Source organism: Aquila chrysaetos, chromosome 1, assembly GCF_900496995.4.
Source record: "Aquila chrysaetos chrysaetos chromosome 1, bAquChr1.4, whole genome shotgun sequence".
NCBI classification, from domain to species: Eukaryota; Metazoa; Chordata; class Aves; order Accipitriformes; family Accipitridae; genus Aquila; species Aquila chrysaetos.
In genome coordinates this window covers 84218271-84355459 of record NC_044004.1, presented here as the reverse complement: position 1 = coordinate 84355459, position 137189 = coordinate 84218271, and the positions used below count along the sequence as shown (strand labels likewise).

The following is a 137189-nucleotide window of genomic DNA, read 5'->3' as shown; positions in this document are numbered from 1 at the left end:
TGCTTTATTCCCTGCAGACATAGACCTGATGTTTGTGCAATGACAATGAGTAATTGGGCTTCACATAAAAACTTCATGAAATTACTCCAAACATGTGACGCTGGCATTCAAAAGCAAGTACTTCACATTACTTCTCTTTAGCTTCCACTTCGTGACCATAACTGTGTTGCATATTTATTTGGGAATCTGTAGTGTTGCAGAAAGGGAAAAAGCCTAGAGACCTGATCGCCTACTGTCACAGCAATGGTCATGAACGACTTCATGGTCTTGAGATGAGAAACTGGTCTGCAATGCCATCTGAACCTCCTTGGAGGAGCTGCAAACTATCGGCAAGCCCTACCCGATAAGATTAGTCTCTTATTCTACATGAACTGCCAAATTCTGGCTATTCTACCCACATTCAAAGGTGTCTCACTTCAGCTGGTCTGCCCATGCAGTGGTCACAGCTAGTCTAGGCAGGCGTGGACCTCACTAAAGGCATGGTTACATGCAGTCTCCTCAGTGGGGAAGGCAGATTGCAGATGTCACCATCCCGTAACTCAACTGCTCTGTGCCCTCTTTCTCAGCCATGACAGCCATTTCAGGAAACAGGTTTGCAGCATGCCTTTGTGAATACCTGCACCTTCCAAACTGAAAAAGAGGAATATCTGACTTAATCTTGAGGGACGGGGCCTATACAAGTTCTGTCTAACTACTAACAGCACTTAGGATCAGCAGTTTCTAAACTCAAAATTGTGTTTATGTATGGCTGCACCATTCTAAAGAACAGACTAGTAGTTCTTCCTGATCTCCCCCCTCTAATCCCTCTGAGCATAACACTTGTATGAAAGTGCCTCCTCTGTGAATCAGCTCAGGAATTTTGATCTGATTTGGCTTTTCAAAACTTAACAAACACGTAAGTGAAAACCTGTTTTGGAAGGTAAATGCAAATGTCCCTGTCCAGCAAGCTGAAATAGAATGATTCCCACGATTTAAGTAAAACATTATCACAATCACCATGTAATTGCAGGAAGGTTTGGGCCCACTGAAAAAGCATTTCCTGAGGTTAATTCCAAACAAGCTGTTCTGTGAGCAGTGGAATTAATGAGTCCTAGTTCACCGGGTACCTCTGTCCTTTGTCCCTTCATCTGCCCATCACAAAAACCTCTACCCCTGTGTCAAATGTAGATGAAATTAGTCAATGCCTTCAAAAGTTATTAAGAGGAGACTGACAAATGATGAGACAGATGATATACTCGTGCAGGCTTACCTCCTCCAGAATCCAAGCTGAAAAGGACCCATACAGCTTCTGCCCAGCCCAGCAATTATCATCGCTCACAGTAAATAGCAACACAATATAAACAACGTAAATTAATTTGTATGCAAATATCACATCGGTGTTCCACGCATAAGTATAATTCATGTTGTTGGGGCTATAATAATTCCATGGTTGATTTTAATAACTATTCCTCTTAGTGATACAGGATCTGTGAATACCTGCATTGTTAAGCCCAATAAAGGAGATTACAGACAAAGGGGAAACAGTGACACAAGTTTTAGAATTAAACAACAGAAGAGTTCCTGTGTCTGGCCATCTGTAAAGAACACAATGAAACTCTTGTCACAAGCAGCAGGTGGGTCTTCCCTTGTCTCATACCCAGGCATTGTATGAACAGCTAAGCGAGAAGGAGTCCCATGGCAGTCTCACCCAGAAATTGTTCCCTCAGTGAAACTCCTACTAGAAAATGAGATTTTTCCTGAAGAATTTGCCCAACTCCTGTGCAGGAAACATCTAGATCATAAGCACTGCAATACAAGTATGTTGGTAGGGAGCAAATGTAACTATCTGGATTGGCAGACCCACAAAAGACTGAATATATCTGAAAAAGTTTGCTTCTATGTTAAGATTCCACCTCCTGAATGGGAAACCACCCTTTTGCATTTCTTTCCTACTGGTGGTTGCTCAGAGGGCTTGTTTCACAGGATTTGTTTTTAAAAAACCTGTGTGTTCATACTCTTCCCTTTTAACGTGAATCTATTAACTCTCATTTATGCATTGCTATGCTATGGAAATGGTTGTCACAACCAGAGAATCGTGACTACAAGAAGGCAATATGTATGAGCAGATGGCCACCAGGCTGTCCTTTCCTGTAATCATTACACCAGCACATTTCTACGATTTTTGCCATAGTTTCAGAGTTCTGGACCAAGTTTCTACAGCTGAAGTTGCTGAATGCTCCATTTATCAAGAGGTTGATTTAAAAGCACTTTCCTAGCTCCAGGCTCCTGAGCTAAGGAAAATGTCCCCTTCTGCATATATTCCATATGAAGACCCTGGGTTTTTGTTCTACTCGACTCTAGCCGCAAAGGCTGGTATCGCTAATCACCTCCCTGCTGCTCACCTTAGCAGAAACTTCTGCCCAAGTACAAGCACAGGCAAATCTTGGGGCTGTGCACAGTGCAGCTGTCCTTGTCCCCTCCTGCTCTAAGCCCCTGCCACATGCTGCAATCAGGCCTAAGACAAAGCCCTTCAATTAAAATAGGGCTTCCTGAGGCTTGCCTTAGGTGTGTGTGTCCTCCACCTGCCAAAGAGAAGGCAAAGGAAATTCGATTCCCGGTACCAAGTAATACTGCCCTAACACAGACCAGCCTGTGCGCATTCAGAATTGAAACAAGTCAGGCCATTTGTCCTCCTCCAACCCTCTTTTGTTGGCTTAGGTGTTGTATTTCCCTTTCCATGTCACCCATACAAGTTTTTAGTCTGATGGCTTAAGTAAAGGCATGCCAGAATAAAGGAACTGTTTACATGAACAGCTCACAGTGCCCAGATGGGAAGAGCCCCGAGTGCTTGAGAGGATGAAGGTAAAGAAATATTAAGGTTTATCAAAAGAAAGAGCACAAAGTGAGGAATGCTGATGTGGACCATTTTCGCCTGTGCAAGCACTCACCTATGTTTACAGAGGGGGACACAGTCTTTCCAGTGCAGGTGAGCAAAAAGGGCAGCTCTAAGGGTAAGAAATTCAGCTACGGATCAGAAACTAACATTTGGAAGCACAGGTAATCTGCTCCTATTTCTCAGTACAGCCTCTGTGAGTAACAGCCTCCTCGGCATACAGGCATCAGGAACACAGGTGTGTTCCTCTAGCACCTACGCCTCTCTCCACTCTCATCCTTTTCCTCTTCCAGGAAAGAGCTTACAGAAAAAAGATTATTAACCTTTTTTTACAGACGGGGAAACTGAGGCAGCAGAAAAGGAAGCTGAAAGGAAACCTGCAGCCCTGAGTAGCAATCCCTATGCCAGCCGCTGGGCCTGGCAGTCTCATTTCCTCTCCTCCAGAAGGGTTCTGTGCACGGAAAATCACGAGCACGAACAAGAAGCACTCCTCGCAAGTCCCAGGAGAGAGGATGCTTGCATTTTTCACTCCCAGATGATGGTGCAGCCTGAAGACACACAGCCAGAGAGACCCAGCAGTCTTTGGAAGAAGCCTAACGAAGTTAATGAAGCCAGCTACATCTGTGATCCTTATCTGAGTCCCTCTGATCTCCCCACACAGCTGCAGGGCCAAGACAGCCCTGTCTGCGGGGATGCTGTGTGCCTCCACCATGTCCTGTGGGGCGAGCCCCCGCCTGCCCACCAGCGGAGGGCAAGGAGCAGGAAAGCGGGCAGGTGTGTATCACGCCCTGCCACGGCGGCCTCGGCACAGCTGGCCTCGCTTCTGAACAAAGGGAGAGAGCCCAAATCAAACACCAAACAACGCTGGACTTGCAGTCATTACAAACGGAAACATTAGCGTCACTAGGTCAGACTACACGCTGACACCAAGGCAAGAGGTCTGTAAACTTCGGCTTCTCTCCGTTTCCCTTCTTACCCTTTGTTCAAAAATTCTTAGTGGTTATACATCTAAAATCCTAAATTTCTTGCAGTTGCTATTGTAAATGCAGTTTCTGCGGATTCACAAGTTTCCACTTTTCCAAGCAAAACACGAGCCAATTTGTTCAGGACAGCAAAGAGATTTTTTTCCCTTCTGATCTTTTAACCAACAGAGCAAAATACGCCACTGGATTTCCCTGCTGGACTTTGGTTTAATTGAATAACAGATCAGGTCCTCATTCCCCTATTTGAACTCCATCAGCCGTAATACACCCTTGAGGACAACATCCCCCACTGTGCACTGCCGACTCTCTCTGCGAGGTATAGCACGGGAACACATGATTTTGAGCACCTTATGACTGATGTGGTCAGGTGGCTTGGTGCAGAGAGGATAATAAGGAGGCATGCAGTGCTCATAAAGCAATGTACTGCTGTGGGAAAATCCAGCTTAATGTTGATTTGACATGCACTGTAGTATTTCAGGTTGGTGTAAGCGAGACGGAGAAGTCTGAGTCGCATTCCCGCATCCTCCTCATGCTATGGTTTGTGGGAAATTCATGTTAAATAAATAAAGAGCAGCTCTTAGACTTGATTTGGGACAAGAAAAATGCAATTATTTTTTGAGGGAGAAAGACTTGCTTAACAAAGAGTCCTCCCCATTTCACACCTCCACAGGCCCAAGCGGTCCAGGACAGCCCCATCGGTTTGCTTCAGCTCAGGATGGGGTGTTAAGGCTCTGGAAGCCTGAACAGGGCTGGACCGAGACAGGTGTTGACAAAAATTGCTGCGCTTTTTTTTTCCCTCAAGGGGCCGGACACCCATGTTTACCCTGACCTCCTATGTTAAGGTAGCTGGCCTGCAGAGTCCTTTGAGGGCACAGCTGCAGATCACATCTTGCTAGCATCATTTTGATTGTCTCTGATTTCTGAGTCTCCAGTTCACATTACACCCCAGGTACGATACTTGACTTGATCCTACAATAAATTCCCCGCAGACAGACCCTCTGAGCTTTTGCAGTATCACACACTAAGTTTACAGGGCTCCAATTTGCCAGAGAACCCAGAGCAGGACTGTGAATACATGCTAGAGAGGCCATGCAGCTGAGAGAGAATAACTTGCCTCCAAAAGGTGCATCTGTAGGAAACAAGTGGGTTCGTACAACAGGCGCCCCTGATCCCAAATGGGGCTTCAAGAGATGATCATAATAAAAAGGTGAGATAGCACCTAACAGCTAGAAATAGAAACACACACGCAAGCTCTTATGTAGGGACGCAAGAGCCGATGGAAAAAATCAAAATGGAAAAATGCGGTTTCTTCAGGCTGAAGTGAGAGAGAAGCAGCTCTCGTCTTTCCTGTGCTAACAGTGCTGAGTTGTGCCTTACAGCATGTCCCAGCTGAGGATCCACGGAGCAGCTCAGCCAGCATGCTTAACCAGATTTTCCACCACACCTTTGGGCTGCAGCACACTGTCATTATATCATGCATGCCTGAAATATCTCAGTAAAGCCGGGATAAAGGAACCAAGGGACCTGCTTCTGACTTTGCTGGCTCAAGCTAGCAACAGCTCTGCGTGGTTTCTGGGGCGGCTGTTCTAGAGGGGTGAGGCCAGCCAGTCCCAAGCACGCAGGAAGACTGGCATCCTAGGGGGGGTAGCATCTCCCTGCTGTCTCTCTCTGTCAGCAAGCCCAAGCATCTCTGAAGAAGAACTGAACCATTACAGGGCAAGAAAGTGTCCAGGTCATTATGGTGCGCACAGGGCCTTTCCTTAACTGGGTTCAGCCTGCGACACAGACGAGTCGTGTTGGCATACATGTGTGGGGGAATGCACGCAAGCATACCGAGATACACATGTACTACTGCTTAATTCCCTTGCAGACAGATTTCAGATTCAGAAGGAGAAAAAAAAAACAAAACCCGGATAAATGGAGAGTCCTTGGCCAGTGCAAAATCCCCAGGGCTCGGGGAAGTAAAAACACAACAAAAAACGTACGGTGACTTGTGTGCAACTTGAGAGTTAGCGTTCAGAAGAGATGGGTACTCTGCATGCCTTGGGTAAGTTCCAGTGAGGCAAAGCCCACCTCCTGTACACGTGCCTGCATTAAAACAAGAACACATGGCCTGCCCGCTCCGTCACCCACACTCTGAACGGTCCCTCACTTCACAACACTTCTCAATCATTTCTGAAAAATTTCGGGTTCTTCCCATTCATGAAGAAAGGGGCTGGGGATTTCAGAGCTCATTCTTTGCCCAGTCCAAGGCACGATTATTAACTTGTCTCATTCTCCCAAGACCCACACAACCACCTTGATGGGAGCGCATGAGTCTTTCTACAGGATAGGCCCTGTCACTTATATCAGAAGATAATGTCTTGCACCTTCCTCATTCCTTTCTCCTGAGTAATACCTTCTCCTGTAAATAGACAAGGGAAGGAGGGAAAAAAGGAAGCCAAGCAATTCCTTCACTGCCTCACAAAATGTTAATATTCCCAGAACATTTGGGGGGGGGTCTAGTTTGAGACATATCGAATGGTTTCGCTTGACGAGGACCAAAACCTTATTCAGCCTGCAGCTGGGCTGTCACAGTGCCTTTTGGTCTCCTTTTTGCAGGACATTCACACCTCTTGCAGCTGTCTGGCTGCAGCACCGTAACAAGCACTGGCTGGCTGCATAGCTCGCCCCTTAGAGCAGAGGAATGTCAGGCAGCACCACAGCAACAGTGCTACATCCAGATTAGTCCAGCATAAACCAAATGCTTTAGCATCTCCAAGTGGAACTTGCTGGTGTACAAAGCACCGTTCTCCTCTCGTTTCTCCAAGTTTAAGGCAGCACAAAAGCACAACTTATGGGACCGAAATCATCTGCCCTCAGCACTAGAGCAGCCTTGTGCTGATGTGCAGAAGTATCATTCTTGACTCTGCCCATCTTTTTGGTCTCCACCTCTCCACTATCATATTCCTTTTCTGTGGGCTGGCCTTACAGTGCTTGTTATTGCTCCACCTCCATGTACTTGTCAGGTGGCTTCACCAAGACCCTACCAACTCTATTCCTGCTTTCCCTGCTTTTCAGTGCCATCCCGCCCTGGCTCAGAGTCTTGACATATTTCCTCCACACCCAGACTCAAGGCAGTTCCTCACTGTCTCCTACTGAAACTCAGAGCCCATTTGTATTCTGCTTCTGTCCTCCCAGCAGGGCTTGCTCCTCTCGCTCGCTTCATTCCTGGAGTACACCTTAAGAAAACCCCAGGGATTCGCACACAGACACAGTCACAGGGGAAACAAAGAACAAAGGAACATCAGGACTCAGTACACTGCAAACTGCCCGAGTAAACCCAAACTGCTCCAACATGAGCACCGTTATCTACCTGTACTTTCCTGCCTCCCCAACAGAGAAAAAGAACTGCGTAAAACTTTGACAATACTTGCTATTAAGAGCTCTGGCCTCTTCAGCAATTATGCTGTGTATTTAGTTACTAACCGGTATCTGTTAAGCACTTACGCTGGAGACGAGTAGAGCTGCCAGACCTTGCTGTGTCTTACAGCGGTGAAACATTACTGAGTTCGCAAGAGGCGACGACACCAAATCCGCAATTGTAGAGCAGCATTTTCAAAAGTCTTCAGCATGGGCCCAACTCTGCCCCGTTGAGGTCAATGGGAAAACACCACAGTTAGCGACTTCAGGGTGTGCTCCAGGCTTTTGAAAATTAACCGTAGATTTCACTAGGACTTCTTCTGTCATCCGAGAAACTTGGACCAAACGATGTGGTTACACTGCACCTGTATTTGGTCTTAAAGGATCCCAAACTATTTATAGTCACTTGCTTTTTACTTCTAGGTGTGTTTGGGTGGATGAGCAGCAAGGACAAAGCCATACACCTAGGTCACCCTCCTGTAAACAAAGGTATTTTCAAATCATGTGCAGTACCAAGTGAATGAGTGGGTAGGTAACTGCGCATACCTATTTTGTGTTCTGTCCCCGTTGGGCAGCCCAGAGAACTCTCACCTCACAGTGAATATTCCCCTGCATTCTCATCCAAATGAAAACACACCCAAAGACAAAAGTCCAGGTGAACAGAATGTCGTCTTCTACTCAGAACAAAGCACTCTGTTTCTTTGAGTGATTTCTTCATTTTAGAAGAAATGAAAAAAAAAAATTTTTGATAAAAACTGAATGATCATTTTTAGAATAAAGAAAAAATCTTTGGATTGAAAAGGGTGAAATTAGACCTTTCTGCATCATTTCTTTCTTCCTGAACTAATTTCACGGACCCACTAGACAGGCATTCTGATGAGAAGAAAGAAAAGCAGTACGCTCCCTGGAATAACTCCCACCTGTGATCGTGGCCAGAGATCAGCAGCTAGGCACTTTACCAATAACCCTGTTTGCTGATCCTAGGGCAGAATTTCCCCTGCAGAGTGTCCCCATGTGAGATTATATGCTAATCAAAGGAGGAGCACTTGAAGTATTAAACTGTGTGTCTTTACCTCTAAAACAAACACACAAGCCTTCAGATCACACCCATTGTTTCGCATACCTGAACCTTCTCACGTGAACTTTAGTATCTCCTGCAGCTGCACGTGTTAACAGCAGGGAGGTCATTCAGGGTCCTCGCTCCTAACCCGTGCGCTGCACATCACATTGGCTGTACTCAGTACAGGCCTCAGGGCAGGCAGGTAAGGAAGACCAACAAAGACCAAAGCAAAGCATCCCTTTGTTGACAGGGATGGTTGCCATTTTGCAAACTCTTAAGGAGAGCCCTCACTCTGGGAAGTTCCCCCCGTCTAAAGGCAGAGGTCAATGAAAAAGGAACGGCAATAACCACATACAGTTTATGCATTCAAGAACAAGTTCCTGATCGCACGGTCTCAGTCAGGCTACGGTTCCTCACTGCCCAGCCAGAAGCTGGTAAGTGCCACATAAGACTAAAATTCCTAGTTATGCTCCATGTCCCACCAATTAGAAAAGGAGAGAAATCCAAAACAGTACCTCTAACATTGTACAGCAAAGGAAAAACCAAACAAGAAGCCCCCAAGCCATACCCTCTCCACCACAGGCTTTCTGGAGTCATTCTCAGCCACTTCTTGGATACCTCTACCTTCAACATCCAAACAGCTGCTCTTAAAGCAATATCCATTCCGAAAGGTGCCCTGAATCTCAGACATACTGCAATATGATAGTGGAGAGAGAGTTTTTGTTTTGCTATTTACACTAAAAGACTACGAAAAACCAGAAGGGCAAAGTCACTTCTATGCCTGTTAACTTAGGCAAAGTGACAGCCAGAGCAGCAGGCAGGTCAGATCTGTGTGCAGGACACAGTAGGTCCCACATATTACCAGGGTTTCCCTAGTTTGTTCCTCCTTTTCTGCTGGGAAATAGCGTCCAGGTGGAATGTGCGGCCTCTGGATATTTGCCCAGGATTTCTAGATGTCCTACAGATGAGTCAGGGCATTAGATCTCCAGAAATCACAGCCACGTCTGCAACGCATGTACAAACCACCAGCCAGACTATCCATTTCTGAGTCACGGTGAGAGACAGTATCTGTTTTATTTATTTGGCTCTCATTTGGGTGCTACGCTCTTTGAAAAAGGCAGACTGCTCAGAGGACTGGCTAGTTTTTGCCAAAATAGGTTTTGCTTTTCCTGTGGGGCAGAAGGGATTGTGCAGTTTACTGCAATCCAGAGCCACTGAGTTGGCAGAAAGCAAGCCCCTGCAAGGACAGAAGGTGTCTGTGCATAGAGAGGAGGTGTTATTGCCAATAACAGCTCTTACTTTCAACCTGCCCTTTGTACTTTTGGTTCTACTCAAGAAGTTAATTATTCTAGTTTATGTTCTAATATAACCAGCTTTGGACTTTTAAAGCCTTGTTGGTCTTCTTTGGAGAGCTGGTGATACAGAGAAGGCCTAGGCAGAGCCACCTCAAAGCTCCGGTTAACTTGGGATCCTGCCACAGTTGCAGAAAGTCTATGTACGCCTACACAGAACATTTGGAGATGTCTCGCTTTTGCTGCTCTGGGCATCCCAGAGGTACACGCTGAGGCCATCACTTCCCATGCCTGTACAGTATGCTATAAACACGGGAGTTGGTGTCAAACCAGCAGCGACTTCGAGTGTTTTGAAATCTCTGTTCCTCCTCTGAAGATGTACTTCAGGCAAATATGGGCTCCCAGGCTTTGGACCATCTGCTCCAGCGCTGGGCAGGTGATGGAGGGAGCAGGAAGAAAGGCTCTGGAGTGCAAGGCACAGAGGGGCAGCAGGGGGAAGTGGAGCTTGCCAGAGTTGGCTTTTAACAGCTGTGTTGAGAAGGGCTTGGGATGAGAATGGCTGTTTGACCCAACTACCTCCAGCACCACCCTGACTAATGGCATTGCACTTCAGCAACGCATGCGGTGGCATTCCTTTCCACACAGACAGTATTTGCATAGTAATAACAATTTAACAGCCTCAGCTGTGACTGTTGCTGGATCAATACAGGTAGCTGACCCCTTCCAGCCATCACCCACAGGAAACAGGATATGTCACTGCCTTTCCAAGGCAAACCTCTTCTCCCAGAGAAAGAAAGAAACTTTTGCAGCACTCTTCTCAGACTCTTTCCTGCCTTGAGTAAGGTGGGCCTTAGAAAGACTGCAGCTGTTATAACACAACACGTGTTGGCAAATGTCCTGTTGCCCCCGCCAGAATTAGCCAACCTGTGAAATGTACTTGACACCCAAAGGACAATAATTTGCTTACAATGATCTGAGTATTGCAAATCATTTGATAGCAGCGCTGGCCACTGTTCCTGCATGATTTAATTTTCTAAGGAGCTTGGGATGCAAAAGGAGTTAGGCACTATCTTCCCTTCAGCGCCAGCAACTCAGCAGGTATCAGGTGACTGAACCCTTCACAGAAGAAAAGCCCAGGATCCTGCCTCTAACTGTGCCTGCAAGGAAGGGGAGTGGGACAGCGCAGGTACAGAGCACTGGGCCAAAGAGCCTACACCGTTCGGTTTCTGCCATCGTTTGGTTTCTGCCATTGTGTGTCTCAGGGTCAGCCTCAGAGGGAGGCTCTAATTCTATCTTTGCAGTCAGCACCTTTCACTGGCTCTTTGATTTTAAAGCCATTTATATTCCAAGCCAATCCGTACTAAAAATAGGATTCCTTACTAAGAATGGCACTGGCATTACTCACTTTCTGCTACGTTCTCATCTCATGCTACGTTGCCACACCTCCGGCTGGAGGAGTGTGCTGCAGTAATCATCCACAGCTATATGCTTCTGTGAGCAGGTTTTGAACCTTTGCCATCCTTTGGAAGCTCCCACTGTTTTTTCTTTCATGTGCTAATACAGTTCAGTGGCTTATCTCCTTTCGCATCCTTGGGGCACACCTCTTCGAAGACTGTATACTGACAACCCAACCAAGTGGGAAAAACACACAGGAGAAACAGCCATCCCCCTTCCACCCCCTTGCAATTCACGCCAATCTGCAGTTCTCAGCTGAAAGGGATGCTGTTCTTACTTGCATTCAGGAAGAAACAATTTGCTCTCCCTGGAAGCTACTGCATCCCCTGGCTTTGACTGCCAGCTGCTCCACTCAAACGGCTCATCAATTACTAGCAAGGCGGCTTTCGGGCTTTCCTAGTGGGAGGTACACTTTTCCAGCTCAGTTTTGCCAGACCCTAAGCATTTCTGCAGGGTATCGCTCCTCCTCAAAGTGCCTGGAAACCAAAGAATGTGGGAGGTGGGACATACGTCTGGCCAGGTCTAGCTGCACAGTTAAGTGAATCCTATATGGGCTTTTTTTTTCTTTTTCAGCCTTCTTTCGAGTTTGGCACACCACTTTCAAGCACAGGAACGTGTTTCCTCCTGCCGTCCATGTCAGAGGTGCAGCCAGTGCCAGAGCTGACTGTCATTTATTTGCTCTGATAAGGGGTTAAATATGCACCGGTAAACCTGGGCGTATGTTCATAATGCAGGTGGCAGTGATACTTTAAAGGAGGCACTTTTCTTTGTTCCCTTAATGATTCATTCATTGGGAGTGTGGGAATTAACCTATATAAATTTTTGCTACTAAGTAGATACACCTAGATCCTGAAATAGTGGATGGGTGAGAACCAGTTATAGAGACTCTACACATTGTCCTGGTGTACACAGAAAGAAAGAAACCCACAACGGTAGGCTGGGAATAAATGACTGCATGGCATTTCTCACGGCAAATTCTCTTTACCTCCTGTTTTCCGGTGACTCACCAAAAGTCCTACAGGGCTGCAGCAGACGTGGCTGAGAAAGGCCTGACTTGACTGAGGCCTTCAACCGGGCCCTCTCTTCTGGGGGCTAAACTCTTGACAGCTGGAACTGTGCATGGGTGTAACTGGTATGGCTTAGACTCAGCAGTGAGCACAGGGAGCCACACTTTGGTTGCACCAGCACTGGGAGGCAGGTGTGAGATTGCATCAGGAAGCCAATATAAAAAGGGAGGCTGGCTTTCCAAGCCTGGCTCAGTGCCCCCTTTGTAATCTGTAGCTTACACCTCATCAGCTTGGAGGTGGAGAAGAAACAGACTTGTATTTAGGGCACCTCACTAACGGAGAACTTGTCTCCCTCCCACCTAGCTAGAGGAGGAAAGAAAGCTTTCTGGGAGGCTGCGCAGAGTGGGCTGGAACTCCAAACTAACTCTTGTGTTCCTAGTATTTTCTGATTTTGTTGGAAGAACCTTTAAGGCTCACTGAACAAGACTCGATCAGTCTAAGATTCTTTACAGAGGACAGATCAATCCTGGTTAATCCACTGGAAGTTATAAATTACGTTAGCATCTGACGAGCTGTGTGGGCTGACAGAAGCATGAGGCAACGGTCAATGCCCTGTTGCTGGTTTCCTACAGCTTTGAAAGGAGGTCACATAGCGCTATTGTTGCCAGCGCGATGAGGTCCCGGTTGCTTAATCTCTTCAAGGTAGGCTGCATAGGGTGAGGTAACACCCCGGACACTGCAAAACCTGCCTGCACCTTGCCAGCACCGCCAGCCAACCTTCCCCTCGCAGCAACAGCCGAGAGCACACCGCTTTGGACAAAATACGGGAAAGAGCTTAGAGAGCGCAAGCCTGAAGGAGATAGCAAAGAGGTCCAGGAGAGGCATCACCATCATACTGCAGTTGGGCCAGAACATCAGAGCGGTGCTATTACACTAACGGGACCCTTAATGGTCACAAGTGAATCACAAAAGTTAGAAATGCACACAGAGACCTGAGTCCTACAGGAGATCCTGCAACTGTCAGGTCTTTGTCCAGGCCAGGGATGAATTCCCCACTTAGCTGTGCTGATTCTCTAAGAAGGCATAGTACATTTCACAGATCTGACAAAGGATGGTGAGAAAAGGATGCTTAAAGGTGTGAAGCACCACCAATCTCAGCTTCTTAAGGAAGGGAAAGCAGAGGGTTGGGGTTCTTGGGGAAACACACTGCAACTCACAGCTCAGAAGGGCACATGTATCGGGTGAACAGCTATTCACACGCACAGTGGTACCACACTCCCTACAGGACAGAGACTACAGCAAGGAGGAACAAGAGGTACCAGGAAGCTACACTCCAGGGAGGATGAACCCTTCCTGGCAGAACAGTGCAGAGAAAAAAAACCACCTCCAGTGGCTCTCTCCTGCCTGGTGCCTTGTCATTGTGGCCCCAATCCCATCCGCCAGGCCTCCGAGCTGCAATTAGTCACGTGAGCCACAGCAGTATCTGTGGCCTGTGAGTGAGTGTCCTCTGGGAGGCCAGGCAGACACGCCACACCAGGTCACGGCAGAAGGCGTGTGGGCACAGCAACCCAATGCAAAGCACTGTCTTGTATGGCATATCCTGTTTCTCCCCAAGACATGTACAAGGTCGCCGGCTTAGCCACACTCGTGGGTGATACCGTCTGTTTAATCAATGTTCTCTGTGCTACGAAATCATCCCAGATGCTTTGCATTGGAGAGAGCTTTTCCAATAGTCATTAGCAAGGTAGGGGGGTGAAGAAGCAATTGTCAGGCTATTTTTTTTGCATAGGTCATAGCATTAGTAGCAAACTGCCTCCCCCCAACCCCTGCTTCCTCCTCCCCTGGTAACCGTGAGGCTCCCTACACTTCACTTTGGGAACTACTGCATAGGAATATTTCATAAACAGGCCTGAGGGTTTGTCTGCTGCCTGTCCTACTTCCTTCAGAGCACCTGATATCAGCTGGGCTGGAATGTCTGCCCATACCACGCTCCCGTGCTGCGTGGATGGGAGATTGAAACTTACCTACTGAGGTCGAAGATGGTTTCTCACTCGTGGTCTCGGGCTCCCAGCTTAAGCCATGTCACAGTTGGCAGGTGGGCCTCCCAAGTCATGACGCTGACTCTAAAAATCAGGAGAGGAAGTAAAGTAAGTCTTGGTATTTTCAGAAGTCTTTAGGGTAACATTTAGGTCATACACTGAACTTTATCCTTTCTGGTCCTAGGGGCCATAAATGTCCTTGCTCAAAATAGGTATGTGAAACTTTAGGTTCTCAGGCCATGCCACCATGCCAGGAGCCAGTCCTTTGTGCAACACACCATTAAGCATCTCCAGGGACTGCGCCCCTGAAGGGACTGTCTCGTCTAGTCCTCCACAGTACCAGGCAATTGTAGATGCTTAGATTTGATGTGCATGCGTACAAATACAAGTACAAAATACTTTAAGTTCCTCCAAAGCTTCATACTGAAACACTGTTAATATAAAAGACCAAAAACTACAACCATTTCCTCCTTGAAGCACCACTGCTGATGGAAAGGTTCACAGTGAAGTCACAAGCATTGATAACCCTGCACAAAGCAGTCAGTCTGAGACATCCTTTCTGAAAGGCTAGAGTGCTCTCCATAAAGTTATCTGTATCATCAGCTGTTAATCAGCACAGACCAATTGATTTTATCTTCCACTAAACAAGGGCCTGGCTCATCCTTGTTTTGGTAGATGTTCATCTGTGATAGCTCTGTAGCCGTGACGGTGAAAGGCAGTACGGCTTGGTAGCATTTTGGGGGCTGTTTCACTTATCATTTCACCCTGTCACCGGGCTTGGAGTCCAGGGAAGGGTTAATCCCTTCCCTGCTTTTGCCAGGTAACAGCTGTTCTACTTTCAGGATCCCTGGATCACCCAGGTTTTGGTGAGGTAAGTGGATGTCCTTGCAGGAGCTCCCTCTGGGAGGAGCTTTGGGAAAACCAGTCAGGACTGGTCCCGCCAGCCCTGGGAGCATTCCTGCTCCCATGCTGATGCAACTGGATCCAATCTCCTGGCAGACCAGCTGGCTGTTTTCCAAAGAGCTCCCTCCAGACTGGCTCACACGCTGAGCCCAGACCGGGGATGGCTGTGACGAAATTTGAGCAAGGGGACGAAAGGCTTTCGGCCTTCATTAAAGTTGGGAACATTTGATGAAGATAATGCTTGTTATTAATTTGCTCCTCCCAAGAAAACACGAGCTGCCTTGTTTTGTTGCAAGTTTACCATTCTGTGGAGCATCTCCCCAGCACCAGCGAGACCGTGGATGTTGAATCATAGTGTTGAACTGTAGCCCAATCACTTGGGATGTATGAGTGGGATTCATTTAGAGACTGTTGTGCAACATCAGTGTGAGACAGTAAAGCACAGAGTTATTTCAGTGGCAACACTCATCCTACTCCCACTCAGGATTCAGTGTGTAACAGCTTTGCGTGACACGCTCTGTAGCAGAGTGTGGACTTAAATGCATCCTGGAGATGAAATAGCTGAACGGTGAACACGGCTTAAGCACACTCCTGAACCAGGTAAAACGAGAAACAGGGTTGTAACAGAGAGAAAGATGCAAATTCAAACCACGTGTTTAAACTATACTCCAGATGCACCAGGAAGGCCTCAGTTACCCATGTATGTCTTCTGAACCAAAGCAGCTATTAGCACAAGCCAAGATAATCTTGACAAACAGAATTATGAAATGCTTTAATCATGTCTTAAAGCAGAATTTTTCAGACCCCAGCAAAAGGACAGGATCTTCTGAACTACTGTTTTTCTTGAGCTCCCACTAAATCAATGACAAAACTCACGCTGATGCTACTGGGACCAAGACTAGACAGCGCTGATAGCTAACAAGCTCCCCACCGCCACCGTTCACCACCCCTTCCCAACTTTTCTTGCGATATTTTTGCTAACAGACACGCGTTGTTGAGTCTTGCACTGCTTGCTCATTAGCATTGCAGTAAGTGATTTCTTATGTAAATCGTGCTAGCCCACAGAAAAACCAGTTCAATTCCAGTCTGCACTGCTGAGATGGACACAGAACAGAGAAGTGCTAACAACCTTTTTTCTTCTCTTTTTTTTTAAATAGAAAAACAAGGACCAGGCATAAAAGTAGTCATCGCATATCTTCCACTGCAAGCAGAATTACCATCACATCTGCAGAGAGACTACTCCAAATACAAAATTCCCCTGGCTACCTATTTGCAAGTGCCATCACCAAGCTTGTATGTACAACAGCAGTTTCTGTGCCCCTAATTAGAGGCTTGAAACTGATGAGCATTTCTGTCTGTGGACCTCATGTCTTCTTTCAAATCTTAACTTTATCTTTTAAAGGCATGGCTATGTAACTAATGGCAACATATCTTTTCTCTGCGGTGTCTCATCAACTTAAAGACCATAAACGTGACCGAGAAAAGTAAGCGTGCAGCCACGCTAAGGGCATCCTTTTCTTCGTACTGCTGCTGCTAATACAAGCTTCTCAAAGGCCTGGAAATGGTTTCTGTTTTTATCCACGTCACAGAATGCATCACTGCGTCAGTATTCCGTCAAGCCTCTCCCCCACTGCAGACAGGTAAGAAGTGCTTACTGCTGAGCCTACAAAAGGCACTGAAATACTGGTACTACGGTTGCACTTACATAGCGCAGGGACCAATCCTTAATGTGCCTTACTATGCCTTAATATTCCTTGCTATGCCTTTTCTTAATATTTGTAGTGGTATGAGAGAGGTATTGGTCGAATTCAGCACTTTAAGAGCTCCTTCACAGGTGATAACCGGGCTCTTGGGAATTATCCTAGGTAAGTCTTTAAAACTGAAAGGGAAGTTACGATTTTTCCATGGCAGGGGTATTTGTTGGGGAGTCATAATGCAAAATCCTGTACTGACCCTGGCCCATTTTGCTCTGCTCTGCTACTCTATCCTTCCACTTCATTCCCCCTTCCAGCTGAAATCCAACTGCTGCTGTCTTTTTCAGGCAATACACTAGCGCTTGCATAGAACATCTCAACAGGATTGAGACACATAGCTACTGTTCATGTTCTTGAAAAGCTTTCATCATAAATGAGAGGAACTAAGACCTGACAGGACATTTGTTGCCCTAAGCCCTGGTTTGGTTTTGCTCTGTTCTGCTCCACCCAAGAGGTGTCTGCCTTTCATCCCTGACAGTAATCATCTCCAGGCATAAGTCAGGAAAGTGCCTTTTAAATGGAAGGAGCCAGACCCACAAGAGGCAGATATGGTATGAAAGCAATGCAGACAGATATCAACAGGAGCCACACTAACTGTGCCCATGGAAATTACATTTGAAAGTTTCATTTGCAACTCTTTCTACCTGCATTTTCTGTGTGCACCTTTAATCATTTCTGAACATAAATCACGCTGCTTAGAAACGTCAGGGCAAAGGATTTAAGTCTTGTGGCTAAAACTTGGGACAGCTAACAGGTTCGGCTCTTGTTTGAATGCCAACAATTCACCTTACCATCCCAGCACTGAAATAAGGAGTGGAATGCAGGTCTGACAGCACATCATACGATCTGGATTGTTTTGAGGTGCTCAGACCCTACGCTGACAGGAGCTGTGGATGCTCTAATAGAGACATTTTAAAATATATTCATTGCTTTAGACACCTAACAGTCATTTCTGTCTCCACTGTTTTTTAACTAGTTACCTGCAGTGCTGAAGAGATTTCCTTTCCTAAGCAAAAAGAACGTAACTGATGCTAAAACACGTACTTCCTTATTTTCTGGAAAACTAGCAGGTTTCAAGCACCACCCACAAACTAATTCAGTCTGTAAGTGACTGCTGTCTGATACCCAAATACAAATTCACTGCCAGCTGTGTAAGGAAAACCACTCAAAGGAGGAAGCTGTTTTCCAATGTCTGGACAAAGGCGTCAATAGGCAAGAATCCAAAGGCAGTTAGAAGTAACGATGGTGTTATCTGACTTAGCTTGCATGGCGTTGGAATGAGGGTATGATATCTAGGTTAAGACATATTGGAAATGCTGGATTAGATCAGACTCTCACACTATTTAGCTTTGCTTTTTGTCCCAACAATGCAAAGGGAATAGGCTGCATTATTTCAGTCAAAAAAATGTTGAGCTGAAAAGCAGCTTTTTTCTGAATTATATGCAAAAAGGTATGTCTTTCTCACACAAAAAGTGTATGAATGAAAATTTGGTTTTTCCTCAAGAAAAACTGCTACTCTCCTTATTAGGAAAATGCATTTTGAAAGCATTTCTTTACCTTGGATTCAAGATGTCTCACCTCACAGGTCGCCTTTGGTTGAAAAAGGCACAAATCCTGCTTCCTTGGCTTTGGGCCTAGATCCACAGCAAGCAAACAATAGCTGTTTCCCTCTAACATTCACAGGCGTAGCTGTCTCAACCGAGCAAACTCACAAGTCATAGGCAAAGCCAGACCTGCAGTAAACAAGGATTACTCGCTCAAGGAAGGTGTAACCAGCAGAGGAACGATAGGTATGTACAGCTTTGTTCACAAAATGAGAAGGAATCAAGGTTTGCTTATTAAAGGCTGTCTGACCCTTCTGTCCACTGATGTATCTCATGAGAACAGACTCCAATGCTGACACCAACAACTGGCCCTTGCTCCTTGAGCACGCTCACTCACTGCATTCAGCTGTCACCAAGAACACGAAGCCATCACTTCCTATGAAAGATAACGCCTCAAGAGCCAAGTGATTGCAGGATTGTTCACTGAAGCAAGACATACCGTTACCGCATCAAGAAAAGCTCTTCAAAAAGAGGCAAGCATTTGTCCCAGTTAACAACCTTGCTTTCAGATCTGTTTGCTCAGGTAGTTTACTGAAGTATTTGTAGCGCTAACAGGCTAGGTAAGTATATTGATATAAAAAACGCCCAAGGCTATTTTAAGAACTCGAAACTTTATACCAGTTACTGGAAACGGCATCAAACAACTCAAAGGTGGATTTCGGCAAACCACTGCACAACATCTACTCGTGGCACCTGCCAGTACAAACAACCTCAGAGATGTCTGCGTATACCTGGATTTACCGAGGAAAAGAAAACATCTTAAACTCATACCTTTTCATTGCCACACAGAACTGGCATTCCTGTAATATCCAGCAGGCCAAGATTTAAAGGAACATCTGCTACTGCTCTGAGGGAAAAGGGGCATACCGGGAGGAGGGCAGGAGGAGGGAAGCAAAGTCCAGAAGTAGACAGGAAGCTACTCTGGTCATAGACAACTCAAAACACTCAAAAGCTTCATAGATACACAACAGAGAAAAACACTGTGCCGAGCTATCGCTTTTTTCTACAAAATGCAATAATCATGAAGAACAAAACACTGGGGAAAGAAGGAAGAATTGTGCAAGCAGACATGACCCTCACATTACCAGAATTCCTGGATACCGATCTGGCTATCGAAAATACCTTGCAAAATCAGCCACGTGCGTAGAAAACTGTGCAAAAACATCAGGCTACTCTTCCGGGTCTCAGCAGAGGCAACTACAAGTGACCAAGGACACAGAAGCTCTCCTGTCAAAGTAACACTACCACTGGAAGGTCAAGAAAAATCTGGAGGCATAACTTACTGCTAAGATGTGGGACCAGAAACCCAGGCACACTTAGTGGAACTAAGGTAACTCTATGGTGGGGGGAGCAAGTTAAAAGCCAGATGATGTATATATCCTGAAGAGCAGACCTGGCTGTGCAGGATCAACAATAAAAATTGTCTTTGGCCTTGCCCTGCAACAGATCACATTTGCTTGTCACACAAGCGTAGCATCCTTGGACAGCAAGAGAATTCCAGGCATATAGTTCCACCCATCAGTTGTGGTGGTGTTTTTTTAAGCAAGTAACCCACTGGACACGATAGATCTTGATGGTGCTTATGCATCAAATTTACATTAGGAAGCTGGTAGCAAGCTGTTACACATCAGGACCATAGCTCAAGCAGAAAAAAACATTACTGCTTGCTAGAAGTTATAATTGATTAAAAACATAATTAAGGGAATTTTTTTTTAAAATGCAAAGCTGTATATCAGTTCTGAATTTACAGTTACGTATGTCATTCCCGGACAGGGAGATTTGCCCTTAACTCCCTGCACTAAATTTCTCAAAAAAGAATTCCCTCAGCATACACAGAAAACGTTTTGCAGCGCTCAGCAAGCCACCGCAAGGAACACGGGAAGTTCCCTGCCTAGCACAGGACAGCCGTCATCTCTCAGGCACAGAAAAGCTCTGCTCTGGTAGCAAGCACTATAGCAATGCTGGATGTGACTGACCCACAGCAAAAGTCTTCTCTACGAGGGAGTTGCTGGCTGCCCTACCTCTCAGAAAATCTGGCTGTAACCTAAAACCCTAGAGCGGAACAAGTCTTCTATGAAGCCTGCCCTCCGCTGTTCACAAACTTTCAGCTAAGGAGACTCGGCAACAATTCTCCTTCCTGATTACTGATACAAGTTCCAATTCCAAGCCAGGACAACGCCAGCTAACACTCAAATTTTCAAGAGTCCAGCCTCCCAGAAATAGCTCAATTAGGCCTAACTGCCTATTTTTGGAAAACACCCTCCGGTCCACTCGGTAATCAGAGTATGAAAAATATAAAACAGCCGGAATTGACAAATTAAACTAGTAGCTTCACTCCTGTTAGGCTTTCAAGCTGGGGAGGAAAAAGGGAAAACAGCTCAGTTTTCTGTGCTAGCATTGGTTTAGCCTATCAAGTAGAAAAGCTGATAGTTACTCCAGGAAGAAGACTAGAGAAATAAGTGTTTCTGGAAGAAGCCTCTCACAGTTTTCCAATGGGAGTTGTAATCCAGCCCCAGTCTCACTAAGCTATGGCTTGGTTACCACCGAGATTGGGCTTGTTTACTCCAAAGCAAAAAGCTTGGCATGACTGACAGAAACAGCTTTTCTTGCCAGAGCTCTAATAGCAAATGTCTGCGGAAAAGCCGCTTGGAGAAGTGCTGTTTACTCTGGTAATGAAGCAAGTTCCCTGGAATGAAGTCTTGCAATCTTCCCAAGAGATGTTGCAATACATTTACCTGTACCTCAGCTACATACCATACGAGCTGCTTTCAAAGTCTGAGAACTACTTGCAAAGTCAGGAGGCCAAGGCAAATGCATCTCAGCTACTCTGGACAGGACTACACTCTACTACACTGGGTACACAACTCAGGTCGTAATTAAAATTGGTTGTGCATTTTGGTAGGTTTTTTTTCTTCCCTGCTTGAAGCTCAGCCACAGCCAGGGACAACTCTCAAATATGCTTTTGAGAAAAGGGCCTCAACACAAGGTTCTCAATCATCTGCTTTATAACTGTGGTTTTAAAGCCAAACACCGCCTTGACGCTCATTTTTTCAGGCAACTCTCAACTTAGACCCCAGCTCACTGCTAGACATATTTAGAGGGAACATCAGCACACAGTTCAACTAATAACTACCTGGGGAGGAAAAGAAATTCAAGGCAGACTGTGGAGGCCAAGGCTCCCTTTCTGTTTAGGGAGTCACTGACCTGAGGCTATTCTGCTTTTCCTCATTTATTTAAGAGCAAGTTTCAAGCCGCTGTCCAACTTCTCCCTGACCGCATAGAGATTAAAGGCTCTCCCCTCTCTAATAGTCCCTCCTCTTTAGTCCAGTCCAAAGGGCCACTCATTTGCTCAAACTTCAGTTTAAGATTTTGCTTCCAACAAGGTGGCTTACTTAGCCCCTCCCTAATCCAGTAACTGAAAGATTCCTTTGTAGTTGAATTAAGTGGACTTCCTACAGAAACAAGTACTTGCATTTGCACATTTTGTTTACAAACAACTTGCACTCTTGTGAGAGCACCAAGCTCATACCTGACACATGGCTACAGTTCTTCACAGCCGTACTTTGTGCTCTGAAGTGTTGAAATTCCTGCTTTGAGGAGAAACCGAGCTCTAATTTCATGTGTTTACATGTACTCCCGAGAGCAAGAAAAAAAATCTTACCATGATTAGGTTATGTAAAAAGTTTAATTATAAAATAAATAAGTTTGTTATGGAAACATTAAATATTAAATACAGTAATAAATATTTACACATTTACAGATATGACTTGACAATTAATGGTGTTTCTCTGCTACCAAAAGAATTCTGCTCTGTTTATACAGAACACATTCACTCTTCCAGGAAGAAACTGAACTCAAATAATACTCTGTGCTCAAGACTGCATGGACAGTTCAAGAAACCAAGGACACTTGGGTCAGAAAAGTTTGAGGTAAGTTGAGTTCTTTGCACCAAAGGTAGAGCACAAGAGACCACTGCTTGCAGAGTGTCAGTGCATGAATTTAAATCTTCACAGGAACAGGTTCTCCGTCAAGTTCAACTGACTGGATCTCATGTGAAGCATTTTATACTTTAAGTGCTGCTTAAAGCAGCATCGAGTATCTGGGTAACAGAAGTAGCTTTGTGTTTATAACTGATGGGTCCAGGCTTATAAGCTTCTTTGAGCATGGATCTTTTCCTTCAGATACAGAGCTTCAGATCTTGCATTTACGGTCTCAGCATCCTGAGGAGACTAATTCTAACTCAGGCTAGCGCACACACAAATGGATAGCTCCACTCACACAACAAGTCCTACTGAATTCAGAGGGATTACTTTCCACACATACAGTAACAGAACCCAGGTGTGGCTGACAAAGATCTGTCACCAACGCCCTGCAAGTCAGAACTAGAGATGAAGTTCTTTGAAGCTGATATCAACAGTGAGCACAGTGACAGCAGAATTAGGTTTTTCATCCACTGAGGTCTAGGGAGGGAAGCCATCCAGAGCTCTTCCCTTTTTCACTTTGGGAGAGAGAACGGAATCTTCTCCCCTGCATCCATTCCAGAAAGCTACAACAAGCTCTCTCCCTTAGAGTCACAGAGCTGCCAAAGGAGACTTGCTAACAGAATAAAGTCCATCCACACAACAGCAGAGACTGGAGCTCCAGGACTGATAGAGAGGGCTCGGTAGCAGTAGTCTCTAGCAGGTCTTGATAGCAGGTCCTCTACCCCACAGCAGCAGCTCCTTCCACATCATTGTGCCAAGATGTAGTGGTAACTGTCCTCCCCAGCAAGCATTTCAGCAGCAAGTAGCATGTTGACATCTCCTTGCAGCAGCCTCTGTCTTGATGAATCAGGGCTTAGTGGCAACAGCTCCAGCCCACAGTGTCCAGGTGGATGTGTCAGGTAGCCAGAGGTACCCTGCAGCTTGGCAGTGGCCACATGAGAATTGTTCTGTAAGGGGCAGACCAGGGACATTAATCACCACCCAAGACACGAGCACTCTGCGCTAGAACCACATCAAACCTACATCTGAGGCAGGCAGGTTAAGGATGTGCAAACACCTGAGGACACTCTGCTGGATACTCTTCAGCTTCAAGTAAGCTTTGGGCAAAACACTCCAATTGTCACTGGGCAAAGCTGGACAAGGTCTGTAGCTGACATGTGGCAAAGCAAAAATCCTGAGTTCTGCCAGAACTTCTCAGGACTATCCTTTATGGTTTCCTCCTTCAGCTCGTAGTATAACTCCTATTCAGTAAGGGTCCTCAAGTCTGCTGTTAGGTACACTTTCGCTCAGAAGAAACCAACTTGCTTGCTCATTAAAATCCACTAGGTTTCTCCCAGGCGTGATCCACCTAGGCCAAGGAGCTTTAGCACTCAGTTGCTATGACAGTATGAAACTTGACTGAGAGGCTAACCATGGTGCTCACAGAATTGGCAGCTTGGTCTTGGTTTACAGCCTCTAAGCACCAGAAACTTTCTCATGCCTTGCAGAGAAGACATGAAAATGCTCAGTACTTCTCTTATGAGGGGTGATGATTCACTTGGCTGCTGCACCATCTTCCATGATGGAAGTCTACCATGCTTTCTTGCACTAAACCTGCCTCTGCCCAGGTATTCAGGATTTTTTCTTCACAAGTCCACTTATCTCAGTACAGCTTCCTATCCTCACTTCTTTAAGACAGCAGCCAGAAAGTTAACAGAGCTGTTCAAGAACTAGCACAACTCGGGTGGTTTTGGGAAAGCAGAAAACCAAGCCAGTCATTCACATGTAACCTATGTGTTTCAACGCACTTCAAGTGTTAAAAGCAAACACTAGCTTCGCAAAACATGCATGCAATTCTCACGTGGATAACTCCAGCCTGGAAGGACTGGAAGGCATTTCAAGTCAGCTTTCATACCTGCTTTCTCCCCATTTACACACCAACATGGCCATTTCTGTTTTCTTGTCGAAGTTTTTTCCTTTCTTCTTTCTCTTCATACTGAGGACACTTTTTCCTGACCCTGTGGAATTACAGCACGTTAGAGGTCATTTTGAACCTTGACATACATCCTGTTGTTTCCAGCCCCCACATCCTCTGCAGCATTTAGACTCAAGTCCTTTGAATCCTCAGGCAATTCCTCAGCAGCAGGAAGTTTCAAGCAAGGCAGTTTTTAAGCATTCAGCATCAAGCAGTATCTGACGATAAAGTCAAGGAGCCCCTGAGTTAGGCACTGCCTCACAGAGCCAGGGCTTCTTGGCTTAAGCCCATTTGGGTAGCAAGATGAAGAGGGTTTATTGATGGAACTGCACAAAGTGCCAGGAGGCTTCCTGGGGGACACATTTCCTGGTGGCTTTAGCAAATGGCTGCAGGGACCAGACTGCTTTCCTCCTCCCCACAGCAGAGCCCTGTGGACTTCAAGTATCTGAAGTTCCTGTCCCCTTGATGTGTCCCTTAAACACATCATAAGCAAGCTGCTTACTGGTTTTCTCCCACTTCCTCCAGTCTTTTCTAGTGACTGTTCCAAACTGACCATCTACCTTGTCTGGATTAAAGTACAGATTCATGAACCTCAAGCTTGTGAGAGTTCAGAGCACGAAACAAGTACAATCCTATTCCATGGCTCACTCCAGAAAGTAAGAATGATCATTTACTCTTACAGCACTACAGAACTGGTTATCTCTCCTAGCAGCAAGGAATGAGGCAGTGTTCAGAGAACAAGTGTCCATCCCAGCATTCCTCAAGTTCAGATCTAAATATGAAGCAACTGTGAAAAGACAAATGCACACCTTGTTTCCTGAATTGCAGGAAAGAGTACAGCACGTACCCAATTCAGTTGATGTACTGCATCAGGATCTAAAATTAGACTGAACTTTTGAGTTTCACCTACAATATCTCAAGCCCTAATGTGGTGGAGCTGCAGTGTCGGAATTGGAGGACTGCTCCAATACTCAGGAAACGCTGGAGTCTGGCTTCCTGTGCTGATTACCTAACCTGAGCACAAACTCCCAGCAAACACACAGGCAAGAAGCAAAGACACAGGCAAGCACAAGCTGCTGCATACTGCTTTTTAGCAGGTGCACAGACTACTTCGATATATGGCTTGAAACACGTATCCAGAAAAGCTCTTCTAGTTCATTCACAACAGGACCCCAGATTCAGATTACCCACCACACTAAACTGTCAGCAGTTAGTTAGGCTGGAATGGTTGTTCCCTCCATCTTAACAGCAAGTAGCACAGTACTTGGGACTGACAGCATTGACTTCCCCATATGCTTCCCTCCCCAGTATTAAGTATTTAAGCCCAGCAACGTCCATTAATAAATGGACGTTGGAGCACCTTTTCCTTCCCTCCAGCTGTGTACCCAGTTGTTGGATAATAACCAAGCGCGAGGCTGTTACATTACTGCTTGCAGGCTTCTCCACAAGGATTAGGGCAGGCTCTGCTGTGTCAGCATTAATGCTCCTCCTCCACTTTCTGCTGATGTTCTGCACCACTGTAACTATCCCGGTTGTAGCAAGAGCAGAAAGGCTCTTGTTTTCCAAACGTCAGGGTCACAGGCTGCCCACAGCCAATAGCAAGACAGGGTAAGTGAACACTTAAGTCACCTAGGAACTCCTCAGACCTTGCTTCTACCCTCAAGACATATCCAAGCTGAGATAAGAACTCAGCCCTTTTGGATGCCTTCCACACAGGTAATTCAGATGACCTACTCACGTTTTGGGGCTACTGGACACAAGCCCCACTCACGCTTAAGCTAGACAGACACCAAAGAGTATAATACTTACTGCACTATCACAATGATAAGTACAGTAATGAAGCTGATGCTTGAGAGCAGGACAGCTACCACTACCAACACAGTCTTCGAGTAGTCTGCCACATCATTCTTCCTTTGAGTCTTCATGAACTGTTCACCACAGCGCTCACCAAAAAAATCCTGATGACACCTGCAAGTAAACATGAACACAAGTTCTTATCAGCTCCGGTGCTGTCTGGAGCCAAGGACACCCACACACATTCAAACCTGACTTAGACATCTTCAGAGTTTCCCATGAATCTCAAGATGCTCGCTTCAGAGCGTGTTCATGAAATGCAGTCACTGCTCTAGCACAAGGTTTGTCAGCATTTCAACAAGTCGAGATTAGTTTGGGCGTAATGTTCCAGGAAGACACGCCTTTTCATTCTTTTGGTTTGAGTTTATGACCAACTGATGAGTTCAGTGGCTTGTTATGCATCTCAGATTCCATCATCACTTAATTTACATGGCAGAAAGATTCTCAGTCAAAATATGGCAGGAGATGGATCTATGCCAAGTTGACACTGATTTTTCTCTGAGCTCTCAAACACCACCAGCTCATGCCAATCACACCTAACTCACAAGGTTCAAGTAACTTACTTGCAGGTCACCATCTGGAGATGTTCTAGGTATATGCATTCACCATGGATGCAAAAGTTTTTGTATTCCAATTCACAAGGAGTCCCTTTCTTTTTGTTTTTCCCTTTGTTTTTCTTCCTTCTTGATTTGCCAGCATTCTTCTCACCCCCCCTCTTTGTTGGCTTGGGTTTAACCACAGGTTCAACTGAAAAAAGGACAAGATGACTCAGTCTAGCAATGCTAAAAAGCTAGATTCTGCGAAAATTGAATTACAGAATTTGGTGAGGGGTAGGAGGATGGTCACTGCAGGAGAATCTGTGACCAGGAAGCATAGGATGCAAGTGAGCATGCAACTGGGCATGTCACACCCAGCACAAAGGCAGCAAGCTTACAAGCTCATGAAGCACAACTCTGTGCAATGCAGGCCAAAAGCAGCACGAGCAGATGAGCTGAGAGAGCCACCAGAGATGAAGAGCAGCAGAGCTGAAGGACTGCAGCATTTCACAGCTTAAGATACTTGAGTGAAACTGTGCAGGTCCAAGCATAGACCTGTAAAGAACACCGAGTTCACGCTGAGCCAAGCCATCCAGCAGTTATATCGAGTCAGATAAAAGGTGAACAGCCTCCATGGCTCTAAACTCTCCATTTGCATCCGTGATGAAAGGCATTATAACTCGCTAGATAGTCCTGGGCACTTGTAGAGGCAAGACGGCTTGCTATCCCAGTTAGCATACTTGTTTCTCCCAAACAACCTGCAGTGCTGTCTTCAGCAGAAGATAGTTCGTTTCCAGTTCTCCTACTTTGAGAGAAATGCCGAGTGCACCGAAGGAGCGAAGGCAGGATAGTTTGCAAGAGTCGGGTTATTTGTTCTGCCGTTTACTGTTGCCCCTCATTATCTCAATTAAGACAAACCTCTAGAAGAGTGTGGTTTAAAATGCTGGTGACTTAGTAGCCTTTGGATTTAAGCAAGGGCAATCATCTTCCTTTCACTGGGGAGAACAAGCTGAAGCCAGTCACTGACTAAGGGTCATAAGCTCTGTAGCTGCTCCATGCAGGCGTCAAAGCTCGATAGCATGGTTCTAGAGCAAGTTGGTAAAACACCAGTTCTCTGAAAAAGCCATCCCTTTACCATAGCCATAAAGCAAGTCTTCTCAGTGCAACACTGTGCTATTCAGGAGTAACAGTTAACTAAGTGAGTTTGAACAGGTCTTAAGAACAGTAGAGCTATTTACAATACTCTACAATTTCTCTATTGTGCTCTGCAGACCCAACAAACATTATTTTTGGAGTATTAATATTTTACCCAGAGCACTACGCATATAGGTGATCACCACAACAGGACACAACTGGATTTGACTACTTCATAACCCTGTATTTCTAGTGACAAGGCGAGAGCCTGCACAAAGAAACAAGGTGTAGTTCACTGTTGTCTAGACAGCTGATTGTTTTAACTTCTAGAGCAACAAGCCTGGCTTGAAGTTACTTAAAAGCAAAAACGCCTTCAGCAACCAGAACTCTGATTCAAATGGTATAAACTATATTAATATGCAAACAAGGAACACTGTTCCTGCAGCAAGGTTTCCTGTCCCTAGAAGCGTGAGCTTACTACCGACAGCCGAGGCCCCTATTCTGTCCAGTTCGACTTGATATTTAGGTTCACACTTTCATAATTGAAGCCGTTTCCATTCTTCCCTCTTCAAGGCTCAGCATGTCAGGTTGATCTCCGTGTCCCTGTCTGCAAGCTGCACAGCCAGGAAAGCCATCCGCAGTTGAATCATAACAGCTTGAAGGCTCCACAGATAAACCTCATGCCAAGTAGAAGAGCTGGTCTACAAACCAACCACGTCTGGTAACAATTCTGGTTTCTGTGCAGTTATACAACACTTAAGTCACCAAGCCAGTAGTTTTACAGGACTAACTGCTCAGTAACTCTGGCATTCCTGTTTACCCTGGGGGTCTTCAGCTGATAAAAAACTTCATCAAGGGTCCATAAATTCCCTAGACTGAACACCTGGAGCATGGTGCCCCTTCACCTAAGAGGTCCTTTAGTCTCATTCAAGTCTCAGGGTGTTTCCACAGGAAAAAAAAAGAGTAGCCAGATCCACCCTAGAAGGCAACAACACCAGCCTACTAACATCTACGGAGGTTCAAATCACTCACCGGTACCTGGCTTTGTATTACAACTGCACTTAGGCCAGAACCAACAAAATCCTCCCATCCCCATTGTCAGATGGGTTATTCAGATCTCCTCACAGCTTAACAAGTGGACAAATAACAAAAAAAAAAAATCACACAACAGCTATTGACAGTGAAGTATTGCCTGAAAGGTGCTTAACAAACTTTCCTGCAGCCGCTTAAGGGGGTTTAAGTGTCTTCTTTCCCATGAAATGTTAGTCAATTCCAATTCAAAGAAGCCATCATGAGAAAACACCCAGAAAATCCTTGAAGCAAGAGAGGCAAGGTGTATAAATCCCACCTTTAGGGCCAAACAGCACCCATAAACCCCAGTGATGTTTCCATGCTAAGTAGGTGGCAGCTACCCCCTCACAGCCCTCCTGTCAGGTTTATCAGGAGGAGAGCAGTACAGCAGGCAATCAGCTCACCTGCAGCTTCCACACACCCCAGTCGCACTCACCCCAAGTTTTCAACCCTGTCAGCCTATTTTAAATGCGTCAGTTTCAAGCAGAAGCACGCTTTTGCTCCGTACTCTACCAGCTAAGCGTAGCAGCCTTACGAGAGAGAGAAGTCGGAAAGAAGTCGGTGCCCGCCACCGGGGAGCCCCCGGCCCCGCCGAGCTGAGGAGCCCACCTCACCCCTGGCCCCGTCCCCCGGCGGGCTGCCGACTCACCTCGGATCAAGTCGTCCACGATGTACTGGTGGACGGGCAGCGCCTCCTCGTACTCCTCATCCTCCTCGTAATCGGGACCCGACACGGCCTCACCCTCGCGGGCCTCGGGCTCCCGCTGGCCGGGGTCCCCGCGCCGCTCCGGCTCCGTAGCGTTGGGCGAAGACCCGGCGACAAGCCGGCACGCTGTGAGACAAAATGGCGCCGTGGGCAGGGGGGCAAAGCGACCGCCGGCGCGCGACACCCCCCCCCCCCCCCCCCCCCCGCCCGCCACCTCACCTCACCGACCGTCCCCACACACACACACATACACACACACCTGCCACCACGACCAGCGCGGCGATCACCGCCACAGCGCGCATTGACGGTCCCGAGGCGGGCGGCTGTTGAGGGGGGAAAAAAAGAGAGAGACGGTTGTCGCGGCGGGAGAGCGGGGAGGCGGCGGCGGGGGCGATGCGCAGCGCTCCATGAGGAGCCGCCCGCCGCCGCCGCCCTCTTTATAGGCGGCCGCCGCTCGCCCGCCGGGACGTGGAGCGGCGTCAGCGGGGCGGGGCGGCAGGTGAGGGCGGGCGGGCGGGCGGCGCAGGCGCACCTGCCGCGGCGGCCCCGGGATGGCGGCGGGGCCGGTGTGGAGGGAGACGGGAGGTTGTGGCGGAGGCGGGCTGCTCTTTGCTCTGCCTCCCCCCCCCCCCCCCCGGCCCCGCCGAGAGGAAGCAGGGCAGATAACGGCAGAAATATTTTTCGGCAATAAATCTGGCGGTGGCCCTTCGCCTCGCTCCACGTGTGTGTGTGCTTGAGCGGCGCATGAGTAACGACTGAGTAACTCCCGCAGAGGAGGGTGGGCATGCATCCAGGCAGAGGCAAATGCGCTCCTCGGGGGCACTTTGGCTCGGCAACGCCACGGTAGCCCTGAGCGGAGGGCGCCTTACCATCGCCTTGCATAAGTCCTACTTTTAGGGGACGAAAACCGGGGTGGTGGGTTGTAACGCCCTGGTGTGTGTGGGGGGGAACCCAGAAAAGCCCTACGGGGGGCGAGGACGAAGGGATGGGTACCCCTCCGCTCCCCGAAAAGGTTTGGCACGGCACGGCAAGGTGGGAGGGCAGCGGGCGGCGATGCCGCCAGGCGTTGGGAAAGGAGGATCTGGGCGACCTTCCTTCTGACCAAGAGGGGCCGGAACGCTACTCACAGCTCAGGAAGCTGACGGAGCCTTTGCTCGAGGTGGTTGGGATCCAAGTTGCTCAGTCATTAAACCTTCTCCCCTCTTCCACACGCGCCGAAGGAGGATATGCGTCTCCCGGTGCCGTCTTTGCCGGGTCACACCAATCCCAAGAAGCGATGCCCAAGAGCTCTGAAAAAGAAGTTGCCGAATCGGTCGCTGGGACGTTAACCTGCGACAGACAGCCCCGGCAACCCTCCGTCAGCTCCTTTGTGCGTCGGGCAATTAAAACTGATTGTCATGAGCTGACGGCTTTACTGTCGGGCTTTTTTATTGTTGTGTTTCCTATGCCTTTTCTCATAGTGTCTACAGCAGAGGAAATACAAATCCTGCTCGGCTGCCGCAGCCCCAAGACAGAGAGCGCTCGGTCCAGCTGCAGCACCGGCAGGGAGTCGCTGAGCAGCTCCCGGGCTACAGCTCGGTCATCATCTGGGGGCAGCTGGGGGCTCCACAGGACCCCTCCTTTCCCCCTCGGACCGGAGTTCCCTTCCCACAAGACCCCCATAAGTCTCCCAGGGCCTGGCATTAGCAGAGACCGAGTGTGTGTGAGTAGGGTTTGCCCAAAGGCAGAGACTTTGGGGTTTGAGGTCTCTTCCATCGAAACGTGGGGTTGCTTGTGTGAGAACGGCCAAAGGGAGGTTTGTAAACTGGGAGTTTTCCTTCCACCCCGCCTGCTGCGCTCAAGGCCTGCTTCCTCGGCGAAGCAGTGCAGCTTCCCTCCTGAATTTTCTTTTTTGCAGCTGTTAAAATGAAGTATTTCTCCCAGTTTTTTATCAGAGATCAACTGGAAACATTTTCAATTAATTTTTTTAAGTTCAGTCCGACGAATATACTGAGCACTGAAAATTTCAGCCCCGTGCGCTACACTTGGCAAACTACTAAGCAACTGAAAGAAGCAGCTTAGCAGGGGAAAGGTTGAATGACCCGAGTGCAATTGCCCGTGTTACCTGCACTGTTTAGAGACCAAACACTGCATATCCAGCGCCTGACTCACTACGTTCCCTCTCTCCTCCAATCTCCAGCTGATGGCTCCGTCTCACAGACTGGCAGCAGCGAGGAATTTGGCTCAGCATGCTTTGAATTTGTCAGGCATTTCACAGACTTCCTCCTGCCACTCCTGCTTCCTTGAAGAAGGGGCAGCCTGGCATCAACCATCAACTGCTCCTCGGCATGCAGAAAACACAGCAAGGTGGTGATGGCCACCGGTTGTTCACGGAGAGGTTCAGGTGGGACATAAGGGGAGCTCTTGCCAAATGGCAGAGCCCTGGCAAAGCCCTGCTTGGCTGCTTCTCCGAGAGGGCACCTTCCAGAGGCCACGTGTTTCAGGACATTCAGGGTGGGATCCCGCCACAAGCCCCAGCTCTGCTGTGCGCTCTCGGGGAGGAGGCATTAAGCTTGGCCGTGGCCTTCTTCCAGGGCTGGAAGGACACTTGGACTCTGCCCCCAGGCTGAGCTCCCGGAGGATGTCCCCAGGAGCGGTGAAAGGAGGAGAAGCCTTGAGGGGGCTGCAAGGCTCACCCCCGTGGGCTGCCCCACGGCAGCTGGGCCGGTGGGGCGGGTTGCTGGGCCGGCGAGGGCAGGGCTCACCTTTGGGAAGGTGCCGGTTCCCCGTGGATGCAGAGTGCCACCTACTGAGCCACCGCTCCCGGCAGCACCCGGGGTTTTCCGGCGGGACACCAAGGCTGGGGCTGCTGCTCAACGTGCCCTTGCCCGCTCTGGCTGGTCCATCCCGTCGGTCCCAAAGGACAGGGAGCTTCCCCAAAGGCTGGTGACCCCAGTAGGGTCCACCTTAGAGATCAGCAGGGAGCCTGTGCAGGGAGCTGCACGCGCAGGCACAGCCAGAGTCTTTCCTTGGCGTCCGCCCTGAGCTAGACCTTGTGTTCCATGGGCCGGCGGCGCAGCGGGAGGACGTGGGCCGGTGGTACGCTGCCCCGTTCTTGCTGGTAGAAATGAACGCCTTGGGAGCCAGGCTGGTCCTTCCCGTGCCTCGATCATCTTTTTGCTAGCCCTGAGAACCTTCTGCGCATCCCGGGCTCAGAGAGCACCCACAGCACCCGGCGCAGGTGGCGTTGGTGCCAACTTTTTTCCCCTCCGGTCTCCATCTGCGTCTGTGGAATACGGCACCGCAGCCACCTCGGAGGGGAGGTTTCTCTCCATTGGTCTGCCTCTCTTCTCCCAGGCTCATCTCCAGAAAACATCCCAGGGATAAAGACTGTGGCTACGCTTCCTGCTGTAGAGCAGCACGTCATCTGGCTACCTGCAGTCCCAGGGCCACAAGACCGTCCTAGCAAGGACCTGATGTCCTAAGGCAGTGGTTCAGCATCTCCCGCTCTGCGGTGAATCCCATCAAATTTTGCTGACTTGACATTAATGCGCTCTCTCCTTTCACTTGGCAGCTCCCGGGACCTGGTGTCCTCCTCACTGACCATGGCCTCTCACCTTGAGATGACTAAAAAGAAAGGATGTGCCCAGGATGTGAAATTGCACATTGTCAGCTCTGGTTTGTGCCGGGAGCCCCCGGACTGGCAGAGTATTTGAATTCTATTTCCTTCTGCTCTGACCCCGGGGACCAGGGTGAAAAGCCACCCTGCTCTCACCCTGGACGGGCTGGCCAGCACACAGCCTGTCCCTTCCCCAGCCGTGCCGTGGCAATCAATCAGGGGCGTAGGCAGGGACTCACAGAGACGAAGTGACATCGATGCCGACAGCTGCCTGGCCTTGGCGGAGCGCGCCTGGGCATCGTGTCATCCAGAAGAGTCCTGGGTGCCAACTGCGATCTTGTTATTTGCTCTCTTTACTTTTGATAAAACCCCCGAGAAATGCGTGAAGGGAAAGGAAGTATCTGAAATACCTGCCCATTAATTTTCTTCACTGACATCAAATGTTTATTTTGCAAGGGCGGGCACAGCAGACCTGGGTGTTTGAACATGATCTATCCTTTCTCATCCATCCAGCTGAGAACAGGTGGAAAAGGGTAATGACTCAAATCGGAGTAGTGTCAGTCTGGGCAGCTCACCAGACTTTCACTTGTGATCTGCAGACGCCGGTATCTTCTGCTGTCAGCAGCTCCCTCATAGGCAGGGAGGGAGCTTTGAAGTGAGGCATGTGTGACTCCGGTTCCTGCTGATGTAAATCAAGACTGCCATAATAAAGAGGATGTAGATGCGTAGCTGGGGTGGTGGGGAGGAGGGAAGGGGAAAGGCCTGGATACTGCCTGTCTGGAAATCAGTACAGATTTTGCTAGCCTCTGAGATAATGTGGGTGTTTGCATGGCCGTGCATCCCTGCCGTGAAAGCCTTCAGCAGACAATTTTCTTCTAAGATGGTGACATTCTCCCTGTGCTCCACTCCTTTCCCCAAGACTTAGGCTGAAGCAGGCATTGCATTAGTGAAACCTGTCCAGAAAGGGAATAATTTATGCACTTGTACTGCATCAGCTGTTCACCCTGGGGAGGTCTGCCTGGTGGCATGTGTTTTCAGTCACTCCGCATTTCACTGCAAAATCTCTCGGAGCATATCTAAAGAGAAAAAGGACAGAATCTGCTGCCCCCATGATGACAAGATATGGATTTTTTTCTCATTTAAATCAATACAAATGAAAAAGTCCCCCTGAAAATCTAAGGGGTACCTTCTCAGCCAACATAAACTCCAGCAACCCCGAGCATCCCTGCTTAATCTGATGAAACACGCAGTGGTGCTAAGTTGTTTAATGCTACTGAATTGCAGCGGTGGGATTTTACACTTGCTTTCCACAGGCTTTCATGAATAGCAGGCGATGGGGAACAAGGCCTGACAATTTGCAAAATATTGTGGGCCATGTCATGGCTCCTGTTGTTGCCTGCTCACTGGCACTAGATACAGCCGAGCAGGACTTGCCAGGCTCAGTTTTGCTTCGGTGCTGGGGATCATGTTGCAAGCCTGTCAGGGACAGCAGTCCTGCCACGTGCTAGGAGGTTTTTTGGGAAGCTGACTGCTGTTAGCATGCTGCCCTAGGCTTCAACTGCTCTATTTTCCCCACAGCATGCACCAAGCAGCTCTCGTTTGACCAGACACATCCTCCAGCGCTCACCCACTCGTTTTTGTGCAACGGCTCAATTTGCAAATGCTCAGGGGCAGATCCTGACCCCAGCTATAATTGTAAGGGCCTGAAGCCAGGAGCTGGGTGAAGCAATACTGGATTTACACTAGAATGGGGAGCTGTCCTTCAGCTAACAATCTCCTTCTCTAATACCACGTCCTGCCATGCTGGAGAGCACTCAACATTGCTGCCCTTTCTTCCACTTCCTCGTGCAATTCACAGAAACTTCCCCCAGGACTCTCCGGCGAGGGTGGGCTCATGGCCCTACCCATGTCCTCCCCGGAGGCAGGCTCCCCACGGTATCCCAATGCAAAGCCACCCTCCTGACGATGCTTGCCTGGCCCCACAGGACAGAAAGGGGTAGGTGCTTTAGATAGGAATCCCTAAAGAAACCGAGGCCAGAGCTCAGCTGTTGTAGTCAGTCCCATTACACTGATTTACCCAGCAACATTACTGTGGCCCTTTACCCTCAATACGATAGTGTTTCACCTGCACTCCACATTATTTTATATATTCAGCATACCACATCATTGGTAGATGGGCAAAATCATCAGATCATCTCTCTCCTCTATAACGTTTCCAGGATTGCAGCCCAGCACGGTCCATACAGAAGAGAACACCCAGCTCCTCGCTTTCCAAAGCCGTACGTAGCTACTCGATCATTCTGCAAGTGCTCCAAAAGCACTCACTCTAAAAAGAAGAGAGAAAAAAATGTTTAAATGTGGAGCTGCACTCAAGGTAGCAAAAGCTGCATCACTACTGTTCACTGAGTTTTGGTGGGCTCCTAGCTCAACCACAGAATGCACTTGACTTCAAGAATGTGTGCAATTATGTGCGCAGTGTGGCTGCTGGAAAAATGGTGTCTATACTTGGGAAAATACAGGCTTTTTTCCCTCTAGTGTCTTAGAGATTGAGCTGAAAAAGAGCAAGAGCAGGAATCTTCATATTAAAAAAAGCCTCCACAAACCAAAATGCCACCGCATGGTGGTTTTAAAAGCTAAAATATGGTTACCTCTAATACCTGGAATGTTAGCTACGAATCTTCTGTTTTCTTCATTCCATGCAACTGCTGGACAACCAGTTTTTTGCTTACTATAGTAAAGTGACTTTCTGTAGGCAGAGGTGATTTTTAATTGCTGACTGCAGCCTTCTTTTTAAGGAGCACTGCGTACTACAATCAGGGCAAATAGAACAGCTAGTTTTAGTAGTGGAGGAACAATCTTTTATAGTCACAAGGCAAGGCAAACTTCCTTGAGATGGTCTCGTACAGATGGAGGGGCAACAATTTGGGGTTACCTTTAAGGATCCCCTAACAGGATCTTGGCCATGAAAGTCTCGCTGACCTAAAGCGTGTTGGTGCCAATGCAAGTTGCAGTGGGTAGTTTGACTAACTGAGTTTGTTATATATCCCTTTCCTCACCTTAGCGGCTTCGGTGTGAAGTCACCTTGGAGATGCATATCACAACTCATTTGAAAGCACATAGCATGTGAGTAAATTATATGGTGCTGCACGTTTTGAGGGATTGCAGCTTCACATGAGGACTGGGAGCATGTGACAGAAATAGCATGATATTTTCCTTCTGTGCTGCATGTTATTTCCAAGAGTGTCCAGAGTAATAAAGAAATAAAGGACATGTGAGGACTGTTTGGGAATTTTCTCCTGGAAGTGCAGCTGAAGTCTTAGCTTTTTACTTTATAACCTTCCTTGCACAGTGTTTTTTTCAACCTGGTTCCCAAGTTGAGCGGCTGGTGAGGCAGGTAAACACACACAGATGAACAGAGCATGGATGGATTTCATCTCAGCAGGAAAATGCTGTGAGCTGCCTGGATCCATCCCCTGCAGGAACCCGGGGAAATCCCCTTGCCCAAGAACGGTCCTCTCCCATCCAAACTGAACGCTTTTTGTCTCGGCATCTTTACAAAGACACGTACAGTCCATGGTGGGAGAAAGGAGCTGCCGTTTTGTCGCTGCATGTCTGCTTCTCCTCTCACGCTGCGTTGGTCGGTTTGTTGGTGCTCAAGTCGTATCATCTGATGTGAGAAACAAACACAAGTTTTAGAAATGAACACATGCCCCTGCTCTCATGTCCACCGCGGTCATTGGGGGTCACACACTCTGTCCTCCTCCTGCCTGACGGCAAATGGATCCCGAGCCCCTGACTCTCCCTGATCTTGGATTAACAGGGGCAGGATGAGGCAAAGGTCAAATTCAGGCCCGGTAGGGGCAAACTGAGCAGAAATGGTGCACAAAGAAGCTCTTGATTCCTCTCTGAGCCAATACGACTTTTGTGTGGGGCTGATCACCTGCTCGCCATGAAAAGCCCTTTGCCTGGCTGTTGGAGGGACCCTTTACTGTCTGTCCAAGTCGCACGCAGGTTTGCGTTGCTGAGCTCCCTGCAGCTGGAGCAGAGCAAAGGGTCTTCGGCATGAGCGAGACTCACAAGATTTCCCCTGATGTGAATAGTTTTCCTTCTGATTCACCACACCGTCAGGAAGAGGAGGGCATCTGGTACCGCCCTACCACAGCTGAGTTTTTGCCTAATGCCTTCCCATCGGTGCATCAGGTGGTAAATTTTCTTTACCTATTTGAAGTCATTTCGTATGTGAAGAAACAATGAATCACAAAGAGAAGCCTACAGCAATTAGAAACTCCTTTCCTCTCACCTTTGCCAAAGCTAGATTTTTTCCCTAGAACAAAGCCCAGGCAAGCCTTCCTACGCACAACAATGATTACGTAGATCACTCTGGATTTTGTTTTTTTTCACAGGCCATGAGTAAGCAAAGAAGCTCAGGAGAACACTCTATTTCATGGGCATGTTTGTTATGCTTCCTTGGAAATCCCATTGTTTGCTGGTAGTGCCTGCTTTTGGCTACAAGTGCTGTGCCCTCGTGACGTCGGCTGCCTTCAATTGTGCCAGGGTGCTAACAAACAAGCAGGAAATTTGGCAAAATAGAAAGGTACCGCTGGAATAAGTCAGTCCTGGCAGTTTGAGCATTCACTTCAATGTGCTGAATTGGGATTGATGAGCGGGTGCTTCGCGAGGCTGCTCCCAGTTGCACACGTCCATCCGTCACCGCAACCGGTGCAGGCAGCGCACCTTGTGTCCCCTCTTCCCTGCGTGTTGCGTGTGTCCCCGGCAGGCTGGAGCGTGGGGCCAGTGCTTTCCCAGGAGAGGACTGCTGAGACACACCATATGAGTAAGGTCTCGTTTGCATAAAGATTGCACACTCATGCTGTGAAGGAGGTTTCCTAGGCACAGTCTCATTTCCTTCTGCAGGTATGTTTGCCTTCATGTAGGAAAAACCCTATTCTTGAAGTCCTTGGACAGAAACCAGTTTACATTGGCACGCCACAACGCCGTCCTGGCATGTTTGGGTCTGCCCAAGTCTGACTGCATGGAGGCACACTCTGCCCCTCTGAAGCAAAACCGAATCTCTGCTTTGAGCTTGATTCAGGTAACCAACTCACATGAGCTGTGCTTTGCCGACGCGAGGTCTCATTCCGCTCCTGAAAAGCTTTTCAACGTCACCGATGCACCGGCGTCTGCACAGCTCCTCCCCTCCTTATGGGCTTCACCCAGGAGGTTTCGGTGGGAGCAGAGGTCTGCTTCGAATGGGGAGGGAGGAACCTGGAGGTGGCGAATGCAGGCTGAGCGCTTTGGTCTCCACCACCCAAAGCTTTCCTCGAAGCGTAGATCTCAGCTCTGTTCCCTTGCCACGGTGAGAGGTAACAGCTACAGCAGGTGAAGTAAACTGGTTTCGGACTAGTGCAGGAGCCAGTGCCGGAGAGCAGATGCTGAGAGGAGATCCTGGTAGCGAGAGGGACTCGTATCAAAACCAGCTGCCTGGTAGGGAAAAAGATTGTTGTCTCTATTCCCTCTCACCTGGGTGATGTGGATCTGAGTTACAGAAGGGCAGGATGGATTTATCTGCCCCAGGGACCCCTTTAATGTACAAGCTTTTGGTAACAGGATTTGTGCCCCTCCGCCCCCACCCAGTGTCTTCTGAAGTCTTTGCTCAAGATTTACCTGCCTTGCTGATAATGAACGATCTCATTCATTCTGGACTCCAGAAAGTTATTCCCAAGCTTGCCCAAGGTGCCTGGGACTAATGTGTTTCTATGTAAAAAGAGAGAGAAAATTCAATGGCATTTGACTATACTTACATTATTCTAGGATTTAAAGACACACTGGCTTAACATGCATGGAATAGGTCACTAAGCATTGCAGCCAGAAAGCCAGTTTTCCCCTACAGTAGCAGAGTGGTGGCAAATAAAATAAAAAACATTTAAAAGAAGGAGCTGAGCTGAAAAAAATGCACAAGACTTTGTATAAAAGTTCACAAATGGCCGTACAGTGCCAATTCAAGAGTCACGTTTCGAGTATCCTGACCCCTATGAATGCCAAATTCTTCATTTCGCAGGTGTTAAGCGCTACACATTAAGCAACACAGTAAGTAACTGAAAGGAGGAGAGCCGAGGCTGCTCAGGGCCCTACTGACCTAGAGCAACAAGCAGCCTCACACTCAACTTTAGAAATGCCTCCGCAAAAGCAATTTTCACACAGGCTCTGTCCCATCCCCACTGCTAAATGCAGAGTCAATATTTTCCCAGCGTGCACCCACAGAGGCAGAGCCGTCACGCCTGTGCCCTTAGCCCTGATGGGGTGGTAGCTCATCCCCACAGCCCTTCCCCAAAGTCCGACCCCAGGTCTCTGCGAGGTTTTTCGGACTGATTGGACTTTGCCTGTCGGTCCGCTGCCTGCGGCTGCCAGGTGCCACGTACCCATCTTGCCGTCCATCCCTGTGCTCCGCGGCACTGCCGAACCGGCTGTCCCTCACCCGGCGATCCCAGGAGCCAGACCTTCCGTGCCACGAGTGGGGCATAAAGGCAGCCTCTCCACGACCCGTGAGCTCTGGTGCTGGAAACGGCGACTCCCTGCTGCACCACAGGCGAAAATCTGCAAGGGAGACCGACAGGTAAAGCATCACTTCATCAGTAAAGAGAGGGGAGTCCAAGGGACAGCTTTCTCTGACACAGCTCTGCACCACACGCTAGGAGACCCACAAACCGCATGCATGCCATTTCCTTGCCACCCATGACTGCCAAATTACTGCCGCAGCAATGGGAGATCTTGCCAACCTGGGTGTCTGTCGGTGGGCTAAATGCGTCAGGGCTGAGGTCATTGCCAAATCCCTGGGAGGACATGGTGACTCTTGCATTCTCAGACCATGAGCTTGAGCAGCTCGTTTTGAAGTTGATGAATTTGCAGGAAGGGTGGCTGTGGGGTGAATAAAGTCCATCATATCACTTGGCATCGCTTCCAGCCTCCGCCAAAGGCAGGCTGAGGTTCAGGCTACCCGCGGCCGCGAGGGACAAGGCTGACAAAATGCTCTCGGTGGCTGCATAGCTCTTGAGCAGCTGATGCTAGCCTTTGGTTTGGAAAGAAAGGAAGACTTTGCTGGTAAATATTGAGAAACTGAGCCTTGCAGTAATGATTAATCACTTCAAGGACAGCACGCACAAGGAACAGTGAGAGCCTTCTAGAGACGCCGTGCATTTCAGATCAGGACTGACCAAAGCCACGTGTCTGCCCCTTTGGGGAAGTCCGGCTTTCCAGTTTCCATTTCTATTCCAAAACAGGGCATTACACCAAAAATGTCATCATTATTTTTTCCATATTGGGGTTGGCAATGCTCCAAATTTTGCATTAAGAAAATGTGGAAAGCCTTAGTTTCCACTTTTTTTGATGCATACAAAAATATCAGTTTTTGTAAGCTCAGAATGTTCTCTGCTGTTTTGAGGATGAGCACAAAATGCTGCTTTTCCACAGGAAATTTCCAAGCTAACTCCCCATGACAGGACATGGCAGGGCAGCTGCGCTCCCACCCTCCTCTCTCCCTGCTGCACCGAGTCTGATATGTGAGCCCCACGCACGCCAGCGTGGAATGACGCTGATGCCCCACACAAAGAAATGGGGATCTGGAAGTGAGGGGTGTAGTCTTCGAGGTGACCACTAGGTGGGAATGAAACCAGTGCTAGAAATGTCATGGGGCACTGAACCATTCAGGAATACCGACTGATGAACGGGGTTTTTTCCCATCTGCTTGATTTGAGCTCATCGGAAAAAAACAGCTTGGGTGAGTTGGAAAAAAACAACAAGTTTTGACTAGTGATGAACTGGCTGAAATGAAATATCCCGGTTCAGTTATCCCAGAGGAAAGGAAAACTAACTAAATAGGTGAGTACCTCTGGAGAAGAAACAATCCTATGTCAGATTACTTGTCTGTTTCAGAACCTGTATTTTCCACCAGAACAATACTTTGGGTGGAAAAAGTCCCAGCGAAACTTCGCTGCAGAAAGAACGCCCTGCATCTCCACGAGTGGAGCAGCTGACTTGCCCGGCTGTGTCAGGTTATCTGCACGGGGATGTCGTCGTGGAGGCAACGGCTGAGGAGGAATGACGTGAGACAGGACAAAGGAGCGGTAACCACAGCATCGCCTGGGACAGGGGCACTGCTCGGAGCAGCGGGAGGCTGGCCAGGGAAGCCAGCAGAGGTGACCGGGCTCTGGTAGCCCTGACAGCAACCTTTCCCCGGTGGGGCCTTTGCAGCAACCGCTGATGGAGTTGGGAATACCCTTTCCTGGGGGTTCTTCCCATTTCAAAGACAAACATGTTACTAGTGAGAAGGAAAGGAGCTGGTTAGAAACCAGGCTGCCTGAAAATGACAGCTTGGACTCACTCTGCTGGGTTTTCCAGCTGTTGTAAATCCAGTCTCATTTCTGGTATTTGACCTTCATCATTTAAATGCTCCTGTCCTCCTGGTGAGCTTTCTACAGGGGCTTAAATTTGCTGTGCCTTGGTCTGCTCTCTCAGTGATGCTTGTTCTTGGCATGGGTGGGCTGAGCAGGTGGACCTCCTGAATGAGCTCCAAATGTTTGCGAGGCCACAGGTGCACCGATTTTGTGAGGTCCTGAGTTCTCCTGTTGCCTCCTGACTTCAATGCTGTGTCTGTTTTACAGTCTAAAATCTCACCATCTTTTCCTGCCCTCATCTAAGGCCTATTCTTCCCTGATTTTCTGTCCCCTTATTACAATACTTCAGCCTGGTTTCCATCGCCCGCCTCTCAGCAGTGACCTGAAGGCTTATTGCCCTGTTGTTGTATGTGTCCAGATGGATATTCACCTCCCATCAGCTAGTCTTCTCTCCTGAAATTAACCCCTATTTTCCCGCCTCTACCACCTAAATGACAGCAGTTCTGGGAGAGGCAGCTAAACTGGCTTCTCTTCCTCATTCGTGTGGCTTGTACAACTGCCTCGGCTTCCCGTTATAATGAAGGGCATCGACAACCAGCCTGACAAACCGGAATAGAAAGAGCCACCATCACAGGACCACTGCCAAACGTGCATGGACAAATGGTGGTTCTCAGTTGGGGCTGGTCCCTGTTCACTGTTGCATCTCGTCTGCTAAATTCCTGCTGGGTTTTCCTATGAAGAGGCTGATGCCCTCTGGTGACTGGGTTGGAAGGATCAGACTGGCATCCACCAGGGTAGGGCAGAGAGATTTCTCAATATTTTTTGATCAGTTGTTTTAATCTCCCGGTTTGCTGGGAAAGCTTTTAATCATACAGGACGGAATTATATAATGGGAGTGTTGGAGTAATTTAGGTTTGGCACCAGCTTGATTAAAATAATGATGACTATTTGTGCAAGACCAAACTTCTACATTTACTGATGGAACACCTTCCATCTGTCCTTCCTTCCATCCATCCTTTCTTCCCTCCTTCCATCTGTTCCATCCATCCATCCAACCATCCTTTCTTCATCATAAACAAAAAGGAGTACTGCTACTGACCCAGCCCAGATTTGCAACGAGTGAGTGATTTTTAAGTCTTTCCAGCCCATTTAACCTCCTCTCTCTCCTCCCTGTGCTCCACACCTGCCCTTCTCATGAGCGGCCCCGAGATGAGGTGCCAGATGCACTGTGCAATCCAAGGCTTGCCTCAGCGGGGACTAGGACCAGTTGTCCAAACGTCCTCCGCCTCTGTGATGTAACCCAAGACTGTCATGGAGGCTTCCTCCAGCTCTCGGCAAACTTGTGACATGACCGGCTGACGCACTGCAAGGAAACCCACTCAGGGGGACACATGACTCACAAAGGCTTGAGATTTCCAAAGCGCCTCTAGTGACATTACCACGAAGCACGCAACAGGCAAGACGGCATCTAGAGAGAGAAAGGTCAGCCTCCCAAGATAAATGCATTGCCGTGTCATCTGTTGCGTGGGCCACGAATGAAGAGTGTACTAAAGGAGGTTTGGTTTTAACCCCTGCGGTAGCCACGGACATTGTAGTAATGGTAATTCCCGGTTTGGTAACAGTGGGCACACCACAGAGGCTGAAAAAGTTTCTCTCTCGAGAAGTGATAAGGTGAGGGATGGCTTAAGTTGCTGTGACCGCTCCCATTCTGATCTCTTTGCAGTTTTGTGGCAGGCTGCTGCTTTTGGAAAGATTTTTCTTCTAATCCCCTCTTAAAAAAAGTCAGATATGTTGCGACCAGGGGAAATATTAACACCAGCAACATTTGCACAGATGCACAGCATTTCAGAGAGTTTACAGTAAGCCTTACTTCAAAAAAGCACCGTCCTTCCACAGAGCACCAAGGGAGGAGTTGTTGCCATTGCTTTCTAGGTCAGACAGCCCCAGGCTTGAAAGCAATCATCAGTTCTCCTTTGCCTGAATCCCAAGAGGCTGGAATGGGTTTCGGATAAAATATACAGATGTGTGGGCAAGAACCCCACAGCAGGGTTACCAATGGGGCAGGTCTGGGATGGGGTAGGTTTTAAAATGATAAGGAGATGTCAAATGGAGCACCACTGCAGCTGACGGGAGCTGTGGCTGCCCAGTCCTCCAGAGAGCTGCCAGCAAAATCATCCCAGGCGGAAAAACTGCACAGAGATACATTGGTGGCCCTGAGGACACGTAGATGGCTGTGGTATCAGGTGGGTCTCTCCAGTACCAGTCTCTAGAGCCTGTCCCCCCCGTTTCACGCGCCTACTCTGCCGTGACGCAGTCTGACACGGGCATGGGAAAACTGCCCTGGCAGGAGCCTGTAACACTTGTGCAGGAGGCGAAGCCGTTCGGTAAGGAAGGCTTAGGCAGGGCAACCTGGGAGGCACTCCGCAGGCGCTCTCGCCAGCGGAAAAAGAGTTGCAGCCAAAGGTGACTCTGACGGTGGGCGGTGCGGGTGAGGAAGAGCTGCACCAGAGGGATGGAGGTGGTGCCAGCAGAAACCATGGAAAGAATGAGGGAGGTTCACTCTCCGAGACAAATTATTTGGGGTGTGTCATCAGGACCCAGCTGCGTGGTTGCTGGACTGGCAATCTACGTCCAGCCGGCACAAGCTGTTGAGGTGGCAGGCTGGTATGTGGCCCCAAGCTTTTCAGTTGCTCAATCATGTGCAGGAGTGAGAAAAACACAGGGTCTGGAAGGGCTGTTACGGGCTGGGAGTAAGATGAGCAACAGGATAGGTGGAGAAAGCCCAAGCCAAATCAAGACAGTCAGCTAAAATGTTAAGTCAGATAGAAAAAAACCAAACAAATCCTGCACAGGCCTGAAAGCGGACTATTCCTCTTAGATTTGCCTGACCCAAATAGCAAAAGGCATGATGAACCCCAGGCTGTTGCTGCTACTGCAGTTTAAAACTTCTGCAAGTGCAGCAATGGGCATATGGACCCAAGTGCTGCAGCGGAAAGATGCATCTTAAACTACTGTGGCTGCTCAGGTGCAGAGGGGCTAGCAGCAAGCCGGGCAGGGGTAGAGTCTGAAGCTTTTCGGCCACTGGAGCTCTAGTAATGGGACCTCAAATACACGGGGTCGTCATTAACAAAAGGTGGGGTGAGAGGACCGAGTCCCCTTTTGTGATGATCCTACCAAGCGGAGCAGAGGAGTGGAAAGGGCAGCGTCTGGGAGTCAGAGCAAAAGCTCATCCGGGCTGTGCGTGCCTCTGGGCTGAGTCTCTCCGGGGAGTCCAGGAAAAGTTTCTGGTGAATGAACAGGGACCGGCCAGAGCGGTTCACGGACAGGCAGGGAAGCCTGAAGGGGGAAAAAAGATGTGTCACCACGTATCCTAACTGGGTCACAGCAAGAATGGAAAGAGGCTCCAAGAATTGATTTTTGCCCCATCTTCCCACTGGGAAAGGCTGCACTAACGAGGCTGTGGCTGGGGTTGCCATTAGCTGTCACCAGTTACCCAGCAGAACAGGTTCCTGTTTGACAACAGGATTACAGGAGGAGAGAGGAAGCGAAAAGCTGAAGAGCAGCTAATAAGGGCCCCGTGACACAGGGTTAACCCAGTTAACCGGGAATGACCAACAATCTCCTTCTAACTCAATGCTGAAGGGAAACACGAAAGACCAGGCGCACCAGGGAAAAATTTGTACCGACCAGACCCACCTTAAACATTGACTGACCCGCACTGAGGACTGAATAAGGACTGATCTGTAGCACTGCCAAAAACGCGCGCTTAAGTTATCTCAGAAGATGGCAGAAGGTAGCCACGGGCTACTTGCACAGACCCAGCACCTCGTGCATAAACGCTACAGGATAACCCAGTGTTTGAAAAAGATGGGCAAGATATCGCACGGTCGGATCAACACAGGCTGGTCTGCGATAGACCTCAAGTCAAAGAGCAAGATCCAGCTTGCCTGCAGCCATGAGGACGTATGCAAAGGGTGTCCCTTCTACCTCTACGTTGCCTTACTTGATCTGGAAGAGGTTCTTGTCTTTGATCAATGTCGCTTGGTCAAGCTTTCCTCCTGAGAAGTGGCGATGAGCAAAGCATCGCTTACTTGGGCTGAGCAGGCCTGGGTCCTGACTGCCCTTCGTTTGCCTGCAGGCCTGTGGCAGGCAGAAATGACATTGCGGCTGCAGCGTTGGGAAGCTGGTGGTGTACCTGCCAGAGAAACCACGAGAGCAGCGTGTGCTAGAAGGTCTGTAGCAAACGCAGCGGAGTGAGCAGCACAGAAAGACACTTAATTCCAGGCCGTAGCCTTGCAACCAGAGCTCACAGGCAGCAGCCTGGAGCACCTGGGCTCTGCTGCTGTGCGCTGCTGGCGCAATGTATCATGTGTAATGTCGGTCTGCTCGGATCACACCTTTGTTTTGCTAAGTAGACATCCCTCCTCCTCATCACCTCGTGCACTCCCCATTGGGGAGGGAAGTGCAATGAAAGCTGGCAGATTCTGGGCAGAGCTGTTTCATCACACCCCAGGTCCGCCCGACCACACCTTTGCAGTGGTTGGTGCTTGTCAGAGGAAAGATAGCAGAGAAAGTAAGTCCAAGCCAGGAAGCAAGTATCAAGCTGGGAAAGAAGCAGAGCTATCATTTCACAAGACTCATCTTTTCCAAAGGAAGGGGTATAGGCCACACGGCCAGAGCAGAGCACTCCGGCAAGCCTTTCCCACCTTGCCTCCCAGCCCCAACTACAGGGACCCTCCTCAGGTCCCATTCACAGCCCCCCTGTTCTCCAGACACACTCCAACAGCTACATTCCCAAAGACCGCTGCTGGCCGAACGACTTGCCGCAGCCGGCCTCCTTCTGCCGGATTGCTGCGCGTTGTGTGGACGAGCTCACGTGTTCCCTTTCATGGCGTATCACAGACTGGCTTTACTCAACAGGATGATGCAAGGCAGATTTAAAGTCCTGCTACCTACAAGCTCAGCTGAAATTTGTTACTGGACAACACACAGCAGAAAAGCAAGGAAAGCCACTTTTGAGAATAAGATCCCCCCTTTCATTTGCTTGATCTCAGGAGCATCTAATACAGGAAGGCAGTTTAAGGAGAGAGGGAAAGAGCCAGTTTATGTCTCCACAAGGGCCTCTGGCTGACTGAGAGCTTCTGAAACAGCACTCTCGCTTTGTGATTTCTCAGGTCCCACCACTCTTCCTTACAAAGATCCCATTGCACAGATCAAGAGATCAGAGGTCTCACACCCATAAGCACCAAGCAACGCAGGCCGACGCAGCTTGCGTGGACCTCTGGCAAAGGCCGGGAATGATGTAAAGGTTCTGCTTTTTCTTTTTTCACATCTTGTGAAAGTGTGAGAAGTGATGGGATTAACAGGGACGATTCAGATGCTGCAAGAATCCCTCCTGTTCACCGGGAGCCATGCTCAGGGTGCAGCTAAACCCAGTGGACTATTCTATCGTTATTTTAGACCAATGAGGTATCTACAGTAAGCCCAAACTGAAAACCTCTCCTTCCCCTGCTCCCAGCTCTATGAAAGACACTATGGCAGAAACACGATGGGGAGGACTCGAGTCCTGGTACTGGTTTCTGAGGGAGCCTTCTTCCCGTAGCTACACTCATACCCTGAGCTGCCATATGTTACGGCGTTCAGCTGCAGAGACCCATCAACTTGTGCTGCCGCCTCCCTGCTGTAATCCAAAATATACCCAGCAGAACTTTCCTGAGGGTATGGATGAGCCGAGATCCATGCTGCTGTCACGCAGTACATGTTGGATAGGCTGTGCTAGGAGCTGCGCGCCTTTTTCCTTTAAGTTGTCCCCCAATTACGCCAGCTAATAGCTATGTTCATTGGAACTAAGGTGCACTGATACATATTATTAGTGATACTATGGTTTCTCTCTCCAAAAATAACTGCTGGGGCTTCGAACATTCTGCTCAGCCAAGCCATGCCAAGTTTCACTTCAATCAAACCACACAGACATTTTGACTTTGTCTAGAACTTTTATTTCAAGGAGTAGAATTGTTTTAAGCATATTCACAAGAATAAATATAAAATTACTCTTCAGAGTAAGAAGATGAGTTTTTATAAAAATATATCTCTATCCCACAGAACCACTTAGGTGGGGTTCTCGCTAGGGAATATTATTTAATAAAAAAATAAAACACTGAAAATAAAATGCTTGACCTATACTGATTGGATCATCAAACAATTGAAATTTTTAAAAGGATATAAATATTGTAAATATTGTTAACAAAAATAACATTTAAATAGATGGAAAGCCACTGAGTCCATGCAGATGAATGGAACGCTGTAGGAAGCCACCATTTCTTCTACAAGGCACCAACTTCCTTGTATTCGCTGGCGTTTGTTTGTCTCTTCTTGCTTCGGTACCTGGAAGCAGAAAAGAGAAATGTGAGTTCTGGAAAGCCAGTTGTTCCAAATGGCTTTTGGTGGACTGAAGGGAGGGGGGGGTGAAGGAAGTAAAAAAAAAAAAAAAAAAAAAATGCTGTATGACCTCCTCACATTTGTTTTAAATCTCTAGCAGCTAGGCTCTGTCTCTGCTCATTTCCAGGTCTGAGATAACTTGCATGCAGAGTCTCATCTCTCAACTCTTCACTGAAGATTTCACATCTGCATTAAAGTCTTGCTGCTGGTGCTAGGTTTGTCTTTGAGAAATCCTGTTGGATCCTTCCCTGCCACAGAGCTGAGTACTCTAACCAACTAGGCCATCTTCTGTTTGAGATGATGCACCATCGAGGCTCCAGGTAGGGAAGAGCAATTACAGTGGTTACCATCTAGCTGTCAGATCTGTGAAGCTGAGCTCTCCCTCTGGGGGTTGTGCCACCTTCTAGGCTCTCTGACAGCTGCTTAGGATTAGTTATTAGCCTGAAGAACGACTCCTGCTGCTTGTGGGTCTGTTAATGGAGAAGACTACTGTCCTCCATGGTAAAGCAGATAAGGCAATGCTCATGATATCACAGTCACCACAATAACACGGCAGATAAACAAATTAGCTAGTATTAATCCAGTTGCTCTCTGGTTTCTGATTACTGGCACAATGGCATTACCGAGAAAAAGAACTAGAATTTTCCTGTTCCCTGTCTGCTCTCTCCTTGACCTCAACAGACCCCCTAAGACGGACTTTAACCAACCTATACAGTCCTCCGTCAGGGTTAAAAGGCATATGAGGGTGCTGTTGCGTAGCATGCAATTTGCGTTATGCTACGCAGTCAGCATGCTTCCTTTTTTGAACACTTCACTAACTGCAGGCTAGCAGATCTGTATATCAAACTATGTCCATGCAGTCAAGTGAGTGTAGGTATCCCAGTCTATCTGGAGATACTCAGCGGACATCTTACTACACATACAGCTGACTCCCCTTCCTGAGCCTCGAATAAAATCCTTCTTACCTTCTGCAGATGTAGTAGCTTGCAATAGAGACGGCAGTGAGGAAAAGCAGAACTATGATAACTGTCAGTGCCACATACTCCTTACTGAGGGGTTGTCTGACAAGTTCTGAATGCACACATCGGACGCCAGAGAAGCCTACATCACACCTGAGGATAAGAGACCAGAATTAGAGACATCACTGTGGGGTTACACTTTAGCAGTCCACAAAGCATGCTATACTGCTGGCCTGCTGTTTCCTCAGGGACAAGCTATTTGAACTGATATAACTCAAGCCCATGTGGTCCTAGAAATGGTTGCAAATTCTTCAGGTAAAGGAGGAATACCCTTAAAAATGCACAGAGGGTCATTATTTTGTAGGCTGAATCAAAGGGGAGACTTTGCTACTTTGCCTGACGTCTGGATTTCACACTACTGTAAATACAGATGAACAGGGAAGCACATCGGAATGAGTGTTCCAAGTTTAAGTTGGGTTGGTGACTAATTTCAGGTGTTTAAGACTCTTACTCAGGTTTCACTGGAGGCAGCACACATGTTTAACCCTTGCTTAAATACAGCTGAGGTGTATTACATATACACTGCTCCTCTTTAAGTTCTTGTGAACATTTAAATACTTTGCTGGATTGGTGTTCCAGCTAAGTGTCAACAGCAGCGAGGTCAAAGGCCACATCCAGTTCATCTCAAAGCCCACCTCAGGGAGGTCTGCAGGACGCATTGCGCCCTGTCCATACCTGCAATAGTGCTCATCCAAGTCCACTATGTACACGCACTGTCCGTGGAAGCAGTAGTCCTTCATTTCAGGCTTGCATCTAGTTATCCCAACTTGAGCCACACGTGGACTGTTCTCTGTCTGGACTGCAAGGAGATTTTGTTAGCATCTCATCAGTCTTATTTCCCCTTTCTATTTCCCAAGCAGTGTACAAGCTTTACAAGTACGACTAACAGTCTCACTACCAAGAGACCTCCAGTGCAGTAGGCATTCAAGCAGGCGAGCATTCTGATCAGGGAGAGCATTCTCCTAGGCCAGAGTTATATTGGCTTTTCCTTCAGGAGTTCCACACAAGCTATTTCTGCTTTTACAGCAGAGTTCTCACCTCAAAGCTCTTCTGCTGAAGAAGCAATATTCAAGGAAATGCAGGCTAAAAAATGCTTCTTGTTCAACAACACTGAGCACTTCGCAGGACGTTGGCAATGTTGCTCAACAGGAAAATTATTTCCAAGGGCACCTCAGTGAGTCCACCAGACCAAGGAAGATGGGAACCAAAGACTTTTTAAATGACAAGAGAGCTGTGCAGTACACTTACTTAGTGCTGTTGTGCAGTTCTCCATTTCACCAGGCCCACATAATGGGATCACTGTTGTGCCCAGGACTCCTTGCAATAGGTAACCTATAAGAGAATAAAAAGAAGAGTCAAAACTAGATGCTTTTCAAGTACAGTTAAGTATTTCAGCTGGAGTACTCATGAAGTTAATACAAGAACAGAAGTATTTTATCTTAGTAGTAAGATGAAAAAATACAGGTCTGAGAGATCTGCTGCCTATATTATTTATATAAGGCAGCCCTGAGAAACATCTCTGAAATACAAATGTAGAACAGATTTCAAACAGAAACTCGCTGTCTGTGACCACCCCTCACCCACACTCTTGAGTGAAACTGGGCAGGAACAGGCTTGGAGAGATTACACAGGAGAGGCAGAAATTAGGCCATCGCTGATTATGTTAGCTTTCTGACTAGTCTGGTATGGCACCTGTGCCAGGGACGCAGCCAGGGCTCCAAAATTAGGCATGACAACCCAGCATTCATTGCAGGAGGAGTTCTTTTGGTGATCAAAATCAAGATGTCCTTGAGTCACAAGGGTCCACAGGGAGAGAATTTCCTAGGACTCAGCAAGTCAGCGCAGCTGGTGACTCAGCACACCAGGTCAGCGCTGAGCCAGGCTCAGTGCCCCACCACTGGCTTCTGAGACCACATACTGCTCAAGGTAGGCTTAACGAAAAAGCTGCTCTTTACCAGCAAAGAGCTTCCTCAGCCCTGTACTTGCTGTAACCAGCCTGAAAAGCTGGACAGTTCCTGCACTAATACACACTCTCATGTTGGAGTTTTTCAGTTAAAAGACCACTTGCAAAGACAGCTAACACAAGGTACCAAACCCCCTTCGTCCGGTCACTCGGTTGGAGAGGTTACTGACCACTTTACGGATTCTGGGCCAGTGTTAACTTAACTCAGCAGAACCCCAGAAGAAAACGGGTACATTTCTGTCCTTCCTTCGCTATCCACACTAAAGAAAACTACAGCTCTGCAGGTTTGATGTGAGTACCAGACATAATAGGAGACTGCACCACACAGGCTGAGGAGTTTGGCTACTGGACCCGTGGCTGCATTTCCTTGGGGGGCAAAGGCCCTCCCTCCTGCCCTTCTCTCAGAGATTCAGTGTATAAAGCATTTTGACATCTTTTGGGCTGTACATTACTGCACAGGCACAGCTTTCAGGTACTCTACTAGTTAAATGAACATTTCCAAACAGGATTTGAAGGCCAACACAAGTCCTTGTAGCTTCATGGCTAGCCCATGAGGAACAGTCAATATTTGCCCCAGCTGGCCATGAAATCCACTTGGCTAACACTCCTGCTGTGGTCACAAACTAACCTGCTCATGAACTGCTTAGTCATCAGCCCCATTCCACAGAAGTCTGTAATTTGTGTCTTTGGGCTGTTTGCCTCTATTAACTTGTCAGGTCATGCATGTCTAATGGAGGGAGTGTGCCTTCATAATTTCTTGATCACTCTAATTCAACTCCAGTTAATAGAAAGTTTCATTACATCTCAGAGTTAAATCTAATAGTGATTGATGGATTTCCTGCAGCTCATCTATTTCTGGGTGATTAGCAGGCTTCCTTTAAGGTTTATTCCAGCTAGATACAAGAACAGCAGGCATATCCATCTTAGAGGGACAGGAGGTTTTTGCATGTGTGTTTGTGCTTCTTTAAAAAACACCATTCCTTCTGCTTACCTTCCCCTCCACCACACTGCTTGCAAAGCTAATAAGCCAGGTTGCCACCAAGCTTTAGAAGAGAGGACAAAGACTAGGTCTACCAAAGTGAGAGCCACGGTAACAGACCAATGATGCCAGCATCTTGACTTGTACAGGAGACTAAGCTGGACACATCTGCGCCTGCTAGCATGACTCAGCAGGACCTGCCTTTCACTCCAATGGGGCAGCACCAGCAAGTTTACTTACAGGGTGGGATTTTTTTTTTTTTTTTTTTTTTTAAACAGCACTATGCTCACTATAGATTTCATCAGGAGAAGCAGCTGAATGCTTCTGTGAGGCCAATTTGAGTTGCCACAACAGACAGTTAAAGTGTTTGAAGGATGAGGCCATCAGCTGACAGACAGCGACAGCTCAGTTACTGCCAGAACGGCAGGCTTTGAACTTCTACCAGGGACCCGGTATCCCAAATGATGCCGGGAAAAGAAGACTTACCGAGTCCATCCTTCTTCCCAGGACCTAGACGGACATTTTAGAAGTGCTCCATGAACTAAGCTGCTCCCTCGGCAGGGAGCAGCTGCAGCACAGGACAGCTCTGTCCCACTGGGTATATACCATGTCATTCCAAGTAGTGATGCTGAAATCCTGAGACTAATGAGAGTTAGTGACCTGAGGCTCCCTCCTGTTCCCCACATACTGCTGCTATCAACTCCGAGTGACGTGCTACGGCAAGATTTAGTCTCGGGCCCAGATGATAATAATGAACATAAGTCAAGGCAAAATATGCTACAGGTACCTGATGTATCCACTTCTATTGTACTTAGTTAAGTAGATGGATTAAGCCAGCTGATGATCTCTTTTAGCCTACATATGTTTCAGCTTGCATACTTCCTTGATCCAAGCATAACTTGAGCAGTTGCTTTTTAATCTAAAGTTCCCTGTTCGAGAGTTACCAGAACCTGGCTTTTGCATCTGAGAAACTCAAACCTAGGTACATGGAAGAGACTGATCAGCTCTTCTCTTTGCTCGAGAAGGAGGCACTGCTTTCCAGCTACAGGAAAGGCCAAAAGTCAGACACCTGTGAGGGACAAATTAAAAATAACCTCCTCCTACTACACCGAACAAAGGCTTGCCCCATTCCAGCCATGTGCAACAACCAATAGCCTTCTCCGCCTGACTCCAGACACACAGGCCGGAAAGGCTGGAGCACAGGCGTGGATATTTGCTGACACCCAGCAGTATTTTCTGTGTTTGGGCAAAGTTCTTCCTGCTCTGCACTGTTATATTTTGCCCTTTCCCCCATGCGCATACTTATCCTCTGACATCAATGGGAGGGGGATCCTGCAGGAGGATAAGGGATCCACACACTGCAACAGCAAAGGAGAGCCTTTCCCAGAATAACTATCAGATGAGGTATACTAAACATAGGACCTGGGAGAGGTAGTTATATTTTTATTCCTTTGCTGTTCACTAAGCAAATACTCTACAGGGTACAAGATAACAGTAATGAGATGGTGGATATTCATGCGTGCCTCGCAAGAATGCGAGTGCTACACTTACTGCTACAGCATTAGCATGCACGCGCAACACCATCCGGTACTGCGGGAGTTCCTGCCAGGTTAACACTGACAGCAGTGGCTATTACCAGAACAGGAATAATGCTGCTGTTCACTCATCCTTCCACAAAGGATGAAAGGAAAATGAGGGACAGACACTGGCTGCCTTTGCTTCCTGCAGCCTTCATCAGAGATGACATGCAAGGGCTAATTATCAGTTCATCCACTGAAAGCCAGCCACAGTTTACAGTTACAGGACAACTGCTAAGGAAGAAGGATGCACATAACTGAGAACGAGCCTCTCTGCAAGATTTACACCCATTTTAAAGGGGAATTGAAAGGTTTCGGAAAGGTCAATCATGACTTGAGTTGGCTTCGCCTGTCACCGAGATCACTAGTCTTGTACTAGTTCATCTGAAGACGACCCCATGATGCTACTTCACATGTGGCATCTCTGCGGTCTCTCTGCCACAGTGGTAGTGCCTACACTTTTCACATAGGTTGCACTTTCAAAGCAATGCCAAGCACAGAAGTGTCCAGGTGACACACACCTCAAGGATCTCAGCCCATTTTTAACTCTAGAGACAGATCAAGGTGGATCCCCGTTACCTGATCTTGGACACCCAGACCATGTCTGACTGTCTAAGGCCTTCTTTGTACAGACTAAGCAGGAAACATGGAAGTTAGCCAGTCTGTCCTATTGGCTTTGTGAACACCGTTACTACCACCGTTTAACTCTGGTACATTGCCCTCCGCATTTCTCTGCTGCTAGTCTCCCTAGCTAGCCACAGAAGTTTGCAGGCCACCTCAGACAAAGCACACACCTCTGGCCACAAAGGCTAGGTACGTGGTTGTGTTTTAGATGAGGATCACAGAAATGTAGAGTTAGCCACGAAAGCCTTGCAAACAGCTTACTCTTATTCAAGATTTGGCTGTGCAACTATACGCCTTGCTCACATCACTCATGGCATCTCTAGAGTTCAGGTTACCTATGTAGGCTAAGTATTTTTTCCTGGGACAGGGGAAACGGTCATTGGAGATAATTTTAACCACCTCAGACAGAGCACACCTCCCCATCCTTGCACTCAGGATACATCATCTGGCTGCTTCTTCATGTTTTGGGTAGGATGTACGTGGTGCCTAATTGCCTGACTATGCCCATCGAGGCAGGTGCCCAACACTCTTCTTCCTGAAATATGACATACAAGATGTATGGGTTGCTCTTCTCACCCATATGAAAGGAGACACTGTCAGCCCTTTCCACCCCTCATCCCCCTGCAGTCTATGTGTGTTTGGCCTATTGTCTAAATGGAGGCACCAGATGCAATGGTACTGAAAGATACGCTCAAATAAACTACCCTTATGGCAACTGGACAGAAGTATCTATACATGTTTCTGGGAAGTAGTGTCCAGGCTCCCCCATCTCACGTTTTGTACCCATGGCTTCAGAACTGCCGACTCAAAGTCATGGATGCCCGGGGCCAGGCCAGAGCAGCTCTAAGGCAGCCCTGGAAACGCTAGCCTCTATGGGAAGACTATTGCTCCAAAATTGCTACAGGCCCACGTGATCATCTTCAACATTGTGCCAGGACTTACCCTTAAGCAGAGATAATGCAGATAATTACATATTATGTGCACCCAGTCATCCTAGTACTGCTCCCACCCCTGTGGAGACCTACACACCAGTGAACTTACTCACGTGCTACCCCTGTGCCTGGGCCCCTCTGCATTCCACGACATGCGTGGGGGCAGAGGTCCCTACACCACAAAAGAAGCAGAAATCCATTACTGCTTCCAGCCAGACACATCAGCCACTGACATTCTCCACATCTCCAGACCCAACGACCTTTATCCTCAGCCCACTTGCTGATGGCCAGGCAAATGTGACACAGGAAAACATACGGTCACCAGCTCCTGAAGCTATCCAGTGAATCTGGAGATCCAAAGCCTGCCTTCCCCACTGAGTGGGCATTACAGTAACTGCAAGGGGACCAGTGCCAAGGCTCCTGCAGTAACTCATGGAAAAAGCAGGGCCTGGGCTTGGCTCCATCACCGCCACATCACCATGTGGCTAGCACAGCACCATGGCTCCTCAGGGGTGAGCGACGGCTCTCTCCCACCACCGCCTTTCTGCTGCACAGTCACCAAGCCCACGATAGCCAGGATATGAAGCTGGCAACGACTGTCACTTCAGCTAGGCTTCAGCCATTCAGCAGAGAACCTCTTAAAGTCTGACATAACGCCAACTACAGACAGTCTTCCCAGCTTCTGCCGGTGGCACCAACTTCTGCTTACACTACAGACCTGGGAGGGAAAGGCAGCAAAGTACTCTTACAACTCCTTATGATGCCATCTAGCTATGACTAATCTATCCCTTAGTATTAGATTTTGTGTCTGCCCCGAAAATAAATAAATCCATATACAAATCCATAAAGACCTACCAGTTCCTTCCCAGTTTTGTGCAGTTCCCAGCCAGTTTTGTGCAAAGCATAGCTGAGTCACAGACGACAAGATCTTTAGCCCACTGAGCATAGCTGAGTCACAGACGACAAGATATTTAGCCCACTGTCCTGGCAAGTAAGATGCTGTGCAGCAGCTGATCCATAAGCTATCATGGAAATACCTGGCCAAGATGAAAGACAGAAACTCATGCTGCAGTGGGCTTAGCAGATGAGGGAACACCTGCTCCCAAAGAGAAGTCTTGGGAACTAAGCTTCCCTGTCGACTGTGACCCTGAGCCCAACATCATGAGTGTGAGAATATGCTTTGCCATTAAAGCAGCGTGTGAGCACGCCAGGTCTCGGTCCTGCCTCAAACATTTGCTGCCCACACAGTTCGAGTCACCTCACAAGGTCAGCTCTCAGCAGTCACTGCCAGAGCCCAGCGGAGGTGTGTGGCAAGGATCAGTTGTTGGTTCACAGCACACCCAGGCTCCAGGACTCTCGATGCTCTAAGGATACACGTGTTCACTTTGGACTTTCAGGTAGCTTATGTCATGCAGTAGAGTAACACGCTGCCAATGAGGAGATGGAGAAGTGTCAAGCAGAGGGAGGCCACAACTTGTTTTGTTACCATAAGGAAGTCTCTGCTGCCGTGGGGATCCACCTACTGAGCTCACCCAGAGCACAGCCTGGGTGAAGGCAGCAGGACCAGACCACAGACAAGACAGGACAAGGTGAAAGAGAACAGACTGCACTGCCTTGAGCAGACTGTGCTGCGAGCAGAGTTGGGGAGAAGGGGAACGAACATGCACCACCGCTCAGTCAGAGGGCACACCTGGGCATCGCCCAAGCAACAAAACGTCCCACGACAGCACGCCACGGAGCGAGACCCGTGCGCTCTGCTCCTCAGCTCATACAGCCGCTCAGGTACACCCATCCCTGCCCGTGACTTCATCTCGGAGGAGAAACGCATCGGCTTCACCCGAAGACAAGCTGAGCTTTACGTTTTGCCAGAGATTTTCCCGCAGCTACGGAACGCCCCAGCCCCGCCACTCAGCAGCGCCCGATCCCCCGCCAGCCCCTGCCCCGGGGTGGGGGGCAGAGGAACCGGCTGCCCCCCGGAGCGGGACGCAGCGGCACGCCACGGCCCCCCCCCCCCCCCGCCCCGACCCGCGGAGGGGAGACACGACGACGGCACTCACCGAGGAAGAGCAGCAGGCTGCGGCCCCGCAGACAGCCGGCGTCCATCGCCCTCGCGTCCCCGTGGAGAATAGGAGGAAGAAGAAGAAGAAGAAGAGAGGGAGCAAGAGGAGGGAGGCAGGCGGCTGCGGCGGAGCGGCGGGAGCCGTGTGGGTGCCGGCCGCGCCGCCCCGGACCTTTATGGGCCGGCGGGAGAGGCGGGGCGCCGCTCGCCGGTGATGAAACCCCGGCTCGGCTCCGGGCAGGTGCCCGGCCCCGGCCTCCTCGCTTCCTGCCCCGCCGCCCCCCGCGGGCCGGGCCGGGCCGGGCCGCCTCCGGCGGGCAGCCGCCCTCCGTCCCCCCCCGGGCCCCTGCGCCCGGGGGCGATGCCCCGACGGCGGGCGGGAGGCTGCACCCCGGCCCGGCTGCCCCAGCGCTTCGGCGGGGCGAGGGGGCGAGGGGAGACCCGGCCGGACACGCTCCTGCCTGACCCCTCCGCCTGCTGTCCGGCTACGTTGGGTTCTCCTTATTTTAGCAAACATAACCGCAAACTGTACGTGGGGTCGTAAAATCACCCGTCCCCTCCGAGCAACCCGGCCAAGGCACTGATGCCCGGGACTTCCCGGGGCAATGGATGCCCACGGCTGACTGCACAGCCTCGGCGCCGCTGCCTTCTGCTTGCTTGCTTGGCCTCAATTCGTCGCTGCCAGGCGTAACGGTGGGAGACTGTGATGGTTGCAGCGTGGAGCCAGAGCCGAGCACTGCCCGGGTGGGCTCTGCCCGCGCGCAAGGGACCGCTGGGCCACTGCGCTGCCACGAACGCCGCCTGCCCACGAACCAAGGTCTGGAGAACACCTCGGGGCGGGCAGCCAGAAGCTTGCTGCCTTCCCTGATCTCCCATCTCCTGGCATTTCTGAAGTGACCCTCGGCACGCACGTGCTGCTGCCGGGGAGCCTCGGTGCTGGGGGCAGAAATGCTCTATTAAGTTACAGCACAGGCCACAGGAATGCCAGTCAGCACCCACCTCATCCAGCACCTGGACCGGCCGCGACAGTCCCAAGGTCAGTGGGTGCTTACGCTGCATTGCCCCTCCAGCCCTGGGGCCCCATCACAGCCCGAAAGCATCGGCAGCTCCCGGTCGCAACAGATCTTTCAGTTACTTACACAGCAGTCAACTCGGTACGGCTAATTTTTAAAAAAAGACTCCTTTCAAGCATCTTGTCAAAGCCCACGCGCTCTGTCGCTATGGTAGTCAAGGCCTCATTCGGCACTTAGATTCCATCATCGGGTAGCCGAGGGACACCCCACCCCCAAATTCCTACTGTACACATTTGCCTCAAATACAAAGGGTGTTTTATCTAAACAGGTTGCCCAGCAATGGTGGCTATTCCTTTTCCTTTTAAAGCAAAAACCTTCTTCCTCTGCCTTACCGCTTTCCATCGTCAAAAAAGGCAAGGTGATACCCCATTTATTGCAGAACTGATAAGCCTATCTCATAGTGTAAGGAATTTGAGTATTGATAGTGAGGTGCAGTTTAACAGCTGATGACTCAAGTACCCATAGTTTCTCCGTTTTATAAGCGGCTATTGATACAAGACAGTTAATTGTAGAAGATACTGCAGAACACGATATACTACATCACCACGTTCAGATTGCAACTATAAGTAATAAACACATTAATTCTGGGAGCTGAAGTAGATCTGGTACTTACAAATCATAGTCCTCCTTATGTCGGGAGAGTTTTCTTAGGTCTACAGAACCATGGAGATGCTGAAATGAAAAAAGGCAATGTGTTACTACAGAATTTTATGTCAGCGCCATTTATTAATTATCCAAATGGTATGAGAGTTGGCAAGATAAATGTAATAAAGATCAGCATTAAAGTAGCATTTAGAAGTTCATCCTCCACAACTAAGTGGGCATGATATAGCCAGAATCTTTTTCTAGTCTCCTCCCCCCCCTCTAACATTAGGGTTACAGTTTACCCCCATACAATCACTATACCACTTTTAAGATTACCAAATGGTAGCTTTTTTTGATGCCGCATGACTGTTTTCATTGCTGCTTTAATTTGGGCTGATCCCCCTTACTAAGAATTTTACTGCCTGCTCTTTCAGGGCTCATAATGAGTAAAGGAAGGAATTGCAATGATTAGCAAAGCCTATCTGTGTGTGGGCATACAGATGCCTCAAAAAGCAGCATCACTGTAGAACTTTGACTTTATAATTAATTTCACCCTTAAATTCCTGCATGATTTATCCTCTGAAAGACAGCATTTAATTATAGTCTTGTACCAGTATCCAGATACCAAGTAACGCTGACACAATTGGAACAATTAATTGGAATTTCCTCTTTCAGATTTGAATATATGGAAAACAAGTATCATACACGCATCTTTGTTTCACCTTTCTGTAATGTTCTTTGTCTCACGGTATGTGGTTCCGCATCTGGCATCCCCGCTTGCGGCTTTCACCATCCTCTCCTCCACGTGGAGGCTGCCTCGTTGAATAAAGTTGATACATACCTTAAGAGCCAATTTTCCAAGAGGCTATTCACACTGAGTAGTGCCTCCTGCACCAACAGGTTCATTGTAAGGCAGATTCATTGCATCCCACAGATCTGAGTACAGAGTGACATGTCTGTACAATGCCGAGAGGTAGCACTGATTGGGCAATGGAGCATCACGGGTGCATTTCAGCTAGTGGCCTCAATTTCAGCTGGGGTGAACTGGCACACCCAAGTCAAGTCAATGATGGATTTATGCCACTTGGCATCAGACCAGCGAGTAGCCCCCAGAATGCTTTGACATTTCAGGATTTTCTTCTTTACAAAGTGTAACAAGTATACGAGGAAATACCTTAAGAACTTGTTCAAAAGACCTACTTGCTTTTGCTACCTTGCAATGGCTTAACAGCCATCTTTAAGGAAAACCTCTTTACATAGTACATAGGCTCAACTCAAGTCCATGATGTGCTTAATCCTCTTTCAATGTTGCAAGTATTCATATCTCTTCTTTTTTTTTGGACAGAGCAACAGATCCGTAGCAGTGATTATTTCAAGGGTATGGACTGAGCTTTGTCTACTAGTTTAGCTATCACTGATGACACAAAAGATTTTCTATGAACAACATACCCTCTTCAACTTAGAGAGGAAAAAATACAGGTTAAATGTACATTTGTCTGTGCTTGAAAATACTTTTCCTCATGGTGGTTTGCCGTAAAGAATACGCATGCGTTCACAGCAATGAACTGTCACTTTATGTATGTGTTTTTACATAACTAAAACCATACATGACAAGTGACTCTACTACTTACTTCAGCTGCTTTCTGTAGGACTTGCATCCAGTTTTATGTATTGCTGTCACGGGGATGGATCTGCATTGGTTTCGTATGTCGAGAATAAGACCTATTTGCAAAATCAACGTTTCTTTGTTACAAAGCATTTTTGAAACCAGAAGAAAATCATTCCTAGTCTTGCACTGAAGCACTTGGCACTGTTACGCACACACACATAAAGTAAGAAAAGGCAGCATTTTCACAAATTCTTGGGAAAAATCAGCCAGCATTTTTGAAAACAGCACGAGTGCATACGTCAGTATGCGAGTAAGACAAATTTTTATCTACAGCAAGCTTTCATTGCACAGCATGAGACATTCTTAAGAAATTCTCTCAAAAGACCACAAGGCTAACTGGAGTGCAGCTCACTTGACAGCATTTTCATTTGAACTACAGAAGATATTAAGTATGAGAATAATAAGTGGTAAAAAGCATGGGTCTCGCATGTGAGCACAAATGCCCTAAGAAGGGAATATATTTAACTGGGATACATAGATGAGATAGTCTGGAGGAAATGGAGTAAGGAAAAACCTCGAGCCAAACTTACTCCACATAAAGGTCAGTTTCAAATCTGCCATGTATAGAAGGGATTAATTAGGTCAAATGTTCTTAAACAACCAGGCTCTTGTATAAACTATTAGAGTTCAAAATGCTGCCCCCAAGGCTGAAAGTGGCTGATGCCTCTTCCTGTAAATGCAGGGTGAGGTCAAAGGTACTGGACAACACAGATGTTTTGCTGTTTTAAAAAAAAACAATCCCCAAATTCACTGATTTCTTAGCCAACTTCTTGGGTCAGCATTAACTAGCAATTCAAAAAAGAAAGAAAAAAAGTCCAAACAGCTAATTCCCATCCATCTCAACATGTCTCAGAAGATGGAGATGAAAAGGTGGACGCATCTGCCAGTTCATGCTGGATTGCTCCCTACAGGGCAGTTTTTAAAGCTTCATTCTTCTGGCTTGTATGACATTTCCATTACTCTCCCCTGGGCAACTCCTGAATGGCTCAACACATCTCACTGGCAGGAAGAGCTTCATAATGCTCAGCTGGTGTTTTCCCTTTCCTAATTACAGCTCACTGCTCCATGCTAAGTGATTTCTTAGCCTCCGAGGGGTTTGTAGCTTTTTTCATTTGTGGAGCCTTTTCTTGGCTTCTGCCTTTACTTGATGCTAGACAAACCTGTGCAAGCATTTTATTTGTACCCTTGTAAAGGGTGTTATCAAACCAAGTCCCTCCCATATCACTGCCCATAATATCTAGTAATTGTTTCTCCTTGCTCCAACTGATTTGTTAAGAATATGAGAAGGAACAAGGTGGAAGAAAAGTGGTTTTCCACACAGCATGTAGCAGGTTGCAAGCAAGCTGGGAGAACACCAGCCCCTTACCCATCAGTCTTGTGTCCTGTTCTGTCCATCAGCACCTCTTTCGAGTTCATAACTTCATCTCTGCAATAGTAATTTTCATTCTCCAGGAAGATGAGAGTAAACCACTGAGAGAAAGAACACATGCAAATATGAAGACTGCCCTCTCTGATGGTTCACCACGCGAACACATGGGTGCAGCATTTAATGCCCTGACCAGTGGACAATATAATTGAAATCGTTATGTGAAAGCATGTTCCTGGTGGCTGACCATGCGGCTCGACAGCTCCATCCTGAGAGCAACATCCATCTTGGGACAGTGAAATGACAGCAAGAACCACCACTGTGGGGACTGCTGTGACTCAGCAGGCACTCACTGGCTCCTGTCAGCCTTTCACCATGGCAGTCAGTCCCAGCTATCGGCTCTCCACCGCTATCTTCCATCCCTCTCCTATATCTTCCACCTGGACAGCTGGTGCTAGCATAGGGAGAACAGGAGGAAGACACTCTGTATACACGTGCCACTGTCAGAGGGAAGGAAAGACCTGTCTTGGGCTGGAGCAGGGCCAGCCTCTAAGGCCTGCGCTAAAGCCTAAACAATACGTGATGCACACACATGTTCAGCAGAGCCCTCTGCCTCACACCCGCTCCATTTGGGAATCTTGGCATCAGCTGAGAAGTTACGCAGGCCTCCGCTACAGTGGCTTCAATCCCTCTGGCAAGCGTATTTCGCCCCTTTCACTGCTGCAGGGGGTGAGGGGATAAAAGCAGGACGAGAGCAGAGGAAAGGCTGACTTGCGGGCTATTTCCCAGCCTCAGGCTCCTGTGCTGAATTGGAAGCAGCAGCACTGAGCTGTGAGTCGCCCTGTACTCCAGGCCCTGCACTGCCACTGGGACTTCAGCCATCCACAGGCTCTACATTTTGGCTGCAACTCAGCGGTGACTGTCACCTGCACACCAGCCATACGCACGGGGAGCTGGGGCACCCTCAACACTAGGAATGTGTCATTAGGGATGATAGAGTAAACAGCAATTCATCTAAAACCAGCTTAGCCAGCACACGTTCCAGAAACCAAATCTAGGAAAGAGGCACGGGTCCACAGTGTATTTGTTTGGCCTGGTAACTAGCGCTAGGCATGGGAGCAGATGCACTTAGTGGAATTCCCCCATCCACTAGCATTATGGGACACTCCCATTACTGTTCTGATAATTACTGTTAATCATTACTATTACTGAAGTGACCAAAAAAAAGGCTGTCAGGATCAGGCCTTTATTGTGCTGGCTGTTGTCATGCAGAGGTGATGAGACATCGTGCCCCAAGGAACTTATAAACATGGGTGCCCAATTCATCACTACAGTCATATTTCAAACTAGGACACTGTGGTCCGCAATGAAGCTCCCCTACAACTCGAGCAAAAATAAGCCACGGCACTCGGTCCGGCTCGCATCAGCTCAGAGCCAGTCCGTTCCTGTCACGCTCTGTCTGCTGAGATGCAGCTAGACCAGGAATACTTCGGGGTCGCAACACTCAACAAGATGTTCCCATTTTGTGTTTTCCCTGTCTGGGCCCAACCTGCTATAAAACTCCATATTCTTTGATCTCCAGTGAATTTAGTACCACCAACTCCTGAGAGCCAACCGTGAGTCACATGGTATGCGGAAACCTCTGGGGTTTGGTTTGGGAATGACCAAGACTATGTGAAATCATCTTCTAGTCACCTTCTCCTCCCATCCATGGTCTGAACATCACCTCAGGTATCCAAGCCTCCCTAGACACCGTTTCTAGGTCACAGACTGAAGAAATTAGCCCGCTTAGCCGCAGACTGGGTACCCACAGGGAGCCCCAGGGAAAGACTGTAGGCCTCTGTGGGTCTGAGAAGGGCAGAGATAGCTCCAGCACAGGTGCAAACCATCTGCCTGCAACATTGATTTCTCCTCCCACATCTGCAGGTCTGGCTGCTATCAGCCACCAGGAAAGGAGACAGACCCCAGTTTTCTGCTCAGAGCTGGTTGTTCCCCAAGCCATCTTGGGACTGCAGCCTAGATTCCTCCCTGACTACAAAGCAAAACAAAACGTGTTCAGATCCTGCATGTTTCTCTGCTCTCTCAGCAAGGAGCTGTGGGTTTGCCCAAGGGCCAAGGGGTGGCAAAAGCATAGGCGTACCCCTCAGGCCAAGTCTGCCCGGGAACTCTTCCCTACCTCTCCGCCCATGGGTAGGGAGGGTGCTGGTCACCTGCTGCGTGCATGGGAGATGGGACGAGGAGAGGAATCTGCAACTGGGTGTCCTGGGGGAGAGGTGTCAGCAGCCGGTCAGCTGACTGTGACACTTCCAAGGATAACTCCTTTGCGTGGTATCGACACATCCACCCCCTCGTCCTCGTTCCTGCAGCTTGGTATTATTTAAGAGATGCAGGAGATTTCCTTTATGACACTCGGAGCGCATGCATGTAAATCAAGTGGGACAGGATAAAGGCCAGGGCTGGGTTTAATTAGACTGGTGTCAGTTATTAAATTAAGAACAGCACTAAGCTAGGGCTGGCAGTTCTCGATCGATGCTCCTGCAGCCGGGGTCTTTGTCCTTCATACGTGAAAAACAGGGCTATGGATAAGGGTCAGTTAGCCAAAGCTGCCCAACAGAACTTAGGTCTCTGAATCTAGTTAAACTCCTCAATAACAACAGTCCCTCTCCAGGACTTTTGACAAAAATAGGCATCCCTGAAAACTACTTTTTTGTCAGAGTCCAAAAAGAGGCTGCACATCAGATGCTCAGGATGAGACACTTTTGGCTACTGACTTGCAGCATGCCTACAGCAGAGGTCACCCCTTCGTACATAACACGCGCTCCAGCTCCACACCCAGATTAATCTACCCTGCCCAAACCAAGCACACAAGCAGCCTGACATCAACCAAAACAAAGACCATTAAGTTAGCACAGGAGATGGCCTGTCTTAGGTGAAACATGCCAGACGTGAGAGCCCGTGCAGAACGTGGCCCCGCTCTTTTGTCTCCATCCCGGCTTCTCAACCCTTCCCCCTGTTTTGTCCTTGTAACATTCCCCTTTGTGAACCAGGAGAGAGATTTCCAGGAAGGGCTGCTGTACACAAAGCTAATTACCCATCTTTCCAAATCAACCACTTTAAAGGGTGCATAGGTTAACTAAACTAAAAAAAGAGGTCTCTATGCAAGTCTCTTTCCCCTCTCTCCTAGAGCTTTCTTACGCAAGGCACTGCACACTGCTGCATGCATTTGATTACATTGGGGCAACTCTGACTACCATGTCGCATATCATCAGAGTTGCCGACTGCATTGCAAATGTTGGAACTGTCTTTTACGTAGGTCCAAATAACGTTGGAGCCTTTGGGCAATGGCCTTCAATTGTTTACATGGTTTTCATAAACAGGATATTAACAATTTGTAAATATCCTGTTGGAAATCCCTCAGCTATACTTGCAAGCTCACAATAGACCAGTTTGATAATATGCCCATCTGCAATAAGCCTCTCTCTACTAAAACTTCACTGGTAACATTGCACAACTATTACTGACCACAACAATTGCCTCTAACTGTAGGTACCAATGCTTCTACTTCACGGCTTCTACAAATTGTTTGTGGAGTTGGTACATCTTTAGAGCATTTGCTGGGGAACTATAAATCAAAGAAATAATACATTATTGTTGTCATCACTTTCCATAGGCTTAGGCCGTGTAGTTCTCATGCAAGTAGAGAAAGCAAGGGAATTACACTGCAGTGAATTATTGCTGCTACATCTTACCTAGAGGTAGGGTTTTTTTTCCCCCCTTCATAAACTTTCACTCCAGCTGAATGAAGACGGTGACACATGTGTATACACAGACACATGCACACAGAAAAGTCTAAAATTTTCTTGGGAATTCCCTTGTTGTTGCAAAATAGGGTGTTTTGATGGTCAATAATTAGATACCTGTCCATAATCCTGCAAATTTTCTGTAGTAAATCTAAAAATACCTTTCAAAAAGAAGTCGTAACACTCATCTCTCATGTTTTAGCAGTCCAACTCAGGACATATCCTCTCGGCAGAGTTAGAGAGAGGCTGAAAGTTCCTTCTAAGCTGAATACTGTATAATGTAAATAAATGGATTACAAGCAATGCACGCCTGCCCCAGTTTGCACGTATTTAACTGACTAGGTAGCTAGCTTTGGGGGATGGAAGAATTGCCTTCACGCAGAGGGAAGCTCCAGCTTGGAAGTTAACAGAGGAACAACAGTAAGAACCGTTGGTATAGAAGAACTAGAAGCACCAAGCTGTGTCACCCCTAATCCACACGTGAATAACCCACTACTGGGAACGCACTGATGCAAAATAGTCTGACCGTACATCCTCAGCTCCAAAACAAGTGCCTTAAAGAACTGTAACTCCAGGCTACAACTGTGCTAGCATGAGGTCAGATGCCAGTAAAGCACTCAAGAAATAATAGTTGACCCAACCTTAAATACTATTTCGGCAGGGGCGGGAGTCCTCATAAGAGTGTGTATTGTTGCTGTCTCCAAACATGTTGCATCTGAAAGGGATCTTGTCTCAGCTACCTATCGCCGTTTGAAGTTACGAGCTATTTCTTACCAAACCCCTGGGGCCTGCACATTATAAAAATCCTAACACTGTCTCCATGGACTTGAATGTTTCTCTGAGTTAAGCTGTTTTCCCCCAGCTCCCACATTGCTATCTCTGTTGCACCCCTGACCAGAAAACATATACAGCCTCCCATCCAAAATGCTATCTCCCGCACAGAGATACTCGGTGAAGCTGTGCACTGCAGTAAAAGCTGTCTGTCCAAGCCAGTCCAGCTTACTGTCCTCGCTGAAGATAGTTCTGAAGGCAAAGAGGGCACAGCTTACTACCCCGACCTCTTCAGAAGGGCCGTGACAGCTACGTCTCTGTCCCTGAATTGTGGCTGTATTGTATTCCCCAGCCTCGCGGGCTCTCCTTTGGCAAAGCGGTCCCATTTCTCTAGCGGCATGTGCGGTGTGTAGCAATCCTCATTGGCTCCTAGCTGGGCCCACTCTAAAACCCAGCCTTTCTCTTCCCCTTGCTCCCAGCTGGGTGCTGCATAGCTCATCTCCCAGCCACGTCTTCTCTGTCGCCAGCACATTTCCATCCCCTCTCATCCACCAGTTCCAATCCCCTACAGCCATCACCCTCATTTGCTGCTTTGTCTGATGACAATCCTGAACAGCAACTGGGCAGAACAGCAGTGCATAAACCCAAGATTGCCTGGCACAAAATACACCCTGGCACCCAGTGGCCTTGCAAAGATTTTTCTTCCCAATAGTTCTCAGTATATATCAGAAAAAGGCACTGGACTTGCAAGTCTTGTTCATCCCGCGTAAAACCCCAGGGAGACTGAGATAAGCTTTCTTGACCTTCCCATTCTGCATCTCCTCCTCCCTGCACACTCACTTCCCCCAGATTTTGGTAAAAAGGACATGAGTCATATGCTGTGTCAAAAGCAAGAAAAAACTAGAACATGTCTCATTTCAGTCTGATCCCCAGAATAACCTCATGGGGCCGGTGTCACCAAAACCTTCTTCGACAGGACCCCATTTTCTTCTCCTCTCCTCCTATGCCAGTCACTTGGGTGAAAGGAACGGGAAGGCAGGAGAGACCGCTCCTGATGTACTCTGAGCCACTGAGAGCAGCCTTTGCTCTAGCTGCACCGATGTGGGGGCACAGACCACTCTGGTGTCATTCCTGCTGCCACCACAAGTGGGAAACGTTGGGCCTGTTTTTCTCACCTCTAACCCATCATTAGCACCACCTGAACACAGAAAACCACATCTGAAAAACGTGTTCACTGTAAACGAAATGATCATAAACTTTTTCTTTAATTTAGAACAACGAGGAAAAGGCAGTGGTGTGAAGTCCTGACGCTACTTGTTCTAAGGTAAATCACTGTGTATTGCACTATGAACTCAGCTGGGCTTCAGATTGCTTTGCAGATAAAGCAGGAGGAAACTAACTTACACCCACTACAAGTGTATCTACAGCTAAGGAATGAGATAACTAAATGCCCTTGGGGAGATATGAGAGGCATTTAAAGCATAAAAATTGCTTACCTTTCCCTTACCAGGTAGGCAGATAAACACAAATGCCTGTTCAATAGTGCCTGAAAGTCTGATGCAAGCCCTCAAAAGCAAAGGAAATTAAGGCTTAGACACAACCATGGTGCAAGGATGTGCAACCCCAATGACAGAACATTCCCCATCAGCTCAAAAATAAACTGCTCCAGAGAACTGCACGAGTTGGCAGAGATCATGGGCAAAGCGACCGTGGGAGGGCAGAGGCTGGCATTTCTGTGCTGGACACAGAGGCCTGGGTGTTTCACAAGGGCATTCCCAGTTTACCATGTGCTGCACTGCATTCAGACTTTCAGTCACGTGGCTGCTGGGATAGACACTGCTTACCACATGCTAAGAGAGGGTGGGAGCAATTTGCTTTACTGCTCTTGCCAAAAGCCTCTATTAGTATATGTTATGAAAGCTCCAGAGAAGCAAAACATTCCTAAAACCACTTTATTAAAATTAGTAACAGCCGAAACTCCCCTCGGTTGTTCATGAATGGCAGGGTTGAAGGAGGCAAGCAGCAAAAGCAAAAGAGACAGAGAAGCCTTCACTTTCTCTGCAGTGTGACAGGCCAGGGAGTCTCCACGTAATTTCAGCTGGCTGCTGAAATGCTGCCTGCTTCCTCCACAGTGCATGCTGAGGGTGAGACCGGTTTTTGATTTACAGATGCGAAGTGTTACTTAAGGACTAAGTATTGGTTTACCATCACCCAGCACCTACGAACTACTTTTGCAGTCTGTAATACTTTCAGCCCCGTGGCATCCCTGTAGCTATTTTGATACTTCTCTCAAGGTAGCACTGAGGCACGCACAGTGTCTGCAACTTACCAAATGCACGTGCGGAGGCAGTCACTTTTACCTGCGTCTCCCGTGATCCAGACTGCTGACCTTCTCACAGATGGCTTCCTCCATGGATGGTGAGCCCCAGTAGCAATGGCTGCCTCCCAGACTCCTTTTCCTGATGCTACAGCCTCGACCCATGCTGCGGGAGAATGCAAATTTAAAGCTGACCAAGGAGAGAGATTTAAGAGTGGCAAAACTGTCAGCTCATTATATTCAAATGTGACAACCACTTTATCCCTTGGCCCTATTTACTCTGCAAGTTTGGACATGTCAGATCCTGTGCATGGTGGTCTCAGCGACTCAACCCTTGCTTTTTTCCCTTTTCTGCTCCCTCATCCTTAGCACAGGCCAAACACACTTTTAGCTCCTGTCTTGTACTCAGGTAGCTTGTTGCTTTACAAAAGAGACAGGAGATTTATAAGGTCTATGGTTTGAGACGGACCCATGTTTGAGACCCAGCTTCTGAAATAACAGGCCTCCTGAAGCAGATGCAAGCCTCTTTTCTACCACTGAATTCCCCGTGATATGTGGAAACCTTTGCTTGGATTTTGTTGGCAGTGACTTGCAGTAAATCATATGGAATTGTAATTTTGTATTATTTCTATTAATTACCATTTTTACATTCTGCATAGGACCATAAACCTTGGGGGAATTTAATGTGTGGAAAAAACTGGACTAAAGGTTTTGTGCAGAATATGAAGATTGTGCAGGCCCTTTTTGCACACTCATCTGCCACTGTGCCACGGCAGAGCCCTCCGCTCCAGACACTCAGATGGGGCTCCAGAGGGCCACTGCAGTGCACGCATGGGATCCAACTCTCCCCCACGTTGCTGGGTTTTGGGTTTGGGTTGTTTGGTTTTGGGGTTTTTTTTCCTGAGTTGTTTTAAGGATAATGGGACGTTTTCTGCGGGGCCTTCTGCACATGCACTGATCTGTGTGAACCCAAGTTCTAGGTTAACAAAGATGATTTTTATGACAAATAAAAGACAAACTTGCTGTTCAACATTACCAAAACACCTGATACCTAAGTCAGAGCCTCAGCTCTGCATCAGCGCAAGGTATGTTATGCACATTAAAGTCAGAGATTTTCTATCATACACACAGGGCACCTTTGTCAACATTTGACTACGTATTACCATGTCAACTAGGCATTGATCATAAAAAACATAACAGAAATTCTGCATGTGGCAGCACACAGCTAAAGTGCTGAAGGAAGAACGAGCAAATAACAAAGCAACACACATTCTTAAACAAATGTATTCAAATGTTTTGAAGATAAAGGGAATTTGGCTCATATCTATGTCACGTTTTCTTTCAATACAAATAGATACAACTACTTGTACTGAAGAAGAGAAACACTCCCACCTTAATTCACTTCAGTTATGGATAATGCAGAGTCTCCAGAAGCCCTGTGGTAGGCATGAAGAACTGATGGAGAGCTGATATAAAAAACTTACGAAAATACACAAGTCTAATTCCCACCGCTGTCAGGTGTTATTTCACAAGTCACTGCTCAAAATTGACAATATTAATTCCGCTACCATTTCACATTTCGTCTGCACGAACAGGAGAGGCAGGGGCCCGAAGGCGACAGACGCCCCCAGATTCTCCTGTGTCACAGGAGCCACAAGCCACTTGCAGCCTGCTCCAAAGCCCAATGAAGTTGATGGAAAAATGCCCAGGATTTCAAGAGGCTCTATCCTAACTGTGCCCATATATAGTCAAGTGCCCCTGCATTTTCTACTCCACCCAGGGTGTTTTAACCTTCTAGAGTAATATTCAAAGCACGCTTACATTTATGAGTTGCTGTTACTGAATAGCACATTGGCTTGTATCTTTTACCTTGCTCTTCTTATATATCGTGGTAATTCTTACTAAAGAATTACCATCACAAATGAAGGGGAACTTTTAGGAATCCCATGGCACTCAAAATACGTAAACGCCTAAATACTCAAGGACTCAGACGGTCCAAGGAGCCTAAGCCTGCATCCACTGAAGTCAACAGATGTCTTACTATAGCCTGCAGCAGGGCTTGGAGTTAGGTCAGAGCTAACTGGGAAAATCTTAAATCCCTACTTTATGATTAATTCTCTTGAAAAACCTTTAGTAGAGGCATTCAATTGCTACATTTCACAAATACTTAACGGTTTAAAAAACAATCAAGCTAACCCTACTTGGAATCATCTTAAACACCCCTCTGAAGACCTTCCAGGCTGCAGTTTGAATACGGCACCTGAATTACAAGAGGGTACTGGACAAGTTTATAGTGGTACTCCACACAGGGGTATCTTCCCTTTGCCTAAATGAACTGAGGAGGTCAAACCAGTGCAAACATGCCCTGAGTAACAGGAGAAGAAAGCAAGGACAGCAGGCTCCATCTTTCCTCCCAACTCGTGAGACCTCTCACAGTTTGTTCTCAGTGGGGTGCAGCTCAGGCCTTGGCAGAGCTCAGGACTGGGGTTAAAATGCTCCTTTGCAGCTCTCCCCTGTGCCCCGTTCAAGGGAACAGTCTCCACACAGAGTTAATCTAGGTGTTTTCCTTCTGCATCAAGTCACTTGCTCTTGGTGGGAAGAGGGGACACTGGCTTTGGGTAGGCCAGGAAGGATGAACCTGAAAGGAACCATGCTGGACCAGAAGGAAAGGGTCAAGGAGGAATGTGCGGGGCCACACAACTCGGTGTGGCTGCCCCCGAACTCCTTATTGTTTCGCTGAGGTCATGACCATTTCTGTGCAGGCCTCAGAGCGTGTGTCTGTTGGTGTAAGATCATGCCCTTTGCCTGCGTCACTCCCCATTCTTCTTGGGAACAATCAGGAAGAAACTCCTGGTGTTTCTTGGCTCCTGCACACATTTTTCACGCACAGGGGAGCACCTAGCCCATAGAGAACATTTTTTTGCTGCTTTAATCTTGATGGAAAAAGTAGTTAGCGATGGAGGAAGGAATTCAGGAGATGGCTGAGAAGTGCCTGAGGGAGGAGAACTTTCAAATGTATTTGCACATGAGAAGTTGTGAACGTGCCACCAAAAAAGTCAAGAGAAGTAGTATTAACAAGGCAAGGGGAAAGGGCAAGAGAATTTCCTGTCTTTCAGCTCCTCAGGAGTCCTGCCTGCATTTCAATCTGCCAGTTCACGCCAGTAAACCTGGACAGCCTGAAACCTGGCACTGCTCTGAAAGTGGCAGCAGATGCCACAGAAGTCATCCATGGGCAGAGCTGTAAAATTACTTTTAGGTGGAAAATGAGAAAACACCATGCTTTAACCTCTAGCTGTTGGACACACACAGGAGCTCATGCAAGTGATACACAATTATGAGAGCACACAGTGAGCCACAGGCACTGCTTTAACAGGGCTAACTTTCTGCCTGCTTGGCAACCAGAGCAAAATCAGATGTGCCTTTGTTCGATCAGATTCTTCACACCACCAGCCCATGAACTACTGAAAAGGGGTTTGCAACACAACTACCAAAGCCAGCTCAACTGCTGGCACCTGCACTCACTTAACAGGGGTCCACACATCCAGCAGGGAAAGTTAAGAGCTGTTGTTTTAGGCTATGAAAGCTGCCGAGCTGCGCATGCTCACGCTTGCGTAGGGGCTACGATGAGTTGTTCAGCTGTAAAACCGTAAGCGGGAAACCAGAACGCAGCTGAAACAGAGGCTGCTGCAGCGAGATATGCACCTCCTGTGACTTTCCACAGATCTTACTCTGCCATTAGTGGAACTAGTCAGCTGTCCCCAAAGGTACTTCTGGGTCTTGAATTTTGTTTTGCTTTGAAATACTCCATCCGGTTTCTTTTGACTTGTTTTACAGGATCACCTTGGAAGTGACTGATTTTACAAGTTCATTAAGCACAGTGCCTTTCGCCAGGCTCGAACTGCCTTTGTCTTCTTGTCCACACCTATCTTGAAATTCACAGTTCTGCACCTCACCACCACCCTGAGAATAAGGCAGCAAGAGAAATTAGCAGAAACTCCTACTTGAAGGTTTTCACAGCCACCAATTTGTTACATCCCTCAGGTATCAAAGGATTTGCTCCTATGTGTGGACCCAGGTCTGCTCTCAAGTCGAACAGAAAGATTAGGCCCCATAGCCTAAACAAATGGGAACTGTGCATTCAATTATTTCCCTTGCTGGATAAGAAAAATAAGAGTATAAAGACAGGCTGGCTATTCCTCTAGACCTGCGTTATCCACCGTAAGGGAAATCCTCAGCATTTACAGATCAACACCGACACTGCTAACATCAGTAAGGCTGCATTTGTTGAAAGCAGCCAAGATTGGGACCAACACATACCTAAGTCCTGCTCATCTGGACAGGGCAGACACAATGTCCCGTTCAGAAGTCCAGCTGCAGCATCTGCCTTCCCACCCTTGCCAGTAGCTCCTCTCCCTCCTCTCCCTGCCCACATCTACAATGATGACAAATCCCAGCATGCCAAGCTTCAGTGCTTGCACTGCTAGAGACAGAAGGCAGATTAAGCTGACTAAGTCCACCACGGGTCATGCCACAGCTACAAAGCCTAGTACCCAGCAAACCAACACTAGATGCTAGCCGTTTCCAAAAATCACAAACACAGGGAAGGCCACTTGGGGGCCCTCCTTGCGTTTCTCTTCCTGAACAGCATCCCTCCAATAAACACACATCAACATGTGATGCTGTAGCCTTGAAAAGAGGGGAAAAGGCACAAAACTATTAGCCAAATACTGCATGTTCTGGCTACATGGCATGGCCTATAACTCAGGATACCCCCTCGCTGCCCCTGCCTGCCACTGACTCATCTCAGATTGCTTCACCCACCCAGTGGGTGGCTGCTGGGCCGCCTGGCTCACGAAGCAGGGATGCACCAAAGCGCCCGGGTCCTCCCTGTTACGTAAAGCTGTCACAGCTACCTGTGAGGCCCATCTGTTGCCCCGCAACCTTTAAATTCTGAATTAGTATCTATTAAGACAGCTTCCTGGAACAGCACTCACATTCAAATCTGCTGCCAGGCTCTGTCAAACGGCCGGCAGAAGTCAATAAAATGCAGTTCATCATGGGATTTGCCATAACAATGGGACACAAACAGACTTAGTCTTACGTATAGAAATGATGTCAACCAAATTAGCTTTGCCCGAGTTAGTCAGATGCTCTTGCAAAGCGTGGCCCTGTCCTCTCATGTCTCAACCCTGGTTGTGCTATTTGTCAGATGGAGCTATGGAGGGGCATCTTTGCGCACCAGTCTTGAACATGGAAGACAGAGGAAGGGTTCTTGCATTCCCTGTCTCTCCCCCTCCCGCTCCCCCTCCCTCCCCAAACAAAAAAACCCAAACAACAATCCAAAAAAAGCAAAGAGCATAACATATTTCATGGAGTGACAGGGACAAAGCTCTAACACTCCCGCCCCTGGATCATACCATGGCTCCTTGCCTTGGGAAGCTGAAGGTGATGGCAGATCAATTTGCAAACAGCAACAGCTACTCCAAAGACTGGGCTTCCAGGAGCAATTCATGTCTGAGACAGCAGATATGGGCACTCAGCTCTGGGCTCGCAGACAGACGCTGCCCAGGAAGCTTTCCCATGCTGGCCACCTCAGGCTGGCTCTCCATCAGCTCGTCTCTAATCAGCCAACGGCAATGCTGCAATGCTGCATTTTGGTCAGTCATGAACAGGAAACACAGCTTGGCATTTGAATACCAGGTATTCCAAGTACAGCGAACTGTATTTTTGCTTATTAAAGGACAAAATACTGTTAAAAAGAAACGTCACTGGGGAATCTTTACAAGGACTTGTTTACCAACATGCAGCAGATAAATTAAACATGAAGTTTTCATTAAAAATTAGTGTTTAAGTGACTCAATGTTAGACATGGAATCAAAACCTTGTATTTGGACACCTCTGACCTTTTTATGAGTTGGAAAACTGAGCCCAGAGTTACAGCTCAATTTCACAAGTGGCCTTATTTTCACAATAGGGCAAAAACCCCTCAAACCATCAGATGGAAAACTCCCCCAAAATGGCTATGCAAGACATGCCTCAACTCCCAAGTTCAGTTCATCTTGAACTGCTCCAGATAACGAGCATTTAAAACAGCTTTTACCCTCATTTGTCTGTGAAATTTTGTCTCAGACTGCTTTTATGCTTATATCTTTAAAAAATAAAATTAGAATTTTCATTTGACTCGCGCAATCTAACGATCGGTTTGGACCAGCTATATGACAGCCTCTATGTTGTGATGTGAACTGTTGCTGCTACACGGACTTAATAGCAGGACGTGGACCATAACTAATCCTTAAAAGTCACCTACATGGAAAACTCAATGACACAAGTCTTCTGACTGTTATGCTTATTTTTGTGTGTCCCTTACTGCTTACATTTTTACTTCCTTTTCTATGCGAACATTTATCAATTTGAAGCCCCAACAAGATGGACAAAAAGATGTATAGACTTTGGTGGTACCAATTCCTATCCTTCCACTAAGATGTTCACCACATCCAGCAAACGGCAGCTTGGCTCTCTTTCCAGGCCTTAGGTCTCTGCTGTTTCCCTTCAATACAAAGGCAAAATCTTGGCCTGCAAACAGGAGAAAAGTAGTCACCTGGATCCTGGATGGGTAGGCCAAAGGCCCAGGGTTTATGCCAATGTCTGGCTTCATGCAACTTGGATAAAGCAACTTGCCCTTTTCTGTGCCTCTATTTCCTCTTGTATCATTTCATCTGGCCTCCTAGAAAAGAAGCCTTCACCTCTTCCCCCTGCAGTTATCTAACCTCTCATTTAGGGGTCCGCCTGCCCACACAGGCAATGAGCTTACATACCAAGTCAAACTCCGCACTCAACCAAAACCACTCTGTGCCCCAGCTTCTAACCCCAGCAGCCACTTGAGAGCGTGCTATTACCATCTGCGCAGCAACTAGCAAAAGGGGCCTGGCATAAAAGTGCTCCCAGCAATACCACAATAAACATTTCCCTCTTCTGCGCAAATCAGCCGTGTCAGCTGTGCTGTGACACCTCCTTCAGCTTGCTAAGAGCTGCTTCTTACAGAGCCTGCTCTTGCTCCCATTCAATTCAGCGAGAGTAGGAGCAGCCCAAAGTCTACTCATAGTACAAGATTTTATTGCTGTCATGATGATTAATGACTACTTACACTGAGCTTTTAATGAGTACCTGCACTTTTTTTTGTTTGTTTGTTAACTGGGTCGTAAAGGAGTCCCAAATGATTTCCTAGATTTATAGTACAATAGGGACCTCTACAGGCATCTCCCTCTTCAGAGCAAGGCTAACGACATGACATGTACGAGCAGCCACGCATCACTGCAGATGCCATCAGAGCTCTGCAATGCAGAGAGACCGTAGAGCGCTGAGCTATGCAGACAGCACTTTCAGTCTCTCAGTCGGCAGGTCAAGTTGCTCACTGGTGCCTTTGGGCCACTGAAGTGGCACCTTGAAATGCAAGCAATAACCAGTGGATTTTTTCCCACTCCTCATTTTTCATGCTGCTTTTTCTAGAGGCTGGATCCAGCTACCCCACTGCCATGAATCTGTTCGGTTCCATGCCAGTAGCTACTGAAATGAGCAGGGCTATTGAAGACCCTAGCTACGATGGGCCAGAGTTGACTGAACACAGCCTTCAAGTTATTTATCTGCATTACGCAAATTGTCTTACTTCAAACACTTACATTGTGTCATGATACTTCTCTGAATAGGTCCAAAAGTTGAAACAAAAACAAAAAAAATTGCACTCATGTCATACAAGATATAGAGTTGAAATGAATATTCAGAAAGAAACTCTTGCTGTTTGCCATCAAACTTCCATTTCACCAAGACTGACCCCTTTTTCCCCTCTCTCAGTACTGCTACTGTGTTATCGATCTACTAGAGAAGAATTTCTTAAAAGAATTCAAAGAGGCAGAAGAACGATCCAACAGCTACAGCACTATGAGCAGGTTTGAAAAGTTTGATGCCTCTCCTTCATGTGACTTGTAATGCCTCCCTGTCTTAGCTCTCCACAGCACATCATCCCCAAAGCACTGCCTTGCTTCACAGGGATGCTCTACAGACAAATCCATTAGGGACTACGAGCTTCAGGGGTCATGGGAGCTATTCTGAACTTAATTATTAAATCAATTATTTTGCCAAGTTAGCCTTCTCTTCGCAGGATACTTTTCCAACTAGTGTATTTCATGGACCAGAAATTAAATAAAACATATAATGGGGGTAAAGAATGACAAAGCTATAAAATTTTGCAGAGCGCCACGTGATTTTGGTGGGTTTGGTTTTTTTTTTGGGGGGGGGGGGGTATGGTTGGTTTGTTTGTTTGGGGGTTTTTTGCATAAAGTCCAGAGTCACTAGCGAGTAACCAGTTTCACAGCTAGTTCTTAGGACACAACCCAGTACTTACACTCAGACCATATGCTAGTTAGCCCTGTGCTAGCCACATGAGCACAAATCAGTTTTTTACTTTTAATATGCACTAGAAGAAGCTGGGTTGCCAGAGTAAGTGGGAAGGACCAGGAACCCTGCTGGGTTATTATGGAAAACATACTCTTGGTTACTAAGAGTAAGAGAAAACCTTCTCTGAGGTAAAACTGTCTCCTACCTACCTGCCTGCCACCAGACGTCTAAAACCTTCTTCAGGATCCTCTGGCAGTGTCTGCAGTTGCTGGCTGGCTATCGGACCACACGGGCCAGTGGCCTGGCTGTTCCTGTGCTCTTGCAGCTCAGGTTGCTGAATCAGCCATGTGCAGTCACGGGCACCGCTGTTAATCAACAGTACACCCTATCAGGCAGGCAGGACAGGGGCACTGCATACTCCAAACATTAGCCATCGATACACTTCCTTACACTTCCTTCCAAGATTAAAAGCAGTATTTTGAAAGGACAGTCATCTTTTCCACAGGCTTGCATCTCACCATTTTAAATAGACCTTGCTGGGATCAGGAAAACTGCAGGCCACTCACACACTTCAATAGAAAATGGGTGTCAAATTCAGGGGAGGTATTCAAGTCACAGCCAAGCATTAGCAACAAAGTACACCTGCGTGGTGACTGCAGATGTCAGTGAAGCAGGTAGAGGGCTGGGTCGCTTAAAGGCAACTAGGCTTGAGAGATGCGCTGCAGGAAAAGCCAATGTGGTTCCACCAGCCAGGATCACACACAGGGCAAATGCTCTGTCCTTTGGAAAGGCAGGTACCAGTCTTTAAGGTCTCTCTCTTGGCCCTGCTGAGCTGGTGCCCCAACAAAGCTGACACAGGACTGCCTAAAAGCCACACAAACACAGGGTCTCCTCTTGAAATGACAGGTTTTGGCACGTGCAGCTAATAGGAAGCAGAAGCTTACGACTCTCTTAATTATGCCATTACAGAAGGAGTCTGAGCCTGATAAATGAGCCAGGAAAGATGATCCTGATCCTCTGACAGGCCTGTTCTGCAGGAAATTCAGCACCGTAAGCAGCAACACACCATACTAGCCCAGTAGCATCTGTCACTTATCAAGGCAGGGCTCAGCACGGCTGACTCCACGAAGCAATCTGAGGCAACGCAGACTTCCTCAGCCAGGTCACTGCATCAAACAGCAGAGTGATTCATTCATGCAGTGATGCCTCAAACACAGCTTGGGCCTGATGAAAGCCCTTAAAACTGCAATGACAACACTCTTCTCTCACATGGGCTACAGCCTGTAAACACTGTAGACTGATAGAGAAAGTTGTCAGCTGTGTTGGTGCCACCAGCCTTGGATGTCTGAGAAGCTGGTAGCCTGCTCCAAGGTTGTGCTTCAGCATGCAGGGCGTACAGCACGCAGGTGGCAAGGAACCCATTTCTGGAAGCCTCAATACCACTTGGAAAAGGAAAACGAAAATAAAGCAAAGACCTGCTTTTCCTTCCTTCTTCCCATCTTCATCTTTCCACTTTATTCTCATTCTGCCCTTAGACAAAGCCTCATTTTGCATGGCACAGACTCATCTGGTGTTTCATGCTCGAGCTTTTTTTCCACTAGCAGAAAAATCTCAGCAAACTTCAACTGGCTGCCTTGGACCAGAAAGCAAACGAGAAAAAATATTTCACTATTTAGTCTCCTGCTAAATTGTGGTCTTGAAATAGACCTTCCTTCCCAGTTACGTTTAACGAAACATTAAAAAAAGGAAGTCATTATGTGTTTGTACAGGTACAGAGTGTCTCATTGCAATCAGTACTTTCAAAGAAGCACCTGGATATCGTGCAAGGCACCTGCTTGGCCACTGGTATGTAAAGGGTGACAAAAAAGTAAGAGGACATGCAAATGGTTAAACTCAAACAAAATCCATCTCTCCCTGACAGCTCTCTCTGGACAGGTGAAAGTCCAGTTGGTCAAACTCCTGCCGTTAGAACTCCTTTCACACCTGCACGTACACCCTGAGCAAGTTGTGTTACTGTGTGTGCCTGCTCCAAGACCCAGCCTCTGTGATGCAGAAGGGCTGGTCCTCTAGAAATTAATACAACACTTGCAATGTGCATGCAGGAAGAGACAACTCACTGCAGAGAAGGAGTTTCACTCACATGACAAAAGCTTTGAGGCTTTTCATCCTCTGGCCTGTCCAGCTCTAAAATTGTCTCCAAGATCGATGAGAAAGATCTCTCACCTGTGTTTTCCTGATGACACGCATGTTGCTAATATGTCTGTGCGAAGGGTGAAGGGCGGGCTGTGTGTATGTGTGTGCATCTGTGTGCACGACAATGCCCAGATTGTAATTCATATCTAATTGCACTCTCACTACAGCAAATGTTAGGGCAACTACTGAAAGCTGATGTAAAACTTGTGAAGAGCAGAAATTGTCTGTCAGTGAATACTAATAAAAAGTCAGAAGAACAGAAAGGAGCAAACAATACAAAGATCTGAAGATTTAACTTGAGATGAAGAAAACAAAAAGGCTGAGAGTTGGAAAATCAGCTCAGTGCCTCTTAGAAAACACTCATGTCAATGCACAGAGGAAAGGACTGTCTGTCTCCACCCACCTCCTCACCAACAATCCTTTCTGTGTATGCATGTGTCGCGTGCCCCAGTCTGTTGCATGGGGACTCCAACCAAACAGTGTGTGACGTGTTGTTTTATTTATTGGTATCAAATGGAGAGCCAAGATGACTCAGCTACTGACCAGGATCCCCCTGTGGTAGAAGCCCATTGAACTTCAGACCACTGGAGTGCCAAATGTACATATACCCTTTCAAAACCCAGTCTTTCATACACATTTCAGCATTATCATTGTAGTCTCACAAATACAGGGGTTTTTTAACAAATGGCATGCATCCTGTTGTGAAAATTAACTCACATTAACAAAGAAATTGAGCTTTCCAGCAGTGCACCTAGAGTTAGGAGCCTATATCATCACATAAAATCCCGAAGTACCTAACCGCCTTTTTCTTGTAGATGACTAAGCATAGTGGATGCATCAACAACATGCAACAGCTGAAATGAAAATCTCTTAGAGCCATCTCCAGCCTCATCAGCACTAGCAAACACTCCAGCTGTCAGTGAGAAGTCACAGTTTGTGCCACTGTCTTCAGAACCAGTTTTCTCCCCTTTTCCTTGAACAAAATCTTTTTACCTTTGCAATTCTTTGTAGACAAGATGAAGAAAAACAAGCGTCTAATATGTATCTGTCTGTCCAGCGTGGAAAAAAATCCTTACGGTCATTTCTTTCTTATTTGAGTGGTCACATTGTGCACGTAACGTAAGAATGGAATAAAGAGAGTCTGTTTCCTGGGAAAAGCTATACTGAAGTTTCATAACAAAATTCCAGCTTCCCTAGCAACTCAAGTCTTGCGCTGAAATCACGGTGCAGCAAGGTAATGTTCTGCGTGAAGTTCTGTGAATCTCATGAGCTGCTATATGATGTTAGGGAAAAGTAGAGTTCTTGGTCAAGAACACACTCAATAATCCATTTTGAGAAAGATGTCCGATTCCTTTGCTTATGAAAATAGTGAGAACTCGCCATGCCCAGAGGTCATGATGTAATTTTCCATGAATCGCTTACTCTCTATTCCCAAGTTTAAGTAAGCTTTTGAGAACCATGCATTTTCCTCAGTTCAAAGCATTTTAAGATTTTGTCCTTTGTGGCAATAGAAGCCTATACTCTGCTTAGCACACTGAAAGTAACTGCTGTGTTGGAAGAGGGCTGTTTATCCACACACATAGGCAGCAGACACTGAAATCGGAACCCAAACGGTTTCTTGTCAGCATATGATGTTCAGGATACAACTCCATTGTGAGACAGGTTGTGCTTTTCCTCCAGAGGAGAAAAAAGATGAAAAAAGAAAAGAAGAAAAAAACAAACCAAACAACAAAAAACTGACAGAAAAGACCAGAGCAGAACACTGTACTAGGGCTTGAAATGACTGAAAACAGCTAAAACCAACCAGTCCTCCCCTCAGCAAATATCAACCACAGGAGAGCGTTGAGAAGGCTACAAGCATCCTTAGCTGTTTGGACCTGCTCATCTAGCAACCTTTACTAAAAAGAGGAAGTCTTTCTTCAAAAGTGAATGGAGCCCGTCAGTTCTGCAGGCGTTCATTTTATGTACTCGCTCTGTCATTCCCTTTATTTCATCTCATCAGCGAGGCTGGGGTACCTGCTGGATGGCGCGGGGTGCCCTTCCTAGCAGAACTTCCTCTCGTTTACAGGCAAATTGGCAAGTGTCCCAATGCCAGATCTTCATAACGCTGTCTCGCCCATGCAGACTTTGTAGGGTGATTTCAACTTCCTGCATCTAAAATGGACAACATCATGTGTTTTTAATCAGACAAATCTAAAACCACAACAGTCTAAACAGAACCTAAATCTAATCATCCAACCCATTCAGGCAGCCCCAATGAAACCCATGTTTTAGACAATTGCACCATTTGACCCGACCAGCAAATTGGAAAGCAGAAGTATAGAGTGTGAGCTCCTTTAAGATCACACCGCAAATCAGTAACAGGCAAGAACAACACACTCCCAGGGCCCTCAAAAGTCTGCACACTGTTTCTTCTGGCCCACTATAATTCAGATGAAGGTAGTAAGGTTACATATCTCCCATACCTCTTTCTTACGTAGCAGTAGATGACAGCAAGTATCCCACTTGTCAGTATTCCTACACCAATTCCCACAGCAATGTAGCGTTCATAAGAATTATGTGCGTATGAATTTAGTGTTAAATGTTCACACCTCTCTCCATTATAACCTGCGAGGCACCTACAAAATAAATATACAACATGCAAAAATCACTCAGAATTTCTTATGCTTTGTATTTCAGAAACACATGTTAGTTTTCATCAGTTTTAAAAAATTTAGAACAAGTCTAAACGAGGATCGTCTGAATCTGGTGCTCAGTCAGAACCTCTTCATTCCACCAAGACTACCAGTTGCCCCAGTCTATCTAGTTTAAAGCTAGCTCAAGTACTGCAGTCACAGCAGCAAATGCAGTCTAAACATACCCTCATCATGGAGGGTGTGGACAAAGAGCACTGTGCTCTGCTGATCGTTAGGTGACCACTATGTCTCCAAAGGCCAAAGCTGCCCAGTACGGATCCCAGAAAATTTTAAGGACACCATAGTCCCAATTGTTGTGTAAGCAGTTGTGGCATAAGGGAGTTGCAGCTGCCATCTTCGAAGATCCTGCCTCCTTCATTGTGCTCACTGTGAAATCTACTTATTCCTCTACTACTTACTGTAGCATCAGTTATGATTTGAGATGCCATCACGGCAGTGACCTACAAAGCTATGTATTTTCCCTCTCCCTTCCTTAGTATTACACTAGCACAGCACTACTGCCTCGTTAACAGTCCTGAGCCACCATAGCACTCGAGCCTGTGCCAAACTTTAAGCCTGCAAATACTTGACTGGCACTTGAAAGCTACGCTCTGCTGAAAATTAGTCACATAACATTAGTTAACATGTAGCAGACAAAGAAAAATGCTATTGTTGTTATTTTCTAAGAAGGGTACTTATAAGCAGTATTCTTTACTTGCATATGGGTTTCCTCAATTCGCTGTGGAAAGCACAGAGCCCATTGATGCAATAGCTGTGGTGTTCTTCAAGACAGGTCTGCATAAGCTTCAAGAGCTTTGGCTGCTCTGTGTAGTCTACTGTGAAAGGGGAAAAAGTCATGTTATATTTAGGGGAAAAAAAATAATCATTTTAATATATTTTCACAACTCAGGTTGAACAGACATTGCCTGCAGAAGACACTTAACGCACAGATTTACTGCAATATGTCTTGTGAGCAAATTCAAACACCGCTAAGCAGAACGAGCTTCTAGGACATTCCATCATAGCTTTAGAGAAAGAACAAACGGTAAATAAATTGCTTGCTCTTGAGAAGCACGTATAAAAATGATTATGGGAGATTCATCCATGGTAACATCAGCACTACCCAACCTGCAATCCAATCAGAAAAACCATCCCAGGAATATAAGGGGTTTAGGACCATGAGAGCATTGAATTGTTCTCAGTATGCTTCCCAGTCCGAATGCAAATTATTAGTTAACTCCTTTTTTCTCTTCCCCATCACAAGAGAAACGACTGCATTTCTAACACTCCTGCCTGCCAGCTCTGCAACTATGAGTGACTGATGAATGGTGGGATTGCTCCCTCTATCCATTCTCCACGGTCTAATGTTAGCAGTGTCCGATTATGCTTGTAAGCATCCAAACTGCCCGGATGGTCTTACCGTGCAAAAGCACGGTCCACTACTGTTAAGTTCCTGAACTTGCGCAAAATTATATGCATGCAGGCCAGTAAGCATGTTTTGGCTTTGAAAACACAGAAAATGACTACGTTATTCCCAACCATGGTGGCTCAAATGGGAATAAAGGAGAAGTCAAAACTGTTCTTGGGGATCTTATATCCATGTTACATACTGATAGAAGAGCGCCTGAGCTCAGGAACGAGGCACCCTGCTGTGTAGGAGTGTAGAGGCTGGCATGAATCTGTAACATGGGAGCAGGGGTGCGGCAAGTGAAGAGAAAGCTCAAAAGCTTCACCATCAAAGGAAGTATCTGTTTGAACTGGTCTCTCTACCCAGTTACAGGAATCGCTGGTGGGGTGGGGTGTCCAAGCAAAGTCTTACTATTTCAGGGGACTGGTTTAGTGATGGCTGAAGGTGATTTCCTAACCGAGTGTATGTCAACACCAGCTTTCAGTTATGACCACAAGAAAAATAATATCATGCAGGAAGGTGACAAGGTCTGCTCAGAGTGACTAAACAATCGTACAGCAAGCAGAAACCTTCCTTTCTGACTAAGTGCTGAATCAAGGTCTGGAGATATTACACTGATGGAACCACTATTATAGACGTAAGCCTCTAGCCGTCCTGCGGGCAACTCGAGATCCCACGACACATTTTTCAGAATTAACACCACCGACCCCCTAAATTCCTGATCAAATTCCAGGTTGAGTCATTTAATGGCAGGAATCCCCCCTGTGCGCTCAAACTAGGCGATTTTTTCCTTCATCCTTTATGCAGCTTCATCACAGAAATGACAAGTGATGGCAAACAGCTGCTCTACTCTACGCCCGCATGCTAGAGCAGTTCACAACTTCAGTTGTGAATCGTGTGGTTTGGACACCTAAGAGGCATGATGCTATCACTGTTACTCAGATCAAACAACAGTACTTGGAAAATAGTGCCCTCTCAAACCTGACAAAGTAATCAGACTTCCAGCTTATCAAGAGACTCAGACAGAACAAGTAACAATTCAAGTCAGCTTGAAAAAGAAGATGTTGGTTTACTACACTTTCTCGGGAAAAGCTACGGAGGTGGAAAAAACATGTCTTGCTTTAAAATGAACTTCGGGCTGAGAAAAGGGCATCTTTTCCATTCTTGTAAGGAAAAATCACAAGTTTCTCTTCACACTGCGGAGATGGGAGACCTAAAGCTTGAAACACAATGCTAGAAACTATAAACCAAACCCACAGTTTCGACCTAGCAATCAAATGACAATACATACACACTGAAGGATATGCCCAGACTGAGGCCCTATCTTTATTGCACACTACGATGCACCAGGGGAGCACCTGAAACAGCTCACAGACCAGATTTGTGTGCAGCATCACCTAACAGCAACCTCTACGCTACCACAGCTAGGTTGTCCCCATATACTGAAACCAGAATGGTATCGCTGCTACAGAAAGCCCCTGTGTAGGGCAGACACCCCCATAGCCTTGAACCACACACTCTGCAAAGGAAGATGCCGGCGCTGGCTACGCGCAAGCTCTAGTATCAAGCTCTGGCTCTTTTCTGGCTGGCTCTGGGAACGCCACCGACAAGCTCCGTGGACAGGCTTCTTGACTTGGACAGTCAGCACAGGACCAGGCCTTGGAATGACCGATTGAAGGAAGAGAAGAACAACTTAAGAAAGGACAGATTTCAGGAAGAAAAGACAGATTTTATGACAAGAGATGGATGATACTATTTTCTGCACAGGAGGACCGTACAATGCTCACTGCTGGGAAAAAGCACAAAGGAAAACAGAGCACATGGTAAACACAACACAGCTGCAGAGCTCAGCATGCCAAGGAGATCCAGGACACAGGAGACCTGCAAAACCCCATTTTCACTCAGGCCTAATATACCTGCAGACCAGCCACTGAAGCTCTGCAGGGAAGACTTTCACAAAATAGGCAATGGCTTCCCCTGTTCACGCTTCCCCTGTGCCTCTCCTCAAACACTTAGGCCCCAACTGTTTTGAATCGCCATTTCAGCCCAAAGGGGGCTGAACAGCGCACTACGAAACCACTAAACATAAGCACTCAACAGGACCCTTTAATGTGCATTTCCTGTTGCCCAAAGTACTACTCTTCCACTGGGCCCTGAGAAGATATCTACTGCACAGGTTTAGTATTTCACTCGTATCTCTGCCACACAGGGAGAAAAAAAATAAACAAGGAAGGTACAAATCTACACAACAGACTCATGAAATCACCAGCCACCTCTACTCAAACTTCCACCCGATCGATTCACACAGCCAGAACAACCCTCCTCATTTACCCCACCGGTGCCGAGAGGTGGCAGCCTTTCATCTACCAACGCCTGGAAGAAACCTCGCTTCATGCAGGTACATGAAACCTCTTCCCCTGAGTGCCGTGAAAGTTAGTACTGTCATTAGAAACAAAGGTCAGCCTAGAGCAGAAGCCTGCCTAGAAAGCATTTGAGATAAACACCTTGCTGTGCAGGCGACAAATGAACAATACATTCCTCCCTCGTTGTCAGGAGCAAGAGCTTTGTCCATTGTAGGTTGCAAGATCAGATCTTAAATGTACACACTAAAATTCTAAGTGCTAATTATTTTGACATTGCAAAAGTACAAATTACCTCTGAAAGAATGATGAGTCTTGAAAACAAAAAGAACGATTTTCTAACCCATCCCAGAGCATTATGCTAATTCATATCATATTTTCCACCTAGATACTAAATAAGCTGTTGAATAAACACATCCATGTGCCCTTTCATGTCACGTGAGCAAAGAAAAGCATGCTGTGTAAGCACTTGACAGTTGCCTGTAACTGAGTCATTCAAACAGATACACTTGGCAAGATCTGACATGAAATCAAAACTACAGGTACTTGGAAGCCTGGGCATGCCAAAACTGACAGACTGGCAACAAAAAGAGTCAGCCACTAAGACCACGACAGCTCAGCCTTCAAGTATGGTGCGTCATGGAAAGTCAGAAAGGGGAGGGAGGGAAGGGGTCAGCCCCAGGTTCAGGGCCTCCCTTACAGGCTGCACAGAAGCAGCTGCTCATGGCAATGAAAGGATCTCATTCTTCCCCCAGTAAAACAACCAAGCCCTTCCCTACCCCTAGCTGCCCGTTTTGCTACAAAGGCTCCCCTTCAGCCCAAACTGTGTCATAAGTTCTCTATCCCTACCGTGTCAGCTCCCAGCCAGGCATCCTCTCCATTACGTTTTCGCCCCCAGCTGATCACTAAACCTAATGTTTCCTAGGCCCAGCCTGATCTTGTAAATAGGAGGCAAATGGATTGAGCAGAAATTAACATCCCCAGAGGACTTGCAATCCCACAAGAAACTGCCAGTTCCTCCAGTGATACTTAACCAGGAATTCATTTTCTTCGGATCCAGTATTACTGAACCTTGGTTATAAACCTTACTATAAACTTAACTTGCACAAGGAGCTACAAGAAAACTTCAGAGAGATACAGCCAGTTTCTTTGGAGTCTCTTGTAGCATTTCTTTTCAATCTTCTTTCTGGAAATGCTGTTTTCTAACTTTTCACTGGCTTTGTAAAAGGTCCACTGAAATATACTTTTAACTACCCGTGTAAACGTGTGCTTGTATGTTTGCGAATTTGCTTCCACTTTTGAGGGGAACACGCTCTCAACTAAAAGCGCTGATATCTAGTTGAATTGCAAGAGTCACAGCTTCCATAAAGGTACATAGGACAGTAACAGACATGGCTGTGTCCCTGTAAATAAGCCTCTTATTTGTTAAAACATGACCCATAACTCCTGCTTTCTAGAAATAACACGAACAGGGTACTTAACGAGTCACAACATAATTCTACTTCATTATACTCCTGTTTGCTTTATGCAACTCTGGAAGAATTGTGTCACAGACAAATCCACTAAACCAGACCACAGTGCTGCACTGATAAATCAAACTACTACACTCAAAAATCAACATCATCGTAACCTCACATACATATGTATGTGTATCTATATAAAAAAATATATATCTTACATACATATATATGAAACCCACTTATATAGTATTTGTATATGTATATAGTATATGGATGAGTGTATATATTTCTATAACACTGTACCACTATGACAAAGTAGGAAAAAAACCCAAACGAAAAAACAGTTTGACTTGTTATGAGAAAAATAAAAAGCTTATGGATCTACTAAAAAAAGCTTGTAAGACATTCTGTGATGACTTACAATTAACAGAAGATGATTTGTATGCATGTTTATGTTCTTTTTAAAGTACAAAGACATTAATAAGTATCACAGTTAAAATCCTTTCCTCCTTTACTGACCTGCCAAAACCTCAGTTCCAAATCGCACAGTTCTCCAAAAGTAATGACATCACTAGCACCTGAAGTAACATCAAGAATGCAGCTTGCAGGATAAACACAGCGCTCTGGTCTCAGATGTTGGCAGGTAAATAGCTTGAGTTCACATTTCAGTCAGAAAAGAGAAAGAAAGAAAAGAGAGAGCTAGCACTCTGAAGAGGGCTGTGGAAGCTGTGATAGCCGAAAGCAAAACTGCAACAAAGAAAGAAACTACTGAGTAACAGTAATGAGAAGGCATCACTTGAAGTTATGCTTGCTGCATTCTCACTTGAGTGCATAAAAATTCACACTGAGGACAGCTAGAAACCAAGCACTCGTTAAAAGTAACAGAAATGGCCATCAGAAATGCAGATCATGCATCTCAATTAGCCTTAAATTATCTTCTTCAAATTATAACTGACTTTGGATAAATGATCCTTTAGCTGGTCAACACTGAGCCTACCCCAGTGGAGTGGCAGCTATTACTTCAGAGACGTTTTTAAGGCTCCTTGAAGAAAGCAGCTCATCTCACAAATAAAACACACACAAAATTCAACAGTGTCCAAGTGATAGGAGCATTATAGCAGCTATCATCATAATAGATTTTGTTGGGTTTTTTTTTGTTTTGGGTTTGTTTGAATTTTTGGTTGCTTGGGGTTTTTTTTCGTTGGTTTGGAGGTTTTTTTTAAGTGACATTAATAGAGACGAACAGAACAAAAAAGAAATACCTTCAGCGTTGTTTTTTGTCCAATTATTCCATAAGTCTGTGCTGAGGGATGAAACAGTAATAGCTGACTCTTCACTCAGTGCCCCCATTGCTGTGTAATGCAAATAGATGCTTACTGTAACAGAAAAACTCAATATATCTATTCAAGGTTCATTTCATGCAGAAAACATGTACCCACTTAATACAATTCTGATATGATGCAGCAATACAATAACAATTAATTTAAAACATTCTTGCCTCAAACTTCCTTATGCCGCAGCGTAATAATGGTTGTGGGGAAACAAACCATTGTTTGCAAATTTCCAAAATCACATCCATTCTGTTCTCCATTCTGTTACCTTATGCAATATACAACACAGATACCTGTAATATGCTACAATGTTACACCTATTTACCCGTCTAAGTAGCTTCTTTTCAAAGCATCTAAACTATGCCCTATCAGTTAAAACCTCATCCAGTTTTAAAATTTCTGAAGTAATTCTGTTTTGCAACGTCTTTGCATGCTTCCCACCCCTACTGCTTATTTCAGAAAGAGTGAATTATTGTTCAACAAAGCCTTGTATCTTACGACATTGAAAAGCCTCCTCCAAACCTACCTTTCAGCAAAATATAGATTAGCATTCCAAATGCCATGGCAAGCAGCTGCTTTAACACCTTCTCAACTCTTCTTTCCAGATGGCTCACTTGCTCTGCTTATCTGCGCTCCCGTGTTTTCTCTTGCACTTATATGCCATGAAGCGTCATCTGCTGTTCTCGCCAATCAAAAAAAGGTGCATCTGGCAACAACCTCAACCCCCGGGGCAACCACACATTTATTTAGGAAACTGCTATTATCTAGCAATGGGATCAGGTTTTCTTTTGAAACCTTGGTTTCCTATTACCTGTGGGCATAATTGTGCATGCAAAGATACAGTTTTCAAGAGAGACCTGGTATGTGCCAGAGCAGATCAACAAAATACAGCAAAACAGAGGTGAGCAAAATTAAAAATGACGTATTGTGAAAAACATGATCTTCCTTTCCCTCAGCAACGTAGGTCTTGTGTTACTTCCAGGAGGACAGTCAGCATTCAGGATGCTACTCTGGAGTTCAGGGTCCAGGGACCAGCCCCTGCTTTGCTTTGTGTTCCTTCCTTGGTCCTCCCTGTACCTCAGTTCCCTGCCATTCAGAAAGGGAACTGCAAGAACAGCTAGTGCCGAGATTAAGAAGTGATCAGACACAAAGATAATGGATGATGTTCTCCATCAGTGACTGCCAGCAAGAGGCCTTTGATCACAGGCTGTGGCGAGCCCAAGGGGCATGCTAATCACTTTTCATTCAGCCTCCCCATATGCACAACGCTCTGGAGCAAGGCAAGCCACCAGCACTGCGCAAGGCCTGAGATTGCTGGCTGGAGCTACACATGGCTGCGTGGGGCAGAAGTCGAAAGCTGGCAAAGCACAGGCGCCGAGAAAACACAGACTGAAAGAGCAAGTAAGCTGCTGCCTCCTACATTAGGCGATCCCTTCATTACTCCTGCCCCTATACTGTCATAAAAGCCCATCCCTACCTTTTCAAGAAGCGGGTATGCATCATGAGAACAATCGTACCTTTTACATAAAGCATTTGTAGGTCTCTGAGACATGCCTGCCATACACATTTCTTGCACTAACTCTCCACAGCCCCAAACGCTGCGCAACTTCCTTGGTCACAGGCAGCTTGGAACAAGTAGGACTGGTCCCTCTGAAGGGTACTTATGCAGCCAAACATACTAGAGCAGATCATCAGAAAGGCCCAGTTCAATAATGTACACACACATCAACAACCCGACTCTCACCGAAGGAGAGCTACACACTTCACCCCAGCAACCACCTTTGCTCTCTCAACTGTGAGCTCCAAGCAACAAAAACATTTCACAATTTTTGTATTTTAAAACCAAAAATCTTCTGATAAATGCTCTAATAACTCCAGACACCAAGTTCTCCATCTACTCTCCTCAGTGATCTGTAGGATTAAATCTAACCACTTCACATGTTAAGGGAAAAACACAAGCTAGTTATGCACATTTTAATTATGCGTTCTCCTGCTCATGGACTGCATTCCAGGAGGCTTTTCCCTTCCTTCGCTATCCTGAATTGCTGCATGCCTGCACGCTGATCGAGTGCAGCTTGCGCACTCCCTGGATCAACAGGAGTGTTTATGCCTACCCGGATAACCTCTGCTATCAACCCCGAGCAGGGCTACGTCTCATGAGCCTTGCTTTCAACACACATCTATACAATGGGAGCTTAATCCAGCTTGAATCCGAGAGGTGGCTTTGTCATTAGGCAATACGGCTGGGTGCGGTAGGCCTGTGGGAAGGCTTCAGTGGATAAGGCCATGCCTCTGTCCGCCACAGGGCGTTCATGCTTTGGCCAGACTTGACCAAGTCTGGCACACGAGCATGCTTTCTGGGTTGGTTAACTGGCCCTTCCCTCTGGATGCTCCTTCTGGATGTTCTCCCAGTGGAGAATACTCTCACAGATGTGTCTGGCAGCTCTGAAAATAGCATGCCGTTGAGCAAAACCTCGGTCTCACTGGCTTTGGTGTAATGCTAACCCATCCACCATAGGTGAAAAGAGAAAAAGCTTAAGAAGCACAATAAACTGTTTGTAGGACACGAAAGAGGCAGATTCACTCGAGCGACATAAGCAAAAAGCCATAAATTGTTATTCTGCCCAAAAAATGCAGATGATTATAGTTAAATCAAAGAACACAAACATGAATCTAGAACAGCAATGTGCACAGATGAAAAAAAAGTAATGAGTGAACATGCAAAAGATTTCCATTCACTCCACTTTCAACACACTGATAAAAAAAAACAACACGACCATCCCCAAAACTGTATTATAATTTTTCACCAAGACTAATATAACAGTGAACAAGTTTTATTCCACCTTCGTCAATGATAGCTTGATCAGTCTAAGTATTATCTCCATAGGCACCTTGACCCTCCTAACATTTATACTACCGCTTAAATTTAAGCAGATAATCAAGTGTCTGCACTATTGGCACTATATATTTCATAACGATTCTGTCAACCTCTTTTGAAACGGTGCATTAAACAAAACTCTCAGAAAGTCCATCACAAGAACAATCAGCATGGAGGTAATGCTCCATCTTGTTTCTTTTTTTACAGTAAGCACATTTTTTTGTTTAGCAGCAGTACTATTTAGCCACAATTTTTTTTTCTTCCCCTTTCAAGTTATCTGTAGTCTACTGGCAAACACCTAAGGCTCTTGATGAAAATAAATCAAAGTTATCCCAACTGAGAAAAAAACACGAAGATGAAAGTCCAAACTGGTTCCCACTGACTTCAGTGGGAATTGGGGTAGGCTCTTCATGTCAATAGTGCAAACACTCAGTTCAACGGGCATCTTAGCAGTAACTCCACTCCAACTTTTACATTGCACGAGACTATGCTAGATCCATCTTGGAACTACAATTTTTTGGAATACAAACATACTGATCTTATTATCCCATATAGTCCTCGCTAAGCAGCAAAACATTGTAGCTAAGGATTCACAGGGCTGAGCCTTACATCATGGAGTAAAAAAAACCCCTTCGTGCAGTTTCAGAAAATAAGAGAATAATTTAATGGCTTACAATTCCAACACAAATATTTCATCGAGGGTAAACTTTTGCTTTTCTCTCCCTCTTGTCTCCTCCCACCCCCCTGTTATACATAATGTACATACATAGTAGTTTTAACTACATTCTACCTCACTAAAGTCCGATCCAGCCCAGTCATCTAGGGTTTTTTTGTGGGATGAGCGTATTGTGCACCAAAACATTTTGTCAAACAAATCCAGACATGGAAAGAAAGTAATTCTGGCCTCAATTCTAGCTACTTGTTCACGCATACCTCTTGCGCATGTTCAAGGTCAGAATTTCACCAGTGTTCAAGTTTACTTCACTATTTTAAAACACATACCGAACATTTGCATTCATGTCAACATTGCTGCCTGGCAGCTGAAACAAAAATTTCAATCTTTCACTCCTTTAAGATTCAAGATTTCTGCTGCTATCTCCAAGTGTTTAAAAAAAAAAAAATATTTCAAGACTTCAAACTACACGCAGAATGCTTCATGACCTCAGAACCCAAACCATATTTTTAAAAGGTATCTAATGTGTTGAAACTTAGTTTTTATACTGGTTGATCAAAACTGAGGGTCCCAAGTGCTTAAAAGATCTCGGTGATTGCACCCCATCCCCAGATATGCAGGTATATTTGTAATTCATGCTTTGTTCTTCATTGTCACACACAGAACTGACCAACAACGTATCTGCATAGGCTGCATTCTCCAATTCATTTTTGCTCACGATGAGTCAGTGGGAGGTAACACAAAGTATTTTAACATTTTGTAAACCATCAGGTTTAGCATACTTTACATGAAAAAATAAATACAATGTAGAAATAAATATCTTTGTAGTAAAAAATAAATGTTTTGTGTATCAATAAATAGAACTTGGGTTCTTCTTCCAAGGTAGCCCACTTGCTCTAGTAAATGAGCTTTTTAGCAACTATGAGTGTGTTCTTCAGAAGCATTGCAACAGTCATAGGTCCTACCCCTCCTGGCACTGGAGTGATAAAGCCAGCCTTCTTCTTCACTTCTGAGAAAAAAAGAGAAAAAGGTATTGACTAAGAATGTTTCCAAAACGTTTTTTTTTTCCTTCCATTGCCCACATATGCCTAACTGGCAATGAGCATAAAGGACTGTGACTTGGCAAGCACTGGAGAACACAGGAAAAGTTAAGGCAGAAGTCTTATTACAGCCACGGCAGTGACAGAATACAGTCAGGACTAGGGCTGCAAGGTAGTTTTCTTCATCTGAATATTATTACCCAGGGGCTAGTTCTGGGACATGGTTTCACAACCTGTTTGAGCTGATCTACCTGCAGCAGGCTGCCCTTTCCTCATGGGAACACCACACACGGAGCCTGTGGTCAGACAGATGTACAGTTAATCTCGCCAAACCTTTTCAGTAAGGGGTAGTTGTTAACTGTTTGACCCAGCTGACCAGCTGGCCCAAGAACATCTGGGTGACACGAGGGCAGGATGACCCCAGGAAGGCAGCACCAACCCAGGAGGGCAGCACAAACTTGCATCACCCCCATCTACCAGCTGGGATACTGCACCTTCAATATCCAGGAGAGCTATGGAGGCTGGGGATCTCATTCTGTGGTTAAAGACAGGATGCCCCAAACTGCGTGCCTTCCTGAGGAGCAGCACGCAGAGCAGGAGTCTGCTGTAACTATCAAAATCGACAGCAGAGCACCAGCAACAGTTAAGTCACCTATTCAGCCTCTTTCCCCAACTCTGGTTTGCACCTTCTAACAATGACATACTACAATCACAAAAGGGAACTTAAAACTGCAGAAGGAAAAATTACATTTTCCTGGTTGATCTGGTTTTCTGCTTCACAATACGGACAAGGAACAAAAACGAGAATTGTCTTCAAGGAAAAATAGATTCCAGTGGCAAAATTCCCATTGTAACTTTAGCCATAAACACTCAGCTCCTCCAGACATGACTTTTTTTTCCTTTTTTTTTTTTTTTTTTTTTAAACCAGTGTTAGTAGGGTGCCTATACTGAACTAGGATCAGGAGGCGCAGATCTTGCCCAAGTCTCAAACAGAAAGAAAACTCTTACAGCTCAATTAGCTACAACCATGAACCACGTCAGACTATCCAAACTTAGTATACACCTTGAATGCCTGTGTTAAGAGGTAACTATGTATGGATTTTTTTTTTTTAAAGCATTTAAGCTAACACCTGTCAAGTTAACCTCTTTGTACGAGGAAATAATATAATGTAGCAATAAATCCTTATTTGATATTCTTATCTACCGTGCAAAATGCAATCAACTGGAATTGCAGGTTACTTGCAAAGGAATTATATGCAACTGACTGGGAATTCATCGCATGACAAACTGTAATGAGCAGTTATTTGCTAATAAAGGGTAGTCCAAATGGCATATTACTAACCTGATTACTACAGAGGTTTTTTTCTCAAGTGCCACCGTGAGAGGTTTTTTGTTTGTTAGTTTGGGGTTTTTTTGCTTGCTTAGAAATAATTTCTTGGAAACTCACACCCCACTTTTAAAAGCATTGTTTTTAAAAAGGCACACACGCATACACAGAAGAAAACTCAGCAAGCGTAACTCCGACACAAGCACATACATTTCCACTGAAGTCACTACAGAGGAGAATCTATACCTGGCTATGAGAAGAGATCAATGGATTGAAAACCAGGCACCTTGATTTTGGAACTAACAAGATAACTTGCTTCTGCTTTAAGTGTATTCATCTTGAACGTATGTAGTGCTTTAGTGTTGCGAATAACAAGGTCTCCCAAAAAGAAGTATTACAAGAGAATTTGAAGAGCTGGATATTCTTTTTTTTTGGATAGAGTACTTATTAGATTTTGCGGGGAGGTGTGTGGGGCGTAAATGAAATAAAAAAATTCCCTGTCTGAACTCCCCAAGGCAGGGACCTAACAAGAGCATTCGCAGAAGTTCATGGTAAATATCTCAATAAACTGAAAAAGAGAAGATTAAGCCTCATTGAGGACTGATGGTAATTACAACTGGGAGAGTTTTAATTACTCAGTTGACTGGTACCACCAGATATACTGTGAAAATATTTGGAAAGGTAAACAAATTGCAATGTGGTTTTTTTTACATGTAAATTGTAACAAATGAATTAAGATCTCATATGACAGTTATTCTTAATATTCTCAAACACAAATAATTTGTCTTTTTAATAGTTATACTATTTTGAACTACCTACCATTTGAGATTGGTGTTTACGGTTAATACAGTTAGCACGAATTCCCAGATTAATGTCATAATTATTGAAATGCACCCACATCTTAAGTAAACACTTCAGTAATTAACATAAAAATATTTTAGGCATTTTAAATTGAAAAAAGTTTGTTTCCATGGCAATGTTACATACCTCCTTTTGTGGTATTATTCAAACTACTCCTATCTTACTTACAAAGAGGTACAATCTACAACCGGACCATGCCTTACCCAAAGAAAGCCTTCTAATGAATATCATGTACAACATTCATTGCCTCTAGTGTTAGTAACCATACTCGGCAGTAAACACACAGTACACTGTTTTCACAAGTTGTTGGGGAATTTCTCTACCCATACTCTATCATTATGGAAATCCCTGTGGGTCAGTGTGGCAGATGACATATTTTGTATCAGTTAGCATAAAACCACCCGGATAGCTCATTCACAAAAGCTGATGCAGATTTTTAAAGGCACAACAGGTGTCTATGGCCGGGAAACTAACATCTGATAAGTTTCCATCTGTAAGAGTAAATACAGATACGGTGAATGCAATTTTCCAAGATAAATGCCAGCAACCAAAGGGGGAAAAATAACCTGGCCCTCAAAAACGTAAATAGGTTTTCCTTTCCTTGTGAAGTGTAGTAGGCCAAAGCACAGTTCCAAGACAGCACTTCAGTGTGACCGATTTCATGTTGGCAAGCAAGGTGCTGCACTGTCGGTTCCTTCAAGCGGTCTCGTTTCTGCTTCTCAGGAATACTGTAACTTTGTCCCTAGCTTTAACTCTGCTTTCTCAAGATGCATGCTGTTCTCCCAGGCATTTCTCTGCCAATCTGGAAAATGTTGGTACGCAAATTAGGTGCCTATGGGGGAGGAGCTGCTATTTTGCAGCTTCTGTAGAACCTTAAAATCTTCCTTTGATTCTTCAGAAGAAATGAAATGTAGATCGTTTCCTTGAAAAACAGGATCCGCTGCTTTGGAAACAGCCCTTCATTCCTAGGTTCCTTTAAAGCTAAGGACATCAGACACCTAATAGGGTTAATCACACAAACCAAGGGCAAGTCTCAACCTGAAGGCAGTTCTGGGTCTTGTGCATCTGCATTAAGTGATGCAGAGTAATTCCTGCCTAAGCACTGTTTCCACACAGCTTTATGAGTCCCTGTAAAGCTACTCTGGTTCACTGCATCCCTGCAGCACTGCATAAGTGCGAATCACGTGCTCAGCAATCACAGTAGATATCCCATGCTCTGCTCTACACATTCTGGGATTCTTCTCACTAAGCACTGTGGGATACCAACCAGCAAGCATCTACCCCATTTCTCATAGTTCCTTCTTTTTGTTGTTATCCCTGTTGCTCTTAGTGCAGCTATTTTAACAGCAATATAAAGGAAAACCAAGGAATTATGGCCCAGTACTGCAATTCTAATACTGCATACATCTTTTCTCATCCAGTACCTCTACAAGCCAAGCAACAGAGGCATCTTGGGCAGAAAAATCCACCATAAAATTACGCACAACAGCCTCTTTGCATTCAGCTAATTAGCACAGACAGGTGGCTGGGATATCGCTGTGGCCTTGGGATAATAAGCAGTGGCAGCAGCAATGCAAAATATCAAAGCCTACTTAACTTAGACCCCTGCACGACATACTCTTCTGCAGTGGAGCCCCTAGACTTGACCATGCAGCAGCTTACTGCCACCAGTTAGCACTCAGGCCGTCTGGCCTTCTGGCGGTCACAGCCTAATGCTAACATTCTTAATTACTTTTCGCACTAGTGGAACGTAACAACAGGCAACGCTTCCCCCAATTTTTGCAGAGCAGCAATACGGTGACAAGATTACACAGACTGGACTTTTATTAATTGCAAAATGAATGCCAGGTCTTCAAAATCAACTGAGAAATTAACTAACAAAAAAGCTATAGCAAAAGCAACTGGAACATCCACGTTCTATTTTCACGACCACTGTTTGGAAAAGCTGCACAGAGAGATAATTTGGAAAGGATTCAATAATCCGAAGCGAAGCCTACAGCCTGGAAGGTAACACAACAAACGCAAAGCGGCAGCAAACAACCGTCAGAAGTGACTGCTGTCACAAAGCCTGGCTTTCTTGCAAACTGTAGGTAAGATACAACTGCAGGTCCACCATTTCCCTTAAGTAATTGGATTTGAAGATTATCCTGGTAAATCTCTTGAACTACATGAACAAGTTTCAGGAAACCTGTCAGCTCGCCGGATTACTTTGTAGTCATTAGTCCTGTAGCTGATGAGGACAGGATACATTTTGCTGGCTTTTATTCAACTGACTCTTTCTTTTTGGTACACTTGGTCTATCCAGAATAGATATGTGAATTTGGTCCATTCTCCTCCCCCTTATTAGTATTCAACATACCACTTCACTGGTTTCCCTGCCTTCACTATATACAGTTAACCCTCATTCAAAGGAAATTCATAATATACACCCATCACCCTTCACCATATCGATCATTTGTTGAGGCACTCTTTTCTGCTATTCAGTACAGGGAACTCCTCGCTGCTCCTGGTGGCACCCGTTCTCCAGAATCTCTTTTACATTGCCTAGGCTGTGCAAAACAGATGAGTCAGGGGAACAATTCTCATTTATAAACCCCTCCACTGATATCGCAACTACATCACCTACAAAGGTCTTATATAAAGACTTTCTTTTCTATATAGGCATCCAATAAAGACTCAAAAACCAGCATTACCGTCTGCTTGTCGAAGATATGGGAGAAATCATAAAGAAATATAGGCAGCATTTAATGCAAATCCCACTTGAGTTCTGTACATTTTGGTTTCACGGGCACTTTCAGTTCTAGTTTCAAAGGTTAGCTACTACATTGCCGCGTTACTACCCTGCTCTACCAGTCACTCTTGGAAATGGTGCTCCACCCAAAAAAGCCGTTCCAGTTAAACGCTCTTTGTAAGTTGTTGCTTTAGTTCATGTTCCTGGTCCTTGTAGCCCTCCTCCCCCCTTAGCATTACTGCTGTGGCAACAAAAGCCCTATAGAACAGGGCCAAGTACACCCACATATGCATTACCCTGTTCATAGAAACATATCTGCCTTTCTGTGACTGAAACTTGCTGCTCAAAGTAACTAGAAAGGTGTTGGCAATAATCTCAGGATGCCACCACTTCTTCTCCTTCCTGTCACTTCACCCTTCCTCTTGTGGCCCCCAGAAGCTACAAAACGCGCCCTCCCTGGACCACATATTTTGGCAAATTCTTAACATAAACAGGGGTAACATAAACAGCACTGAATGTGCTGTGCTGGTTATATATGGAGAGATACACACGCAATTTAAGATATCCTACCAATATCAGGCTAGGCACCTCAGCACCTCGCAGTTGACCTCCACACGCATAATGTTTTCTTGTCTTGTTCTTTTAGATACCTTGGAACTGCACAGTAAACTACTCAGGACAAAAAAAACAAAAAAAAACAAAACAAAAAAAACAAAACAAACCCCCCTTTTTTTGATGTGGACACAGTTTGGAGTGTCAAAATAAAGAGGACATATGGGGATGGGGGAAATGACAAATACTGTTTAAAGACATTCTATAATGCAGCCTGGGATTTTTGCCCAAAATAAACAGTTAAGCCTGACAAGCACACAGGTACCCCGATGCCATCACTACCAAGGCAACCATTATAGCAGCTGTAATAGCGATATGCACAAGTCTGATACCATTAAATTTTTGTAAGTAAACGAAACAATCTTGTTGCTCCTCCTCTCATCTACTGGGGTTTAAAGAACAGCCAAAGGTGTTCCTTGCCTTGAGAGCGTGTACACACGTACACCAGCATATGCCAGTGGTCAGTCCTCAGCCCACTGTGGGAAGCACTGTCAAGGGCAAGGTCTCTGGCTGCAGGTGACTGCATGCAAGTCTGTTGCCTACAGCAGAAGTGGACATGACTCAAACAAATGCAGATTTCAGAACAGATTTCAAAACTTCAAAACTCATTTTTTGAGCAGCTATCAAATTATCTTGGCCTGTGGTAAGAATTTTTTTGTCCAGGTATTTCTTACACTGAATTTAATAATGAACGACATTAAAAAACACCAAAAAACAAAAAACCCAACCAAAAAACCAACACAAAACTGAAATGGCATCCTTGTGTTATTAAAGAGATAAAAATAAATTTTAGTGTCCAACCTAATCCCTAGAGACTAGAGGATGGCATCCAAGTATTGCTAGGGTATGACAACTGAATCAAAACAGTTTTCACCCATCTAATAAACTTAATTTCTAATACGGAAGATTTTTCAGCCAGATGACCTGGTGAAGTAAGCCATTTCCACCTGTTTCTTATAAATAAAATTTAACCTCTGATTGCCCAGTTAAATCTCTGCTCTCTCCACAGCTGTATTTTTCAACTTAAAGAAGTAGATGATGAGACAACAGATATTGGTGGGCTACATGATGTTAAACAGGTGCTGTATGTCATGCCAGCCATTCACGTACCTGGCCTTAATCTGCAAAAAATAATTCTCACTTAGGCTTACATATTAATTCAGTCAAGTGATCAAATGGAAGAAAAGGATAAAATGATTTGCTACATGAATATACTAGGTTGGTCCATTTCCTAACTGCCAAATCAAATACTTGACAAGGGTGATTTACTTTTTAGTATTTACAACTGTATACACTGGGATGTGTTTTTTTTGTTGTTAGAGGTTTAGTGAAACTTTCACCGATACCAATGAACCAACAACAATTTCCCTTTGGCAATGCACAGTGAAATGCTACTTGCAACTGCAGTGGCATAATCCAAGTTGAAGTTCCTCCCTCTTTTTTGGATCTTCCCTCCCCCCAGGTAAAATCCTGAGAACAACCCACAGCAGACATGACGAGACATATACATTGCATTGCTGAAACTCTGAATCATGGCCTTGCCATTGAATCTACACCTATATTATATTCAGAAGGTCTCACATTTAAAGAAAAACAAACAAAAAGGATACAATTTCATGTTTCTCAAAGTTATAGCTTTTTTCCTCCCATACCTGCTAAAGCAAACAAAAAACTGTGAAAATTCTCTGTACTTCAGTCCTGAAAACAGAAAATATAACCTTTTACTTGTGACAGTACAAGCAGAATAACAAAACAAAACAAAAACTTCAAGTTGTACTCTAAAACTATTTTTCTACTGGAGCTCTATGTACACAGAAAGTTATATATTTCCAAATGCATGCCGAGACAATCGCTTAGCTACACTCGTGCGGGTAATTTCATTGACTTTAACAGACTGGTATCATGTATGATGAGTAAAAGAAGCAGGAACTAAGGGAGTGATGTAATTACAAATACATACAGCTGGCTAGAAACTTTTTGAATATAATTAAGCTTTGAGACATTATGCCAGCCAAGATGTTAATAACCGTGAAAAAAAAAAACCTGTGGGCCTGTGGGTGATTTTCATACTTATCAAAATAAGGAACTGTTGAGAACCATTAATAATGTGGGTAAATGCTGTCTAAGCTTCCCACACTCAACTCTGCCAATAAGCTTTAATTTTCAACTGCAACAATCCTGCTATTCCAGTCTGAAGCTCCTCCAGAGCAGAGATATTTAATCAAGTTACATTGGAAACTTGCTCTGCAACACATTAAACATAAAAAGATCAATACGTAACACCAATTTTTTACCTGTTAGGCTTGCCTGGACCAAGATTTTCAACAGCTTAAGATAAACCCACATTAAACCTTAGCATAAAGGATACTTCTAAAGCAGAAGTTAGCATTTTCACATACAAGTGTAGAGTGAGAGCCTAAAAGGAGCCTTGAGAAGCTGTGGTATAATAATATTTGCTATGAACAGTGGGAGACCCTATACTTGTGAAAGAGCAGAAACTATTTTTATGGCTTACTCTTGAAACACTGCACAGATTCACAAAGGATTAAGGAAACCTGGAGACAAGCACCTTCTGCCACCACACTGCTATAAGACCTCATCTGCATCTCTTAAAGGTTGCTGGTATGTATAATTAAAAATAACACTTCCTCTCCTAAATAACATACCATTTCTTAAGAGCAGATATACGAACATATAGTTTGTTTTCTTTTTTTAAGTAAATCAATTAGAAAAAAATCCTGCAACTGTCATCTCATTTGAGACACTGGCTATTCCAAGTATTTATCACAAATAAATCCCACAAACTTCAATATATTTATCCAACAGGTTCGTATCAAGAGTGTTTCACTGACCTTCAAAGTCCACATCCCCAACTAATTTGGTCTTTCCTGTAAGAGGATCATGGATATGGTTGATGCCTACATCAATCACAGCTGCACCTTCTTTGACCATATCAGTTGTAATCAACTTTGGGATACCTGGAATCATCAAGATATATTCGATTAACATGGCCAGGTAGTCTTAGATCATCAAATTATATCATGGGGTGCGCATGCACGTGTACGTATGCACAAAAAGGAGGATAATTCTTTCACTTCAATTTTTCTTGATACATCACACACAGAAAACAATTATTCCTCAGTTTCACACAGTTTGTAATTATGAGAAGAAAAGGTGATATTTGGTCATTTTGACTAAATGTTTCCAGCTAAACCTGCGGTCACAAACATAGTCAACATGATCTCAATGAAGTAGTCACTGGTTTGTGGCAGCAAGTCCTTTTCATGGCATTTCCGAAAAAAAGCTGGACAATAAAGATGTTCTGCAAGCCACAAGAAACCGTTGGTATTGTCAGAGATCTGCTGATCCAGAAGTGTCGTCAACTGCTGAAGCAAGCCGTGTGTGTTACCTCCACAGCATTTCCTTTAATCTTCATTTTTTTAATATCTGTATTGGATTTGTGTTACTCTTGACTTCTGAGTTCCTGTATACTTTACTTGTTAGCTGCATGCCATTTCAAGCAGTTACTTAAATAATGAACATGAACTACATGAAATACCACTGATATAAAAAAACAATGCTAGCATGGTGAGAAAATCTCATCTATAGTACCATCTTATTTTTGACTCCTGTCATGTATAAGCAACAAATAAACAACAAGAAAAAAATAAAGTGGCCAGCTCAGATTTATCCATAATGAACAGCGTCAGCTCAATCTGTAGGAGAGAAGCAACTGCCTTTCAAGTAGAACTTTTTCCACCTGATCTTCTCCTAAGCGAGCAAGAAAAATGTACTGGAGGGAAAACCAGCTGGGTAATCATACCCAGGTAAGAGGCTCCAGTGGTACTTTATGAAAATGAAAGTGTGTGCAGAAGGAGTACCAAAGGGCCAGATGTTTGTTTATAATGTAAGTAATGCAATGGTAGAGAACATTTATTATTTAGTAGTGGTACAGGGTGCAGATGACAGAAGGCTGGAAAGAACTTTAAACAGGTCAGCTTAGATTTCAAGCACCACTGGAAAAAAGGAGCAAAGCATCAAAAATCATTGGTCATTTCAACGGAGGAAGGAAAGACACTCCATTCACATACAAATAATTACCCTTCACAAAGGCAAGACAGTAAACAACTGGTTAGGCAGTAGTTTTTAAAAAAAAAGAATTTGGGATTAGATGAACTTAACACAGACAGACACAATCATGCTACTGCAAGACACATGTAGAAGCCCTAATCTCTTCAACATATGACAGCAGCTGGGATACCATATTCTCCCTGTGAGTACTAGAATTCTCTTACCTGTCTCTTCACGTCTCTATAAAACACCAAGAACAACGGGAATTACGAGGAAACTTTGCAAAAAAATTAACCTTTTAGTTCTCATGACAGCCTTCAAGGATATTAAAAACTTTTGGCACAAGAAGAACAACTACACTTTTTTCCATGTCCATGATCACTGTGACACAAAATAATAGACTTAAGTTTGTTTCCCTTGCTGCACTCTCCAGAACTTTTTAACCACAAGAACAGAGGAACATTGAAGCAAGAAGCCTGAGGAGAGAATAAGGAGGTCTCTATCACTGGAGATTTGAAAAAGCAGATTGAACTAGTATGTACAAAATACCACTATTGGTGCACTAGTGTGGACTAGATGGGCCTTCAAAAGACCATTCTCGCCCTATTTTCCCACCATTTCCACACAGACATAGCAAAAGGGAACCGGGAAGACCTCCTACATTCAAATGTTACCGATGCACAGAAAACACTGCTCTGTCTCTTGTACTCCATAGATAATGAAGCCGTTGACATTTGGCAAACACATTTAACAAAATCTGTTCAAGGGAGGAGGATGCCAGCCTGAGAATGAATCTGGGAGAGATGAGGCTTTTCTATGTTAGTTTCTAGTACTACTACAGAAAAGAGAAAAAAAAAAAAACAAAAAAACAACCAAAAAACAAACCAACAGTTGTGCAATGGGATTGGTTTCGGTTCAAGAAACACACTCGACTAATAAGCAATTTTAACTGTGTTACTAGTAACCCCAGTGCATGACACTGACCTTTCACAGGGGAGCTTCTACAAAACACCATGGCCTGTTACTTATAGAAAACTGGGAGAACTCCCCGCCTGACCAAAGAGGGCCTGGCCTCAGCACTACACACCTTCATCATCTCTCCGCGGGCTACATCTGTGTAGCGTCTGGGGGTACGATTTCTTTGCCATTAAGAAACTCCAGCTAAAACACAGTGCTGAAACAAGCCGCCTCAGCTTTTTCATATGCACCCCATTTCTTCAGCACATGTAAATGTAAAGCACCTTGATATTCATCACAAAGGTGTTCAACAGTCAGGACCCAGAAAACCTAAAAGGTCACTTCAAGTTCCAGATGAAGAGCTGAGTCAATGGCTATATGTTTCCAGTCAGCACAGCTGAGCTATCTATATACATAGCAAGACACACCAAAACAGTTATTTAGATATTGAAACCACTTAAGTACAAAAACGACAACTAAATTATACAGAAAATGTGACCTGAGTCCTACCGAAGGGGGTGGCAAAACAGCATTTTCTAAGGCAGTGGTCCTGGACAGTAAAAGTCTTCCACTTTGTAAAGATCACTGCTGCATGGGATTTCAAATTGCAGGTACCACCACACATTTACTTTGAGGAGATCAATCTCATCTCGCTTCCCCATTGTGCTGAAGCTAGAAGTAAGACTCCTATGGCATGCCAACAGTTCCACTTAACGCACAGAAAAGACCTCCCTTCCAAGAACAGCTGTTCAGTAGGATCCCTCTTTGCAGAAAGCAGTTTTCATTACAGGAAAGGCTATCTTAGAACAAATATGCTAGCACTGTTTTACAAACAGCAGCATCATGTGTGACCGGACATCTGAAAGTTTACGCCTGGACAGTCACAACAAATGAAGCGTGTTCTCCAGTGTTAAGGCAAAGCAGTATCCGAGACCAAACTCACTGTATGCTATTGGAGAGCCAAGAGTATCAAGTCCTTACGCACCATCTGCATTAGCCTATCACACCTTAATTGCAGCGGTGAACTTCTTTTCTCTGTATTCACTTTAAATGACCTCCTAAATTTCTCTCCTACCATGCAACCGCCAACTTTAAAATCACAGTTCTCCTTGCTTCTTGAGCAATTCCGTCAGTTCCATGTTCTCTGAAGAATGCTCATCCTAGTAACAGAGTATCTCCAAAGGGGGAGTCTAAGCTCCCCTCTCCCCACCAAAGCAGCTTTCTCTCTAGTGGAAAGAAGAAATAACAGGAAAAAAACCAAATCCATATGGTTTGAGACTGTAGTTTTATTGGAGGCAAGCACTGGCATACAAGGGCTTTGGCTTCATTTAAAGCGCTGGATCACAGCCACTTAGTCATTTAGATACAGGCAATACAAGAACCTTCTTTGCTCTCCATTTCTCACTCCCCCATAGGACACAAGCTTGAAACTCTGCTTCTAATGTTGAGCAAGCCAAGACCTCAAATTCTTTCCTATGCCATTTGATAACATCTGGCTGCATCTACTTCATCACACTCTTACGCAATCAATTGCAAGCTGGCTGGTAATTGGATAATGCCTCAGCCTTATGGGGGTAAATGATCTATGTGTGATAGGGATGGAAGCATATTAACGGAAGCTGCACAGTTACACCCTTTGTAAAATGGTTTGATAATACGCCAAATACTTAATAGCAACAAATGAACTAACCCCCAAACCAAATGAGCAGATCTATTTACTTAAACCTACTTTACATACCAAGTAGGAAGAGATAAGCATTAGAGCAGCTATTCCTAAAATGCACTGACTGAAGAATGTGGGAAAACCTTTCATTGGTAGTTTTTGTAGAAAAAGCAATTCCTATACACGAGGACCACAGATCACATCCCGAGGGACGGCACAAACAGTCCCAGAAGGATTTCATCTCGCATTTGGCACCCCCGTTCCTTCTCCTCTTGACCCCTTCTCCAAACCTAGCAGACAGATGAGTCTTCTCTCTCAAGGCAGACTGGAAAGCCAAGACAGCAGAAGCAGCAGGTTGGCTAGTCAAAGACTGCCTACTGCCTCCATCATCGCCCTGGAAGTACTGCGGTGGCTATGCAAGCACCACAAGTAAAGCTGCACTTATTCTTCTACTGTGCGTCTGGGCTGATGGCAAAAAGAACAGACTCCACGGGATGTCTGTACAGGCAGAGATAGCGGGCAAAGATAGGAAAGGCTGCAGTGGCATAAGAAGTGCTGGGCATGCTTAGGAGGAAACATTATGCTTCAGCTAGAAATGCAAAAGCTGTGTGCTACTGAAAGAGTTTAGGAAGCTCCACCTGGAAGCAGAGAGACAGATTTTAGGGAGGGGTAGGCTGGACAAGAGCAGCGTTGTTGGAACTTATGATGCAAGGAGTTGGGAGGGAAATGGAGAGAAAGAATTAACAGCATGGGTAGTCGCAATCAAAGTAAGCAGGAAAACTGGGGTCCCAAGGCTGGGGGTGAAGGAGAGACAACATATGAAGATGGGTATTCTCAAACTCAAGAGTAAAAACAGAAGCACCTGAAGCATTACAAAAGCCATGAATGCAAGTGAACAGAAAACTCCTCAGACTCCTCTACCACATCAGAATGAACAAACTCACTGCAACAAGTCACCAAACTGGGAGCCAGAATGCAGATGGCTCTTCTGAAAGTATTACAAGGGAAGAGGAGAACGAGAATAGGAATCTTGCTCTTACATGCAGACACACACGAAAAGCTCTTTTCTATTTGTACATCTTGCACAGTGGCCTATGACAGAAGCTGTTTCTACCTGGCAGGGTAGAAGTTACCTTTTTTGCAACACTCACTGAACAGGTCACGCATTTCCACAGAACGCGTAATCCCAACGGTACAATGTGCGCAGATCTCAAGTAACAAGAGGAACCTTGGAGGGATTCCACCTTTCTTAAGTGTAATCTTCCCCAAAGCATCCACTGGGGCAGGGCTGCATACTGTTTGCACAATCTCGCCCTAGGTTTTTTCATCATTCCAAGTATATGTCATGTTGTGTAATGAGTGTTGTATCATGCTCTTGTTACAAATGACATGAGGAAAGTGATGTGAAGAACAAACAGCTGAATTGCTACTGAACCGTTTAACTACAAGCATAACTGATGACAAACTATGTTCAGCATAAAAATCAGAAGCGATGATTAAATTGGAAGCAGTGAATTTGGATGAAAAGTTACTAGTTTATTTCCAGTTAGCACAGACATTATTATCTTTCATTCACAGTGCGTGAATTCTGGTCAGGCCCACAGTTGAGTAATCACATGTGAGACAACTGAGCTGGTTCTTGTTCCTGACCTGGCATGAGAAAGAGATAGTGCAGTTAAGCCCTGAAGCAAAGGACATCTCACTTAAACAGGAAGTGTTGAGCTTTAGACAGGTACTTATCTGTCTTCATCTAGAAAATAAGCAAGCAAGACTTTGGTCTTTAGGATGATGAGGAGGGAGGAAGGGAGCAGAAAAGAGGAAAGACACAATCCTCTTGTAGTCCTCCAAAATGGTACGAGAGAAGGAGGATATCCTGAGCTATGAAGGGACACAGAACTTCACCAAGGTTTTTAGTAAGTTGCATTATTTGGTTTTGGTATTTTCAAATTAATTTGTATTTCTATTTATAGTACCCATAAACAAAAAACAGACGTTGCTCAGAAGCAGAGTTCTGCTTGTTGCTTTTTCTAGACTAGACAAACTGCAAGTATTTCACTCTACATTGCTTTAAGAATATAGACGCTGATCTTTCAGACCCCTTCCTCTAGGCAATTACCATTATCTTCCTCTTTACATGATAGCTGTAAAAGAAAAAAAACAAAACAAAACACAAAACTTCAGCCATTAATAACATCTGTTACCAAAACTACCAGTTAATTTGGCAAGGTTGCCCTTAATTCTAACAGCAAGGGAATGATACCATTGTTTTATGAATGCAGCCTCCAGCTGATTTAGAGAAACCCTCCTGTCAAAATTTAAATGACTCACAATTTTTGCACTGCACAGAGAATGTTTTAATTTACATAATTATACCTGTATAAACTATGCACTGACTAGTTCCCAATCTCGAGTTCACTCTAATGTCTCCCTAAGGGAAAGGTGTCACATGTGACGAGAAACAGTTTATGAGTCTGCAAATGTGAAGGGCAAGAACAAAGAGCCAAATCACTTGCCCTTCTTAAAACAAGAAATCCTACTAACTGCAACACCCTCAGCAAGCATGAGCACCAATTATTTGGTGAAACGTGAAATAGCTAGCAGTACCACCAAACACAGACACCAAAGTCTACTTTTTAGGTTTTAAACATTGTGATTGGAATATTAACAACAACTAGTATTACCTGCAGCTACTATTACAATGTCAGCGAGTTGCGTATGGATCTTGAGCTGCTCTTTCGGTGTGTATCTGTGAGTAATGGTCACAGTAGCATCACCTGAAATGTAAGAGATTATCAATTAATTGTCACATATAAAATGCCTGTATAGAATTTACTTTCAGGTGCAAATGACTTTGGTACATTAACAACAGTACAGATGATCACCAGATTTGTCTTGGGATGCATCATTTATTTCAGCATAGGTAGAACGCTCACAACACTTGCTGTTCACACATATAAAAAACATTTATTCTTAAAAATTCTCACAGGATAATTTCATTTATACACTGTGGACTAACTTATTCCTTCATCAGCTTCATTATGTTTAGTGGAATTACACAGAGCAAACCCAGCATGGAATCCAGCGTCCACCTTATTAAGCACAATTTGTATAGTGTGCCATAAGACTCAGCTGTTTGTCACAAACTAAAGCGTCGAGTACAAGATCACCACATTTGGATCTCTGTCCTCAACCACATTTGTCATTCATCTGTCCTGAAGGTCTCTAGATCCTTCCTTAGACGTTTTGTTGTGTAACAGGAAGGAAGACCAGAGTCTTCCCTGTACCTGTGACATAACTTTGTAACAGCATTTCCCTCGAGTCAAAGTTTAGTCTTTGGCCCACGTTTTTGACAGATTTTGAGTGCTCAAGGAATAATTGGTAATTCAAGTTCAGTGAAGTGGCACTATTTCTTACTGATATTCCCTCTCTCAAGAATTAACACCGCTGATAATCCAGCCAACAACAGGAGATGACAAGCGAGGCTCTTGTCTTTGTAGGGCCTGATTGCGTAGGGAATGAGTCTAGTAGCTACGACTACAAGGACACTCCCGGGCCAAGGGTCTTAGCTTAGAAACCCTGCAGACCAATAACTGCATGCAAGGGTCAGACAGCAAAATCCCTCTTTTGACTGGAACGCTACAAGATTTCAAAGAGAGGCATTCTTGAACATACATGTGGAACAGAATCAACAGCAGCATTAATATTTATAAAATTCCAATTGGATGGATCTGTGAAGGCTTATCACCATGACCACTTAAGGAATCAATACATCCATTGCATATATTTTTCCACACACTCAAAGCATTCTAAGTCATCGCTTTGATGTAGCCCAAATGCAGCGACAGGAATGGAAAAGACTGGACAAAGAGGTGCTCAGATTTTTGCAGGTGTCTTGCCATCTCTTGTATCTCCTGATAAAACAAAAACAGCTGAACCCTTACTTCACACCAGAGTAGGAAGCGTTTGAAGTTATCACAAATATAAGCACATACCCTTTTGGGTAAACTCAAAAGATCTGGGGCCTGCTCCTGCATGTATCCACATTTCTTGGCAAGAAGCTACAAATAAACCCTCCTAGTAAGACATGAAAAACCTTCTGCTGTTTGATGGAGATACCGAGGAGACACCACTACACACAGAACAAACTGTCATGGGGATAGGGACTGAAGTGTCATACTGCACCCAACAGCAAGCGACGTGATCCCTCAAGGACTGCCCAAGAAAACAGCAAAGGTTAACAGCTATCAGAGGAGACTCCTCCCAACACTCTCCCTGTCAACTATTCGTACTGCACAGTGTTCAGGTGTTACAATCCCCCATCTCCACCTTCCACTCATCGCAGACTCCCAAGCCACATGATTAATCATTAAACTAAAAGTTTTCGCCATCTTAGACATTACCACCACATCTGCTTCCTCTGGAATGTGTCTGACTGATCTAATCTGTGTCTCTCATCTCATTAACTCTCTTCCTCAAGCATCTCATCTTCAGGCTGTCTGTGCTCTGACTTCTCTGCTCCTTCCCCTCATCTTTGATCCCTCTTCTCCTTCAATCTCTATAGCATATATCACCTCCTCAAAGAGAAGGAGATGAAGACATTTTGAGATAATGAGAACAGAAAAGTACAGATGTGCATAAGCAATTCCAGAAGGGGAATTGCCAGAAGTTAAAGTCTCTCACCAACTTTTTGTAACTTACCGTGCATTTAACTGCATCAAGAGCTTAGACAGGTAATTGTCTTAAAAACATCCCCGCAGTAACCCTTCTTGTGATAGAAACATCCCAGCCAGTACATAAAGCCTGCATGTCAAAATTCCTGCAGCTTTCTTCCTTGAATACCTTTGGGATAATGAAATAACAACTCATACAGACAAAACAATTGGAACAGGACCGAAGTATTACTCATTGATACTCCTCATTTTGCCAGTCTAAAGCAGCATGTCTCCAGCTGCTGATCCATTTGTACGTAGGCCACACATATACTCTTTTGAGTGAGCAGCATACAGGCTGTGTAGATGGTTAGAGATTTCCTTCTTTGGAGGCCTCATTCTCCAAACATATTAACAGCAAATCACTTTTCTCCCTGCAGAAGAACCATGCCTATTCTTTGATGTGACACACTTTCCTCTTCTTGGCTAATGCTCTATCAATCACACTAAAACTTAGGGATTCTCTGAAGGGTCACCCTCCACACATGAAAGGCAAATAGACTTATCACAGGATTCTGGAAAGACAGGCTTGAATAAAATAGCGGAGTCTTCTGATACCTATTTTAAGCAAAAGAAAAAGCATGTCTTGCCCAAAACCACAATAATAACTTCAAAAATTATATACATAATGAAGTTCTTTTGGCTTCTTAACCTGTACTCAGCAGAGAGGCTGAGAAAAACCCATGGATAAAATCGAAAGTTACAAATATTCACACCTTGTGAGAAATAAAATCAGTGCTATTTTCCCATCAGGATTTTAGTGAGGAACGTGTCTGTAGTCAGCTCCTAAAACCACGTAATTTCTTTCACTACCAAAAAGGAAAGGAGAAGAAAGAAGGGGGAAAAAAAAAAAAAAAAGGAAAAAAGGAAAAAAAAAAGCCCTTCAGAATAGCAATCCAGAAGCTTACAGACACCTCAGAAAGGGTAGGTTTTCCACTTATTTGTGATCATGCCAAAACAGAAAATAAACAACTATTTTTACACTGCTACTTATGCTGAAAGAGGAGGAATATATACTCAGCAATTAAGATTTTAAGATTCTGCATGATACTGCTGAGTCAATTCACTAGCTTATAAAGTAGAGATAGTCTCTTGACCTGCCTACACAAAACACAACTTGTTTTTGTAAGGGTTCAGATAGTTTTCCTATCTGATCAGATATTGCCACCTGCAGGACATTACAATTTCTACATACAAAACATTACAGATGAAGACATACCCCAGCTCTTCAGTTTTGTTCATAATCTGAAAAAAACCCCTAAAACCTACAACAAAAACAAAGAAAAATGATAGTATCACACACACACTTTGCATCACTTCTCAATAAAAATTATTTAATCAAATCAGCCCAATTGCTAATAAAACCCTGTCCTGACTGATACAACATGAGAAAGTTCTTTTTCAGCACTTAACTCTAAGTCTTGTCTGGTCCCCGTCCTCCCGAATGAAAAAAAACATAGAAGAATAAAAAAAGCTTCCAATTCATTTGTATTAACAGGTTAAAACTGTTCTAAACACGTACTTAAGAAGAAAGCCTGCCTTTGTTTGGGAAAAAAATAAAATTAGCAACTCCGACTTGCGAGAGATTTTCAACTCCAAAACACACTTCACCTGGAAACTTAACACACTTGCTAAAGCTACCTCATCTTGTATCCCGACAGATGTGTCTGATCCTAAGGCACAAATTTTGCCCTGCTACTAGCTGCTAAGAAAACAGGTGGAAAGGATTATTCCATTCAAGCTATTATTTTTGTTATATTTACATTTCCCATCTTTCTTTTAGCTCCACTTCCTTGATCTCATTATACTTTAGCTCTATGCATTCTCTTTCACTGTCTATCTCAACTGCCTTCAGTTTCTTCTCTGTCACAATACATCCAGAAATTCTGATAGCCGTTGAGGTAAAGCTGAAACCACCGCCTAGCCCACCTTCCCTTCCACATGCCAAGCAGGCTGGCCTCTTTTTGCTCACAGCAGAAGCAGAGAGGAAAGCTAACTGCAGAAGACCAACCACATCTTCAAGGACAGCCCAATCTGTGAGTCAAAAATGAAAACTATACTAGACTACCCCAACTGCAGAAGTCTTTATCACCATGTACATGACAAATACATACTTAATGTTAATTTATTGTGAAAGAAGTACAAGTGTTCTTTTGTTTTCTCATTGCCAGCTGCTTTATACTGTATATTACCACTTGGCAGGCTAGAAACAAGAAAAACTACCTTAAAAATAAATCCATTTCTTTGGAAGAAGCAAAGATACCGTCAATGAGTTAACTTTGTACATCTAGATTCCAGTGTCACTGTCAGTAAAGGAATATCCGCATGTTTTTCTGTCCCTACATAGAATACCTGACATACACAGCATCAACAGCAATGCCAGTAAATAGGAGTGCCAGTGAAGTAATGTGTAATATGGAATCAGAACATAGGAGGATGACCGTGAAGCACAACAAACTTCGTTCGTAGGCCAACAAACTCATGGACTAGCCCACCAAAACAAGTCATACTACCAGGCAGTCAAATAAGTACTACAAACCCAAGATGCAAGTGAACAAAACTGAGCCACGGATCCACCTAACTCAAAAGCTGAAAGCTGCAAAACAGTATTTAGTTACAGCTAAAAAAACATCCATGCAACTACTATGGGTTTTGTAACAAGCTGCTGAAAGAATCATGGGTCACCAAGTGTCCTCATTTTCAGCTGAGAAACATGCAAGTAGTATGAAACATAACTCCGTGTTGTATAAAGCCTATTTCAAACACCAAACTGCAGTGCCAGTAATATATATAACCCGATATTTGCAGCAAATGGTAAAAATGCTACTAAATTTCATGGGAATAGGAATGAGACCAGAACTATGCGCTGATGGTAATTACAATTCAAACACTGAGAGAAGTTTCAAATAGCAACTTTCCCACAGAGGCTGAATGGAAAAACCAACTCTATGATTAGTAAGAAGCTTTAAGTGTTTTATTATATTAATAACAGATTTCACTCCACTCCTATTAAATATGCCTGGGATTAAACATTCATGTTTACCTCATTTGCGCACACCACCTTGGCAGTTTCTAACATCAAAATGAAGTTGCAAAAGGACAGTATTCTGTTTAAATTATATTTGTTTTTCTTTCTACAGCACAATTATAGCAGCATATGCATGCTTCTGTAATTAGAATTACTTAAAAATATTTCCATTACAACCCCCAATTTCCAGGGGGATATAAACTGCACTGCAGAAAAATCCCCCAGGCCAACAGGTAATATCGTAGAGCTTACACTGAAAAGTTACTTTGTTGGTCATTTGGATATTTTCATAATCACCACCTAACTAACATAGCACAACACAGGAATCATGTCATGTTTTAAAAATATATATGCATATTTGTACATGTGTATACATTACGTGTGTGTGCGTGCACATGTATGAAAAACTTGAAATTAACATTACATCAGGATGAGGATACGGCATACAGCTATATTACTTTGTATAAACATCACATGAACCTCTGCGGCTCTTTAAGGTCACACCATCAAGTATTATCCTCAACTTTCCGTGCTAACCATGTTTAAGCAGTAGCTGTTTCAAATGGAGGACAAAATGCTGACATAACACCAGATAAAAGTCAAGTCCAGAAAGTTTCCCCTGAGAATACATCAGGAAATATATTAGCAAATTTATTTCCTTGCTCTGGCTGCACATATTGAGCAAGACACAAGAGCTTTCTTTTTATCTGAATCCTCTAGTCAGCTTTATATTAATGATTTCACAAATGGAAACATTAAAACAACATTCATGGACTTACCTCCAGGCCTTTCATGCTCTCCATCAGTATGTAAAAGCATTGAAATAGGCATTCCAACATTCTTAGATCTTCCTGCTACAACAACATTTTTTCCAAATGTTTGTATTCCTTACAGAAAAAAAAAGGAAAAAAAAAAACCCACTATCAAAAAGAAATTGTATTCCACTGTTTTGATATACCTAAACCCTTCTCCTCAATCCCCAAGATGTAATTATTTGCTGTTGTGGACTGCTGACATCAACATGACTTGAAAATCCACAAGGCTGAACTTGAGGGATGAATCCACAAAACAACTTTCAGCTTTCACCTTAAGAGAATCAAAACTGGCAACTTATTCAGGTTACCTGAATCACCCTTTGGAGGGACTTAATTTCTCTTCTCTGACCACAAAGGGAAATGGAAGCTCTTATGTCTACCAATAAGAACATGTATATTATACTTATAAAATGACAACTATTGAACACGTATGCATTCTTTTCCCCATCTAATAATGAATGCAATGTTCCCCATTTTGTTCTTGTTTCCTCCCCTTCCCCCACAAGAACTTACGCATTCAAATCTTCTATTTGATAAATAATCAGGAAGTCAGCAATACCACAGAAAGTTCCTTGCAACATTATAAAATGCCTAAAATAAGTTAACAAAGTGTTTCACTAAGTATTCTACATGGACTACTGTCTAGACTTAATTAATAGTTATGCTGCTGGCAAAAGATCTCATCTATTTGGCACCTCCTTATTATTTAGATTAATCTTCTAAATGTTTGTTCTTCAATCAGCCCAATACATTTAGATAACCTGCACCTTTTAACTCACACCTGACTTAATCTTTCGTTCGTCTTCAGAGATAAAAAGAGTTTCAAGACAGTTCAGTTTCTTACCTGTCCGTTTTATAATTTCCCACACGGCAGCAGCAGTGGCAGGTATTATAGAAGGCTGATCAAGACACAGGCGTCCAATATTCATAACATGAAATCCATCCACATCCTTTTCAGGTGCGATAGCGTTACAAACTGTTCGTTCATCTATGTGATCTAGAAAACACATTGCTTTCAAATTACAGTTCTTCCGCTTGTCAGGTGTCATCAATACTATCTGAATAATTACACAGAGAAACACACAAGTTTGGTCTACCTAGGGTAATTATTATTATTCATTATGAATAAACTACACTCCCCCTCTATAGACAACAGTTACAATTTCACCTTTTAAAGTCATCTACCGAAAATTAGATGATTCATTTTGTGACACTGCTAATACAACAGATTCAGTCAAAATATGAGAGGCCGATACTCAGATGAGAATGACGACTTAGTAACTATAAAAATAAATGTTTAAGCAAGACACTTCAGAGTCACATCTGCATTCTGGAAGCGTTAATTATCAAGTGGCTCAAAAAAAAAAAAAAATCATAGGAGAAAAGTTATTGTGCACATTACCCATCTCTCAGATCACAAAGGATACACGACCTAAGTTTTAAACAAATGTACAGAAACCCTAAGCTGAAATAACTTTGCAGGTCTAGCTTTCATTTTCCATTTTACACCACCACAACTGGTTTTAGTGATTTGCTAATCATTAAGACCAAAACATAGCCTACTTCACTGGAAAACTGTGAGAACGCATAAAATTGTTTAATATTGATGAGCTCAAAACACTAAGTATGGCTTAAATGAAGATACCTGCACATAATTTACTGTTCTTATCTATTCATAATGAACATTTTCCATATGCACTATTGATATAGGATAGGTCTGCAACTGCTTAAAGTTTACACTGCATAAACATTGGTACTGATTATGAAAAAAAATATGCGTTAGCCAGTCCTACCTCTGCAGAGTTACAAACCCAGGTATAAAGCTTGCATACGTAAAGACACTCCAGAGGAACAGCTCTGCAAAACGTCCCCATACTGATCCAGAAAGCAAACTTTGTTTAATAAGTGTATTTACCCAGCGGTACCTCAGTCACAATTTTAGAATCATAGAATAGTTTGGGTTAAAAGGGACCTTTAAAGGTCATCTAGTCCAACCGCCCTGCAACGAGCAGGGACATTTTAGTCTATTGCTTCACTGTTTAATAACGTCCCACACTGCTTCCAGGATTACTCTTCCAGCTTTACTTCCATCTCAGAACAATTTTTTTTTTGCATCTTTTCTATAAAGATACAATGCCCACTCTAGACTAGATTCCTAACAGAACTCTGCGATTGTGAGGCAAAATATCCCCATGTCCAATTTGGGGAGCGTAATGGGATGTTTAAAAAAGCCAAATAAAGGGAAATGAGTGTAGAATACAAAATTCAGACATTCCCAACAAAACTATTTTATAGACATATATAGGATGTTTGAATTCAGTAGTCAACTAGCTCTAATTAGGTATTTTGTGATTTTGCATTTGAAGGAGCCAGCTAATTATAAGATATCATGAATGTTATAAAACTTAAAAATTGGTAAACTCTTGTTAAAAGCTTTTCAATTAAAAAAAACCCTAGAGTTAAACCGGACTGTTATGTTTTACAATTTAATCTCCATTTTCTGATGGGAGGAAGTTTCCTTCTGAATCCTAATGAGAAATGTCTGTGGAAATTAACACATTAAGTACATTGATGAAAGAGTCTCTTATAAATCAAACTACCCTAATCCAGACTAGAGGCAACCGTAATCTTGTTTTTATGTCAACTTGGGGAATGAAAAAGAACAAGTAAGAAAGAAATTTGGAGTAACCTATTAAACAGTTTTTGCAAAAGAAAACTTGTTAACCTTAGGCAAGGTAGTTGCTCATCAAACAAAAACTTGGCAGCCATGCTTTTCCTTGCGCCTGGGATAGGACAGAACACTGCTCTGACAAACAGCTCCTCACTACTGTCTGTTTTCAGCATCTCAGAAATAGACAGATAATACATACATGTATGTAAAAAGGAAAGAAATTATGCTTTACATGGATTTCCACACCCCCCCCCCCACCTCAAAACTGATTGGCAGAATTTCAGAAAAGGGCACATAGTACCGGGAAGAAACACAGCTGCATAGCTGGGGACAAGCAGGCTGACATGGGCCTGAGAAAAGAGGATGTGGACACCTTCCATTCCTCATCAGAGACACTGCTAAAACGCTACCTTGGGCAGGCCATGCCCAAACAAACAAAACCAATTCAGACTGTACAGACAGTTACTATGTTACTTAATGAGTAGATTTTATTTGCCTCAAGAAACATATTGTCCTGGTTTGTTTCCACTTGACTGCAGATAGCCTCATTTATTTCCAGAGGAACAAAATCATTTCTTAAGTATGTTACTGTCAGTCTCATAGAACATGCTTAGCCTCTTCTCAACTGATATTCATACAAACTGACCTGCTGTCCTTCCAAGCTACTCTTCATGCCAAGCTCCCCTCTGCACTCACCCTTTCACTTGTTAACCAAACTTGCAAGACGACACCAGGCATCACTTGCCTAGCTACTCTGACATGCACACAGAGGAACTCTGATTTACACAATAAACAACATGTGCCTCTAATGTTGACATATGAAAAACAAAGACCAGTTTTCAAAAGGGAAGACTGATGAAAAAAAAACGTAGCACAAAAGGGATTTGAAAACATACCATATGGATCAAGAAATACAGACACAGAGCAAGGAGGAAGCAGTTCAGCAGCAGCAATGAGCTCCCTGGAAATAATTTTGAGAAGCTATACTGAGACGCTGCTATGATTTTAACAGTCAGTTCCACCAAAGCAGGCCGCACTTAGGCTGGCACTTCTTTCACAACAGAAGGACATCATGTTTGTATTCATTTGTCTCATACTTCTTTGCTGCTCTACAACTAAGAAAATGTTGAGTTTTTCATATTCTATCTCAAATAAATATCTAACATTTCATAGCCATCTTCCAGGCAATTTAAAAAAGATACAGGAAACTCTCCACAAAACCATTACCACATCATAAGTAATGCACTCAAAAGGTGCACAGAAAGGAAGTTTTCCTCGGGCAAAGATGACAATCCTCAAAGTTAAGCTGCTCCAGCTCACAAAACTGAAAGAGAACAAAGCTATTTTTTGCTTCTATTTTTATCCCAAGGTTGATCAAAAGCCACACCTGTGTGTGGTTTACTGAAAAAAAACCCAAAATCCCACACAACAACCTCAACTCTGGAATAAGCAGCCTCCACTGATAAAGTTTTCACAACTTCTAGGCTTTGTCTCCTTCTATTACAATGCAAATCAGAAGAATTTTGGAGAATGAGCTAACTTAGCTTTCTGCCCTTCCGTTTCTGAAGTTCTTTTGGGAGAAAAAAATAATACAGGAATCAGAGTTATATCTGACATGTATTATGGAAAGAACTTCCTGAACATTTTCAGTTCATGATACCTTGCATATTTAACCTTACTATGCAGACAATGCAATATTGTAAAAATTCTGCTATTGATTAAATTACTCTAAGGTTTTTACTACGGCAGGCAACAGCCAGGCCTCAAACTAGCCTTTTTTATAGGTTAGAGGAAGGTTAATTAGTCTTCATGCAGTTACTGTGACAGACATACCATAGTTCTTGAGAGGGATCTTGAACCAATTACTCAAGGGCTTAAACATTTAAGTGTACTAGCATCAGACATGTGAATTGTCACAACCAGAACTATCTTCAGGGGTTTTTTTCTTTTCAAATGTTGAACAGGTTTACATTCACTAAGTTTCAAGACTCAAGACTGTTGTTGAACTACGTATGGATGAAGGTAGACAGCTCAAGTCTGTAATGACTTGATATCCTCCTCATTAAAAAAAAAGCATTTCTGCGAGAGGTACCCAACAATTTTACCAAGTACCCACACAAGTAAGACAAGTGACAAATGACATCTCCCATTGCTGGGGAACACAACAGTGGATTGGGAGTCCAATGGATGAGTTTGTTTCCCTTGCTACATGCTTCAGACAGAAAGATTTCCATCCCTAGGCTGTCAGCGCTCCAACTTTTGCATGAGTTCTTACTACTGCAATGGAAATTTGTTCCATTACCTGTTTCCTCTAATCTCTTCTTAGTGGGAGAGATGTTTGTTCAAAGTAAACCGACCACATTCCATCAGCTCCCAGAGTTCCTTACTCGGTGTCCAAGATTGCAGCCTCCTTACTTGTATTATACTTCCACCTTGTGGCCAATTTTTTTCAACAAGTAGCCAATTTCAGTCAGCTTTCATACAATATGAAGCACGTAACTTCCTAATCTGGAACGCCGATGTTTATTACAAATACAAACAAAACATGTCTTCCTGTGTAACACTCAGAACCTGCCCCAATTTTTGATGTTTTGTAGATATGAAAAAAAAGCAGCGAGAACTGTCTGAAAGTGGAGACCAAGACTAGGAAGAAGAGTGGAAATTAAGAGCTTACCTAGAAACAAAGCTTCAGCGTCACCATCGTCAAAGATACTTAAAAACAGTAACCCCTGGAGTCCCAGCTAGTGCTAGAAATTGTGCCTATACATGCCAAAAAGACAGCTCTAGCCCTTCAGAGCATACAGCATAAACGTATGATAAAAGGCAACACTTGGAAACACACGAGACAGGGGAAACGCAAAATGCCAACCAATTTATTACAATGACTTTAGTAATTCAGGTGCCGCTCCATTAGGAAGCATACAGTGGTTTAACTAAGTTGACTTATGTAGATTTAGATAAAACCTTCAAGTTTTACCACTGCCAAAATACCATTTTGCCAGCTACTGTGAAGTGATATTTTAGTGAGATTTTATTACAAATTAGGAAAAGGGAAATAAAAACCAAGAATATAGTAGAAGCTTTTAGGACCTTCGCACAAAGCTCACCTGGAACATTAGGGACAGCACAGAAAACACAAACAAATGTTTAAGGCAAAACCTGGAATCACTGTGAGAAAGACCGTAGCATCATCCGCTAGATAGCATAACTTGGCATAATATAGTGATGAAAATATGGCAAAGGCCTCGGAGTTCAAGACAAAATAGTGCAACATGTTAAAAAACAAACAAACAAAAAAACAAACAAGAGAAATAAGCTGGACAAAGTGTGTGTGGAGGGAAATTCCTTGAAATAGCATTCTGACTGAACTTTAAAAAAAAGGCAGGGTTGACAATATGAAATGATTCTCACAATTTAATTTGCTTTTTTGTTTAAGATGAACTGCAGGCTTGTATACAACAGAAGATTTAACATCTGAACTAATCCTTCATTATACATGTCCTCTTTCAAGAGCTTTCTATGTCACTAAGATACACTTGCAACCCACAAGTATCAAACTCTTTCCTCTGACATTGACTGTATATGAGGAGCGAGACAAAAGATTTCACTTACCTGGGAGAGGTAGCTGAACTAATACACCACTAACTGTTGAATCCTTGTTGAGTTTTACCGTCATATCTAAGAGTTCTTCCTGAGAAACGTCTTTAGGCCTCAATATGACCTCACTAGAAATGCCTGAGAAAAAACAAACACAGAAGACACATATTAGTATCAGGAAATTTATCTATGGACAGCTGAGTCATTTTGTCTAAAAATCTGTCCAATGCTTAATAACTGTCTTAAATAACCATAGAAGACTTGCTAACAATTCTGCTTTTGCTGTCTGGTCTTTAATGCTGTATTTCTAGATGTCAAGTACAAACCTCCAATGAAACATACAGTAAAAAAAAAAAAAAAAAAAAAAAAAACACAACAAACAAAAAAAAAAACTATAGTTGGACACAGTACCTCCAAAATTAAACAACATTTTAGAAATATTAAGAAAATAAAGTGTTTAACTTTGGTACAAATGTGCTCTTGAGAATTACAATTAAAACTGAACAGATAAAGCTACGCTAGCATTACTGGCATTTTATCTGATAGCTTTTCTACTTCTGTGGGACAAAAGTTATTAGAAAAGAAAATTTTTCAAGTTACTTCACAAGATTGCAGTTTCACTGATAGCAGCAACATTGAAGTTCCCTGTTTAGGCTATGATACTCTGTCATTTGGAGATGAGATGTTGTAGTGACTGGGCTTTATCCCAGGTAATGAGTCACTTAGCTTTTCTGTTCGATTTCATTATGTCTGAAATTTTGCCCTTCATATTCAGAGCTGAGAAGCCCTGGTTTTGCACTGGTTTGCCTGGCTCTACTGTAGACCTGAAGCATCCAACAGGACAGACATTTCCATGAGATACAGCAGATGCACATGAAGACTGACATTATGAACAAAAAGGCTCTTCCCAGTATCTTCCGGTGAAACTGGTTACTTAATCACTGTTGCCATCAATTCCGGGGTAGTAGGGTTTGCTACCACAGCTGGAGGTGGGCTGAAAAACCCACATATAAAAGAAGGCATCTAACAGGTACTGAGGAGGCAAGCTCTTAAGCAAATATTTCACATTCAAAAATAATCAAACTGTCTTGCAGAAACAACTAAAAACTGACATAATTTCTCTCCGATTACCTTTATTCACCAAGCATCTCAAAGCCAGTTAAGACATTTAACTGTCAAAAAACTTCCCCAGTGTTCTCCTTTAGTTTCCAGTTTCTAACAGTAAGGGTGCAAACTGTTTCCTAACAACATTTTAAGATACGGAACTGAACTTAGGGCTACCATTCACGTGCTGTTAAAACTACTTTCTTTACATGTCAATGCAACTTCTTTACTTTAGGTTCACCAGAGAAGATGAGGAAGAAAACAGTGCAAAATTAATTTAAGATATAAAGGGAGTTCCCCCTCCCGCTTTTTTAAATTTTTTGTTTTTAAGTAACAGTATCATCTTGTGCTTACCAAAGGATCATTTATATTACATAACACATACCTACAGCTGCAGCTGCTTTTATCTTGTTTCTGACATAGATATGACTAGCTGGATTGTCTCCTACTAATATGACACTGAGATGAGGTCTCTTGTTTCCAAAGGATATCCACGATTCTACATCCCTTTGAACTTCTTTCAAAACTTGTTTAGCAAGCTTTGTCCCTGAGATAATGGTTGCTTCATCACTATAAAGACAAAAAGATATACAATATTTAGGTCTATTATTTCATAAACAAGACACTTTAAAGTGTGTGATCTACCGTGTTAAATACTTGCAAATGCTTTGATTAGTTAATTTGCTAGTATTTCAAATATTACTTGAAAAACACTAATGCATTACAAATCCACCCAGGGAAAGAAGTGTTTCCCCACTCCCTTATTTGAAGAGCAGGAATGTGCCATCAGTGCATACGGAAGAGGAGCTCACCTGCCACACCCCACCTTCCCAACACACGTAGCCAGCCAGGTTGAATGTATCTATGAACTCCTGCATTTGGGAACAGAACACGAGAACATTCTTACGCCCTTAAGTTTTTTTGTTTTGAGGAATTTTTACCCACCTCCCTTTCCAAATTTCTTTCAAAAATCTATTTGACATGGGATTATTCACATTATTCTTTTGTCCGAGCCTAGATGATACCATTTCTCAGCTTTCTTGGGACTTAACTCACATAAGCCAGTGGCAACTTACTCAGGAGCTTCTGTCATGCCCTCCCCACTTCCATCCTTTCAATCCCCTGTCCTTCCAGTAACTTCGCTCTGTTCCTCAACCAGCACTACAGCAGACAAACACCCTCCTTGGGTAAAGGGCCCACAACCATTGCCCTACCCATGTAGAAAAGCAGAGAAAAACTGAGAAAGTCTTGTGGCTTGAACTTGTCCCAGAACTCCTCAGCCCCCCTCTTTCCGTCTACATTTCTGTGATCATCACCCCAGCCAAGGATGCAGAACCTACACTCACCCCTCACCAACCTGCAACAAACAAGAAACGTCCGGCATGTGTAACTTTTGGATGCTAAAAGGTTAATTCCTTTTGTAGCAGATAATCAGCCTTTAAATACTAACTTTATTGTGTGGTGGTGGTGGTGCTTAGAGGGGAGAAAGCAGGAAGAGACAGAAAGCTGTAGAGCAAGAAACTGTACCACTGATCTGGTTTAAAACATGGTACTCTACAAGATTCAAACCCATAACCTTAAGCAACCAAAAAAAGTGAGTTGCATTTTACTCATTCCAGAAATTTGTGCAATTTCTATTGTTCTTAGTAAATCTTCATGATCAAAGAAGCTAAATGCACAAGGGTGTGGAAGAAGGAAGGTAGGCAGGGGAACAGCAGTGGCAACAATGACATCACGCAGGACAGGACGACCACAAAACCACCCAAAATCACAGACTATCTCTGGTCTTATATAAAGAAATCATCCAAACTTAACCTCTATATCTGACTGATAGATGAAGAAATCCAGTGTACATTTCAGGTCACTGAAGAACGGCTCTATGAGGACTCTGCTACATAGGGAAGTGCAAGTTACCTGAAAATACATTTTTCTGGATTGGAAATAATAGTATCAAACTCTCTAACTTCTACTACTGCTGAACCCCTTCAAAAAAATGAACAACTTCAAATGAACAACTACTCTAAGTAGTAACATGACAACCCCCAAATGTATTTTTAAATACAGTTTATTTCAAATGGCATACGAGGTAAACCTTAACAGCGGTCAAGAGGCACCGCAGCATGGAAAGGAAGTCGAATTCCTTACTTAATCTTACAAGCCCTATCCTCACCCTTGAATGACACTTTGGTGACAATAATATTAAGACTTACCCTTTGGTAAAGCTCTTAATGTCTTTTATCAACTTCCCATGCTCACCTCACCAGCTAACTGCTCAAAGATCAAGTGCATCTAGACTGAACAGCACTTCCTTAAGTACTATTTCATTCAGATCTTCCAAGTGTCAGCTTTATCTTACCTTGGTTGTTCTCCTGGTCTCCGGAGTCTTCTCCATCTTCCTGCCTGTCTGCTCATTATGAGCAAGCATAGGTGCTCCTCACCTTGTACGTGTCCATGGGACATATTCCACCACAGTTCAAGCTTTTATCTACACTAACTCGTTCACTAATTGAATCTCTCATCTTCTCAAAGAAACTTCAAGAATCCTAACATGATACATACATATAGTTAACACTCCTTGGCACAATCATCTGATATTATGACAAGAAAGTAAATACTGTTCTATCGGTAAAAATGCAGTAAAATAACACCAACTCCCCAGAAGCAGAACTACCAAGACAGACGCAAAGTTAAAGTCGCTAGTGGACAAGTTCACTCCTCTCCTAATGAGCACAACTGTGCGGCACTAAGAAAAAACACACTCCTGATTCATCAACTCATAACCAAAGACTGTCGACTGATTACTTGATCTTACTTACTAGAAAGTGAGCCTAAGTAGGAGAGGGTTTCCCCTCTGCAAACAGCCTACACTTCCTTCTTTGAGATGAAAAGCTTTACATGTATACACACATACATACACACAGATTGTAACTCCTGCTTTGAATTGAATAAATTAATTCAACATGACTACCATTTGTGACTGGCATAGTTTAGCAAGGACTCCAGATGAGTGATAATAACAGCAAGAAGATGTCATTATAACTTTAAAATAAAGAAAAAAAAAATCACAACGCCTAGTATTAAAAAAAGAAAGAAAAACGAACACACTCTGCTGAGAACTATTTATCCAAGCATTTGTCAGGAAAGCAAAATATTAGCATAGTTGGCACACAACACACAAATACCTTGTTTCCTTCCATTTTACACCAGCCTCAGCTACTTCCCAAACACAAGTTTCTGTACTGTTTAACTTAAATATGTATATAAAGAAAAATAATTAAGCCAACAGATGTGGTTTTATTCTTTTCCTGTATGGCCTGCTCTGTATGTGCTCATTTTCATAGATGTCTCTCTCCCATCTTCATTATTTGTGTTTTAGCTATACATGCCTCTGGCACAAGGCACTTCTTTCCATGTACTCATTATGCCAAATAAATAATGAATGCTCACCTGCGTAGCAATGCCATATACATTTAAGAACACAAGGAATTAATGATATTTTGGGGCAAAAAAGTACTTTCAATCCATATGAATGTGTATCGCATGCCTATGCTATTTTTACTCTAAATGTGTTGCCAAAGGATAAGTTTTCCTAACCTTTAAGCAAACGATTTTAATAGTGTGTGCCTACTCCTTAACATCTAGCCACAGACTCATTAAGTTCTCAAGATCTGTCCTCACTCACATCTGACCATTCTCACCCCATCACACTCAATCTTCTCAGTCATCCAAGGATCAAAACCAAAGCAAAATAACAGAAGAACAGTGCTAAAAAGGCAAAACCATACACACACAAATATAGAAGAAAAAAAACCTCTCACACACACATTATAAGCTAGGACCAAACACATGTAATAAATCCTAGCCAGGAGGCACTGTGATAAGGCTCTTCTAACACCTGGATCTTTCTGAAGACAACAAAAATCAAGTTCTACAAGCCTGAGCAAACATCAATTGTAAAAGACAAAAACTTGCCTGAAAACAGAAATTTTTCAAGTTAAGACTACTCTGAAAAATTAATACTCTGGGGCAGCCCAGGTATAGAAGATCAGAATGATTCCAGGTTAGTTCACATATGCAGAAGAAAACAAGTACAACTATACCTTAGCAAGAAGTTACGGGATGGGCCTACTTTAAAAAAGCTACCCTCTTCTGGCATTACAACAGCTAAACAGATACTTGGAGGACATAAAGAAAGGAATCGATGCAAAGAGCAGTTCTATTTTTCATATTCGTAACTCAAAAGTCCTGGGAAGGGAGATGGTAAATAGCATGTACTTTTATGGCAAATGTTTATGAAAATGACTCCAGGTCTCAAGGAGAATCTCAATGAAGACAAAGTACAGGAAAAAGAAATCTTTAGGTAAAACTTTCAGCCTTTGCTTTGGAGACTGACCACGAACCACAGAGCAACTGAAATTATCAAATAATCGGAAAACTGAGTGTGAAAGCTCAGCTTTGTATCTTACAGAGTTACAGATAAAGAGCCTGTCAAGTCACAGATGCACTGTTCTCTTTTCTATGGAAGGAAAGAACAGCAAATCGCGTGACTTCCCCCCACCCCTTAAATTTTATTACTTATTTAAGGCAAGAAAGCTTCCCCCCTATCATCTGATCATAGCTGATGATCATACACCTTCTTGAGCCTCATGGGCTCAACCACCCATAGTTTACCAATATCAATACAATGTCACTAATGCAGATCTTTTTTGGAACACAGCTAACAATTTTTATAATGGTTCAGATACCAAGTGTCCCAGTTGTCACGAGTCCCAAGCTATTAAAAGCACTCCACATATCCACTAGGTTAACACTGCATTGAAAAATGCCATCACTGTAACCAAGCTGTAAATATCACTACTGCAAGAACCACCGCTTAGGTTGAAAAATTCATCACTTCTTACATGTTTCTTAGCGGAAGTTTTCAAATAGATTTGAAAGCTGATGTCACCTTCATATATAGCAAATAGTTTTGCCCTAAATCAGCCAGCACCTAAATTTTTACAAGTCCAAGGCCAAAACCAAATGTAAAACAAATGTTACATTACTTAGAATATAAAGACTATTACGTTCTTCTTTTACACAGTTAGATATTCCCCAATTAGCAGCTATCCATGCATTACCATTCTGCTACTCTACTTTATTAAATAATAATAATAATAATAATAATAATAATAATAATAATAATAAATCAACACCAATACTTTGTGTTTACACTTAACCATACATGTTACAGTTACACAAATTGAAACCTCAACACTTCAATAGGTACTACAAGTGAAGACTATCTAGAAATGTCCTAAAATGTATTATTTCAGTCTTGATGATGATTTATCGCAGCTGGTCATCATTATAGCAAGACAACATACTGTTCTCCCTATGAAAGACTTGAAAAAATTAAATTTAATCACCATAATTAATTACTTTATTCTTACACCTAATGTTTGGCTACTTCGACTTCTGTTGCTTGAACTTTGCTTGACACATAAAATAAGCAAAGTATGTGATGGTATTTTACCTCTATTTTCTAGGAAGACGGCGGTATTTATTATTCCTCTTGATCATTATTAGTTCTAGTGGGTTTACAATTTCATCCAGAATTTTAAGACAAGGGTACAAAGTCAGTGTATCGTGAAAACATCCATTACCTATTGTGTAACAGAAATGTGGTTTTAGTTCCAAAGAAAAACCTCCCTGGGGAAAAAAAAATAAGAAAAAAAGGCCTATGTTTGATTCGGTGTTAAGAGAATAAAAAGCTTGACATCCTTCAGCAGTAATCTTTTTCTTTGCCTGACTACACTGAACATCCAGAACTAAAACATTTCAACACTCTCTGCAAATACATATGCTTGAAGCTTTAATGTACATCTGTACATAAACGCATTTAGCACTGATGTTTAATATATGTCGAATCAGTATGCCATGATGAAAGTAGTTCAAAGTCATTTGCAAAAACAATAAAGCATTCCGGATTTAGGCTAAAATTGGACTGGTTTTCAAAGTGCTGCAAGTCTGATCAGTTGGGCTTTTTTCTGTACCATATTCTGGGGAATGAACAAGTCCGCACTTAGAACAACATATGGGGGCGGGGGGGGGGGGGGGAAACACCATACTTTCTAAGACAGTCTACAACCAGTTCTGCATTCTCTCTCTACTATAAGAAACTACACAACTGGAGTAAAATAACCGATGATTAATGTTTTGTTATATTAATAAGATGCTCATTTGTCTGTTTATCAGCATACTCAAACACAAGAAACGTTTAACAATTCAATACATGGGGAAAATATCTAAAAGCCAGCAGACACCATATTTATTCAGAGACACTTGTTTAAACTTTATAGACACGTGGATGGTAGAACATGGAGGATTTTAAAATATTACCCTAACAGCATATGGAAGAAATTCACAGTAGTGAGTTCTGAAACAACTTCTTTCCTCTGCTAGTCTTTAAGATGGAAAAAAACCCCTAATCCTAAAAGCACAAACAAACTGCCAGGAGCATCATCCCACCCATAACATAGTTCATCCGTTTCTTGAAGAGAACTCTTTGCTTAAAGATCATATTAAAAAAACCAGAGACCTGCTGCCAGCACTTCTGGAAAACATTAAAACAACTGTCTACACATTTTAACTGCACCCAAAACAACACAGTCTTCTTGCTAATACCTACCAAGTTACTGAAAGAAACTTGTTTAAATGCCAGTGGCTAAAAAGCAGAAAACATTAGTGGATTTAGATGCAAATACTAAAAAGGAAACAAATCAGGTGGCAACGCACTGTCATTTACCATTCCAAATGGAGAAGCTTCTCATTCTGCTCCCTCCAAGGTTATTCTCTACCTTTCATGACTCCAGAAAATACCTTCCCAAAAGTACGAAACCACTTGCACTAACATCACTTTTTATGTAACATAGCTGATTTATTTTTATGAAGTATATTTCTTCAAGAACCTACTTTCTGGTACATAGTCACCATCTATTCATCCCACATTTTTTAAGTCTCTGGATTTCCTCAACAACCGTTAAAGCTTTGAGTGTTTCTCCAGATGTGATGCACAAGGTGCTGAGAGTTCACCAGGGAAAGATGAAGCAGTAGCATACACATACACACCTGCTGCACAAAATATACTTAAATTCAGCTCACCTTCCAGTTCTAGCAACCACCTGAGCAACCAGTTTAAGTAAAACAAAGGTCACCTTGAAAATATCTGTGACTTCCTGAATTCAGCTGTCTTTCATGCATCAACTAGTATTTTCATACACGAAATGAACATCAAGAAGAATACATTACTACAACTCAGTAAACACTACCACATTAGTTATTTGGACCTTCAGAACTCTGTCTCAGCAAAACCACCCAGTTATAAAATTAACTCTCACAGGAGAAAAAAAAAATAAGACAAGCTTTAAATACATAGCCAAGGAGAAACTTCCAATACCTCGCCATTTTCCCTAACTGCACTGTAATGCTCTCCAAAGTCTTTTATTTGTATAAACAAATATGCATATACAATTTTCTTAAGTAAAAAAATTTTTTCACAACTGTCAAATACATAAATAACAAATATTATAACATGTTGATGCTTCTGAGGCTTAGAATCTAGATAGTTTAAGTCCTTCAATGGAAATATTATACAAGAACTACATGAAAAAGTAAAGCATCAGCTATACAGGAAGGTTAAATTGCACCAAGCTATTCAAGGCATTCAAATTAAGAAGTGAATTATTATTTTAAATTTAATCCACATGAAAAACTTGACCAGGTGTAGTGACAGATTTAATGTGCGTTACTATGCCATCCTGTCCCACTATCATCCTGCCCACTCACGGATGATCTTATTATGAACCCTGTCTGAGTTTACAACAGAACAATTCACATACTGAATCTTTCTTGTTAGTGCATCCAGTGACCTGCAGGACATTACAGAAACAAAGATGTCAGCTGCTAGTTTAGATCAACCTATGCACTAAAAGCCCAAAATCATATGGGGCATCACAATGGCATCTTCTCAGTCCCATATGTACCACACAAAAACCTCTCTAAAATCATTATTACAGGAGCATCTACTCTTCGCAGAACTGCAAAAAAAGTTACTGGCAGCAAAGAACAGAAGTAGGCATGCACCGTTCCAGAAATACAGCTATTTGTGCCAAAACTGGCAGAATTGAATCCTCTGTTGTACAGGACATAAAAAATATCTAGGAAGTCAGATGCTTATTTCAATTGCCACCATACAGCTTACTAATCTTTTCATGTTTGAAAACACAAAGCAAAGACAGTGCTTTCAGCATAGGCTACTTGGAACCCGCTGAACGAAGCAAACTTTCAGGTCAGTATTTAAGACACCTCCAGTATAAATGGAAAGGCTGCCAAGCAAGGGCTCAGCTGAAACCCTCCCATCCACACCCAGAGAAGCACTGGTAGTTGCCATGCCACAACACCAGCAGGAAAGGCTCGGTCCAGCCAGCACATTAAATGGAACACACGAGTAACAACATCAAGAGACCCCTCCTCACTACGGTAGAGCATGCCCTGCTTGCCCTAGGGATCCAGGCTTTCAGCCAACACTGGCAGACCCCTGCCCGCTGCAGTGCTACGTGAGACACAGCGTGACCACGTGGGTTTTACTTTTTATTTATTTAAATTATCATTCTTTTACTTTAGAATTTGTATTTTTTTTTTTCCCCAGGACAAAAGCGCGCCACAGGATCACAGCACCTGCCTTGCTGAAGACCGCGAGATGCAACGGGCTGGGCTGTCATCATCACACGTCCCTTCATACAAACAGTAATATTCTTTAGCAGAGATTAAAAACGCTTGCCTACAAGCCATCCGCGAAAACAATCACGGACGCCCCAAAAAATTTAAGATATATAGCAATTCCGAGCAAACGAACTGAGAGGCTCTTTACGGCAGCAGGAGCAAACAAATGCTGACTGGCCGCGGGGAGGAGGCGGGAAGGCAGGCCACATTTCAAGGGCTCCCCCATTTCAGCGCACCAGTTCAATCCCCACAGGATCCACGACGCCAGCGCCGCAGCCCTCCCTCCCGCTACCCCTACTCGCTGGCACAGACCCCTCAGAGCCCCATGTTCCCGGGGAGAACTGCAACTCAGCCGGGCTCCAGGGGCAGCTCACCCCGTAGGCGACCGAGGAAGGAGAGGGGTCTCCCGGCGGCGGGCCGCGGTGCCGTCCCCTTCCCTCAGGCGGTTGGGCGCCCGCTCTGCCCGCCGCGCGCTCGCGAAGCTTCCAGCGCGACCGTTAAACGGCGGGCGGGCGGGCGCGCGGCGGCCGCCCTTGTCCCGCCGTTCTCCACAAGGCTCCCCGCCGCACCGGGAGGAGGAAGAGGAGGAGGACGAAAGGAGCGAGGATGAAGAAGCCCCCAGCGGTGCCGGTGTACCTGGCGGCGCTGCGAGGGGAGCTGCTGGTGCCGTAAGCGGCCCGGGGCGCCGGTCGCGAGAGGGCTCGCCATCGCCTCAGCGGCGCCAAGCCCGGGCGCAGCACCGAGGAGGAGAAGGAGGAAAAGAAGAAGGCGGTCGCCGCCGCCATGTCGCTCCCGGCGGACGGAAGCGCCGCCGCAACCAAGCGACGAAGGGAGGAGCCAGGGCAAGTAGCGGGCCCGGGGCCGCGACGGGGCGGGCCGCGCTGCTGAGGGACGGGCGGAGGTGCCGGTCGCCGTGAGAGGAACGGCCGGCCTGAGGGGCGGGAGGAGGACGCCGCCCGCCAAAACTGAAGGGGCGGCGGCGCCTCCCGTGAAGGCGACCGTGTGGGCCCGCCGTCACCCCCCGTGTGGTGGCGCGGGGCTGGCAAACCCTGCGGGTTTGTGTGCTGAGAGGGCGAGCGGCACGGCCCCTGCCCGCCTCCCCGGCCCCTGCCGCCCTGCGGTGCTTCGGGGGTTGGGGCAGGAGCCTCTGCCGGGGATGGTGCAAAAGGCGGTCTTCATTTGCACCCTTTGATTCGTAGGCGCTTCTCTTCCCGCCAAAACGTGGTGTATGGGCAAAGCCGACACCGGGTCAGGGCCGCACAGACAAGCGTCGATGCCCTTCGTAATTCTCAGCCGCTCCCGCGTGTTTTCCTCGTGGACTTTCTTGCAACTCATATTAGTGCTTTCTGTCGTGTTTTATGGCAGATTTTTCATTAAAAAGTGTGGAAAAATTTCTCTGCAGAGGGGAAGAAGAAAACAAACTGCGATCTGAAATAGCATATACGAAGCATGCCAAGATAATAACCGGCAAGCTCACCTGCAATACTGAGCCTACTGACAGTTGGCACATTCCTTTAGGAAGCTGGCAAAAGCTTGGAAAAGATGCAACAGATTACTGACGCTGCAATATCTGCTATGGTACTGGCAAATTTTTTCATGAGTTAGGTGTTTGTGTAGGGAACGTGGTTCACAGACAATGTGCATACTGTTTTTTACTTGTCCTCCTAGGATCTTATTCTCTTCCAGTATTGTAGATACTATGTAAATCTTCCCCTTTAGGTTGCTATTTTATAAATACTAGCGACACCAAACTTTACACGCCATCTAGCATCTATGTACTGCATTAATTATAAAGCTTTTTTAAAAAAGGACACTTACCCAAGATTCATTGACAAAGTTATGTTCACCATCCCTTACTCCCATGATTATTTCTTGTTACTGTTCTGTTTGGAGAAAAATGAACATGTGAGGAGATAGGAAGTCCTGTGAAAATGTACGGTCCTGAGCAGAGAGTAGATCTTTAAGATAGAACAAAGATCTTCAAATGCTAGTCTATCCTATCCAGCTTCTAAAGAACTGAAGATGATGAATGTAAATTGAATATTTAAGCTAATTTATATAAAATCTAGCCATTTTTTGGAATGCTGGTTTTTTTAGGACTCTCGTATTGTTGGTTCTGTAAAAACAGAGATGTTCAAATACGGATAGACTGACACTTTAGAATTGCAAGTAATCCTACAAAAGGGAGTAAGTTACTTGAAGGGGCTATATATATCTCTCTCACAAAGAATAGGCAAGATATTAAAAGAAAGAAAAGCTGAAGAGAATAACAGAAAACACGATGGGCAAATGAAAAAAATACCAGTAGTCCTAAAAATTGGTATTACAGAGAAGACAATTCCATCAAAAGTTTATTTTTGTCTAGGATGAAAAACGTTGTCCACTCATTTGGGGGGGGGGGGGGGGGGGGGGAAGGTTTGTATACTTGACTATAAAACGTCGAATTGCTGTTGTTAAAATTTTCCACAGATGGAACGTCCACCACAGATCTTTCTACCAAATTCGTACACTAGAAAAAAGCAGTTGTATTAAAAATGCTTTTGTTGAAATTTGCTATGCAAATTGTGACTGAAGAATTGCTTTACTTCAAAGGTACATCAGTTACAAAATGTTGGACAAACGTAGGCAAGCATATTCTTACAGTCAGTGATGCTGAACATAACAAAAAAAAAAAGTTACCCGTTATCTTTTATGCAAACTTACCTTTTGTATCAATTGGATTCCTGCTATTCATACTGACCCCTACAGACAAATAAAAATAGGTTTTCAGTAATATGAGGATGAAACCTTTTTTCTTGACCTCAGTTAACTGCTTACATTTCAGATTCCATTCAAGTTTGGAACTTAAATATCTCAAGTTTTAAAAAAAGCAAAACACCACAACATTTTAAATTAACTTTCACACCAATCAAGTTGCACCTTACTGTGGCAACCTCAGGTTTGACCCTGAAGCTACGTGTAGTGATGGACATATGAAAAATGCTACCAATATCAGTCATTCACACCAAAATAATATACCACCTTTTGGTATCATTCCTGAAAAAAAAATCTGAAATCTCACCACTGCTATAATAACAATATTTATAATTAACAGTTTGCAGAGCATAGCCTACAAAAAATGACCACATTACTGTTGCTCAAGATCTGTTGAGTACATTATATAGAACATCTTATGAAAATACTACAATAATAAATAACAGTATGCATATGAGCCACAAAAATGCACTGATGAAATTGGTACAAAGGGTAAAGCTGAAAATATGCAATTGGGTTTGCATAACAGTTAAAGCAGAGTTAGGCATTGACAGCTATGAAGGAGGTGGGTATTCTTAGCAGGTTGTTTCAGAGTCTGTTACACTTGGAGTATTTTCATGTACATATGATTAAGGACTATAGTTATAAAACACTGTCTTGGGCATTAACAATCCCATCAACTTAAAATTATCTCTTAATAATTATTTGTGTGTGAAGAGGAAGTCAAACATGGTTGGTTGGTAGGAAGTGGTGTTCTCTCATCTTGTGAAAAGCTGTATCAGGAAATGTTGCTTTACAAAAAATTTTGTGAGTAATTTCTTTCTGTATCCTGGAGGATATTATGCCTTTCTGTCCACTCTCCACTTTTTTCTTCTCTGTTTTGCCTTCCCATCTGCTGGAGGGTGTACATTTGTATGAGACAAAGAGGTTGAGAAGAAAGGTGAACCATGTCATATTTTGCAGTCTTAGTTTCAGGAAAAAAATGAATCTTAGTTTAGGAAAAAAAATAGTTAGAGAAGAACTCAGGTTAAGTAAAAAACTTCTTACCCTTGGGAAGCCTTGTATTTTAAGAAAATTTATTTGCTGACCTTTTTTTACTTTCTAGTAGTCCTACACCCACCCGACCCGCAGCCTCTATTTTTGAAGGACACCAGTATTGGGGATGAACATAGTATTCAGTACAAACATGTTACCGTTTTTTAAAAAACCCTGCTCAAGATCACATGATTTGGCACTTTCAGCACCTGCTGCAGAGTCTGCTTTCTAACAGCAACAAACCGTATCAAAGCTGGCCCCTGACAGCAGAATACTGGGAATTTTTGGAATGTGAGCAAAAGTGAGAGTCATGGCTATTGCTGGAGCCAGAAAAGATACTAAAGGAGAAAGATGTGTTACCGATTTATTTAACAGATACATATTTTGCACCTTTGTCCAACATCACTCAACTTCTGTTCAGAAGTGCCCTGTTCACGAGGGGGAAAGAAGGTAGTACAGAACATTGCTTGAAGCCTGAAAGGTTTTCCTTCATCAGCACGTTCTGGATGGTATCTGTGTGTGCATGTGTGTTCCTATGTGCCGTGACTGGCTTAGAGTGCACATTAACAATCCGGGCTGTGCCTTCACCTCGTGTTTATGTAGAAAATCTGTATTAGGATAGTTACCGAGGCAAGTGTTTGCCTTCCTTGCTTGGCCATGCCAGAGGGGAAACTAGTCACCAGGAGGCACTCATCCCACACGTTAGTCTTGCCTCACACCGATCCTTCCTGCTGCAGTCTTCATAAATGCACTACTTGGGATGCCAGAGTTCGGTGTGAATGTCATGATGATCATTGGTGATGGCCTTAACTACATCTCTTGCCACATAGTCATTATTCTGAATGTAAAATAATATCCTCCGGTCACTTCACTCGTTTTAATATCTTATTTTCCCTTAGGACCTGCTCCCGGATGATGGTGGCAGGGAAATGGAGACAAACAGGAGCGCAAGTTCTGTTTGCCGTAGCCATCAGCTGAAATAGAAAACACATATTAAATTGTTTTGTAGGAAATGAAAGAGAACTAGACTCAAGATGGAAGTTCATGTTTAGGATCTTTAAGAGAAAGACAGACTTCAAGGCACAGGCAATCTTTTAAAAACTCTTTTCTTATGCTTTTCATGCAACTATTGGGAGTCCTCAGGCTACCAGTCAACACTGTATGTTTAGAAAAATCTTGGCTCAAATATGCAGTTTTAAGGCATGAATTGAAGAAGTGAATACCCAGCCAAGTCTGTTTTAATGAGAGTTTTTAATTTTAGTTATTTTGGCATCACTTTCTACAGATGACAACACAGTAAATCAATGCTGTCAAGAGTGTGGAACTTTATGGATAGATGTATTTTTGATTAATGACTAGCATTTATTGTCTGGCATGGTCTGACTCTGACGTCTTCTTAAGTGAGCACAGTATTGGAAGCACTGATGCGAGTTAGGTAGATTGTGTCATTCAATAACAGAACATTGTGTTTCTACAGAGGTCTCGAATATTGAATGCGTTTTTTTCTCAGCTTTCTCTAGCACAATTAAAATAAATTAAGGCTTTCCTTTTCTCTGCACCCTGTCTTACTGTTAAACTCTAAAGAACCTTACAGTGAAAACAATAGAAAGTACCTTTTTAAGTGAAAAAGGAAAACTCTAGCATTTGGTGTGGGATTGAATTTGGAGCAAAGGTTCTGGTATTATTTTAAAAAATTAAATAAAATAGAAATCATTAACCACAGTGATAAACATTTATAATGCCTTTCACAAATATTATTGGATCCTTTAAATGCATGTGTTCATGGAGAAACAAGGAAATTACTTGGATTTGATTTTAAATGAAACAAGTTTGTGTTATTACAAAATCATTGGTAGACAGTAATGACTATTATTAATAGTAACAGCTATTCCTAAATAGTAACAAGCTCCAAATTCTGTAATAGATTTGCGTAAGTATGTAATACTTTGACTTTTTCATTGTTTTTCATTATTACTCAGACAAACCAAGTAGTCTGTTTGAATTGCAAGGAATGTAAAATGTGCTGTAAATTTAAGCAGATTCTACTCAAACTGCATCATTTCCCAGTGAAGTTTAGATCAGTTAAATTTGTAATAGGTGTATTTGCTCTGCCACAACTCTTTTTGAGTACTGTGTCTCATTATAGAACTCTGCACGAGTGAAAATGAGGTATGTAGTTGGTGCTTGAGCTCTTTGCTATGAGTACAACATCAGGAAACATGATTTTCAGCCTGGGGAAGCTTCTCTTAAGCTTGATTGACATATCTTAATTGCATTTATAGTCTCTCTTAGGTTATTCTAAAATAATCATTAAGAATTATAAACATTGCCAAGACTTTTAGCATGTAGTTTAACCACACATTACAAATTATGTCTGATAAAGGGATCTTCCTGTGGATCTTATGTTAAAGATTATTCTATTAAAAAAAGAAAACCACAAATGAAAATTATTTTTCTGATAACATACAGCAGCAAAACATAAACCCAGCATTTTATGTTGCTTTAACTTTGGTATGCAGATACAATTAGCACTGCTACTGAAGTCAACAGTCTATGAATTTGAAACAAAGTAAATCTACACTGAAGTTCACAGCAAACCCATACTAGTTATCTTCATTCTTGTCGCTTGCCAAACCGTTCTTCAGCTGTCTTTGTTTTTGATAGATCTACTCACTAGATGACTACAATTTTTGGTAAAACACTCATTTTTAGAAAATCCCAGAAAGTAACTTCTCGCCAGTTCATTCACATAACTAAAAAAACCTGGGAATTACATAAAGTCAGGTCACAATTTTCAGTATGGATTTCATGTTAAAAATTCAGAAAAGACGTTGTGTTGCTAGTATTACCTACATCAGACTCGCGAATATTATCTATATCACACTCTCTGAGTTCGTGGCATTTTCTTTATTGAAAACACACGTATCATCCCAAATCTTCCTGAAAATTAAGTAGACTCCAAAATGGCTGTCATCTACATATTACAGTTGCTGTTCCCTTATATATCTTCACAATTTCACCATCCTTCTTTGTGGGGAATTAGAGACATAGCAGCAGTAACCTGCCACTGGTGCAAAGTTCCCATCTTTTCATATCTGGTTTCGGGTTTTTTATGGCACAAAGTTTCTGTCCAGTAGAGAGTTGAAATTCGCTACCTTTCCATTGCTGACTTTTTTGTTCTGTTTTTTTTATTTCAGGCAAGGGCAGATGGTTCCTATTCAAGTTTTCATTCTGGGGGCCGAAGAGGTGTTTCATTCTGAGCGAACGGTGGAATGCTGGCATTTATGGCTGAGGTGAGCAGCTGATTGATCAT

At 44.5% G+C, this 137189-nt stretch overlaps 3 protein-coding genes across 20 annotated transcripts; all 3 read right to left on the bottom strand.

Moving 5' to 3' along the window:
- Nucleotides 1-22089: 22089 nt before the first annotated feature.
- AREG (amphiregulin) lies at nt 22090-30020 on the bottom strand. Its single transcript, XM_030026437.1, has 6 exons — nt 29869-30020; nt 29553-29735; nt 26726-26909; nt 26118-26276; nt 24249-24351; nt 22090-23301 (listed from the first exon to the last, which is right to left on the bottom strand). The coding sequence occupies exons 1-5, from the start codon at nt 29909-29911 to the stop codon at nt 24264-24266; spliced, it is 657 nt and encodes a 218-aa protein (XP_029882297.1). The 5' UTR covers nt 29912-30020; the 3' UTR covers nt 22090-23301; nt 24249-24263.
- Nucleotides 30021-47570: 17550 nt separating this feature from the next.
- EREG (epiregulin) lies at nt 47571-74392 on the bottom strand. Of its 2 annotated transcripts, XM_030011537.2 has the most exons (9): nt 74187-74392; nt 68813-68935; nt 67949-68018; nt 58875-58933; nt 57187-57245; nt 50303-50386; nt 49730-49853; nt 49001-49147; nt 47571-47981 (listed from the first exon to the last, which is right to left on the bottom strand). In XM_030011537.2, the coding sequence occupies exons 1-9, from the start codon at nt 74279-74281 to the stop codon at nt 47921-47923; spliced, it is 822 nt and encodes a 273-aa protein (XP_029867397.1). In that variant the 5' UTR covers nt 74282-74392; the 3' UTR covers nt 47571-47920. The 2 variants fall into 2 exon arrangements, with proteins under 2 accessions (XP_029867397.1, XP_029867407.1); XM_030011547.2 differs by lacking the exons at nt 67949-68018; nt 68813-68935; nt 74187-74392 and adding an exon at nt 60478-60583.
- LOC115340186 (probable bifunctional methylenetetrahydrofolate dehydrogenase/cyclohydrolase 2) lies at nt 68830-130893 on the bottom strand. 17 transcript variants are annotated; one of them, XR_003922961.1, is made up of 12 exons: nt 130724-130893; nt 121710-121894; nt 120236-120358; nt 114797-114949; nt 113917-114024; nt 108082-108174; nt 101562-101687; nt 88519-88608; nt 82744-82864; nt 81819-81971; nt 81370-81507; nt 68830-68935 (listed from the first exon to the last, which is right to left on the bottom strand). XR_003922961.1 is itself a non-coding variant. In XM_030011354.2 (11 exons), exons 1-11 carry the CDS (start codon nt 130870-130872, stop codon nt 81453-81455), a joined length of 1356 nt encoding a protein of 451 aa, XP_029867214.1. In that variant the 5' UTR covers nt 130873-130893; the 3' UTR covers nt 79838-81452. The 17 variants fall into 17 exon arrangements, 13 of the variants coding, with proteins under 13 accessions (XP_040982533.1, XP_029867214.1, XP_040982488.1 ...); XM_030011354.2 differs by lacking the exon at nt 68830-68935 and having other exon boundaries at nt 79838-81507; XM_041126554.1 differs by lacking the exon at nt 68830-68935 and having other exon boundaries at nt 79838-81507; nt 82744-82861.
- Nucleotides 130894-137189: the final 6296 nt, after the last annotated feature.

Excerpts from the sequence above, each read along its gene's own strand:
- AREG (XM_030026437.1), bottom strand. The coding sequence starts at position 29,911 with ATGCGCGCTGTGGCGGTGATCGCCGCGCTGGTCGTGGTGGCAG. Across the intron at positions 29,736-29,868 it reads CGCGCTGGTCGTGGTGGCAG|CGTGCCGGCTTGTCGCCGGG; the intron begins GTGTGTGTGTAT and ends TTTGTCTCACAG. Across the intron at positions 26,910-29,552 it reads CGTGGACGACTTGATCCGAG|TTGAACCTGTGGTTAAACCC; the intron begins GTGAGTCGGCAG and ends TCCTTTTTTCAG.
- EREG (XM_030011537.2), bottom strand. The coding sequence starts at position 74,281 with ATGAATTGCTCCTGGAAGCCCAGTCTTTGGAGTAGCTGTTGCTGTTTG. Across the intron at positions 68,936-74,186 it reads TCCCAAGGCAAGGAGCCATG|CATGGGTCGAGGCTGTAGCA; the intron begins GTATGATCCAGG and ends ATTCTCCCGCAG. Across the intron at positions 58,934-67,948 it reads GCCTACCTGGTAAGGGAAAG|CATCTCCATGGTTCTGTAGA; the intron begins GTAAGCAATTTT and ends TTTTCATTTCAG.
- LOC115340186 (XM_030011354.2), bottom strand. The coding sequence starts at position 130,872 with ATGGCGGCGGCGACCGCCTTCTTCTTTTCCTCCTTCTCCTCCTCGGTG. Across the intron at positions 121,895-130,723 it reads TCCCCTCGCAGCGCCGCCAG|TGATGAAGCAACCATTATCT; the intron begins GTACACCGGCAC and ends TTGTCTTTATAG. Across the intron at positions 114,025-114,796 it reads GGAAATTATAAAACGGACAG|GAATACAAACATTTGGAAAA; the intron begins GTAAGAAACTGA and ends TTTTTCTGTAAG.